This window comes from Cornus florida, unplaced genomic scaffold (genome assembly GCF_030987335.1).
Source record: "Cornus florida cultivar Cherokee Brave unplaced genomic scaffold, ASM3098733v1 CherokeeBrave_3.0.0_Hap2_Chr05, whole genome shotgun sequence".
NCBI lineage: Eukaryota > Viridiplantae > Streptophyta > Magnoliopsida > Cornales > Cornaceae > Cornus > Cornus florida.
Genome location: NW_026775575.1, coordinates 83,557,215 through 83,701,393, shown reverse-complemented (window position 1 = coordinate 83,701,393; position 144,179 = coordinate 83,557,215). Strand labels below are relative to the sequence as shown.

The 144,179-nt window shown below is 35.7% G+C and overlaps 7 protein-coding genes and 1 long non-coding RNA gene across 8 annotated transcripts; 7 read left to right on the top strand and 1 right to left on the bottom strand.

Annotated features, from left to right (window-relative positions):
- The first annotated feature begins 19,925 nt into the window (after nucleotides 1–19,925).
- On the top strand, nucleotides 19,926–23,716 carry LOC132309587 (exopolygalacturonase-like). Its single transcript, XM_059807880.1, has 5 exons — nucleotides 19,926–20,045; nucleotides 20,151–20,450; nucleotides 20,605–21,123; nucleotides 21,251–21,448; nucleotides 23,597–23,716. Exons 1-5 carry the CDS (start codon nucleotides 19,926–19,928, stop codon nucleotides 23,714–23,716), a joined length of 1,257 nt encoding a protein of 418 aa, XP_059663863.1.
- A 43,073-nt stretch (nucleotides 23,717–66,789) lies between these two features.
- On the top strand, nucleotides 66,790–68,341 carry LOC132309586 (polygalacturonase-like). Its single transcript, XM_059807879.1, has 4 exons — nucleotides 66,790–66,909; nucleotides 67,017–67,316; nucleotides 67,471–67,989; nucleotides 68,117–68,341. Exons 1-4 carry the CDS (start codon nucleotides 66,790–66,792, stop codon nucleotides 68,339–68,341), a joined length of 1,164 nt encoding a protein of 387 aa, XP_059663862.1.
- Nucleotides 68,342–69,375: 1,034 nt separating this feature from the next.
- Nucleotides 69,376–72,019, bottom strand: LOC132307238 (uncharacterized). Its single transcript, XM_059804947.1, has 2 exons — nucleotides 71,784–72,019; nucleotides 69,376–69,801 (listed from the first exon to the last, which is right to left on the bottom strand). The coding sequence occupies exon 2, from the start codon at nucleotides 69,792–69,794 to the stop codon at nucleotides 69,447–69,449; it is 348 nt and encodes a 115-aa protein (XP_059660930.1). The 5' UTR covers nucleotides 69,795–69,801; nucleotides 71,784–72,019; the 3' UTR covers nucleotides 69,376–69,446.
- A 17,531-nt stretch (nucleotides 72,020–89,550) lies between these two features.
- On the top strand, nucleotides 89,551–106,475 carry LOC132309585 (exopolygalacturonase-like). Its single transcript, XM_059807878.1, has 5 exons — nucleotides 89,551–89,824; nucleotides 104,977–105,047; nucleotides 105,151–105,450; nucleotides 105,605–106,123; nucleotides 106,251–106,475. The coding sequence occupies exons 1-5, from the start codon at nucleotides 89,551–89,553 to the stop codon at nucleotides 106,473–106,475; spliced, it is 1,389 nt and encodes a 462-aa protein (XP_059663861.1).
- A 1,531-nt stretch (nucleotides 106,476–108,006) lies between these two features.
- LOC132307237 (uncharacterized) lies at nucleotides 108,007–110,441 on the top strand. Its single transcript, XR_009482192.1, has 2 exons — nucleotides 108,007–108,350; nucleotides 109,207–110,441. It is a non-coding gene; the product is annotated as an uncharacterized LOC132307237 (long non-coding RNA).
- A 5,225-nt stretch (nucleotides 110,442–115,666) lies between these two features.
- On the top strand, nucleotides 115,667–117,214 carry LOC132309584 (polygalacturonase-like). The gene is made up of 4 exons (XM_059807877.1): nucleotides 115,667–115,786; nucleotides 115,890–116,189; nucleotides 116,344–116,862; nucleotides 116,990–117,214. Exons 1-4 carry the CDS (start codon nucleotides 115,667–115,669, stop codon nucleotides 117,212–117,214), a joined length of 1,164 nt encoding a protein of 387 aa, XP_059663860.1.
- A 3,525-nt stretch (nucleotides 117,215–120,739) lies between these two features.
- Nucleotides 120,740–122,284, top strand: LOC132309583 (polygalacturonase-like). The gene is made up of 4 exons (XM_059807876.1): nucleotides 120,740–120,859; nucleotides 120,961–121,260; nucleotides 121,415–121,933; nucleotides 122,060–122,284. The coding sequence occupies exons 1-4, from the start codon at nucleotides 120,740–120,742 to the stop codon at nucleotides 122,282–122,284; spliced, it is 1,164 nt and encodes a 387-aa protein (XP_059663859.1).
- A 3,918-nt stretch (nucleotides 122,285–126,202) lies between these two features.
- Nucleotides 126,203–127,745, top strand: LOC132309582 (polygalacturonase-like). The gene is made up of 4 exons (XM_059807875.1): nucleotides 126,203–126,322; nucleotides 126,424–126,723; nucleotides 126,876–127,394; nucleotides 127,521–127,745. The coding sequence occupies exons 1-4, from the start codon at nucleotides 126,203–126,205 to the stop codon at nucleotides 127,743–127,745; spliced, it is 1,164 nt and encodes a 387-aa protein (XP_059663858.1).
- Nucleotides 127,746–144,179: the final 16,434 nt, after the last annotated feature.

Genomic DNA, 144,179 nt, shown 5'->3' with positions numbered 1-144,179 from the left:
TCTATGTTGGTACTAACCTTGTTTCATGGTACAGCAAGAAGCAAAATTGTATATCTTTATCATCTTGTGAAGCTGAATACATTACTGTTGGAACTTGTTGCACACAATTGCTTTGGATGAAACAGATGCTTTTGGATTATGGAGTTGATCAAGGTACTATTGCTATCTTTTATGATAATACTAGTACAATTAATATTTCAAAGAATCCAGTTTTGCATTCTAGGACTAAGCACATTGACATTCGACATCACTTTCTTAGGGAACTTGTTGAACAAAATATCGTGTCTTTGGAAAAAGTGCATACTGATCAGAATTTGGCTAATATTCTTACTAAACCATTAGATGCTCCTAAGTTTTCTCATTTTAGGAAATCTATTGGTATTTGTTGTCTTGATTAGATGCATTGCAAAGACATAGTCTAGAAAGGATTTTCATGCATATCTTGAGAGTCTAGATTATGTTTTTGGAAAGTTAAGCAAACCATATTGATTGAGTATGTTTAACACATGGAGTTTAATGACACATGGATTATCTGTGGAAAACATACAATGACTATGATTTGATGAAATTGGTTTGATTTCTTATTTTGTATAGTAAATGAATCATTGATAGTACATTTACTTGAGATATCATTGTTTTGGTCAAAGATAATGTTGATATGATTGATCATTATCTTGAAATTTAAACTTGTTTATGTGTTTTAAACCAAAAGAGTGAAAAGAAAAGAAATTTTTTTTTTTTTTTTTAAAACAGCTTGGAATGAAAAAGTTTTTTAAAAGAAAGAAAAATATTTGTTATTTTGAAAAATGTGAGATGGAAAAGGCTACCTTTGGAATTTATCTGAAAGCTACCTTGACTCGAAACAAATGGGAATAAGGGAAAGAGCTAGTTGCCCATAAGCGTAAAAGCCGCCAATGTGGAAAAAAAAAAAAAAAAAAAAGGAGCACAAAGAGAGATATAAAAACAAATAAATGTCTTTTGCACATGTTGATTTTTTTATTTCTAAGGATATGTGATATCATTGATTTATTATCTAAAATCTGAACAATTGATAGATCATATATTTTTGGAACTTGGTGATAATTTCACTACACTTACTAAGTTTGTGGAACTGCAAAGAATTGATCTTGGTTATTTCTGTTGATACATATAATCTTGTAGAGTCTACATTCTCATTGGTTTTAATTTACAGGATTTATATGGTTGGTTGCTTCCGACTTTTAGGATATTTCTTCCTTGTGACCCTTGTTAATTTGTGACAAAAGGGGGAAAGAGTTTGTAGTCTTATCATTTTAGGGCGAGAGATACTTTTGCATTAAGGGGGAGAACTTTTTGCATTTAGGGGGAGAACCATTGTTCATTACATTACAATGTATTGACATTCAGGCATTATTAGCATTGTTATTTTATGCTTGTGTTTATTTTCTTGATTAAGCTTCACGGGTAGTTGTATTTGAGCTAATGTACAGATTACAGGTTGCTACATATGTTGAAGCTTTATGAGGTTTAAGAAAATTTCCGCGGTTTTGTTTCTTTTAATAATCATTGTAATTTACTTTTCTGCTTGGGTAAATTGCTGAATTGGTTTTAGGGTTTTGTTACAAAATTGTCAAAGGGGGAGATTATGAGATATATTCTATAATTGGCTAATTTTGTTGTCAAAACAAGTCCGATCGAGTTGTAATTTTTTAGTTCTAAACATTCAAGATTGAAGATCAGAAGTGGATTTGAAGAAGTTCAAGTGTTCATGGGTTGCTACACTCAAAGATGATGAGAACAATGCTTTAGGAAGGTATGTGAGTGAGTGAGAACACTTTAAAAGTTTTAGAAGGTTGAATGAAACAGAAAATACCTTTCTATCCATTGGGAACCGGTAAGAGAATCCTTGAACTAGTAGCAAACCTTAGTTCACAACAAGTTTGGTCACAATCAACCTTGAACCGGTACCACAGTTGGGAACTGGTAGCCAAATAGCGTAAAAAATGTTTCTAACCTTCTTGAACCGATACCACATTTAGGAACCGGTACAAGGAATCCTAACAGAATTAGAACTTTTAGTTAATTTCCTGTTCTGTTTGTTACCTTTTTATCCCAATTTCTTTACAAGTCCTATGCACAAATTTTTTCATATTTTCAGAGGGACTAGGACATTCTAAACTCTATATAAACCTTTTTAGTCTTCTAGGTTAATGTGATACCTCTCGAATCTAAGACATGGATTGATCAGGCCCAAACCCAAATCCGAGGGAATATCAAACAATTAATATTTAAATGAACACAAATTTTAAAATGAAATAAGAATAAAATGATAAAAAGCTGAAAGAATTCTAAGCCATAATCCTTTAAAATTAAATACTTAAAAATCCAATAATCCAAAATAACTCCATTAATTTAACAACTTGGGAATCCATCAAGTGGACCCCTAATAAGATCCCAAAATGGAAAGGAAACAAAATATAAATCTAAACATAGAAAGTAATCCTACATAGTTGGAGGAATGAGTGTTTGTATTTACTCTGCACGACCAAGCTTTAACCCTGGAACTGACGAACACCTAAAAAAAATAAGAGAGTGGGTCAGGCCCACATGCAAGTCCTATCCTACTATGATCCATATAGAAACCCGATACGTAGATACATCCTAGATAGCTCAACATTAACTAGAATAGTCCATATATGTATAAGTACACACTATAGGATACTCACTAGTCTAATGGGTCTGTTTCAGCTTGAGTAGAGATACCATGCAAATTGCACATAATGTGGTCATGTGTACCTAGACCTACTAGAGAATAACACCTATGTCCAGTTCTCCATCCTAGGTGATATACGCACCCTAACCATGGTCCTGAGACTCAAGCTCATACCATGGCACCATAACATAAGTATATAAGGTCCGTATATGCCTAATACAAAATATCATCCATCTGGTGTAGTGGCCTGTTATATGTATAACAATCCATCCGGAAACCAAAGTAGGTCATTCAATTGTTTTACTAATATGACACAAATATGAGTAGGACATAACCTTTATGGTTAATCCATACCTCAATCCAAATTAGGTAGGACTTAATATTTGAACTAATCTATCCCTAGTATGCGTCTTATACCGGTGCATACACTCTTCCAATTAGTATAATTGATTAAATAACACTAGGTATTCATCAACATGTCTCCAAAGTATGCATCAATATAAACTAATACATATATAACGATATTAGGCATTCATTACAGAACCTAAAAATCATGTCCCAGCTATTTAAATTGCTAAAATAATTTATAACATTTAAATCCTTTAAATCGTCCATAAATTGATACAGTTAAGAGCAAGTTAAATATCAATTTTAAACCAAACCAAGCATAGTTAATTGCAAGTAATTCACTACACTTATAACTGTGTTTAAATGTGATTAAACAGTATTAAATCATATTTACAAGAATCTCCAAGTTCCAGTATATAAGTTGATTAACAACCAAAGTGTAACATGTAGGATTTTTCTCTAAATTCACACTGTCCAATCCTTAATCCATTTATGAATTATTGTTTTCCTATATTTTTATAGGTCTGTGACAATCATATACATCATTTAAAGCAGTTTAAACAAAATGAAAATACCTTGTACAGTCCAAACAGCGCCCTAAAACCAACAGTACGCAATTCTGGGCAAGAGTAGGCTCTCACAAATTGATAGCCCGCTCCATTGGCATGGGAGCTGGCTCCCTAACCTTGGGAGCCAGCTCTGCGGAGCTAGGAGCTGGCTCCACACTCCTTGGAGCCGGCTCCATTGATGAGGGCCTCTGTAATATTTTAAACACTTGTTCGAATGTTCATTCAGTGCCCCAAATTATTTTAAAGACATACACATGCATCCACGATCTAAATTAAACAAGGCTTAAAACATATACTGTAGGATACAATTAAAAGCTTTCAGAATTTTCAAGTCAGTTTAATTCAACGAAGCAAATTATAGTTTAACATGTATCACAGATATGTTTTAGCATTAATTAAACCCCTGGAGTCTACCTAGGCATGCACAGAACACAAGTTTAAGGGAAAGAGTTAGAATAGAGACTTGCTTTTGATTTCAGTTTAGAAATCTTAAACCATCGTCTCTAGCAACTCCGGTGGCCTTAGTTGCTTTTACTAACCTCTGTTGCTCCTAGTTTAACCCATGAGCATGTGTCAACGATTCCTCTTTGATTCAGCCCTTGACCCTAACCAAAACCCTGACTTTTCTCTCTTTGTTCTCTCTCAAACCACCGTGCTCTTTCTCTCAACCTCCACTATTCGTAAGTAGAGTTCTAAAAACCGTTACAGATTATTAAACTGTTATATTTATAGACCACTTAGGTTAACCTAATTCTAATTATGTAGGGAATGAAAAACACACACAAGTCGGCAACACCGTGAATCATAAAACCCTAATTAATCTAATAACTTATTTAAATAATTAAACAATTACAATAATTCAATTAAATACAAATAAAAAAAAAAAATTAAATCAATTAATTCAATAATTCAAATAATAACAATTAATTGAATTAATTCAAATAATTCAAACAATTAATTAAATAATTAATTAAAATAGTAGGACTATCCTTTTAAAATTAGGGGTATTACAGTTAATTTATGGCTTTAGGGAAAATCAATTCTATATTTTGAGAAAGCCTTTAGAGAGAAAAATTCAGAAAATCAAATCTGGTTATTCTGAATTTATTTTTGAGAGCACACATATATATTCATGAGTGATTTAGTTGTGTTGTTCTCTATCTTGTCGGAATTAGAGCTATATTGAAGATTCAAATATTCTGAATGAAGAGCAGGATTTAATTATTCTACATCGAGTTCAGATCTTGAAGAACAGAAGTAAAAGCGATCATACTTTGAAAGGGTTGGAGCATTTGAGGAGTGTTGTATGATCTACCTGTTACACTTCTACAAATATGAAGCATAAGTCTAAGGTCAAGTTGGTGTTGGACGGGGAGTCGCAAAGCCAGAGGATTATCAGCAATTGGTGTTCGGTAGAATGGTATGGTTGTGAACCAGAGTCAAAGTTCGTGTACTTTATTTCAAACATAGTGGATCGGTTTACTTTGGACTGAATAGTCCACGAGGTTTTTCCCATGCAAACAGTTGACAAATTTTATCAACTGGGTTTCTACGCTAAAATCCTGGTGCAATCTCTCTAAACTTTTACTTGCTTTACTTTTTATATATTTGTGATTGTGGATGTTTAAATTGATCATATAATTTAATCAATCATAAATTGAGTAAGTTGACTTAATAATCAGATTAAAGTCATTAAAGGAGTTAGTCACAATTAAAATCAACTGACTATTTTCGCACCCCGCGTAACTCTAATTTGACAGATTATGCATTTTGATCAAATATCAAAACCAAAGAAAAGATCATGTCAATTCCTTTTTAACTAAGTTTCCTAAGCTGTAATCTCATTCCATTGGATTAGTTGAAGTAGCAGGTGATACACCTCCAAGTTTTGCAACATTCAATTAACATAGCCTTGGTAACATATTATAAAGAAGATGGGGAGATAGATGGTGATGTACTAAGTAGGATTGAAGTGAAGTGAACAAAATAGAGGCTAGGTTGTGGTGTCCTTTATAAGAAATGAATACTAAATAAATTATAACCAAAAAAAAAAAAAAAAAATTGTATAGAGTGGAGTGTTGAAAAATAAATAAAAAACATAAAAGGGGAACATTAGATAGTTGCGACTATAAATAATAAAAATAAAGAAAGTACACTTAGGTGGTAAAGTCATATCAACCCAGGCCTGATGATGTACCTTTTAAAAGTTTGCTTAAGAAGGTAACATACAAAGGGTGAGGAAAAAGAGAAAACTCAATTATTTATTTATTTTTTATTGATTCTCTTTAAAAATTTTGTATTCCCTTCAAAGTTTTCTCATTTTTTTTCTTTTTATTTTCTTCTTCTTTTTATTTTTTTCTTCGTTTGTTTTTATTATTGTAGTTAAACAAATAACGTTTTTTTTTTAAAAAAAAAAAAACCAATATAATGTAAGCATCATTTTTAAAAATAACTTAAACATTTTTTCATGAAACACTAAACAACAAGTTAGTTACCAACTACATTTTTGTTACAAAATATATCACACCACAAAAGTAAATTTTTATTTCTTTATTTCATATTAAGTCAAAAATGCAAAATAGAATTTGTTGCCAAGAAAATCCTTAATGTCCAAATTTATGCTTTCGAATGTTACCTCAGTTGTTTTTTGAATTAGGAGTGTTGCCTAAGTATATACTCTAGAGGGGGGGGGGGGGGGGGGGCGGTGAATAGAGTTTAAGCAAACTAAGGTCAATGGTTTTAATTAACTAACTAGAACAAAGCTTAACTTCCTTGATAAATATTGAAGAAAGTAATCTGAATTTCAAAAGACAATATTTATCAAACAAAACATGAAGCAATAAATGTAAGAGTTAGAGATAGAGATTGCAAACATATACTTAGTGATTTTAGTGAGGTTCGGAAACTCATACCCCTTAGCTTAAGACCCCTCTTGAGAATTCCCAATTCACTATGGCTTCTCCTTACGGGTGGAGAGCAAACCTTTTACAAAAAGCTCTTCCTTGCTTCTAAGTGCTAAGAGAAACACATTCTCTTAGTCTTTCTTGGGCCACACCAGCCCTTACAAGATTTGAACAAGATTGATGAAGTACAAGATGATCTCTCTTAGATCTAACGTACAAAATTCAGTTCACTCTAGAGTATGTATGAATAAATCGAAGCTCAATACTCTTTTATGATATAAAGTGTGTATATGATGATGAAAGGCTTTATGATTGTAAGAATATCTTCCTTAATGAATGCAATAATCTTTTATGAAGTCAATAAGTCATTATATAGACTTTCAGAAATATCTGATAAGTATTCTAGCTGTTGCACACACACTTCGAGCAAAAATGCCTGTTTAAAATTTGAATTCACGCAGGTTCGGTCGTCCGAAATAAATCGCTCTTGAGGTTCGGTCGACCGACTTGGTTAAAGGTTGGCCATTAGCCTTGGTTCGGTAGACCGATGAAAAATTCCATTTGTTTCGGTCGACCGAAACTCCTTTTTCCTTTGTTCTAAAACATTATGTGAGAATCGGCTCAGCTGATTCATTTGCCTCTTTATTTTGGGTCGTCTAAAACTCAAGTGATGATCTTTAATTTGCTAGGTTCGGTAGACCGAAATATAATAGTCCTGAGTTTCGGTAGACCGATATTACTTAGAAATATTGATCCAAGCTTTTTGATAGAATCGGTAGACCGGTTTCGATTAACCTTCCATTTCGGTCGACTGAAATGGAATTTATGTTTCAGGAACCTGTTTTGATGATGTGTTAAGCTTGGTCCTTTGTTCATTAGATATTATAAATGAGTTGTTATGCATGATTTTGGAAATGTGAGCTTCAAAGTGTTCATGCAAACTTTAACAAAGTTTCCTAAAATGCTCACCATTCTAGCTAACCCCATTTGATAAGATGTTGATGACTTATCTTTGAGTCATGATTCCTTTGTCCTTTTCCTATGCCTTTGTGTTGCTTCTTCATTTTTGCTTTTCTATTGTAATGTCTTGACTTGACGAATACTTTTAATCTGTAATTTGCTCAAGGTAGACATTAGTACACATAAAACATCATTAATGAATTACAATTATAAAAATCCTTAGATTCAAGGTCAACAATCTCCCCCTTTTTGATGATGACAATTCATTGATGTGTTTGTCAAATGAGAATAAATATAATAATAAAAATGTGAACAAATTTCCCCCTATCAATGTGCATGGTTTTAAAAGTGAGGATATACATATAAGAGATTTACGAATCCCCCCCTTTCTTTGTGCATTAATCTAAACATCGTTAGCAAGACATATTTAAGGCATATATGCATATATATAAAAAAATCAAGACAATGTATTTGAAAACATGAAATTCATAAATACCAAAAACATGTATTTCCATTTGATTTCAAGAATTTCAAAGTACAATTAAGTCAAAGATCACATCAAAACATCTTCACCATTTCACTACCCTATTCACATCTTCACCATTTCACTACCCTATTCACATCTTCACTACATTTTTGACCACAACCTTAACAATTAATAACCTACAATCTCATTCATAACCTACATCAACATCATTCTCCCCCTTTGTCATGCATCAAAAAGGTAGAGGGTTAAGAGCATCAGAAATAAGGAAATCTTGTGATTCGGAGCTCGTCAAGATCGCGCTTCATAAGATCGACTTCATTGGCTACTTCTTTAAGTCATTCACGCAACTTAAGAATGTGTTCCCTGTTCTCTTTGCCAAGGGCAATTTGCTCTTTAGAAAGAGCAATGTTTTCTAAGAACAGCTCACGAAGGGATTACTCTTCTGATGGAGGAACAGTAGTGGCTTCTTGTTGCCCTTCATCTTCTTCTTCTTCTTCTTCTAACTCTACTTCCTCTCCTCTATCTCCATCACCACCCTCTTCCGCACCTCCTGCTTGGTGCTCAGCTATGACAATATCTTGGCCTTCATTTGGTGGAACTCCAAACTTAGGGTCATACCAAATGTTGGCTTCGTATTTTTTTAAACCCATTCGAGTTAGCAAGTCTCTATTAAATCTGTAGAGATTAGTAAGGTCCTTTTTATCCTCTCCTTCTATTCGTACCTTGTATGCTCTGAATATGAGGGTAAGAGGCATGGCATAGAAGAGGTGTGTGTTCTCCTTTTTAATGCAATCTTGCATTTGGTGAAAGATGATGAAGGAGAAATCAAACTGCTTTCCGTTTAGGACACACCATATGAGAAAGGCTTCCAAAAATGACACATCCAAGCATCCGGCAGATTTTGGAAGGATGGTATGGTTGATAACATGATAGATGAGACGGGCTTGGACGGTTAACTGATTTGCAAAAATCTTGTCAGTGTTTTCAATGGGGAATTGACTCATTTGTTGGACTACTTAGAGAGGATCAAACTTTTCTCTATGATACCAATTATAAGATGTAAAGGAGGTGATATCACCGTGAGGAAGTTTGAGAATGCGTCGCAAACTGGACACGGTAAGGTGACTATGAGAGCTTACCACAAAGGAATCGTAAGCGTTGTTCCCTAGTTCTTTTTCGAGTTGGGTGTAAAACAGTATAACAAGCTTGGGATAGAAAGGGACTTTGAGTGATACAAATTCACCCAACCCAATAGCAGCAAACAGAGAGTAAGTGTGTTGGATCGATGCTTCACTTTCACTATTGTCAAAAAACTTCCCTTTTTCAAATACCTTATGGAGGAATCGAGTTTTATAGACTTCCTTGAACTCAGTTTCTCAGAAGAGACGCATATTTGGAGTGGGATAGGAGTTGGATTGGTTAGGGTTTGGTTGATTAGATCCTCCGGCATCCATAACATGAGAGTGCTTAGTGCATTTTTCTGGGTTTCTATTAGTTCTAGAAGGATTCTTTCGGGAAGCCATTAGTTCTTTTCAGTAGATGAGAGACATGGTGAGATAGTTGACAAGATAACAATGGTTGAGTGCAACAAATCTAACCTAGAATGATGCAACGGAGATAAAAAATCACGAGAAAGAAAAACTGATGTAAAAGTGATTGATTCGAGGAAGGAGAATTGAGACTTTCCTTGAATACGAGGAGGGGAGATGTAAGAGATTCGCAATTGCTTTTGGAGAGATACGGAGAGAGGGTTAATGGGTTTGTAAGGAGATACAACGTTCGTGGGTCATTTAAATTAAATTTGGCCCTGTTCGTATCTGGGCCCCCGAAGAATCGGTCGACCGAATGCCTTCATCGGTCGACTGAAATGGCTTTTAAAGGGAAATTGATTTCCTTATTTCGGTCGACCGAAATAGATGAAGCTTTAGTTTCGGTCTGCCGAAATATTTAAATCAGTCGACCGAAACATAGTTTCGGTCTGCGAAACTAGAGTTAGAAGCACATTTTTTATTTTTCTTGAAGGATACATTAGTGATCATGAATCTCTCTTTCTATAGCCATTCCGATTTCTCGACGAAGTGTGCAAAATCTATCTTCTTGAAGTGGCTTCGTGAGAATTTCAGCCAATTGATTCTCAGTGTTGATGAATATAAATTCAATATCACCTTTAGAAACATGATCCCTTAAGAAATGATATCGAATCTCTATATGCTTTGTTTTAGAATGTTGAATGTGATTTTTTGATATGTAAATGGCGCTGGTATTATCACATTTGATAGGGATTTTGTTGAAGAATAAACCAAAGTCTTCATGCTATTGTTTGACATATAGGATTTGAGCACAACAGCTACCAGCAGCAACATATTCAGCTTCAGCGGTGGATAGTGCGACTGAATTTTGTTTCTTACATGACCGAGATACAAGGGACTGACCTATAAGGTGACAAGCGCCGCTTATACTTTTTCTATCAACTTTACAACTGGCAATATCAGTATTCGTAAATCCTACAAGTTCAAATGATGTGTGCCTAGGATACCACAATCCTAAGTTGATAGTGCCATTTAAGTATTTAAAAATACGCTTGACACATTTAAGTGAGATTCTTTAGGACAAGATTGAAATCTAGCACATAGACACACACTAAACATAATGTCTGGCCTACTAGCCGTTAAATATAAAAGACTTCCAATCATCCCTCTATATTTCTTAATATCAACATCCTTGCCCTTCTCATCCTTATCAAGCTTTAAGGAAGGACTCATAGGAGTTTTAGCATGTTTGGTGTCTTCCGAGCCAAATTTCTTTAGCAAATCTTTAGTATACTTTGATTGGGAAATTAAAATTTCATCAAGAGTTTGTTTGATTTGCAACCCTAAGAAGAAGTTGAGTTCGCCCATTATGCTCATTTCAAACTCGTTTTGCATAGAGGTAGCAAACTCTTTACTTAGAGAGTCATTTTCTTATCCAAAAATAATGTCATCAACGTAAATTTAAATGATCAACAAATTGCCATCAATGATTTTGGTAAAAAGTGCATTATCAATTTTTCCTCTACTAAAACCATTTGAGAGTAGAAACCCACTAAGTCTCTCATACCAAGCTCTAGGAGCTTGTTTCAAACCATATAAAGCTTTAGTCAATTTATAAACATGGTTTGGATTATCATAGCTTTCAAAGCCCGGTGGTTGTTCTACATATACTTCTTTATCTATAAAATCATTTAAGAAGGCGCTCTTTACATCCATTTGAAATAATTTTAAATTTTTGTTAGATGCAAATGTAAGTAACATTCTTATAGCCTCAAGTCTAGCAATGGGAGCAAAAGTCTCTTCATAATCTATACCTTCTTCTTGGTTAAAGCCTTTTGCAACAAGTCTAACCTTGTTCCTAAAAATAGTTCCCGACTCATCTTTTTTGTTTCTAAAGACCCATTTTATGCCAATGACTGTTTTATTTTGAGGTTTAGGGACAAGATGCCAAACCTTGTTCCTTTTGAATTGAATGAGTTCTTCTTGCATTGCCAAGAGCCAAGATTCATCATTTCCAGCCTCATGTATATTTTTAGGTTTGAATTGTGAAACAAATGCCACAAAATTGCATACATTTCTTAATTGTGACCTTGTGCTAACACCTTTGGATGGATCACCAATAACTTGGTCAATGGGATGATTATGAACTAACTTCCATTCATTTGGAGTAGTTTTATTTTGAGAGGTATCATCACTTGAATTGAACTTTGATAGGTATCAATAGAAGACTCATTTATGTTGAGTTCATTGATACTCTTCTTAAGCTCTATAGGGGACCTATTAGTATTAAGTTCCTTGGTAACCTTTTCAAGTTCAACTTCTTCATCATTGCCCATCACACTTTTTATGGGAGTGGTTAGGGATTCATCAAACACAACATGTATGGATTCAACCACAACTAAGGCCCTTTTGCTATAAACTCTATATGCTTTACTTCTAGATGAATATCCAAGAAAAATGCCTTCATTGGATTTAGCATCAAATTTTCCTAGATTACCCTTGTCATTGAGGACAAAGCATTTACACCCAAAGACTTTGAAATAACCTATATTAGGTTTTCTTTTGTTCCATAACTCATAAGGTGTTTTGTTGAGAATCTTTTTAATAACAACTCTATTTATAAAATGGCATGAAGTGTTTACAGCTTCAACCCATAGAGATCTAGATGAATTGTGCTCATTTAGCATGTTCTAGCCATTTCTTTAAGAGATTTATTTTTCCTTTCAACAACATCGTTTTGTTGGGGAGTCCTAGGTGCCGAAAGATTGTGATTGTAGCCATTTTCGTCGCAAAATCTTTCTACGTCTTGATTATCAAACTCTCTACCCCTATCACTCCTAATGGTTTTAATTTTATAGTCCTTTTCATTTTCGACTCTTTTGCAAAATTTTGAAAGAATTGAATGAGCCTCATTTTTGCGTGCAAGAAAGAATACCTAAGTGAATCTAGAGTAGTCATCTACGATCACAAAGGCATAGAGTTTACCACCAAGACTAGCAATTTTGTTCAGTCCAAAAAGATCCATGTGAATCAATTCAAGTGGTTTTGAAGTGGTTATATCCTTTTTCCTTTTGAAGGAGGACTTAATTTGCTTACCAATTTGGCAAGCACTACATGGTTTGTCTTTTGAAAAATTTATCGTGGGGAGACCTTTGACTAGTTCATTTTTAGACAATCTTGAGATTAAATCCATGCTAGATTGACCTAACCTTCTATACCACAACCAACTATGTTCATTGGATGACATGAAACATTTAACATCTTGTTCTTGAAGTTCACCTAAGAGCAAGGTATATACATTACCGCTTCTAGGAGGACAAAATATTTGAGATTTATTTATTTTAACAATGCATTTATCCGATTTAAAAGTCACATCAAATCTATTATCACAAAGTTGACTAACACTAAATAGATTATGCTTTAAACCTTCAACAAGTAAGACATGTTCAATTGATAAAGAAGAAGAAATACCTATGATCCCAATGCCAATTACCTTGCTTTTAGAGTTGTCTCCAAATGTTACGCTTCCTCCGTTGTATGCTTCTAGAGAGGAGAATTTTATGCGGTCACCCGTTATATGTCTTGAATATCCGCTATCTAGAAACCATTTGTCTTTGGAAGATGTGGAGATTTTGAAACCATCCTACAAAAGAGATTTCAAATATTTTGACTTGGTACCCAAATCTTGTTGGGTCCATGGGAGTTAGCTAAGAGCACATATGTTTCTTTAAGAACCCACTTTTTTATGATCTTAGGCTTTCTCTTTGAACAGTCTTGAATAAGATGACCCATCCTTTTACAATAATTGCATCTAGAATTTCTGTTCTTGCTTTTGACAAAGTAGTTAACCAAAGGCTCTCTCTTTTCAATAGACACGCTTTCTTGTCAAAAGGGTCATATCCTAGACCATTTTTATTAAAAACACTTCTTTAAGCACCTATCATCAGTTCTAGATTGTTGGTACCTTGAGTAAACTTTGCTAGACGATCAATTTGGTCTTCAATGATTAACTTCAAGGATTCATTTTCAGATATAAGTTCAGGTGATCCTGTTTCTTTAAGTAACGTGCATTCCTTTTTCAAGCACTCATTTTCATTTAGAAGAGTTTGAAGTTTGTTTTCGATGATAAGTTTTTCTCTTCTTTGAGAAACACATTTTTTTGACCATTTTACCTAGTTCATCATGCAATTCCTTAAAACCATCAGGTAATCCATTATATGCATCAACCAAATCATCATAAGACATTTCACATTCAGAAAAAGAGTCAAAATTAGAATTTACCTCATCCTTGTTTGCCATGAGATAGAGGATAGCTTGTTCTTCATCGCTTTCAGAGCCATTTGAGTTGTCATCTTCTCAAGTGGCTTGCATTGCTCTTTTCTTTTTCTTTTCCTCTTTATAAACATGATAATCAGCTTTGAAATGTTCCGATTTTCCACAATGAAAATAGGTAGGGGTGTCTCGTTTGCTTTGTTCATTAGATAATTCACCCTTTTTGAACCTTCCTTTGTTGAATTTCTTCCTATGAAGAAATCTTTTGAAAGATTGAGTGGTGAGAGCTAGATCATCATTTTCACTTTCGTTGTTGGCAATTTCCTTTTCTACTCGAGATACTTTAAGAGCAATTTCTTTTTTTCGATGATGATCTCCTTTTCTATCTTTTAGGGTGATTTCCCATGTGAGAAAAGAGTCGAGAAGTTCATCTAACTTAAGTGTGTTGAGATTGTGAGTTTCCTTAATTGCCTTTGCTTTTGCATCCCATTTTTTGGGTAAGCTTCTTAGAATTTTCCTTGCAAGGTTAGATTAGACATAGTTCTGCCAAGATGTTTCAAGCTATTTATAATGTCAGTAAATCTCACAAACATTGCACTAATAGACTCATTTTCATTCATACGAAACAATTCATATTGATGCATAAGAATGTCAATTTTGGATTATTTGACCTGTGAAGTACCTTCATAAGTAACCTGAAGTTTATCCCAGATTTCTTTAGCTGTGGTACAAGTAGAGGCTCTATTATATTCACTAAGACTTATAACACAATTTAGATTGACTTTAGGTTTAGCATTCAAGGATATAAGTATATAATCCTCAGTGTCCCATTCAGCTTCAGTTTTAGGGATTCGTCTTGTGTCAACAACTTTCATTGGAATAAAAGGTCCATTAACTATAACCAGCCAAATTTGATAGTCTATGGATTGAAGAAAGTCTATCATTCTATTTTTCCAATAGTCGTAGTTTGTTCCATCGAGCCAAGGAGGTTAAATTGGCCTTCTTGATGAAGATGACCATTTAAGTTTGCCATGATCATTCTCTAATACACTTAAGCCTTTTCAATAGAGTTCTAACTCTAATACCAATTGTTGCCCATGTATAGACTCTAGAGGGGGGGGGGGGGTGAATAGAGTCTAAGCAAACTAAGGTCAATTTTTGGTTTTAATTAACTAACTAGAACAAAGCTTAACTTCCTTGATAAATATTGAAGAAAGTAATCTAAAGTTTAAAAGACAATATTTATCAAACAAAATATGAAGCAATAAATGTAAGAGTCAGAGATAGAGATTGCAAACATATACTCAGTGTGATGACCTTGTGGGCGGGTGTGCCGTCGGTTGGTGCGAGATACACTGTCAGGCTACCACACTGGTGAGCTACGGGTGCACAGTCCCACATCGCCTGGGTAGAGGAAATGTGAAGTGCTTATATATAAGTGTGTCATCTCCAATTAGTATGAGGCCTTTTGGGGTGAAGCCCAAGAGCAAAACCGTGCGGGCTCAGGCCTAGAGTGGGTTGTTACAAATGGTATCAGAGCCTGACCCAGCCGGAAGTGTGCCGACGGGGACATCGGGCCTCCAAGGGGGTTGGATTGTGATGACCTTGTGGGCGGGGGTGCCGTGGGCGGGTGCGAGAGACACTGTCAGGCTACCACACTGGCGAGCTATGGGTGTACAGTCCCACATTACCTGGGTAGAGGAAAGGTGAAGTGCTTATATGTAGGTGTGTCACTCCAATTGGTATGAGGCCTTTTGAGGTAAAGGCCAAGAGCAAAACCGTGTGGGCTCAGGCCCAAAGTGGACAATATCATACCATGTGGTGAAGTGGGTCGTTACACTCAGCGATTTTAGCGAGGTTCAGAAACTTCTACTCCTTGGCTCAAGACCCCTCTTGAGACTTCCCTATTCATTATGGCTTCTCTTTGCGGGTGGAGAGCAAACCTTTTACAAGAAGCTCTTCCTTGCTTCTAAGTGCTAAGAGAAACACCTTCTCTTAGTCTTTCTTGGGCCATACCAGCCCTTACAAGATTTGAACAAGATTGATGAAGTACAAGATGATCTCTCTTAGATCTAACGTATAAGATTCAACTCACTCTAGAGTATGTATGAATAAATTGAAGCTCAATACTCTTTTATAATATAAAGTGTGTATATGATGATGAAAGGCTTTATGATTGTAAGAATATCTTTCTTAATGAATGCAATCATCTTTTATGAAGTCAATAAGTCATTATATAGACTTTCAGAAGTATCTGATAAGTATTCTAGCTGTTGGACACATACTTCGAGGAAACATGCCCGTTTGAAATTTTAATTCATGCAGGTTCGGTCATCCGAAATAAATCACTCTTAAGGTTTGGTCGACCAAATTGCTTAAAGGTTGGCCATTAGCCTTGGTTCGGTAGACCGATGAAAAATTCCATTTGTTTCGGTCGACCGAAACTCCTTCATCCTTTGTTCTAAAACATTATGTGAGAATCGGCTTTGCTGATTCATTTGCCTCTTTATTTTGGGTCATCTGAAACTCAAGTGATGATCTTTAATTTGCTAGGTTCGGTAGACCGAAATATAATAGTCCTGAGTTTCGGTAGACCAATATTACTTAGAAATATTGATCCAAGCTTTTTGATAGAATCGGTGGACCGGTTTCGATTAACCTTCCATTTTGGTCGACTGAAATGGAATTTATGTTTCAGGAACCTGTTTTGATGATGTGTTAAGCTTGGTCCTTTGTTCATTAGATATTATAAATGAGTTGTTATGCATGATTTTGGAAATGTGAGCTTTAAAGTGTTCATGCAAACTTTAACAAAGTTTCCTAAAATGCTCACCATTCTAGCTAACCTCATTTGATAAGATGTTGATGACTTGTCTTTGAGTCATGATTCCTTTGTCCTTTTCCTATGCCTTTGTGTTGCTTCTTCATTTTTGCTTTTCTATTGTAATGTCTTGACTTGACGAATACTTTTAATCTGTAATTTGCTCAAGGTAGACATTAGTACACATAGAACATCATTAATGAATTACGATCATCAAAATCCTTAGATTCAAGGTCAACAATCTCCTCTTTTTTGATGATGGCAATTCATTGATGTGTTCGTCAAATGAGAATAGTATAATAATAAAAATGTGAACAATTCTCCGCTATCAATGTGCATGGTTTTAAAAGTGAGGATATACATATAAGAGATTTACAAATCTCCCCCTTTCTTTGTGCATTCATCTAAACTTCGTTATCAAGACATATTTAAGGCATATATGCATATATATAAAAAAATTAAGACAATGTATTTGAAAGCATGCAATTCATAAATACCAAAAACACGTATTTCCATTTGATTTCAAGAATTTCAAAGTATAGTTAAGTCAAAGATCACATCAAAACATCTTCACCATTTCACTACCCTATTCACATCGTCACTACATTTTTAACCACAACCTTAACAATTAACAATTAACAACCTACAATCTCATTCACAACCTACATCAACATCAACATCATTCTCCCCCTTTGTAATGCATAAAAAGGTAGAGGGGTTGAGAGCATCAGAAATGAGGAAGTCCCGTGATTCGGAGGTCGGCAAGATCGGGCTTTACAAGATCGACTTCATTGGCTACTTCTTTAAGTCGTTCACACAACTCAAGAATGTGTTCCCTGATCTCTTTGCCAAGGGCAATTAGCTCTTTAGAAAGAGCAATGTTTTCTAAGAGCAGCTCACGAAGGGATTGCTCTTCTGATGGAGGAACAGTAGTGGCTTCTTGTTTCCCTTCATCTTCTTCTTCTTCTAACTCTATTTCCTCTTCTCTATCTCTATCACCACCCTCTTCAGCACTTCCTGCTTGGTGCTCAGCTATGACAATGTCTTAGCCTTCATTTGGTGGAACTCCAAACTTAGGGTCATACCAAATGTTGGCTTCATATTTTTTTAGACTCATTTGAGTTAGCAAGTCTCTTCAAATCTGTAGAGATTAGTAAGCTCCTTTTTCTCCTCTTCTTCTTTTCGCACCTTGTATGCTCTGAAGACGAGGGTAAGAGGCATGGCATAGATAGGTGTGTTTTCTCCTTTTTAATGCAATCTTGCATGTGGTGAAAGATGATGAAGGAGAGATCAAACTGTTTTCCATTTAGGACACACCATAAGAGAAAGGCTTCCATAAACGACACATTCGAGCGTCCGCTGGATTTTGGAAGGATGGTATAGATGATAACATGATAGATGAGACGGGCTTGGATGGTTAACAGACTTGCAAAAATACTGTCAGTATTTTCAGTAGGGAATTGACTTATTTGTTGGATTGCCTGGAGAGGATCAAACTCTTCTCCATGATACAATTATAAGATGTAAAGTAGGTGATATCACCGTGAGGAAGTTTGGGAATGCGTCGCAAATTGGACACGGTAAGGTGAATGTGAGAGCCAACCACAAAGGAATCGTAAGCGTTGTTCCCTAGTTCTTTTTCGAGATGGGTGTAAAATAGTTTAACAAGCTTGGGATAGAAAGGGACTTTGAGTGATACAAATTCACCCAACCCAATAACAGCAAACAGAGAGTAGGTGTGTGGGATCAATGCTTCACTTTTACTATTGTCAAAAAACTCCCTTTTTCCAACTACCTTTTGGAGGAATCGGGTTTCATAGACTTCCTTGAACTCAGGTTCTCAGAAGAGACGCATATTTGGAGCGGGATAGGAGTCGGAATGCTCAGGGTTTGGTTGATTAGATCCTCCGGCATCCATATCATGATAGTGCTTAGTGCGTTTTTCTAGGTTTCTATTAGTTCTCGAAGGAAAATAGTGTGGGAATATGCTTTTCTTCTTTAAAAGACAAAAATAAAGAATTTAAGAGTTATTACCATAATTAATTAAGTGTTCTATAATCAAACATTTTATTTTCACACCCAAAGAAAACAAATATTTGGTAAACTAAAGGAAAGTGATATTATTGATGACTTTAATTCCCCGACTTAAAATCGACAAATATAAAAATATGACGTGGTTATTCCAAATTTTAACTTAAATAGTATCATTACTACTTCCGTTTGTTTCCATAAAATACTCCCTTTCCCTTTCACTTTCCATATCTTTTCAGTTTTCTATAGCCCCTTTCCATATCTTCTTTTTATTTTATTTTTCTAACTAAGTTTCATGGTACTCAAATTTAATAATTAGATTTGTACAAAATCTAGAGTAAAAACTGCAATATTTTATAATTTTTCAATGCTTTCGCAAATTTTTTTTTTTTTTTAATTTTTTTTTTCTTCTTGTCTATGTTTTTGGGAGTTGAATAGATCATTAACTTTAATCAATATAGCAATTAACAAATTCCAATCAAAGTCATAGATAAATATTAATAATCAAAAACACAATTGAAGTATCTTAATGGTCCTTACAGAGATGCAATTTGAAATATAAAACAAATATACATATATATGTTGGTTGAAACTTTAATTTCCAACAAAGATACTAAAATTAAGATAAACTTATAAAAAAAGATTACAACTTTCCAAATTGTCAATTACCATATATTTTATAATGGTATATTTGACACATGGGTAGCCACATAGACTCGGTGAAGTAGGTTTTTATTTGTCGTGCCAAATAGCAGGACTCTAAATGTTAAGAAATTAGGAAGGTCTTACACATTTAGAATAATATAGATATAGATATAATTTTTTTTTTAGGTAAGTAAATTTTATTTGTTCTTTGTTTTCCAACCATTCCATAACTTGGCTTCAAAATGTTCACATATCCCAATAAAATTTGGATCAGCCTAGACGTGAGTTGTCCTCTGTTAATCTAGAAGTACTCAAAAACTAAAACCAATGCAATCAAGAATTGGTTTTAAGTTCTGAGAACGGTATTCATATTTTCTGTTAAGAAATGTAGAAATAATTCAATAGCAAATTTTAAAATCAAATTGAATAAGTTGAGGATGTGTTACAAGGTGTACCAAAAGAATTCTTATGTTAGAAATTTGAATTAGCACATCTCACCATTATTTAAGGAAATTACAGCACATTACAACCAAATTCATACCTCGAATTAGCAAAAATTGGTTCAAGATTTTAGTGGTGATGAGCATCGATTTAACACTATAAATATCTTCCAAAGAAGATTGGAATTTCACCGAATTCATTCTATTCAACAAATTCAAAAAAAGAAGATGGGTTTGAGATTAAGTCTTAAGACAATTTATCTGCTGCTAATTCTAGCACGTGCTGCAGAAGGAGCCGTTTATGACGTAACAAAATTTGGTGCCAAGCCCAATGCAGATATTAGACAGGTGAGTGCTATACACACACACACACACACACATATATGATGTTCTAGTCCTATGAACTTAAATAATTTTGTTTACAATCACTCGTTACTCATTCTTGATTTTTAGGCTCTTTTGACTGCTTGGAGAATGGCATGTGGAACGAGAACTGCAAGCACAATTATAATTCCAGCAGCCACATTTTCGTTAAGTCAGATACTTCTTCAAGGTCCTTGTGGTGCCCCTATTGGGATTGAGCTCAAAGGCATCCTGAAGGCCCCTCCTCTCAATCAAATCAAAGCTGATGCCTGGGTTGTTTTCCAAAAAGTTGACCGCTTAAGCCTATCAGGTGGTGGAACTTTCGATGGCATGGGTGCCGAAGCTTGGAAAACTTGTGTCCCAAAGAAAAAATGCCCTCCACGTCCTTCTGTAAGTAGATTCATATAAATATTTATATATGTATACATATATAAAATATATTTGCTTCTGAAATTTCGAACTTTAATTAATTTTGTTCCATATATGTAATTTTCCTTAATGAGTTGTATGTCGTCTTTGTGACTGGATGATATATAACATGCAGGGTGTACGGTTAAACTATGTAAACAATTCTATGATCAATGACATAACTTCCAAGGACCCCAAAATGTTTCATATTACTGTTTTCGGAGGCACTAATGTGACTTTTCAAAGACTTACCATCGTTGCACCAGAAGATAGCAGGAACACTGATGGACTCCACATTGCACGTACAAGCAACATAAAAGTCCTTGATTCAAAAATAGGAACCGGGGATGACTGCATATCATTTGGCGATGGTGCCCAAAATATTCACATTGAAAAGGTGAAATGTGGACCTGGTCATGGCATCAGCATTGGAAGTCTCGGCAAGTACCCAAGTGAACAACCTGTTTCTGGAATTACAGTTAAGGACTGCACCCTCACTAGGACAATGTATGGAGCAAGAATAAAAACATGGCGTGGATCCCCTCCTAGCACCGCCTCTGATATTCGTTTTGACGGTATTACCATGGACAATGTTGCAAACCCCATCATCATCGATCAAGAATACTGCGATGCAAGATTTAAATGCCCAGCTAAGGTACTTAGACTTGGACTAAAAATCAATCAATTTTATTATTATTTTTTTATATTGTTTTCTTTTTCAACAAACAAAGAAATTTAACAATTTCATTGATTTGCTAATCATTTTCGATGTTTAATTTTAGCCTCCATCTAAAGTTAAGATCAGCAAAGTGAGCTTCAAAAACATTAAAGGCAGCTCCAAAACCCCGGCTGCTGTCAAGCTTCTTTGTAGCAAGGATGTGCCATGCGAAAATGTGGAGTTTGGTGACATTGAGCTGACCCATAATGGAGGCCCTGCCAAGTCCGAAATTACAAATGTTAAGCCAATTGCTTGTGGCAGAGTAAATCCTGCACTGGGAAGAGCTTAATCTTCTTGGTTCTAATCAACTCCAAAGGAAGGTTGAACAAAAGTTTTTTGGGGAGTCGCTAATTAATTTATTTTCTCCTGTTCATGATAAATGCATGATATTAATGTTGACAAAAGCAGTGTATTGTTTATTGATAAATAAACACTTATTGGATTTATCTAAAGGGCCTCACAATTGAAAATTATAAAATTATTCAATTCATATTGTTATGTCAGTTTCTTTTTTCAGATGTACGTTTGGATTGAGGTTATTATCCTTGAGACTTCATCATTGCGACTTTTGCTAGTTATGCTTGAAGAGAGTATGATTCATCATTCCTGCCACATAAAAATTCCTTAAAAGAAAATGATGTAAACGTATATACAAATTTATATATAAGCACATATATATATAGTTAGTCATAAACCATTTAGTTGACCAAGAAAAAGTACACTGTTATTGAATGCCTCTAAATACTGATTATGCATTTTGATCAAATATTAAAACCAAAGAAAAGATATGATCATGTCAATTCCTTTTTAACTAAGTTTCTCAAGCTGCCATCTCATTCCATGAGATTAGTTGAAGTAGCAGGTGATACACCTCCATGTTTTGCAACATCCAATTAACATGACCTTGGTAAAATATTACAAAGAAGATGGGGAGATTGATGGTGATGTACTAAGTAGGATTGAAGCCAACTCGACAAAATAGAGGCTAGGTTGTGGTGTCCTTCATAACAAAAGAATACCAAAAAAATTATAACAAAAAAAAAAAATTGTGTGGAGTGGAGTATTGAAAAATAAATAAAAAACATCACATGGTAACATTAGATATTAACAGCTATAAATAATAAAAATAGAGAAAGTGCACTTAGGTGGTAAAGTTATATCAACCAAGGCCAGATGATGCAACTTTTAAAAGTATAAGGTTGTTTGGTTAAGAAGGTAACATACAAAGGGCCGGGAAAAATAGAAGATTCAATTTTTTTTTTTTTTTTGATTCTCTTTAAAAATTCTGTATTCCCTTTATTCAATCAATCCTTTATTGTTACCCTTAAAAGTTTTCTCATTTTTTTTCTTTTTTTATTTTCTTCTTCTTTTTATTTTTCTCTTCATTTGTTTTTATTATTGCAGTTAAACAAATATAATGTATGCATCAGTTTTAAAAATAACTCAAACACTTTTTCGTGAAACACTGTACAACAAGTTAGTTACCAAATATGTTTTTGTTTCAAAATTAATCATACCACATAAATATATTTTTATATCTCTATTTCATATTAAGTCGCAAAATGCAAAATAGAATTTGTTGCCAAGAAAATCCTTAATGTCCAAATTTATGCTTTCAAATGTTACCTCAGTTGTTTTTGAATTAGGAGTATTATATACAATATGAATTCAGAATACAACACCATTATTGCACTAATATTTCTCGGCTTGTCGTCTTTGAGCACGGTTAGCTAATAAAAACAATATTTTATCATGTTTAATATGGTGAATTCCTTACTCCGTCCCACATAATCTTGAGGGGCAAACCTCTCCAGTTAGTTCCCCTTCAATTTCTTAAAGTGCGCTTTACTTAGCTTAGAATTTTACATGTCAACTATAATTTTAACTGATAGGGAAAAATATAAACATATCCTACCATCGATAAGATTGATTAGATTTCATTATCAAGGATAATGAAATCAAATCTGACGTGGTTCAACAAGTAAGAATAATCCTACTATAACTAGAGGAGGTCAAAAGGATTAAATCATATCCCGACAAATCTGGTAATAAATCTTCTATGATTTTGCACAAGCGGAAGATAAGGTCAACCATCGATATCAGCGGAACGATTTTGATTCCAATCGACAGCCATAAATAGGGCATCAAGCCATTAAAGAAGGTACGATGTAAAAACTATTATTAATCCCTGCCTTCTTTTTAGACCTCCGTGACTAATTTGATCGTCGGAGAGTTCTTGGCAGGCACCACACCGGTGCCGTCAAGGTTCATCGATCTTTTCCTCTCTTCCTTGCAGGAAAACGGTATCATATCGGACTACGCGAATTTCAGCCTCAACAGTTGGCGCCGTCTGTGGGAATCACGATTCCCTTGAATCAATTAATTACTCGTTGGGTATATATGTTTGCAGTCCGGTATGGTTACCGAAAGAACATCGTCGCAGGGATCTGGTCAAAGGGTAGAGTTGGGTGAAAACCTAGACGTCCCGAACGACCAGGCACGGCTTGCAGCGTTGGAACTACAAGTTTAAACTCTGAGTCAGGGTATGAACCAGTTGATCCAACAAAATGCAACGCTCTTGCAACACCTTGTTCCACCGGCTCAACAAAACTTTCCAGGACAAGATATCTCAGGTCCAAACGGAGGTAATGAAAATCTTGAAGAGAGGGATAATCATTCCCCCCAAAATGAGACTGAAGTGGAACAAAGCCAGGTGGGAACCCGACATAGAGAGGTGGTTCACCTATCTCTCCCACGGAGTTCCCGACCTCCTGAAAGCATAGCCTTCTGTCTTAAGGAAAAGACAAAGAAAGTTACCCATCTCGACTTGCAGATCAAGGATCTCAAGGGGAAAATGGAAGATATAATGCAGGCTATGAAAGGGAAAGGTCCTGCCACCGTAGACGACCTGGTACAAAGAACCAACTTGCCTTTCAGCCCCACCGTTATGAAATGTCCACTACCTAGCAAGTTCAGGATGCCCTTGTTCGAAAGCTTCGATGGGACCAAAGATCCCCTCGATCACCTAGAAACTTTTCAAGCTCTTATGCAGTTACACGTTGTGCCAGATGAAATCATGTGCCGAGCTTTTCCCACTACACTTAAGGGATCAGCGAGAGTTTGGTTCAACAAGTTGAAGCCAGGAACCATCAACACCTTCGAAGAATTGAGTAAGCAGTTTGTGAGCCACTTCATTACAGGTCAGAGGCATAGGAGGCCGGCTACCTACCTGTTTACTGTGGAGCAACAAAAGGAAGAGTCGATTCGGGAATACATCACCCGATTCAACGCAGAGATGTTGCAGGTAGAAGAGGCGGACGACAAGGTAGCTTTGACCGCTTTCATAGGAGGACTCCAAACCTCCAGATTCTTGTTCTCCTTATCAAAAGAACCTCCCACCAGCATGATAGAGTTGCTAGTCAGAGCCCAAAAACACATCAACGCTGAAGACACCATGAGTGCACGGAAGGAAGGAGAGGACAAGAAGAGGCCAGCCCCTCTCGCCAGGGATGAAAATAATACCAAATATAAGAAATCGTTCTTTAGCCAGAGTGACAGCACATATCATGAGAATGACTCAGATGACTATACCGACTAGAAATTGTCTCGCGGCTGGAATTAGCCTTATCAAGTCATTCATAATAAAGACTGGGGGCATCTTAGTTAATCAGTTTAAATGGAGGGTAGCTCCATCACGTGTTATTTTGTTTTTAATAATGATGGTCTTTAATAAAATTCTTTTTAGTTTATACGTGCAGTATCCCCGTACTATAAGGGATAGTAAATGAGTGTCCTATATTACAAGGACCCGGGCTGAATGAATCCCGTAATCCGTATCCCCGTACTATAAGGGATAGTAAATGAGTGTCTTGTATTCCAAGGACCCGGGCTGAATGAATCCCGTAATCCGTATCCCCGTACTAAAAGGAGATAGTAAATGAGTGTCCTGTATTATAAGGACCCAGGCTGAATGAATCCCGTAATCCGTATCCCCGTACTATAAGGGAATAGTAAATGAGTGTCCTGTATTACAAGGACCCGGGTTGAATGAATCCCGTCATCCATATTCCTAGACTATAGGGGATAAGTATCTTGTATTATCAGGACCTGGGTTAAATGAATCCCGTAATCCATATTCCTGTAATATAAGGATAATAAATGAATGTCCTGGACTTCAATGACCTGGGTTGGATGAATCCCATTATTAATATCCCCTTACAATAAGGGATAGTAAATAAAAATCCTTTATTAAAGAGGTGAGCTGGGTAAAACTCGTAAAGTTCAATTCCCTTACTAAAGGGACGAAACTCGTATAATTTATTCCCTTATAAAAGGAAAAGTACTGTTCCCTCGGGTAAAAAAAAAAAAAAACCCTGAGTTACTATTCACATAAATAGTGCTCGCGGGTACTATTCACCGGGGTTGGAAAAAAAAAAAATTATTATTACTATTCATGAACAGTACCCGAGGGGTACTGTTCATGCACAGTACCCGAGGGTCTGCTCCCTCGGGTGAAAAAAAAAAATATTATTATTACTATTCATGAACAGTACCCGCGGGGTACTGTTCATGCACAGTACCCGAGGGTCTGTTCCCTCGGGTGAAAAAAAAAAAAAAAAACTATTCAGGAACAGTTCCCGAGGGTACTGTTCCCTCGGGTGCAAAAAAAAAAGAAAAAAAAAAAAATTCCCTAAGTTACTATTTATGTGAATAGTACCCCCGGGAATAGTACCCGCGGGTACTGTCACCGGGGTTGGAAAAAAAAAAAAGTATTATTATTATTTATTACATTCCCAAAGCTAGACGTGCAAGCTTGGGAATGGGGGGCAACTGATAGGGAAAAATATAAACCTATTCTACCCTCGATAAGATTGATTAGATTTCATTATCAAGGATAATGAAATCAAATCTGACGTGGTTCAACAAGTAAGAATAATCCTACTATAACTAGAGGAGGTCAAAAGGATTAAATCATATCCCGACAAATCTGGTAATAAATCTCCTATGATTTTGCACAAGCGGAAGATAAGGTCAACCATCGATATCAGCGGAACGATTTTGATTCCAATCGACAGCCATAAATAGGGCATCAAGCCATTAAAGAAGGTACGACGTAAAAACTATTATTAATCCCTGCCTTCTTTTTAGACCTCCGTGACTAATTTGATCTTCGGAGAGCTCTTGGCAGGCACCACACCGGTGCCGTCAAGGTTCATCAATCTTCTCCTCTCTTCCTTGCAGGAAAACGGTATCATATCGGACTGCGCGAATTTCAGCCTCAACATTAACATTGGTTGATGATGTGTGGTTTTGGTCGGTCCACCTTTTGAGCAAATCAAAACTTCTTTTGTTAACTCAGGGAATCTTGTTTTAATATATTTACTAGGGTAAAGTACAGCCACACCCCCTGAGATTCGACAAAAGGACATTCAAATAAAACTTACCTGTTTTTTAGACAAAGACACCCCTCAGGGTTCAAAAATGGACAAAGACACCCCTTTATAGGAAAATTGACCAAATTACTCTTTGACCATTTAAGAGACTTTTTTAACTTTACAATTTAATAAATTGGACCAATATACCCTCATGAATAATTTATGCATAAAAAAAGTAAAAAAAAAAAAAAAAAAAAACTTTATTTTGTTTGTTTGTTTGTTTGTTTGTTTTCTTTTCTTTTTTTTTTTTTTTTGGTTATTTACTTTATAAATGTCCCAACTTTTTTTTTTTTTGTTTTATTATTTCTTTTCCCTTTGTTTTATTATTATTATTTTTCCCTTTAATGTTGGGAAATGCATAATATTTCATATATAATTTAAGATGCATAAAGTTATACAGGTACCATCTTTTTTATTTTCAAGGAAAAGAGATTGGTTTAATTTTTTTAGATGAACGAATTAAGCATCTTAATTTAAAAATAAAAAAGAAAAAACAAAGAAGTAATAACAAAATATAATTTATTTGAAATATATGTACTGGATCAAAAAATCATTATAGACGTCTACATTTTTAAGAAGTCAGGACATTTATAAAATAAATAACAAAAAAAAAAAGTGAATAATATAAATTTTTTTTTTTAATGCATAAATTGTTCTTGAGGGCAGATTGGTCCAATTTATTAAATTGTAAAGTTAAAAAAGTCTCCTAAATTATCAAAGGGTAATTTGGTTAATTTCTCATGTAAAGGGGTGCCTCTGTCCATTTTTGAATCTTTAGGGGGTGTCTTTGTACAAAAAAATAGGTAAGTTTCCTCAAAGTGTCCTTTTGTCAAACCTCAAGGGGTGTGACTGTACTTTACCCTATTTACTATTAGAAACAACAGTTCAATGGAATATGAATTCAAATTCTAACTCATGTGTGTGTCCTCTTCCGATGAATAACATATAGGTGTACTACATAGTGTGTGGCCAGTATAGTTTTGTCTCATATTATCTTTCTTTGGGTTTTCAATCTTTTTCTTTGTAATGAGGTCATTTTCCTTCCTTTCTTTTTTTCTTAAATTTTACCGATAATTTTTTTCCGTTGTCTTTCTTTTTCTTTTTCTTATTTATTTATTTATTTTTTTTCCTGCATTTGGTTTCTCATCTCTTTGTGTCATCTCGAGTGCTTGGGAATGGTTTTCGAGACTCTTTCTCTTGGATTGACAATTTCCTTATTAGGACCGCGTCAGTTCCATATTTTCGTTTTCCGACATTATTCACTTTTCGTCATTTTTCCCGTTTGTCACTTCTTTGGCGTAACCTCACTTTTTGTGCTCGGAGTTGATTTTTGACTTCACGTACTTTCATTTTATGTGGTTTCCACAAAATTCGTACCTTAACTTTTGTAGAAAAGTACTCTGATTGCTCCTCGTGTCCATAGGGGCATGGATGCATAGTTTCTTCGGAAACATTTTCTTTTTTTTTTTCTTGGGGTGTTTTTCATAAATATCTTTCGAAGATATTTTATTTCAAGAGTTTTTAAGAAAATATCTTTTGGAAGATACTTTCATTCTGGGCAGTTTTGTAGTTATCCCTTTCTATAGAGCCATTGTGCAATTAACGAAAGTTATTACAAAATACCTCGTTTTGAGCCTGGTTCCTCGTACCGGATTCATTTTCACTTTTTGTCGAGTCGCACACTTTTAGAAATGTCTTCTGATCGTTTTCCCCAGTTTTAGGGTTTCTGACCCCAGTTGTCACCGAACTTGTTCGGGTCTGCTCGGGACTCGATTTTTGATGTCGTTTATTCCGTTGTAATATTTTTTTTTTCATTTTGGTTCATTTTCGTTCATGGTGCTTTACCGTTTGAGCACGTTTGCTCAAATTTCACTTTTTTGGACCCGGCGGGAACCATTCAGGGCACTTTTAGGGTTTTTCTCTACATAGGGGCTTCTAAAATGAAAAGTCAAAAACTTCTCATCTCTTTCCCCTCTCTTGGCCGGCAGCCATGGCAGCCCAAGGGGTTGCCACCCTTCTTCCTTCTTTTCCGGCCACTTCTCTTTAGTAAAATGCCATAGTGCCTTAGTGTTTATCGTAAGCCTTGGCAAGGCGGTCCTTTCCCCCTTATTAAAATCCAGTTTTGGCCATTTTTTGAGTTCGGGTTTGAAGCCAAGTTTGGATTTTGGTGTGACCTTCTTAGAGTTTAATGTTTACCTTGTTGTCCCCGACAAAACCCTGAAGTATCGTCTGATTCGGAGCAGTTTCCTTTCTATGGCTTTTGAGATTTTCATCTTAAATTAAGGTAGGGGATGTTATAGGATTCAATTCTTGGTATATTACATGTTTTTGATGCTTATACAACTTGTATACATGCCTTTGTATTAATTCTACAATTTAATTTAATTATTTTCTCGGTATAAAATTTAATTCACATGGTTGTATATAGCTTGGAATTAAATTGTGGCATCCTATTAAATTAGGCCTTGATATGCTCATTAACATATATTAAATTGGGAGTATTTGAAAAAGTATTGCAACTTTTATTTAGTAATTTTCTTTTATGAAAGTTTAATTCACATGATTGTATCTAGCACGAAATCAACTTGTAATGTGATATTAAAATAGGCCTTGGTTTGTTCTTTAACCTATGTTAACTTGAGGACATTTGGGGTTGTTTAAAAATCTAGATAAAATTAATTAATTAGCTTAATTAATTTTATTTTAAGTGTTTTAATCACTTAATTGGATATTTGATGTGATATATGTGATAACCATGCTATGTCCTTTAGCATATATTAATTTGAGGTTATTTGGAATTAATTTGAAATCTGGAGAATTTAATTAATTTCTATTTACTTGTTCCATGGATTTAATTATATCTTAGAAGTTGTTTCTATATTTAAATCATGGACTTGGACTTGTTGTATATTCACTTGGTTATGTTTTGAGCATTGAATATATTGTTATCTTGTACAATGAATTGCACACTTTGTATTTGACATTTAATATGCCATTGTAACTTGAATGCCTAGGGCATATCTTGTGTGATTTTCCATAATTTTACTGTGCATGGTTTTTGGTTATGTACTTTTGGTATATATACATATACAATTGTTGCACTATTTGTTGATTTTGGAAACTTGGGATGTCGTTTGCCTTGACTATGGTTATAGTAAAGCTCTAATGTGGGAGGTATGAGTTCTCCTCACCCGTGCGCACTTGGTTAGTAACCGGAGGGCTAGCAACCCTAAAATCACTACGTGTCGGTTTGATCCGATTTGATGTCCAAGTATTTCTATTTTTGTTGATTTCGTATTTTAAATTTCAAGTTGATAACTTTAAGAATTTATAAATTGTTGCGATATTTCGGATGTTCCAATTTTGTTTTATATGTCCACCCATGTTGATTTCGTATAATAAATTTCAAGTTGATAGTGCTGAGAATTTATATCTTATTGTGTTTTGTTGAATGTTGCAATGTTACTTAATTTCAGAAATATTGTAGTTTATGCAAGAAATGCTTAAAGTAGCTTAGGATGATACATGAGTCTCACTTTTGACATAGACGTTAGGTGCAATGATCCACATGGATTAATTTATATTAATTTGATAAAGTTGTAAACGTTAGGTCTATGCAAGCTCATTACTTACGAGTAACTTGTTTACTCAGCCTAAAGTTATCAGGTTATTTTTTATGTGCGGATACATTGGTTTGGGGTGCACAACATCCCTACGTTGATTCGTTAAATTGAAGTACTTTTAATGTATTCTTGTTCGCATGCAAGTGTTAGCATGTTTAAGTTTTGTTTCTAAAGATGTAATGCTTATCTAGGTTCGATATGCCGTTTTTGCCTTATGGTATGTAAAGTGTAGTTAGATGCACTATTTAGAACCTATTTGATATATATGACATAAGGCCAAGGGCCACAAACTTTAAAGTTCAAGTGTATGTATTTAAATTCCAAGTTTTGCGTTTGAAATGTAATTTTTCTAACTTTGGAAGTTTGGCAAGTGATTTGGAGTAAATGATATGTAATGAGGCCATGGGCCATTGTAACACATTTTTATATGTAAAGTACATTTGTTGGCATGTTTTACACAGCTTTAAATTTTATTTTTGGACCATTTTATGTTGGGGTTTGAGGCTTAGTTGAAGTCTCATCACTTCTGGTGTATAACAGGTCTTTTAGCACCTTCTCGAGTCATTTCGGTCGACCGAAATGTCATTTCGGTCGACCGATAGCTTTTAGGATTTAATTTGAATAGTAAAAAGTCATTTTCCAGTAGCTTACGTACTATTTTGGTCACAACCGGTCAACCGATTCTCTATTTCGGCCGACCGAAGTGACTTTCCTCAAAATTCAGTTTTTGGTGATTCTAGGTCCATTTCGGCTGACCTAAATAGCTCACACACACAGTTGCCCTTCAGTTTTGTATCAGCTTTGTTCCTTTGACTTCAATTGTTCATAGCTCCTTCATTTCTAACCCAAATGGGGTGATTCTTGAGCCTAAACTCAAGAATTTTGAGTTGGCTTTTCAATGGTACTAATTCCATTCTCAGATTCAAATCACAGTAGGAGTTATTCATATTTTAGTGAGATAGTATTAGATTTTGTTTAAACCGGGAATGGGAATCTTGTGGGATTCTTGGCCAAAATTCTTAGAACCTCTTAGAATGTAGTAAAATGACTAGTTTAGGTTGTATGGACCTCATTTGACTTGTTTGGAGTCAAATTTCCCTTCTCATTCGTGAATTGGCCGTTTTACCCTTAATTAATGAATCTTTGCCCATTTTGACACTCATTTTCTCTTTCGTTCTCCTTGTGTTCCGTGACTTCTTGGAAGGTCATTTTGGAGTCTTATGGATAATTTATATCTCTAGGAACCTTTGTTTTATCTTTTGCTTCTGCATTTCGGATCCATTACTAGGTTACCTTTTGAGTCATCACTGACGCACTGGGTTGCAAAATCAGGGCCGTCACAGGTGGTATCAGAGCTCATAGGTTAGAAAACCTATGTGTAATGACCCGGTTATTTTCATTCCTTTCTTTTTTCGATAATTTCTTTTTTCGTCTTTTTTCCTATTTTGTCTTTTCCCATTTATCATTTTTCCTTGCATAACCTCACTTTTGTGCTTGGATTTGATACTGGTTTTGCATGCATCCATGATATTTAATTTTTATGATATCTACATTTTTACTTTTGTATAAAAGCATGCTAATTGTTTACTTTTCTTGTAAAGGGTATGGATGCATAACTTTTGGTAATTTTCTTAAACTTTTGGGGTTTTAGTGTAATTATGCAAAGTAATTATTTTTCGTCTTAGGGACTATTCTGTAATTTAATTTGGAAAATATTTTGAAAAAGGACTTTTTTCTAATTTTTGAAAAGTGTGACAAGTGTCACACTCTCATGGTGCCACTTGTTGGTATTGGGGTGGAGTAACGTGGAAGCTTAATTCCTTGACACATGGAGGGTGGAGATTCACTCACTTGTTGGCATGGATGGTTAACAAGTGTAGGCTTGATTTTAAATCTTGGAAGTTTGCTTAGAGTCATGACAAGTGCAGGACTCACCTTTAGTCTTGCAAATGCGTGTGTGAGAGGTAGTGCAAGAGCACCTAGTGAGTAGAGAATCCCACCACATTTAAATTAGGGTTTTCATTACATTTTATTCATTCTTCTCTTTCCTCTCAAGAACCCTAACCTAGCCACCATAGAAGAATAAGCTTAGTTTAAAGCTTTAGACTTCATTTTGGCCTCCTTTCACTCACTTTAGACCTATAAGCTTGGAATACTTTATCTTCCTCTCACTCTCCTCTACAAAACCCTAGTTTAATCTTCCATTTTAAGCTTAGTTGCCTTGAATTATACAGATTCAATTCTCTATTGAGGTAGGGGGTGTTCTAGTTTATTATCTAAGTAAATTAATTACTTTTATAGTGATATTAAGTTATATACATGTCTTGTATTGAAATGAGAAATAAATGATTAATTGTAGCTTGTTTATAACTTATTTTTGACTTGATATATGGCATGGTCATGACTTGATCCTTGTTATGTATTAATTTTGTATAATTTAAATGAGCTTTTAAATCTAGAAGATTAATTAATTTAAATTCTAATTATTTGTACTATGCTTGTATTCCAATTTGGACTTGATATATAGCATAGCCATGAGTTACTCTTTGTTATATATTAAATTGAAATCATTTGGACTACTCTTGAAATCTAGAGAAATTACCTAGTTGATCTATTTAATTTCTAACATATTGATCTAATGATTTAGTCATATAATTCATAGAACTTATTGCGTTTTATCACATATTATGACTTGTTGCTCTACTTATTGATTTTGGAAACTTAGGATATCATCAAGAACTTGACATGGCTAGGACTTGGTTCTAGTACGAGAGATAAAGAGCTCCCTACACTATAGTGTGCACTAGGGGAAGGTACCCATGGGTTAATAGCCCTAAAGTGATCTCAAGAGTACGGTTTTAGTTCGGGCGATATCCAAGTATCCACTTTAGTTTGATTTCACTCTTTTATTTTCAAACTTGATAACCTTGTGATACTGCATCTCATTGTGCTATGTTAAAAGTTCCAATGTCATTTTAATAGCATGAACTAAATTTTATTGAATTGTAAACTTTGTAATAAATTGAACTTATGCATGCTCATTTCCTACGAGTAAACTTGTTTACTCACCCCAAAGTTACCTGGTGTTTTTCGGGAAAAGAAGCTTTATTGTGGGATGCACAACACTCTTAGACTTGCTAGATTTCTTGGAGTATTTTTGGTGACATTGAATATGCATTTGTTAGCATTTCATGATCCTTTTTGGTGTATTGTATAAAAATTTGTATTTATTATTCAAGCCATGTAATGCGCATTTAAGTGCACCTTTTGTTACTTTTTAGATGTGTATGTAATGAGGCCAGGGGCCAAAGACACTCATATGCCATGTATGCTATTTTATTTTCATAGTTTGTTTATGGAATACATGGGATTTCATGCATTGAAGGGTCATATTTTGCATATGACATGCCATGAGACCGTAGGCCATTCTAACGCATCTAATTCATCATTTTACACATGCAAGCATGATTACATCTCAAGGAATACATGGATTTCAACTTTCGAACTATTTTTGGATGAATTATGAAAATTTAAGCAAAATTCATGCATTGAAGTATCATTTAAAGCTTCACTTCAATTTAACATGTAATGGTTGTTCATTTGAGGTTTAAAGATATTTTGAAACTCATTCGGATCAAATGGGAAGCATGCATAGCCTTAGAAATGGACCAAGCACCTTCCCCATTCTTTACAGTAGCTTTTTTTGCTACAGTAGGGTGCATCGGTCGGTCGATAGTAGAAATCAGCCGGCTGACACATATCGAGTTTGCATTCCAATAGCCTTTTCGGGATTTTTGGCGTTTCAAACGGCTGATCATTGGGGTTCAGCTGGCTAATGATTGGGGTTTAGTCAGCTAATGATGAGGGTTCAGCCGGCTGATCCTCCCTGGAACCTTCTTCTTTTGATTTTTCTTGGACAATATTGTTACAGCAACTTCAGAGAGCCATAACTCCTTCATTCTTAATCCAAATCAGGTCGTTATTGAGTCTAAACTTAAGAGCTTGAAGTTAGCTTTCCAATGGTACCAACCATGGATTAAAAATCTAACCGTTGTGAGAGTTATTATAGTTTCAGTGAGATAGGGTCGTGGTAACTCCAAAATAGAGGAGGCCATTTGGTTCTAAATTCATATCTTTTCCGTTCGGACTCTGAATCAGGTGATTCTTAAGTCTAAATTTATTAATTTTTCATTATATTTCTAATGGTGTGCTTGGTTGTACCCACTTCCATTTCGTAAAAGACCATTTTGCCCCTAGGCTCATTTTTGTCTATTTTTTAAATGTCGCTTCCGCAATTGTTTTCTTTGGGTTTTGTGACCTCATTGAGGGTCACATTGGTGTCTTATAGACATGTAGTATCTCTAGAGACCATTGTTTTATCTTTTGCATCCGCATTCTGATTCATTATTGGATTTACGTTTGGGTCACTACTGACGCACCGGGTTGAATAAAAACTCAGGTCGTTACACTATGGACGATGGGTTTTGGGTGCATATCATGCTTGTGTTACTATGCTCTCTATGTTTATATGCTTCATGATAACATATTTTGGTTTGATAACATGTTTAAGTGTTTATGTGTTATATGTGGTATGCCATTTGTTTAGCATGGTTGTATTCTAATGTAAAGAGCATGATAAATTATGTATGCTAGATTAGATTTGTATATGCATGATTGTTTTGCATTTTTGACAGGACTAGGGATTAGTCATGGGATGTTTGACTTGAGGTTGTGTTGCTTGGGGCGGTGGTTGGTGTGTCTGGTTTTGTTTTGGCACACTTCTTTGATTTTTTTGGCAATTGTCAGCACGGTTTTGTAATAGTTTAGGTCATTGTTGGCCTAGCATTGGCTTTGGATAGGTGGAGGGTCACCTTTTGTTTAGGCTCTCGTGAGATGAGCCATTAGGCATAGTCGTAGTACTAGACTTGTTAGTTTCGTGCCATGATGAGGTTATGAACCATTTAGGCTCCTTGTTTGTTTGGGGACCGATTCCTCTGAGATTGTAATTTTGTGGGCGAATACGTTATGGGCGGGTGCTTGGCACTGTCACGCTACTGTACTGAGCCTGCTATTATGCAGCTCGAATAGGGTCGGTGTAGGCTTTTGTTCTGATAGGGGTAGTCCTTTTGGTCGGTGATTGATGATCATTTTACGGAAGATTCTTAAGATTAATTCAGTTATCCGATTGTATGGCTAGGGTAGCCATTTCCTTTGAGTTTTCCTTGCGTGATATGCTTTTGGGATCGAGTCGATTGATCAATGTTTCGAGTTAATGAGAACATGTTAGTGTCACTTGTAGTGCCACCTTTAGGTTCGGAGATGGATTGTTAGAGTCTTACTATTGTGGTGAAGGCTCACGTTTGTTTTAAGACATGTTGTTATAACATTAGTTTTTGGAGTTAGTTTATGGCTAGGACTGGTCATTCCTTTTTCCTAGAATCTTTAGGACACGATGTCCATAGGGTTCATTGTTGCATCATTTTATTTTAAGTAGTTTCGTTTACTACCATGTTAGTAATATGATTTATGATATTGTGATGTATGAGTAGGTGGAGGTGTGTCCACATTTGCTTTCTTGTTGTGTGGTATTAACATGCCTTCTTTATATGCTTATAGTTGCCATGCTGTTGTACTTTAGTGACATGATTTTGTGCTTACGTGGAGATATGCTGCATATACCTTTAATTTTGTCTAAGTGAGTAGATTCACTTACTTGGTAGTTATATTTCTTTGTTACATGCATGACTTCCATGTTTCATTTTTTTCCCTATTGTTTCCCTTGGTCAGACGTAATGTGTATGTGGGTTTCCACAATGGTTTCGTTATTAAATTCCTTATGGAGGAGTTTTCACATTTGTTTTATCTTGAGCTATCCACTTCCCTAAGATGGGAAGAATGCTCCATTTTCGTGTTTGTCGTGTTGACACTTGTGGGAGAATAGTTTCTCCTCTTTTCTTGGTTTGAGTAAGGGACTCCATAAGGAGTGACTCTTTTCTCTTCGTTGCGTTGTGCACAGTTTTGGGGTTGGTCAGTCTGTGAGGATCACCATTGTTGTCTTGAGTCCTTGGTGAAGATTTGATGGATTTTACTCGACTTACTTCCATGTAGGGGGTGAAGTCTTTGACCTTGTTATTTTTTGTTTCAGAGACGGAGTTGTGGTGTTGTCCTTCTTAGGATTGGTGGTTTCCTTTTTTTCGTGTCTTCCCTTAGGGAGTTTTTACCGTGGTAGTTGACGAAGTTTACTGTGCTCAGAGTGAGTTAATTGGTGTGAGGTCGTTTCACTAGTGTCTATTTGATTAAGGATTTGGTTGATTCGTTGTGTGAGCTTGACGATTGTTTAGGGATGTCTTTTGGAGACTTGTTTTGGTTTTTGGAGACCTAGATGTGGTTGACTATCAGGAGAGGTTTTGGGGGATCGCTATTGGATATAGCTTATTTGAGAAATTTTCTCGTCCTAGTTATGACTAGGCGTGGTTTTGAGGAATCATAGTTCCAGTGATTGTATATTGATTAAAATGGAGGAATTTTGATTACGCTTGGCGTTGCTAAGCACGGTTTCGAAAGATTCGTTTTGTAACCTTGGTTGTCGGGATTTTGATGTGTGTACTACGTGGTGGACTTGTTTTTTAAGGATTTAGTTATCCACGATAGGGATGTAGATCCGATGTTTGATTTCGGTATGGTCTTGTAGTTGATCAATTTTAGAATGGTATCTAAGAATTTGGAGGTGCGGATTCGCTTGTCAGGCTTAGGATTCGTGACTAAGGTTGTTGATATGGGTGTTTTACAATGTAGAAGTTGTTGGCCCTACTTGCACTGGGGATTTAAGGCCTTAAGCGTAGCGGTGCCTATAATATTATTGTCAAAGTTTTGGGATTAACTACCCTAACTCTCACAAAATGCCTGATTTTCATAGTGTTTTTGGCAATGGTGATTTATGACATTGATGTCATTTGTATCAAGAGGTTTCATGGGTAGACCTAGTAGGGCTAGGTTATGAACTAGTGCCTTATACTGTCATGCTACCGTACAAAGTTGTGTGTTGTGGGCGGGTGCTAGTTGCCGTCGGTGTTACCTTACTGAGGAGTAAGTGTGGGCAAACATTAGGCACTGTCATTGCTACCACATATTTGAGTACATTGTGGGCGGGTTCTAGTCGTTATTCGTACTGCCACGCTGTCTTTGTTTGGTACCTTGATTTGATATGCGATTATCTTCGAGTTCTTTTGGTGGTTGTTTTTGGATCGGTATGATGGTTTGTCAGAAGGGATGTTTATGGTTGTGGTCTTCTATTCCTTCGTCTGACCTTGGGTTCTGTGTGTGAGTTTTGACTTGTGGCGTGGCCATATGGTCGATTTTCTTTTGACAAGGTGTCCTGTCGTGAGCACGTGGGTGTGAATGACATTGGTTTGTATGTTGTCCTTCAGTCTTAGGATTGATTTCATAGCATGTTGTGTGGGATACTCGGAGATGTACTCAGTAGTTACCCTGGTTTTACTTTTTGTTTTGTCGGGGCCGGATTTCGGGGACGAAATCCCTTTAAGGTGGGAAGGTTGTTGATGTGGTCGGAGGTCGCACTACCACCATCAAGTTTGGAGAGTGTGCATTAAGGCGAGGGCCAAGAGTTTTACATTTATAGAAGCCACTACTGACTTTCACTATAAATATAGCTAGGGCAAGTAGGGATCGTCCCAAGGGATTATGAGGATCGAATAAGGTTGTGGAATCGCTATTAGGGCTAGTAGGTCGAATGAACAAACAATTGGTTGGTTGGTTGATTAGAAAGCAACTAAATTGAATTAAGTAATAACAAAAGAATGTAACTAAGAGTAAGTAAGAGAGAGAAGAGTCTTGGGGTTTAGAGATCACCACCAAGCAATGCATCTCTATACCATTGACAAGTGACTAATGAGGGCAAATGGTGTGTTACAATATTGGTGTGTGTGTGTTTGGTTGATTCAACAAGCAAGGATGACTAGTTAAGCATGAATTATCTAAACATTATGTGAAAGGCACAATATATCTAAGCAATGAAGCATGTATTGTCTAAACAACATGTAAAAGGCACAATAGATCAAAACAAGTCATTAATCCCTTTATTAAGCTCACAATCCAAATACAACACAAGGTTAGAGACATATGCTACTTGCATTCAAAAGCTTGGATCATCAAACAACAAGCATGGATTGTCCTCCCATTTAACACTACACTACAACTACACTACATCTACACTACTAGCATGAAAATAAACTAGGGGAGAGGCACAATCCATCAAGGAATAAGTATGAACCATCAAGAAAATTACAAGAGCATTCCATTAAGCACTATGTTTTGACAATCTCTAAATCTATAGCATCAATACACATAGACATGCATCAATAACACAAAATCTAGAGACAAGCACATGAACATCTATTCCAGCATACATAGACATGTGGATAGAATAAAATGATCAATTGAAAGCATTTAACCACATAAATCATTGAACAATCAAGATCTATATATATCAAAGTGTCAAAACATTAATTATAACACTAATCCCTCAATAATACACAAGATTAAGATATAGAAAGCATGCTTGGGGCTAACTCTAGCCCCAAGAGGATGTTTAGCCACTCATGGTGATGTTGCTCCAACCCTCAAGCCCCAAGAGGATGTCTACTCCTTATTGATGAAGAACTCTAATGGTGTCTCTATACTAAGAATAGCCTCTAAAATTGTATCTACCAAATGCTAAGTCTCTCTCTCAAAAAGTGCATCATATTCCTTTTATAGGTAGGTCAAGTGACACACTAAATGAACTAGGGTCATGCAAAGAATATTCTCTAATGATTGGATAGAGGATGGATTGAATAAGCTGGCTTTTTAAATTTTTCGCACAGGAGGAAGTTCGATCGATCGAACCTTGGACTTGGATCGATCAAACTGGCTAAGATCCATCGAACTTAGGCTAGATCGATCTAACTGGTTGAGCTTTTTGGGAAAAGACAAATCTGAGATATTTTGGGAGATATTTTTGGGAAAAAGACAAAAGTGGTTAGTGGGTGGTACAGCTATGGATAAGATCAATCATTTGAATAAGGACAAAAGTGTTCGATCGATCGAAGGGTGGTGTTAGATCGATCAAACTTTGGACTTAGTGCTTTTGGGTCAAGATTTGGATCTATCTTGAAGTGCTGAGATCGATCAGTGTTCGATCGATCGAATCTTGAAGTTAGATCGATCGAACTTTGCTGCTTCCCACCTTTGGCTTCATTTGCTTCTTTCTTTCTCCACTTTGCTCTTTTCTTTGTTTAATCGCAGAATTGCTTCAATTAAGCTCTTATTTGGCTGAGTTAGCTTATTTTCGGGATACGTACCTGAAAATGGAAAAACTACGAAATCAATCTAAAATGGTAAAGTAAGATAGATAAAGGTACCAGAATGCCTAAGCTTAAGGGGTTTAAATACGCACTTTTTAGCGCTCATCAGTTGTAATGACCGGGTCATTTTCCTTCCTTTCCCTTTTTCTCAAATTTTATGGATAATTTTTTTCTGTTGTCTTTTTTTTTTTTCTGTGTTCAGTTTTTCATCTCTTGGTGTCATCTCAAGTGCTTGGGAATTGAGGATACAACAAGTGATATGGGCCGGTTATAGTCCACGAACGTGGCATCGGGGCAAACAATTGAAATACAGCCTATACAAGAGCACCACAAAATGGGCCGAGCTCGGAGGATCCACTAAAGAAGACCAAGCCCATTGGAAAGAAGGCCCAAAACTGATAGTCCAGCAGCATTTGTAATTGCTTATAAAAGGGCAATGAAGAGAGTAAAAGAGGGGGAGATTTATTTTTTTATTGAAAATATAATGAGACTTTTTAAAAGTAGAGAGAGAAAATTCTTTGAATCTTTGATTGGCGCCATCTGTGGGAAACGTTGGAGGTTGATTCTTGTTTGATCATCGTCGTGTTGATTCAGACTGATTGGTGACTGATTTCTAGAAGTTTAATCCAGATCTAAGAGATTGCGGTTTGGCTCTTGAGAAGTTCTTGATTCTTGATTGATTCTGAGAAATTGGCGTTAGGTTTACGCAGCTGTGATTCACTCTATCGCGGCTCGATCCAGCAAGCTCAGACGCCGGAAAAGCTTTGATCTATCGAAGGGAGAACATAACTCGTAAAATTCGAGCCCGGATCTAACGTGATTCGCGTCAACGAGACTCAGATCTAACTTAGAATTTGTGATTCATGCTTTTGCTTCATTTTGGAATGATGACTGGGGGTGAGAACTCCAATACAGTCGAGAATGTCCAGTAGATGAAACTTGATGAGTTGATGAGCATGATCGAAGCTCTCAGGAGAGAGAATGCAGATCTAAGGACTGAAATGCAGCGTTAAGAAGTTCCGATGATTCCGCGACCGCTCCCAGCAGGAGAAGAAGTTGTATGTACCAATGCAGCACATCATGGTGAGAAGGTAGGGAATAATCAGACAGATCTTCACCGCGAGGAGGTCCGGCTAAACGATTTGCCGCCAAATCCTCGTCGTGTTGATGATCGTGAAGGATCAACTCACGTGGATCCACGGCGTGAACAGATCAGACGAAACGAAGCCATGACTTTCGATTCATATCAAGAAATGCTCAGCCGAGGAGAAACAATGGAGTTTGATCGCCATAAAGCTATACCGCCATAGCACAAAGAGTTTATTGAGGAAAGATCATTCGATCCGACTTATCGGCCTTCCACGGCGACGCTCGACTATCGCAGCTCGAAAAGGAGATCTGTAGATCAGAGAGCAATCGCGGGGTTCTAGAGGGAAAATGAAGCCCTCCGTTCAGCAGCTCGAACGGTTGATTCGCCATTCACCGATGAAATTCTGAATGCTCCGAGTCCGAGGAAATTTTCCATCCATTTTCATTCTGTTCGACGGAACGACCGATCCGATTGATCATGTATATCACATCCAGTTGAAAATGGCTCTGAACACTGACAATGATTCCTTGATGTGCAAGTGCTTCCCTACAAGTCTAGCTAGACCAGCGCTCAATTGGTTCAAGAACCTGCCGAGGGGCTCAATGGATAGTTTTTTAAGCTTGTGTGATCGGTTCATAAGGCAATATTATGGAAATAAGCGTCCAGCAAAGGACATTTCGAGCCTATTCACAATGAAGCAGCATGAGGATGAGCGTCTCCAAGCTTTCCTAACCAGGTTTAAACTTACTAAGAGTATGGTGATTGAATGTCATCCTTCTATGGTGGTTCAAGCGTTTATATTGGCCATGACTCGTGGCACTCCATTCCACACAAGCTTGGTAGTGAATACGCTGAAGACTATGGATGAACTTAATGAAAGAGCTGATGGATTTATGCGCTTGGAAGAAAAAAAGGCAGCTAACGCTCGGAAGACATCCGTCATATCAACAGAAGAGAAAACTAAAGTAAAGATCAGACAAAAGTAGGTTCAGCCACAGCGTCAGAGCTCGTAGAAATCTAAGAAGAGGCCCAGGGAGGAAGAGCTGGTTACTCCATTAAAAGTCACCTTAGCAAGGCTGTACCAAGAAAATAAAGATAAGTTCATATCTCTTTTACCAATCAGACAACCCTTCGAACAGAGGGATCAGTCTAAGCATTGTGCATTTTATTCTGACTTTGGCCATCAGACTAATGAATGTAGGAACTTAAGGAGATAGGTAGAGATGCTGATAGCCAGAGGGGAGTTCGTAAGTTATATTCAAGGCTCGGCGATGGAACAGAACCGACTGATGGAGCATGTGAAGAGGAATCAGAAGTCGAACTCTTACAATATGCAACCAGTTCGAACAATCAATGCAATTCAAGGTCGGCCTGAGCCTACTGAGGAGTCAGATAAACTGCTTCGAACACGCCTTTGCCAGGCACGGATGAAGAGGAGGATAGGCAGTGTAAACACTCTGCACCAACAGAGCACATCAACACAGATAAAGTTTAACAGAACAGATCTAATGCGTGTTCAAATCCCTCATAAGGACCCATTGGTCGTTAGTTTGTCAGTGGCCGAATGTTTGGTATGCAGAGTTCTGATTGATCCTGGAAGTAGTATGAACGTCAGCCGAGGGACACATTTGACCGACTCGAGATCAAGCCGGATTGGCTCAAGCCCACTGGGAATCCTTTGCTAGGATTTGATGGAAAATGAGTGGAGCCCATCGGTACGATGGAGGTAGCAGTACATGCAGCAGAGAGGGTTTTGATAGAGACCTTTGTAGTCGTCGAGATTCATCCCTCTTACAACCTTCTGATGGGCAGAGGATGGATCCATAGAGTTCAAGGTGTTCCTTCCACTCTGCATCAAGTAATGAGGTGCCTGGGGCCAGATGGAGCTAAGGTGATTGACATTCATAGGGACCAGGTTACAGCTACGAAATGTTATTCAGTAACGCTGAAGTATGCTGGAAAAGGGAAAGCACCCATCCTTTCGGCAAGCCCGAGATAGCAATTACAGGAGCCTCCCCCCAAGCAGAATGAGGAGGTGGAGCGAGTGGACTTAACCGAAGAACCCCTAGTTGATGTACAGATTGATTGGTTCCGACTAGAATGAACAACCAGAGTGGGGGAACGACTTGTCGTGGAGGAGAAACTGGAGTTAGTTGATTTCTTGTCTCAGAATGCTGATGTATTTGCATGGAGCCACCTATACATGCTTGGAATCGATCCTTTCGTATCCTGTCACTCCTTGAACGTTAATCCCAATGCAAGACCTGTAAAGCAGAAGCAGCAAAGGTTTGCTCCAGAGCGCAACCGGATCGTAGCCGAGGAGGTTAACAGGCTGCTTGCTACGGGGATTTATAAGAGAAGTGTATTATCCTGACTGGTTGTCAAACGTTGTTGTTGTGCAGAAGAAGAATCGGAAATGGTGAGTGTGCATTGATTTCACCAATTTGAACAAAACCTGTCCGTAGGATAGTTTTTCGCTGCCAAAAATTGATCAAATGGTGGATGCTACTACTAGGTATAAGCGTTTAACCTTTATAGATACTTATTCAGGTTATAATCAGATCCCCATGGACTCTACTGATGAAGAGAAAACTTCTTTCGTTACCAAGCGCGGGACCTATTGCTACAAAGTTATGTCATTCGGACTGAAGAACGCCGGAGCAACTTACCAAAGGCGTATTAGCAAAATTTTCAAGGGTCAAATAGGGAAGACCGTGGAAGCCTACATTGATGACATGGTAGTAAAAAGTAAGAAGAAAGTTGACCATCTGAAACATCTACAAGACGTATTTGATATGTTGAGATAATATAGAATGAAGCTCAATCCAACCAAGTGCTCATTCGGCGTAAGTTCTGGTCAATTCCTGGGACACGTGGTTAATCATAGAGGCATAGAAGCTAGCCCTGCCCAAGCAGAAGCTCTAACTAAGAATGCAGAGCCGACGATAGTCAAAGAAGTGCAAACACTTACGGGATGGATCGCTGTATTGAGCCGGTTCATTTCCAAATTGTCAGATCGCTGCAAACCATTTTTTGACACAATACGAAACCATGGCAGACAAGTTTGGGGGGATAAACAACGCTTAGCATTAACTGGTCTGAAAGAATATATGCAGAACCTTCCGGTCCTGTCAGCTCCGGAACCAGGAGAGAAGCTATTTTTATACCTCGAGGTATCCAGCATCGCGACAAGTGGCGTTCTGATCCGCTGTACAGAGGGGAAGCAATATCTAGTGTTCTATGTTAGTAAAACGATGACTGAGGCCAAACGACGTTATTCAAAGGCCGAGCGGGTGATACACTCGCTAGTACATGCGAAAAGAAAGTTCAGGCATTATTTTGAATCCCATCCTATCATCGTTCTAACCACTTTCCCTATCAAAATAATCCTGCACAAGCCAGACCTCTCAAGAAGGATGACGAAGTGGGCCATAGAGTTAAGCTCATTTGACATAACATATGAACCCAGAACGGCAGTCAAAGGGCAAGCAGTGGCAGATTTTTTATTAGAATGTGATTTAGAAGACATGGAGGAAGACCTTTGTGGTTGCTTGTGGAAACTCTTTGTCGATGGATCCTCAAATCAGATGGGGGCAGGCATTGGGATCAAACTGTAGACAGCAGAAGGTACGTCCTTAAGTCAAGCGCTCCGGCTTGAATTTAGAGCCACCAACAATGAAGCGGAGTATGAGGCACTGCTGGCAGGAGTTAAGCTTTCCAAGGAGCTGAAGGTCAGGAATTTGACTGTCTTTAGTAACTCGCAGTTAATTGTTCAGAAGGTGAATGACGAGTATAAAACCAAAGATGAAATGATAGAAGCATATCATTCTGTTGTTATGCGGGAAGCCAAAAACTTTGAAAAAATTGAATTCATCCAAATACCGAGAGAGCATAACGAAGATGCCGATCGGCTAGCATGTAGTGCCTTAGGTTCTGGAGAAACATTGGCAAGGGTGATTCCAGTAGGAATATTAAACCAGCCATCCATTTTTGAAGAACCTTCGGGCCAAGATTCTTGGCAAGTAAATGTTATTCCATATGAGCCAAGTTGGATTGATCAGATCATAACTTACATCCGGGATGGTACTCTACCTGAGCAAAGAGATGAGGCTAGGAAAATGAAATCGACTGCTGCAAAGTACGCTATAGTGCATAACCAGTTATACAGGAGGTCTTTTTCTGGGCCGTACTTAAAGTGCGTCACCCCCACAGAGGCTCGACAGATACTGCGAGCTATTCATGAAGGTGTATGTGGAAACCTTTCAGGGGGAAGGTCTTTAGTGCACAAAGCAATGACGCAAAGGTACTTCTGGCGGAACATGTCATGAGATGCGGAAGAATTATCCAGAAGGTACGATAAGTGCCAAAGGTTCGGACCACTGATCCACCAACCACCTGAGAACTTGCACGTAATGGCCACACCACGGCCTTTCGCACAATGGGGGATGGATGTGGTTGGTCCTCTGCCAACTGTAAGAGCTCAGAACAAGTACGTGCTGCTGGCTTTAGATTACTTTACTAAGTGGGTGGAAGCAGAGCCGTACCCGAGCGTGACTCAGACTTATGTGAGACGGTTCATTTGGAGTAATATTATGTGCCATTTTGGTATTCCGAGGTCAATCATGATGCATAATGGGACCAACCTTGACAGCAAGCAAGTAAGAGAGTTGTTAGAGGAATATGGAATTAATCAAAAGCTGGCGGCAGTAAGTCACCCCAAGCTAATGGACAAGCAGAAATCATGAATAGAACAATTTTTGCTTGCATCAAGAAAAAGCTTGAAGATAAGAAAGGAAAATGGTTAGATGAACTGCTGAACGTCTTATGGGCTTATAGAATGACCCCAAGGCGACCGACCGAAGAAAGCCCATTCGCCATGGCGTATGGTACCGAGGCGGTTATACCGGTCGAACACTTGGTTCCAACTGTCCGAAGCTTGGCATGGAGCCGAGAGCATAACGACAGTATGTTGAGGTTTAACCTCGATATGTTGGTGGAAAAAAGAGATGCAGTGGCAGTAAGGCTCGCATTCTACCAACAGACACTTATGAATAGCCATAACAAAAAGGTAAAGCACAGAGACTTTGCACCAGGTGATCTGGTTCTGAAGAAGAAGGTAGGAATGGTTAAGAAAATGGTGGCACCTTGGGAAGGCCCATATAGAGTTGCAAAAGTCTTAGGAAAGGGAGCTTACACTTTAGAAACCATGGCCGGGAGACTGGTCAACAAGCCATGGAATGCTACATCTCTGAAAAGGTATTATCAATAGAAAATCGAGTTCCAATTTTATCATTGTTCATTTTCAAATTGTGTACGCATGAATGTACAAAATTTTGAAATCTATAAAGAGCTATCTTCCTATGAGAAAATTAAATGTTTAAAAATTTGAAAAGTTAGTGGCAGCTGGCACTATGAGCCGAACGCCAAAAACTTGCCAAAAAATAAATGAGTGAAAGTGGCAAGTGACATTCTAGCCGAGCGCCAACCACTCAGCAAAGTAAGTGGCAGCTGGCACTATGAGCCAAACGCCAAAAACTTGCCAAAAAATAAAAGAGTGAAAGTGGCAAGTGGTATTCTAGCCGAGCGCCAACCACTTATCAAAGTAAGTGGCACCTGGCACTATGAGCCGAACGCCAAAAACTTGCCAAAAAATAAAAGAGTGAAAGTGGCAAGTGGCATTCTAACCAAGCACCAACCACTCAGTAAAGTAAGTAGTACCCGGCACTATGAGCCGAACGCCAAAAACTTGCCAAAAAATAAAAGAGTGAAAGTGGTAAGTGGCATTCTAGCCGAGCGCCAACCACTCAGCAAAGTAAGTGGCAGCTGGCGCTATGAGCCGAACACCAAAAACTTGCACAATTTTTTTTTGTTGTGTGGAAAAGTGACACACTAGCCGAAAGCTAGCCACTGACATACAGAGAAGAACCAGATCAGATAGCATTAAATCATTAAGTCAAGGGATTTATGGTAAGAGTTCAATCAAAAGTCGGCCATCTCATTAATAATGAAGTTTTAGAGTTACAAAAAAAAATGATGAGGTATACAGATGGCAAAAATACAAAAGAAAGGAGGTTAGTACATCAGAAAGGTTCTAGCTAGAAGCATTTGCCCCGTCAGTTTCTTGATGGTGCTGAACGGCCTCCTCATCATTGTTGGCGTTACCATCCTCACGGGGAGGAGAATCGAGCTGAATGACTGAATCATTCTGCTGAGTTCTATCCTCAATAGCATTTGAAGAATCATTTTGCCGAGGGTCATCCTTAGCAACAGTGACGGATGGAGTCACGGTGGATAAAGGAAGAACGTCCAAAGGCAGAGCGGTAGAAGGAGTAGGAGTGATCCTGGAAGAGGCGATCTCCTGGCATTCATCAAATATGCCCTCAGCAGGGGTAGAGTCTAGTTCAGCATAAACACCCGGAGGATCAATCTCCAGCTCTCTGTCAACCTCATCAGGGGTTGAGTCGGTCTGACCCTCATCTGGAACACGATCGGCATAACCCTCTCGGAACCCCTGAGCATATCTGATGGTGTCGAGTAAAGCATTGCGCTCATCTAGAGCCCTTTTCTCAAAGGCCATCTGAGCGGATTGCTCATCACTCAAAAGGCATAAAAGTTCTTCCTTTTCAGCCTTAAGGGATTCTCGCTCGGTATGCCATACACTTTTCTCAAGTTGCAGAACGTTCCTCTCATCCTGAAGAGAGTCCATCTCCTTCTTTAGAGAGTCCATCTCCTTTACAACTTTGTTGAGCTGAACCATCAACCTGGTATTCTGAGCACCTAAAGCATCGTTCTCCTTGTTAGCTGCACCAAGGTTGTTAAAGAGCATGCCAACCTTGGCATTCACCAGCTTAACCTGCTTCTGCATGGCCATCATCCCGTATAGGATCTGTAGAGATATATATGACAACTGATTAAGCCGAGCAGATGGTTAGAAGAAATCAAATGTAAAGACTGTGTAAAGATTCATTGACTGAGAGACAGAAGTTACCTCCATGGCAGATAAGGGGAACCGGCTGAACACTTCCTTCTAAGACAGACCCATGGCTACCTCAATATCCTTAGGAGTCCACATGCTCCTGTAGTATGCCATAGCGGTCTGACCATCCTTGAACATGGTCTCATTCGGCTTTACAAACGATCCGTCTGTTCGAATGAAGCGAGAGTTCCATGGTGCAGTTCCAGAGGCAGAGGCATACCCAGAGGGGGTAGAAGGCCTAGTCAGAGGAGGCCTGGTCAGTGGTTGCAAGGACACACTCTGCCCAGAAGGCCTAACCCTCTGTGACAAAGGAATGTCATCAGGGCTAAGAGCACTCTCAGGCTGATGCCTTTTCCCTTTCGTCTTTTCCTGTGCGGTAGTAGTAACAGTGCTGGGAAGGTTGTTGATAGAAGGGATCATGTTCAGATTGACTGTCGTAGTGCTGGAAATTGGGTCGGCAGCCGTCACGTTCGGATCGGTGGAAAGAGTGGTATTAGAAATAGTGGCAGAGGAAGATACTGAAACTGGAGAAAAAGTTGTTGCACGGGCAACAATGATCCTGGGGGCAGTTTTCCTCCTGTCGAAAGAAGGGATCTGGAGCTGACTCATTATCTTGCTAAAGGCTGAGAGAGCAAGAAGGTTGTCTGAGGTAAGGAGATCCGAGCAAAAGGGAATGTTGGTCAGAACGTACTGCTTCAAATAGTTATCCATATCCCTGTAAACACCATAGCTCAAATCATCACAAGGAATGCCTAAGGAACGGCATAAGAAAGTACAAAAGCGAGGAACACAAATCTCGCAAGGACAGTCACTCTTATGGGTTTTGTATTTTTATATGAAAAGATAGAGCACTCTCCAAAAGCACTCGGGATAGGGAAATCCTCTGCAGTTGGAGAAAACCAGGCTCCCCTAATCCCAATTATATTTTTCCTCCAACCCTTCTCAGACTTGATTTTATCTTTGCAGATGGACCTCTTCTTAATTGGGTAGAAGTGGTAAAACGGTTCATCAGTTCTGATTTTGCTAACCTTGTAACAGAGGAGAAGATCTACGAGGTCCAGATCTAGACCTCTGCCACGGTTCAGAAGCAACATAACAGATAAAACCCTAAGGAAATTTGGGTTCACTTGCAAAGGGGGAAAGTTTTAGTTTATTAAAAACATAGTTAAAGAAGGGATGCAAAGGGAACCTAAAAAGGTTAAGATGAATGTGGGAAAATAGAACCTCACCGGAAAGAAGGCCAGCACCAGTTCTAATATTCACCTCTTTAGGACAATTTCTAATTTCTATATCATCAGGAAGATGAAGTCTCATGCAAAGAACATCTAGATCTATAGTCATGGTGAGAATGAATGAGGATTTTAAGGGAGAAAAAGAGGTCTTCCGAAAGAAAAAGGCAAACAAAACTAACCTCGGAGGGAGAAAACGTCAAAGAGTACTGCATGGTCGCTGGAAAAAAGAGCTTTTGCAAGAGATCGCTGGAGAAGATTTGAACAACAGTAAAGTAAGATAAAGACGGTAAAGAGAATTGATGGAACATCTATGAGGCTTATAAAGGCAAGGTGGGCCCGAAGGCCGAGGATTCAGGAAAGCGAGGAGTTTTTTGAATCTTGAAGTACCGACCCACAAATCTAACTGTTCATTCTTCCATGTGATCTTCTCGAGCCGTCAAGTCCTGATTAGCAGCCTCTAATAATTACCCCCTAATTATTAGGGAGTAATTATGGGGGTAGTTGAGGATACAATAAGTGATATGGGCCGGTTATAGTCCACGGACGTGGCATTGGGGCAAACAATTGAAATACAGCCCATACAAGAGCACCACAAAATGGGCTGAGCTCGGAGGATCCACCGAAGAAGACCAAGCCCATTGGAAAGAAGGCCCAAAACTGATAGACCATCAACATTTGTAATTGCCTATAAAAGGGCAATGAAGAGAGTAAAAGAGGCGGAGATTTATTTTTTTTATTGAAAATGTAATGAGACTCTGTCAAAGTAGAGAGAGAAAATTCTTTGCATCTTCAGGAATGGTTTCCGAGACTCTTCCCTCCGGTCTTTTTCCTTCCTTTACTTTTTCTTCAAATTTTACAAATAATTTTTTTCCGTTGTCTTTCCTTTTCTGTGTTCGGTTTCCATCTCTTGGTGTCGTCTCGAGTGCTTGGGAATGATTTTCGAGACCCTTTCCCTTGGATTTACAATTTCTTTATTAGGACCGCGTCATTTTCATATTTTCGTTTTCCAACACTATTCATTTTTTGTCCTTTTCCCCGTTTGTCACTTATTTGGCGTGACCTCACTTTTTGTGCTTGGAGTTGATTTTCGACTTCACGTACTTTCATTCTATGTGGTTTCCACAAAATTCGTACCTTTACTTTTGTAGAAAAGTACTCTGGTTGCTCCCCCTGTCCATAGGGGCATGGATGCATAGTTTTTTCGGAAACATTTTCTTTTCTTGGGGTGTTTTTCTTAAATATCTTTTGAATATATTTTATTTCAGGGGTTTTTAAGAAAATATTTTTTGGAAGATATTTTTATTCTGGGCCAGTTTTGTAGTTATCCCTTTTTGTTTGGGCCATCATGCAAAATACCATGCCTTGAGCTTAGATCCTCGAATAGGATTCATTTTCAGTTTTCGTTGAGTCACACACTCTTAGGATTGTCTTCTGGTCGTTTCTCCCAGTTTTAGGAATTTTGACCCTAGTTGCCGCCGAACTTGTTCGGGGCATATCTTTCCGCTCGGGACTCGGTTTTTTACGCCGTTTCTTCTGTTGTTAAATTTTTTTTTCATTTCGGTTCTTATTTGTTCATGGTGTTTTACTGTTTGAGCACATTTGTGCAAATTCTACTTTTTTGGACCCGGCGGGAACCGTTCAGGGCACTTTTAGGGTTTTTCTATAAATAGGGGCTTCTAAAATAAAAAGTCAAAAACTTCTGATCTTTTTCCCCTCTCTTGGCCGGCAACCCAAGGGGCTGCCACACTTCTTCCTTCTTTTTCGGCCACTTCCCTTTAGTAAAGTGCCATAGTGCTTTAGTGTTTATCATAGGCCTTGGCAAGGCAGTCTTTTCCCCCGTATTAGAATCCAGTTTCGGCCATTTTTTGAATTCGGCTTTGAAGCCAAGTTTGGATTTTGGGGTGACCTCCTTAGGGTTTAATGTTCACCTTATTGTCCCCGACAAAACTCCGAAGTATCGTCGGATTTGGAGCAGTTTCCTTTTGGTGGATTTTGAAATTTTCATTTCAAATTGAGGTAGGGGATGTTATAGGATCCAATTCTTGGTATATTGCATGTTTTTTTTATGCTTATACAACTTGTATACATGCCATTTGTGATATCCCTCGATTCTAGAGCTACGGGTGATCAAGTCCGAGCACAGATTTGAGGGTACGAGACAATTAATATTTAAACAAGCAAGAGTACAAAAGAAAAAAAATAAAATAATTAGCTGAAAATAATTCTAAATACGAAAATCCTCCAAATAAAACATTATAGATTTATTTAATTTAGTTTTCCAATCCTTTCAACTCGGGAATCCATTCAGTGGACCCCTAATCCCAAATGAACAATAATTACAAAACCAAAATCCAAAACTAAAATAAGAAAGGAAATCCTATGTAGTCGGAAGAGTGAGTGTCTATATCTGCATCATCACGATCAAGCTCTAAGCCGGGTACTGACGAACACCTGAAAAATAAGAGTGGGTCAGGCCCACATGCAAGTTCCATCCTACCACATTTCATACATAAACCCGATACGCAGATACATCCTAGATAGCTCGGTTTTATCTAAAATAGTCCGTACAGATATATATACACACTATAGGAAGCCCACTAACCTATAATCATCACACCTGAGTAGAAGGTAACACGTAAAACGCACATAACGTAGTCATGTACACCTAAACCTACCAGGGAACGTCATTAGGTCCAGTTATCCATCCAATGCAATATACGCACCCTAACCATGATCAGGAGACTCAAGCTCATATCATGGTACCATAATGATATATATATATCTTTCCTAATACGAAAATAAAGAATAAAACAACCATCCGTTATATCGTTCAACTGTTTTAGTTGACAGGACATGCATCCATGTAGGATTTAACTGTTTTAGTTAATCCATTCCATATGTATGAAGAGGTAGGACTTAACTTTTTGTAATACCCCTAATTTTAAAAGGCTATTCCTAGAATTTAGTTTATTATTTATTTGCATTTTATTTAATTATTTGCGTAATTGTTTTATTTAATTATTTGCTTAATGGTTTTATTTGTTTAATTAGTCATGTTATGTAATTATTTGCTTAATTATTTTTATTTAATTGTATTTAGTTAATTGTTTAATTGATTTTATTTAATGGAAAAATCTAATGGAATTTAGTTTTTCTGATTTACATGTGACTATTTTTGCTGTTACACATACATATAGTTTCATTAGGTTTAAAATTCACATGGCTGGCCGACGTAGGTATATATTATAAGTTGGTTTATGGGCCGAGATGGGCTCTGGCTCCAAGGTTACAAGGATTAGGTTTTAGGGTTAAGCTTATAAATATATCACATGCGGTAAGCCTAGGGTTTTTGATTCATAGCAGTTAGCTCGTAGACGTGAACCGAGTTCTGTAAAATAAAACACAAAAACTATAAGGTACAGAGGGAGAACAGAGAGAGATAGGAGAGGAAGGCTAGGTGGGAGCAAGGAGGAAGGAACGTGGGCTTGTGGAACAGCAGTGGAGAGTTGAACAGGTAATACAGAAACTAGGAATTAGAGTTTCAAGTCTGAAACTCAAAGGCAAGTTCTTTTCTTTCTTCTTCCCTTTGCCTGTGTTTTGTGCACCTAGATAGCCTCTAGGATTTAATTATGCATTAACTGAGTTTCTTATGTATAATAGATGTTATATCGATGTTCTGTATGTGTGAAAATTTGTTCAATTACAGTTCGTGTGTATTTGTTAGCAGTATGTTTCTTAAAGCATGAAAAATTTATAGAAATTGTAGCCTCTGTATTTGTTTTCAACTGCTATAAACACATCTTGGGGATTATACTGGACACAGATAGGACTCTTAGGATCAGTTTAAAACTAACTAGACAGGTTGTGAATGGCCGGAAACACTGCAGAAAGTCGCAGGAGTAACAGAGTTTGAAGGAGGCTCGAGAAGGAGGAGAAAGCCGGCTCTGGAATGCAAAGAGCCGACTCCCCCATTAAAGAGCCGGCTCTAGGAGAGGTAGAGTCGGCTCTACCCTCCTAAGAGGCAGCTCTAGGATTCCAAAGAGCCCGCTCTTTTAGAATTAGAGTAGGCTCTCTCTTAAACTACTTCCTGAAGGTGTTTTTGATGAACTGTTTGGAGTTGTTTAAGTGTCTGAACTATGTTGAAAATTTTGGGACCTTCCAATGTGATTAAAAAGCTAATTTTGAGTGTTAATAGGATCCTTGATTGATCAAAGCTTGCCTCTGAATTAATGAAACAAACTGTATAAAAGTTATGCTTATTGTATTCAGTTAATGGATGGAAGGAAACTTAGTTGCTTAGGCTAAATTTTGGGAACCCAGTGGAATATCATGTGTTTATATACTGATTCTAAATGCATATGAGGGTCATTTGCTTAATAAATGTGTTATATGCATGCTCTGGATATTAATGGCTGAAAGATTTAATCTTTTTCTGCGATTACTTGAATTATTGCTCGGATTTAAATTGCTAGAATATTAACTGTTCTTCTGCAATTGCTTGGATGAGGGTTTGGACTGTAAATCACTTAGTAATTATTTATGTGTTATAATCTACATGATTATGGAGGATTGTGTGCACCGGTATGGGACGGTGGCATACTAGGGATGGTTTAGCTTAAAAATGCTAACCTAACCTACCGGATGGAAAGTATGGATTGTAAAATATTAAATCCATTAATGTGTTTGAGTTGAATCAACTGACTTGGTTGAGTGACTCCCTGGATTAATTGGTTGTGGTTAAGTCACATCAGCTGAATAAGTTGAGTGCTTATCTGGATGGTATTTTGTATGTCTCCTCATTGAATAATTGAATGACATACCATGGTTTCGGACGGACTTTAGATATATGATTATGGTACCACGATATGAGCTTGAGTCTCAGAGTCGTTGGTTAAGGTGCGTATATGCAGTGGATGCGTAGCTGAATATAGTAGGTAGTTGTACCCTGTTAGGTCTAGGTATTCATGCCCACGTTTGGGTGCGTTTTCGCATGTTGTCTTCTATTCAGGTTGAGACCCCTACTATAGTCCAGTGAATGTCCTTAGTGTGGATATATATGTATATTTATGGATTATCTAGTTATGTTGAGGGTATATAGGGTGTATCTGCGTATCGGGTACTGTATGGATTACAGTTAGATTAGGACTTGCATGTGGGCCTGACCCACTCTCTTGTTTTTCAGGTGCTCGTCAGTTCCAGGGTTAGAGTTTGGTCGTGCAGAGCAGATACGGACTTCCATTCCACCAACTACGTAGGACTCTCTCCATAGCTTATTTTCTGGATGTTTATTTCAGCTTGGATTATTATTAGGGGTCCACTAGAGGTGGATTCCCAAGTTGTAATCATGAAAGTTTTGACAGTTGGATTTTACTAAGTTTGAAATGACTCGGATTTTTCGGATAAATTTTTTTTTTCGTGGTCTTTTACCTTCTGAGTTTGGTTTCTCGTCGCTTAGTGTCGTCTCGAGTGCTCTAGAGTGATTTCCGAGACTCCTTTTTGTGGATTGACAATTTCCTTTAAGGACCGAGTCATTTTCACATTTTTCATTTTTTGACATTATACACTTTTGTCCTTTTCCCTATTTCGTCTTTTCCTCGTTTATCACCTTGTTGGCATAACCACACTTCTTGTGTTCAGAGTTGGGTTTTGACTTAACGTATCTTCATCTTGAGTAGTTTCTATGAAATACGTATCTTTACATTTGCAAGAAAGTACTCTGGTTGCTCCCGGTGTCCATAGGGGCATGGATGCAAAGTTCTTTGGAAACTTTTTCTTTTCTTGGGGTGTTTTTCGTAAATATCTTTTGAAGATATTTTATTTTAGGGGTATCTAAGAAAATATCTTTTGGAAGATATTTTCATTCGGGGCAGTTTCGCAGTTTTCACTTTTTAGAGGGGCCATTGTGCAATTAATGAAAGTTATTGGTAAATGCCTTATTTTGAGCTTGGATCCTCGTACAGGATTCATTTTCACTTTTTGTTGAGTCATGTACTTGTAGAATTTCCTCCAGATCGATGTTTTCCAGTTTCAGGGTTTCTGGCTCCAGTTAGCGCCAAACTTGTTTGGGGCATAACTTTCTGCTCGGGACTCAGTTTTTAACCCCATTTCTTCCGTTGTTCTTATTTTATCATTTTAAATCTTTTTCATTCACAGAGTTTTGCCATTTCAGTACGTCTGCTCAAATTTCACTTTTCCGGACCCGGTGGGCCCTTTCGGGGCACTTTTAAGGTTTTTCTATAAATAGGGTGTGAGACAAGAAAATATTAGATTTTTCTCTCTCTCTCCTCTCTCTTGGCCGGATCTCATGGCTGCCATGCTTCTCTCTTCTTTTCTGGTCACTTCCCTTGGTTGAAAAGGTGTAGTGCCTTAGTGTTTAGTGTTCCCATCGCCGTGCTCTACCTTTCCCCCTTATTAGATTTTAGTTTTGGCCATATCTTGAGTTTGGGTTTGAGGTCAAGATGTGTTTTTGATGGGGTTTTCTTCGGATTCTTGTTCATGGTGTTGTCCCCGACGACACCTAAAAGTTTCGTCAGATTTGAAGCACTTCCATTTTGGTGGGGATTTGAGATTTCATCTCAAATGGAGGTAGGGAATGTTTTAGGATTATTTGTGTGTTGTATTGTGTGTTTACCTTCATTATTCAACATATATGTATGCCTTGTATCAAATCTAGAAAGTTAGTAATTTTTATTTCTTTGTATAAGATTTAAAGTTCATGATGATATATAACTTTGATTTGAATTGTGGCATGCTAGAAAGTTTAGTTTTAATATGTTTGTTAACATATATTAGATTGGGATTAATTAAATAAGAATTGTACTTTTTAATTAATATTTATCTTTTGTGAAGTTCATGGCCATACCTTGCATGAAATTGAGTTGTATTATGTTTCTAAATTAAGTTTTGACATGTTTGTTAACATACTTTAATTTAAGAGCATTTGGTTGAGTATGAAAATCTAGAGGGTTTAATTATTTTTTTATTTAATTAAACTATATCTTATTGTTCCATGGATTTAATCATGTTTTAAAAGTTGCTTCTATGTTGAGATCATGGATTTGGACTTTTTGAACATTCACTTGATTATGTTTTAAGCATTGAAGAGCATTGTTGTTAAATTTATATTCATGAGAACTTGTTTCCAATATTGAATATATGATTGACTTGTGTAATGAATTGTACACTTTGTGTTGACATTATGTATGCCATTTTAGATTTGAATTCTAGGACATGGTCGTGTAGATTCAACCTTACTTGTGCATGTAAATTGATTCCTAGATATTATTTGAAATGTATAAGTTTGGTTTAACTTATTGATTTTGCGTAAGTTTTGAACTTATTGTCTTTAGAGGCTTGTAAGGATTATGTTCATGTGATGGTTAAGGTTTGGCCCTAGTACGGATTCATGAGTTTCCTAAGTCATATGAAGTACGCAGTAGGTAGTACCTTGTGGGTCATAATTACCAGGAATAACTTATACACGTGCGCACTAGGTAGTGCCTTACGGGCTAGTAACCCGAAATAACTCGATTGCTCTACAGCCAAGGATCCTAGTCTTTCCACTACTTGATTTCGCATTTAACTTCAAGTTGTTAATCATGGATTACTTGTAGCTTGAGAATTGATTCTTACTTTGGATAATTGAATCCTATTTAGTATACTTGAAACTGTATACTTGTCTTGTGTATTTAGATCTCATGTACCATGCTTGAACTTGTATCTTTGGTTATGTATCTAAACCCTAGATAGTATACTTACGCATTGTATGTTTGATTTGTGCAATCGGACTTCATTATGTATACTTGTGTCGTATATGCTTGTCTTATGCATAATTCATTTAACTTATTATACTTGTGCCTGTGTACTTGATTTATGAGTTTCCCATGTTAATTGTATCTTTGTATATGTATGCTTAGACAATGCATAACTTGTTTAACATGATTTAGTGTACTTGAGCATCTATACTTGTATGTCGTTGTTCATTTCAACTGCATGAGTACCTTAGGATGCTCCCTGAGTCTCACTTGACATAGACGTTAGGTGGCATGAGCCCCTTTAACATGTTTCACCTTAAGGTGATAGAATTGTAAAATGCTAGGTCGATGCATGCTCATTTCCTACGAGTAGCTTTATGTTGCTCACCCCTACGTTACTGGGGCATATTTCAGGTACAGGTTACAAGATATGGAGATTGGCATTTATCTTTGATGGTTTGGAGATTTGAAGTTTCTTTCAAAGCATTCTTGTTCACATGCAAGTGTTAGCATGTTTAAGTCTTACTTTTGATGTTGTAACACTTAGTTAGGTTCAACATGCTCTTTTTGCCTTTTCATGTGGAAAGTGTACTTAGATACACTACTTGGAATCTATTTGATATGTATGACAAGAGGCTAAGGGCCATAGACTTTAAATTTAAAATGTATGTACTTAAATTCCAAGTTTTGTCTTTGAAATGTAAACTTTTCCAACCTTGAGGTTTGGCATGTGAATTTGAGTAAATGACATGTAATGAGGCCATGGGTCATTGTAACGCACTTCATTATGCAAAGTACACTTGCGTGCATGTTCACATCATCACATACTCGCATATAATGCAAATTGAACATGCTATAGGGTTTTCCAAGTGGACTTTCAGCCTTGGGTGCATAATAGGAGGTTTGTGCACATTCTTGAGTCATTTCGGTCAACCGAAAATGGCATTTAGGTCGACCGAAGCCTTTTGGGTTTTGTTTGAACCTTGAAACTTCACTTTCCAGTAGCCAAAGTCAGCATTTAGGGTCATTTCGATCGACCGATGGCTCATTTCGGTCGACCGATGGTTCCTTTTGGTGTATCAAACCAACCAAGCCTTAATGACTTGTTTTTAGCATAAATTTTGTTCATTTCGATCGACCGAAATATCTAGATCCCGAGAGTAGCTTCAGTCCAGTTTCAGCACTGATCTTCTAACTTCAAAGAGTCATAACTCCTTCATTTTAAATCCAAATTGGGTGATTCTTAAGCCTAAATTCATGGATTTTGAGTCAGCTTTCCAATGGTACCAATGAAATTCTCAGATTCCAATCACAGTGGGAGTTATTTGAAGTTTTAGTGAGGGAGTGTCGGTTTTCACTTAAACCGGGAAAGGGCGTTTTGTGGGATTCTTGTCCAATGTTCTTAGATACTCTTGGAAAGTCATGAAATGATTAATTTAGGTTTTTTTCACCTTGTTTAACTTGTTTAGAGTCAAGTTTCTCATTTTAATTGTGAAGTGACCATTTTGCACCTTGGTTCACGGATTTTCCCATTTTGACCCCTTTGTTTCCGCTTTCATTCTCTTTGAGCTTCGTGACTTCATGGAAGGTCACATTGGTATCTTAGAGATGGTTTATATCTCTAAAGACTTCAGTTTCATTTTTTGCTTCCGCATTCGGATCCGTTATCGGATCAACTTTCAGTTCATCACTGACGCACCGGGTTGAAAAACTTGGGCCGTCACAAAGTTTTATCAGTTGAGGATTTTATATTAGTATTCATTTCAGCTTTTGTTATTTATTCTTGTTTCCTCTTGTATTCTGTGTTCGTTATAAAATATTAATTATTTGATATTCCCTCGAGTTTGGGCCTGGGCCTGATCAACCCGCGTCTCGGATCAGAGGGGTATCACACTTTTTGATCTAATCCATCTCTAATATGCCACTGTCCCATACCGGTGCATATAATGCATATGATCCGTAAATGATGCACACTCAAATGAACATCAAGTATATCCAGAAACAAGCATAATAGAAGTTAAATATACGCAAGATTCTATTATGCATCTAGTATATGATTATAATCATAAATCCTCCTTTTAAATTGTTCAAGTAATGACAAACAATATAAATTATCCACATCCATATAATTGATCGAACATAATTTATAACAGTTCATCAATTAACATCCATTGCACAATATAATGATAATCAGACTTATACACCGAGCACATTATATGAAATTCCAAAAATACCTCTAGACTAGTCCAGTTCGTTTGCTAAAATAAAACTAATAATTAAAAACCTGCACAATCTTTGACGGCGTGTCAATTAATACTTCAATTACATGACGTCCCTTTAATTATAACGACACTCAGAAATCTACACGGAGTATATTTTATGAAACCCCAAAAGTATTCCCAGACTAGTCCATTTAGTTCGCTAAAACAAAACTAGCAACTAAAATTCCTACAACTCCTAACAACATGCAATTTAGTATCTAAAGTTCACGATGTCCATAACCATATCCTAAACCAACCTTTCTGGCCCTCATTAAATTATATATATAATATATATAACATCCCAAAAGTAGCTTCCATAACAGTCCATTTAAGTTGCTAAAGCAAACTATCAACTTAAACATTTCTCCTTACTTGACAGCATGCCCATTAAATGTTTGTATTCCATGATGTCTCCTACAATTAGCTCACCATCCTATACTAACTATTTTAAGGGTCTAATAGGTTAATTTTAACATTTACAACCTTCCATAACTTTCCAGAAACACCTTTTAAGCCCCTTGATTCAGAAAATCATCTGAAATCAACCCATAGGGGTTTTTTTTCAAGGGAGCCGGGTCCCCTATCATGGGAGCCGGCTCTTGGCCTTCCAGAGCCGGCTCTTGGCCTTCTAGAGCTGGCTCTCCCTCATGGAGAACCAACACTCTCTTTATGGGAGCCGGCTCCCTCACTTAGGGAGCCGGCTTTCTCTCCCTGAGAGCCTGTTCCTCTGTCTCTGGTCTTCTTCTTCACTTCTGGCGAAGTCTACGACCCTGTTACTATTTTTTCCTTAATTCCTAGGGTTCAATTAAGTCCCAATAGTCCTAAAAACTTCTCAAATTCCAACAAGCATTGCTTGACAAAAATTTTAAAGTCGAATCAAAAATAATTTGCAAGAAACCATTACAGTTACAGTTTAAACAAAGGCATAAAAACTTCTTACAGTTTTATTTTATCATGCAATACTCATCCATTTTAGAGTTTAATTAACTTCCTGGAGACCATATAGAATGCACAGAACACAAGTTTATAGGAAGGAGATAGAATGAAACTTGCTTTTAGGTTTCAGTTTGAAACCTTTCAACATCGTCTCTAAGTTCCGACGACTGCCGACTGCTGGCAAACCTCCTACCGCTCAGTTTCAATCCCCCAAGCCATCCATTCTTTCCTCTTTGGTCTAACCTTTAGTTAACGACTAAAATCCTAACTGATGGTTCTCACAGTTTCCTCTCAAACCCATTTCGTGTGCCTCTGTTTTTTCCCTCTCAAGCCTATTACGTGAATAGAGTTTTAACCCTAGCAGACTACTTTATTCTATATATATCCCTTTATTTAACCTACTTTTAACTTCAACTAATTTAAGTTGGCTACTTAATCGTCACAAAAGAAACCCTAACCTAAACCAAATATACGACCATATAAAATAGATACCAAATAAGTCATATAAAACGCACGTCATCAAAAACACCAATTAATTACATAAGTAAATTAAATCACAATTACACAACTAAAAATACAACCAATAAACAATTAATTTAAAGAAATACACCAATACAATTAAACAATTAATTTACATAAACACAATTAATCAGTTAAGGAAAAAAAAAAAAAACACACAAGTCGCATAATTAAATAAAACTGCAATAAAAATCAAAATTACATTCCCATTTTATCCTTTTGAAAACTAGGGGTATTACACCTTTGTATTAATTCTAGAATTTAATTTAATAATTTTCTTGCTATAAAATTTAATTCACATGGTTGTATATAACTTGGAATTAAATAGTGGCATACTGTTAAATTAGGCCTTGATATGTTCATTAACATATATTAAATTGGGAGTATTTGAATAAGTATTGCATCTTTTATTTAATAATTTTCTTTTATGAAAGTTTAATTCACATGGTTGTAACTAGCATGAAATCAACTTGTATTGTGATATTAAAACAGACATTGGTATGTTCTTTAACCTATGTTAACTTGAGGACATTTGGAACTATTTAAAAATCTACAGAAAATTAATTAATTAGCTTAATTAATTTTGTTTTAAGTTTTTTAATCACTTAATTGGATATTTGATGTGATATATGTGATAACCATGTTATGTCCTTTAACATATTTTAATTTGAGGCTATTTGGAATTGATTTGAAATCTAGAGAATTTAATTAATTTCTATCTACTTGTTCCATGGATTTAATTATATCTTAGAAGTTGTTTTTATATTTAAATCATAGATTTTGACTTGTTGTATATTCACTTGGTTATGTTTTGAGCATTGAATATATTGTTGTCTTATGTAATGAATTGCACACTTTATATTTGATATTTAATATGGCATTGTAGCTTAAATGCCTAGGGCATATCTTGTGTGATTTTTCATAACTTTAATGTGCATGGTATTTGGTTAAGTGTTTTTTGTACATATGCATATACAATTGTTGCACCATTTGTTGATTTTGGAAACTTGGGATGTCGTTTATCTTGATTATGGTTAGAGTAAGGCTCTAATGCGGGAGGTATGAGTTCTCCCCACCCGTGCGCACTTGGTTAGTGACCAAAGGGCTAGCAACCCTAAAATCACTACGTGTCGGTCTGATCCGATTTGATGTCCAAGTATTTCCATTTTTGTTGATTTCGCATTTTAAATTTCAAGTTGATAACTTCGAGAATTTATACCTTATAGAGAAATTTCAGACGTTCCAATTTTGTTTTATATGTCCACCCTTGTTGATTTTGTATAATAAATTTCAAGTTGATAGTCTTGAGAATTTATATCTTATTGCGCTTTGTTGAATGTTGCAATATTACATTATTGCATAAATTTTGTAGTTTATGCTAGAAATGCTTAAAGTAGCTTAGGATAATCCCTGAGTCTCACTTTTGACATAGACGTTAGGTGGAATGATTCACATGGATTAATTTATATTAATTTGATAAATTTGTAAAACGTTAGGTCTATGTATGCTCATTCCCCACGAGTAACTTGTTTACTCACCCCAAAGTTATCAGGTTATTTTTCAAGTGTGGATACTTTGGTTTGGGGTGCATAACATCCCTCGGTCGATTCGTTAAATTAAAGTACTTTTAATGTATTCTTGTTCACATGCAAGTGTTAGCATGTTTAAGTTTTGTTTATGAAGATGTAATGCTTAACTAGGTTGAATATGTCATTTTTGCCTTATGGTATGTAAATTGTACTTAGATGCACTATTTCGAACCTATTTGATTCATATGACATGAGGCCAAAGGCCACAAACTTTAAAGTTCAAATATATGTATTTAAATTTTAAGTTTTGTCTTTGAAATGTAATTTTTCTAACTTTGGAGGTTTGGCAAGTGATTTGAAGTATATGATATGTAATAAGGCCATGGACCATTGTAACACATTTTTATATGTAAAGTACGTTTGTTGGCATATTTTACACACCTTTAAAATTTGTTTTTGGACCACTTCATGTTGGGGTTTGAGGCTTGGGTGAAGCGTCATCAGTTCTGGTGTATAGCAGGTCTTTCAGCACCTTTTCGAGTCATTTCGGCCGACCGAAATGTCATTTCGGTTGACCGATAGCTTTTTGGATTTAATTTGAACAGTAAAAAGTCATTTTTCAGTAGTTTATGAACTGTTTTGGTCACAACCGGTTGACCGATTCTTCATTTTGGTCGACCAAAGTGACCTTTCCTCAGAATTCAATTTTTTGGTGATTCTGGGTTCATTTCAGCCTACCGAAATAGCCATTTCGGCCAACCTAAATAGCTCACACATACAGCTGCCCTTCAGTTTTGTATCAATTTTGTTCCTCTGATTTCAATTGGTTATAGCTCCTTCATTTCTGATCCAAATTGGGTGATTCTTGAGTTGGTTTTTCAATGGTATAAATTCCATTCTCAAATTCAAATCACAGTGGGAGTTATTCATAATTTAGTGAGATACTATCAGATTTTGTTTAAACTGGGAATGGGAATCTTATGGGATTCTTGGCCAAAATTCTTAATTAGAACCTCTGGGAATGTTGTAAAATGATTAGTTTAGGTTGTATGGACCTCATTTGACTTGCTTGGAGTTAAATTTCTCTTTTCATTCGTGAATTGACCATTTTGACCTTGATTAACGAATCTTTGCCCGTTTTGACACTCATTTTCTCTTCGTTCTCCTTGTGTTCCATGAATTCATAAAAAGTCACTTTGGAGACTTAGGGATGATTTATATCTCTAAAGATCTTTTGTTTTATCTTTCGCTTCTGCATTTCAGATCCGTTACCGGGTCAACTTTTGGGTCATCACTGACGCAGCGCGTTGCAAAACCAGGGCCGTCACACTCTTGGTATTTTTGAAAAGAAAAAAAAATTATAACATTTGTTAGGTGAGAAAAGAAAGAAAATAAAAGGAGATAATTAGTATTAACTACTTATTGTGGTTGGCTGATAAATAAAGGGAAAAAAAAATGATAATAATTAGGTTTTGAAAAAAAAAAAGTAAATTATTACTTCAACAATATCCATTAGAAATAAAATAAATTGCTAAAAGGCTTAAACTGTTGGGATTTATATGCCCTGACATAACAAATTCCTGTTTGGATTAAAGTGACATATGTTCCTGACGTATCTGAAATATTTATACTTTATATAATTGGTGAATTCAATGTATTATGTTTCAATTTATTATGGAATTGATAGTGTCCACTTAATTAGAAAAGATATTTATATATGTATGTGATGGCGATCAATACATGAATATAAATAGTAATCATAAATGGTTCATAGTCGGTAATTATGGATAGACTCATAATTAATTAAGACTTGAACTGGATCCGCGTTAGGTTGAGATATATTACGAGAGCCGTCATATGCAATTGCTCCCTGTCACTATCATGGCATTTGACTCTTAAGCATGAGAGAAATATAGACTCTTTTATTAATTAGTAATTACTTTGATTTGTTCAGCGGAATATTCGGAATCCTTAGACCGACACTTTGTGTAATTATGTAATCAATAGTTAGAGGGTTATATTTTCAATATTTGCATCATTACTACTTGTATTTATTTTGTATTGATTATGATTGATCACAAAGTAAATTCGAAGGCCTTCGTGTCTTTTTAGACAAAATAATTTATTATATATTTATTTATTTAAATTATTATTTTTGTCAAACAAATATTTTGTTGTGATCGAGCCAGAAACAATCAAATGTACTAAAATAAATATATTAATTAAGTAGTCGGATTGATGGCTTTATTTATCCGATAACTAATTATGCATAGAGTGGTCAAAGTACAACATTGACTTAGAGGTTATTTATTATTTAATTGAAGTTCAATTAATTTCTTTTAGTGGAGTAGAAATTAATTAATGAATTAATTTAATTGGGTCCACGGACCGGGCCAATTATTAATTTATTGTAGCCAAGAAAATAATAAGCCCAATGGGATTCTCACTCATAGCCCAACTAGATATTGGAATCCTATTAGATTTGAGATATGTGAATTAGAGATGGAGAATGATTTATGGTTTCCTTTTCTGATTTTTATGTTGCCTATATATACATGGGTTCATGTATATTTTAGGAGAGACCTTTGGAAAAGAAAAGGAATATATTTTTTCTCTCTCTATATTTTAGGGTTTGCTTTCTCATCTAATGGAGGCTCCCACAAGCCTAATTTTCCAAGGTCATTCATGGAGGCTTATGGTTAATTCCAAAAGGCAAGACCATTACCAAGAAGATGGAGATCCAAGGAGAAGACATCTAGTAAAGGGATCTACAATAAGTGAGAACATTCACTTTAGAGGAGAGATTTAAGATTTACTTAAACCTTTGATGTAAGTGTTCAATCTATTAGTTGAATGATACATCATATTATTATTTTCGCATAAAACTTGTGATGAATCAAGATCTATGAGTCAAAATCCCCCGAAAAGTTTTTAAAACTTGCACGTTTCCCAACATAAACGGGTTAGAGAAACAACAAAATAAAATTATGACTTTTCCACATTTCTTGATCATGCTATTGTGTCTAGTACACTCTCTTAGTAAAATGAAATAACATACTTGAGGCCAACTCTACTGTGTTTGTAATGTGGCACAATAGACAGACATGAGAAGAAATAAAAAAAAAAATGGTTTTCTAGATGTGGCTCCTAATTGTGCAAAAATTAGCTGTTTTTGAGCGTGTCACACTCACTAGTATGCTAGTCTTAACCAATTTATTCACTAATTTTCATATAATTCGTTAAAACTAATTAGGAACTTTTTACCAATTTAATGGCTCAAAAGGGATACTAATGGCAATGAGAACAAGAAATAGAGGAATTGAGAGACAAAAAAATCAGATTTATTTGACAAACAAGACACATAGGAATATAAACACAAAAAGATTATTTGAAATTTCAAAGGCTAGATGTGGTATTTGAGAAAAATAATCATTTACCTATAAAGTCAAGGTTAGAATGTCACATCTTTTAATATTGGAATGAACTTTAGGAAAATAGAGTGGGAATAAGCTTTTCTTCTTTAAAAGACAAAAATAAAGAAATGAAGAGTTATTACCATAATTAATTAAGTTTTCTATAATTAAACATTTTATTTTCACACCCAAAGAAAACAAATATTTGGTAAACTAAAGGAAAATGATATTATTGACGACTTTAATTCCCCGACTTAAAATCGACAAATATAAAAATATGACGTGGTTATTCCAAATTTCAACTTAAATAGTATCATTACTACTTCCGTTTGTTTCCATAAAATACTCCCTTTCCCTTTTCCTTTCCCTTTCCCTTTTCGTATCTTTTCAGTTTTCTATAGCCCCTTTCCATTTCTTCTTTTTATTTTATTTTTCTAAGTAAGTTTCAAGGTACTCAAATTTAATAATTAGATTTGTACAAAATCTAGAGTAAAAACTGCAATATTTTGTAATTTTTCAATGCTTTCGCAATTTTTTTTTAAAATTTTTTTTTTTCTTCTTGTCTTTGTTTTTGGGAGTTCGATAGATCATTAACTTTAATCAATATAGCAATTAACAAATTCCAATCAAAGTAATAGATAAATATTAATAATCAAAAACACAATTAAAGTATCTCAATGGTCCTTACAGAGATTCAATTTGAAATATAAAATAAATATACATATACATAGTGGTTGAAACTTTAATTTCCAACAAAGATACTAGATTAAGATAAACTTATAAAAAAATAAGATTACAACTTTCCAAATAGTCAATTACCATGTATTTTATAATGGTATATTTGACACATGGGTAGCCACATAGACTCGGTGAAGTAGTAGATTTTTATTTGTCGTGCCAAATAGCATGACTCTAAATGTTAAGAAATTAGGAAGGTCTTACACATTTAGAATAGTATAGATATAGATATAATTTTTTTTTTAGGTAAGTAAATTTTATTTGTTCTTTGTTCTTTGTTTTCCAACCATTCCATCAATTGGCATCAAAATGTTCACAAATCCCAATAAAATTTGGATCAGCCTAGACGTGAGTTGTCCTCGGTTAATCTAGCAGTACTCAAAAACTAAAACCAATGCAATCAAGAATTGGTTTAAGGTTCTGAGAACGGTATTCATATTTTATATTAAGAAATGTAGAAATAATTCAATAGCAAGTTCTAAAATCAAATTGAATAAGTTGAGGATGTGTTACAAGGTGTACCAAAAGAATTCTGATGTTAGAAATTTGAATTAGCACATCTCACCATTATTTAAGGAAATTACAGCACATCACAACTAAATTCATACCTCGAATTAGCAAAAATTGGTTTAAGATTTTAGTGGTGATGAGCATCGATTTAACACTATAAATATCTTCCAAAGAAGATTAGAATTTCACCAAATTCATTCTATTCAACAAATTCAAAAAAAGAAGATGGGTTTGAGATTAAGTCTTAAGACAATTTCTCTGCTGCTAATTCTAGCACGTGTTGCACAAGGAGCCGTTTATGATGTAACAAAATTTGGTGCCAAGCCCAATGCAGATATTAGACAGGTGAGTGCTATACACACACACACACACACACACATATATGATGTTCTAGTCCTATGAACTTAAATAATTTTGTTTACAATCACTCGTTACTCATTCTTGATTTTTAGGCTCTTTTGACTGCTTGGAGAATGGCATGTGGAACGAGAACTGCAAGCACAATTATAATTCCAGCAGCCACATTTTCGTTAAGTCAGCTACTTCTTCAAGGTCCTTGTGGTGCCCCTATTGGGATTGAGCTCAAAGGCATCCTGAAGGCCCCTCCTCTCAATCAAATCAAAGCTGATGCCTGGGTTGTTTTCCAGAAAGTTGACCGCTTAAGCCTATCAGGTGGTGGAACTTTCGATGGCATGGGTGCCGAAGCTTGGAAAACTTGTGTCCCAAAGAAAAAATGCCCTCCACGTCCTTCTGTAAGTAGATTCATATAAATATTTATATATGTATACATATATATAATACATTTGCTTCCGAAATTTCAAACTTTAAATAATTTTGTTCCATATATGTAATTTTCCTTAATGAGTTGTATGTTGTCTTTGTGACTGGATGATATATAACATGCAGGGTGTACGGTTCAACTATGTAAACAATTCTATGATCAATGACATAACTTCCAAGGACCCCAAAATGTTTCATATTACTGTTTTCGGAGGCACTAATGTGACTTTTCAAAGACTTACCATCGTTGCACCAGAAGATAGCAGGAACACTGATGGACTCCACATTGCACGTACAAGCAACATAAAAGTCCTTGATTCAAAAATAGGAACCGGGGATGACTGCATATCATTTGGCGATGGTGCCCAAAATATTCACATTGAAAAGGTGAAATGTGGACCTGGTCATGGCATCAGCATTGGAAGTCTCGGCAAGTACCCAAGTGAACAACCTGTTTCTGGAATTACAGTTAAGGACTGCACCCTCTCTAGGACAATGTATGGAGCAAGAATAAAAACATGGCGTGGATCCCCTCCTAGCACCGCCTCTGATATTCGTTTTGACGGCATTACCATGGACAATGTTGCAAACCCCATCATCATCGATCAAGAATACTGCGATGCAAGATTTAAATGCCCAGCTAAGGTACTTAGACTTGGACTAAAAATCAATCAATTTTATTATTATTTTTTTATATTGTTTTCTTTTTCAACAAACAAAGAAATTTAACAATTTCATTGATTTGCTAATCATTTTCGATGTTTAATTTCAGCCTCCATCTAAAGTTAAGATCAGCAAAGTGAGCTTCAAAAACATTAAAGGCAGCTCCAAAACCCCGGCTGCTGTCAAGCTTCTTTGTAGCAAGGATGTGCCATGCGAAAATGTGGAGTTTGGTGACATTGAGCTGACCCATAATGGAGGCCCTGCCAAGTCCGAAATTACAAATGTTAAGCCAATTGCTTGTGGCAGAGTAAATCCTGCACTGGGAAGAGCTTAATCTTCTTGGTTCTAATCAACTCCAAAGGAAGGTTGAACAAAAGTTTTTTAGTGAGTCGCTAATTAATTTATTTTCTCCTATTCATGCTAAATGCATGATATTAATGTTGACAAAAGCAGTGTATTGTTTATTGATAAATAAACACTTCTTGGATTTATCTAAACGGCCTCATAATTGAAAATTATAAAATTATTCAATTCATATTGTTATGTCAGTTTCTTTTTTCAGATGTACGTTTGGATTGAGGTTATTATCCTTGAGACCTCATCATTGCGACTTTTGCTAGTTTTGCTTGAAGAGAGTACGATTCATCATTCCTGCCACATAAAATTTCCTTAAAAGAAAATGATGTAAACGTATACACAAATTTATATATAAGCACATATATATATAGTCATAAACCATTTAGTTGACTAAGAAAAAGTACTCTGTTATTGAATGCCTCTAAATACTGGTTATGCATTTTGATCAAATATTAAAACCAAAGAAAAGATATGATCATGTCAATTCCTTTTTAACTAAGTTTCCTAAGCTGCAATCTCATTCCATGAGATTAGTTGAAGTAGCAGGTGATACACCTCCAAGTTTTGCAACATCCAATTAACATGACCTTGGTAAAATATTACAAAGAAGATGGGGAGATTGATGGTGATGTACTAAGTAGGATTGAAGCCAACTGGACAAAATAGAGGCTAGGTTGTGGTGTCCTTTATAACAAACGAATACCAAAAACATTATAACCAAAAAAAAAATTGTATGGAGTGGAGTGTTGAAAAATAAATAAAAAACATTACATGGGAACATTAGATATTAGCGGCTATAAATAATAAAAATAGAGAAAGTACACTTAGGTGGTAAAGTTATATCAACCAAGGCCAGATGATGCACCTTTTAAAAGTATAAGAGTTGTTTGCTTAAGAAGGTAACATACAAAGGGCCAGGAAAAATAGAAGATCCAAATTTTTTTTATTGATTCTCTTTAAAAATTTTGTATTCCCTTTATTCAATCAATCCTTTATTTTTACCCTTAAAAGTTTTCTCATTTTTTTTATTTTTATTTTCTTCATCTTTTTATTTTTTTCTTCATTTGTTTTTATTATTGTAGTTAAATGAGAGACTTTGTTTGTACTCCCTGTGCGAGTACATCCACCTGTTGAACTGGTGCCACCACTCTAGCTTCCTCTGGTTGCACTGGAACCTCTAAACCCTGTTCCTCCTGTGGTGCTGGAATATCCTCTCCAGCTTCCTCCTGTTGTCCATAATCTTCTACTTCTGCTCCCTCCTGCTGAGCTGGAGCATTCACCCCTGCTCCTCCATTCTGAATCATATGCTCTAAGTTCCTCACAGAGTCATTTAAAGCTGCAACCATATCAGCTAACTCTGCCGTAGTGAGTCTATGGTGACCTTCGCCTCTACCTCTACCTCTACCTCTGCCTCTGCCTCTGCCTGACATCTTCCCTCTAATTAAGGATAACAGCAGTATTAGTCACTATATCTAGATATTATCAGTGATCATCATTGTTACTTAAAATAGACTACCACTAGATTTCCATTTCCATGTTTTCACTCTAGCCAGGCATTCTTAAACCTAGGCTCTGATACCAAACTGTCACGTCCCAATTTCAATAAAGGGTTCCCTCACCCAAAACATTACATGGCATGACTAAAACTTAAATCTCATCATGAACCAAAATAAAAACCAATAACTAAATTATTTACTAGAAATAAGTAACCTTACATAAAAGGAGAAGATATGGTGTTTCATACGAACAACGAGGAATAAAATCCTTTAGTTACATTATTCCACTCTAAAATGTCTTGCATACAATAGAAATAAACTAAACATTTATTAAGTAAGCTTGTTATAGCAACATCAATTCTGCTCCATAGGCGCCTTACCTGAAATGTTAAATAAAGGGTGAGCTCAGAGCTCAATAAGTAATAAATTCTTACTACACCTTACAAACAGTTGTACAATATATCATAGCAAAATATTTTCTAAACCTTCTCCTCTTATAACTTTATTATATAAAGTAATTAGCTTCCCAGCTTAAATAATTAAGGAACCATTAACCTTCCAATAATTAATCAATTACTTTCACAAGTACTTGCTTGAATTACGGTATTTTGGTTAAGGAACAAATCCAACCCATAGGTAAGGAACAAATCCAACCCATAAGTAAGGAACAAATCCAACCTGCCAGTATGGGGTAAGGAACAAATCCAACCAACCAAAAATAGGTAAGGAACGAATCCCACCTTTCAGTATGTAGTAAGGAACGTATCCAGTCAACCAAACATAGATAAGGAACAAATCCTGCCATCGCTTCCAATTATGAAATGAGTAGTACTTATAAAAATCTTTAAGTACTTAGATTATATCTTCGTATACCCATCACAATCCAACATAATTAATCAAATAATTAATTAACAACAATTCTTATCTCTCTCACAAAGATCTAGCGTAAAACTTTTTGGAACTATTTAATCAAATAGACCCAAAAACCCATCTATTAACTTAATTCCAATTTCTATACGATTAACCACACCCCAAAATAAATTGCAGGTAGTTATTAGAAGATTCTCTGATATCAATAGCTCTATTTATCTTATTTCCCACAAATAAAACAACATACAGAACTATTATGTATTAATTTAAAATCAGTAGCCCAGTCCACCAGTCAGGATTACTAATTTAATCTCCATAACTTTTGCTAACATTTAATATCATATACTTTCCTCTATGATGTCTGCACATCCAATTTCCAGTTAAATTACCATTAAAATCTCCAAGTTCAACAACCTCAAATCTATATCCTCAATTCAAGCCTAATAGGTAAATTCTAAAGATTTGACCTCAATGATGAAATATTAAGGTTCAGAAATTAAATGCTCACCTTCATACAAAAATCCAGTAGTCTAATTCCTTGGCAACCTATTTCAAATCACATCATGTCACCACCCAAAAATCACCATTTGAACTACTGAATTACAGTAACAAAGTTAATATGCTCTCACAGACACACACATATCTATTTATATATATATGGAATCAGAGAATTACAAATCCTACCTAAATTACTATCAGACCATACTTAGCTATCATTAACCCAAGTCTTTCTGATTTCTTTGTGTATATGTACATTCATACAAGGATATATATATACATATATATATAATCATGAAATCAAATATTCCATATAAATCAATTAAAATAGAAACAACATCCCTCGGAATAACCAGAGATTTAATTCGCCTAAAACTCTGTCATTAATTCCTAATGGAGATTCCAAAGATTCATCAAGGTAAGAGAGTAATTTTTCCGCACTCAAGGATTCACCCACTAAAATCCACACAATATCATGCATCATTGTTAACTCACCATTAAAATAAAACCAAAATACCGTACAAATGGAAATAAAATATAGAAAGGTTTACTTGCCTTCTAACTCTTCTGAGACGTAACTATTTCCAGAAGATTTCCTTCACATTGAAACTTCCTTCTCCTTCTCTACTTGTAACTCTTCATATATTGAAGATTTTCCTTCTTATTTTGGAAACAACTCCTATATAGAAGACATTACTCTTAGACCTCCCTTGACGGTTTATAATGGTCTATATCATGGTCAGTTGGAGATATTTCTGCCATCGTGAGAGAGAATCTCGATATATGATTCACATTCTTTTTAAAACAAATAAATAAATATGCATTTATCCTTCTATAAATCCTTATTTATCCATATCTATATATATATCGTGCGTGTGTATATAAATATATATATACACGTTTACTAATATTTACTGACAAGCTAATTATAAATATATGTATATATTTAAAATTAAATAAAAAAAAATAGTGGATGTTACAGCTTGGAAGTTGAAAATGAATTGAAGTTGCTTAAGGACTCTTCGTGAAATCTTTCTAACTCAAGCTCTAGCTAAATTGTCGGCCCTCGTGGAGGCTTATGTTTCATTTCTTAGATAAATCGTGAGCCCGCATGGAGGCTATTTACTTTTCTTTGCATATTGTTCAAGAATGGGAGTATAAGATCATTGTATGTGGAGATTTGTTGCGGGGGCGAAGTGCTTGGTTAGATGATGTCATTGTTGTGTTTCTTGAATTTTGTGTGGTCTTAACCAACCCATTATCATAATCAATGGAAAATCTAGATGCTCATCTTGGTTATTTAGACCCAAACTTCATGGAGCATCCTCCTTTCAACCAATTTCCTCCCGGAGTTCAAGATCCAATTCTCCCAATGATCCTTCGTGATCATTATAATCTTCATGAATATCATGCACCAACTTGCATCATGCTTCCTAATTTTGAGGCCAATCTATATGAGATTAAGCCCGAGACCATTCAAATGTGTTCACTTTTTTATGGCTTAGATGATGAGGAGCCATATAAACATCTTGATGAATTTCTTGAAATATGCTCCACTGTGAGGTATATGAATGTCCCAGAGGAAGTTCTTAAGTTACTTCTCTTCCCTTTTACTCTTAAAAATAAGACTAAGCATTGGTTCAACAACTTAGGGGCGAATTCAATAACTTCTTGGTTACAAATGCAAAATGAATTTTTTTCAAAAATTTACCCCATGAGTTTGACCAATGTTATGCGAACTTCTATTTGTGAATTTTCTCAAAGGGAAGGAGAACTTTTACATGAGGCTTGGGAAAGATTGAATGACTTGCTAAAAAAGTGTCCACATCATGGTATTCCAAAATGGCAAGTTGTCCAATATTTCTATGAAAGCCTATCCGACACTCACAAGGACATAATTGATACCTCATGTGGAGGATCATATTTTGGGAAGCATGAAGATGATGTTTGGCACCTTTTTGAGAAAATGAGTGAAAATTCATTGCATAAATGTCACACTTCTCGGTTGAGTCATTATTCTAATAACAAAAAGAAAAATTTGAAAGTATGTCAAATTGGAAGTCCAATGGAGATTGTTGCCAAGGTCAAAACTCTAACTCAAAAACTTGATCAATTGTTATTAAGTTAAAAACCGACAAAACAATCATCTCCTCTTCTTAATCATCATCTTCATCATTCTTGTGAGCCATGCATGACTTGTTCAAGTGTATTGCATCCTACTTCCAATTATCCCCATAGACATGTGCTTGATGAACATTATGAACAAGTCAATGCCACATTTGCTCACCCTCTTTCGAATGCTTATGTTCCGGTGTTGAGTGAGCATTCAAATCCTTTTCAAGCTAAAAATTTTCAAAACCGATTCCTCCTCACCAAAGAAATAGAGGCTCAAAAGGATTCGTCTCATCTTCTTCTTTTCATCAAAGAATGGACCATTTCTCTCATCCTTAAGCTTATAATCCTCAAAGTAACTTTAATCACCCTCATGCACTCTTTAGCAACCCCACATTTGAAGATAAAGTCTTAGTAGCTTTGGGTAGTTTGGAAATAAACACCAATTTGTTGCATTCTCATTCTCAATTGATATCAAAGCTTGAGTCTCAAATCGGGATGATAGCTAATGCATTGAATGCGAGTGAAATTGGTAAATTGCCTAGTCAACCCGAAAGGAACCCAAAAGCTCAACATTTGTGGAAGCAAACTCCACATCGGAGTGTCTTTCCCAAGAGCATGTGCAAGAAATTACTACTTTAAGAAGTGGTAGACAAGTTGACAATAGGGTTGAACAACCAAGTAAAGACAGTGAACCGGTGCAACCAAAAGTTGACACCCGTCCCATTTCCAATCCTATCCCTACTACCTTGGATGAGCATGGCCCTAGAGGGAATTCTCAACCTTCTTCATCATCCCCTCAAGTTGCAAAGTCTTATGAGCTAAAAGCTCCATTTCCTAATGCTTTGAAAGAAACTTCGATCACCTTTTGGGAGGCAAGAGGGAAAAATCCATGACATGATGGAAGTATTCAAACAAGTTAACATAAATCTCCCTCTCTTGGATGCAATTAGGCAAATTCTGCCTTATGCAAAAATTTTGAAAGAGCGTTGCACACAAAAGAGGAAGAGCAAGGGACAAGGCCCTAAAAAAGTGTTCCTGACGGAGCAAGTGAGCTCCATCATCCAACATAACACTCCACCTAAGTTCAAAGATCTTGGTGCTCTGACCATCTCATGTGTAATTGGAACCCATGAAGTTCGTAGAGCTCTTCTTGACTTAAGGGCAAGTGTCAATTTGATTCTTTACTCCGTATATGTCCAACTAGGTTTGAATGAATTGAAGCCAACCTTGGTGGTGCTTCAATTGGCCGAGATCCGTTAAAACACCTAGGGGCATGATTGAGGACATACTCATAAAGGTTGATAAGTTTTATTTCCCGGTTGATTTCGTAGTTCTTGATACCGAACCAGTTGCAAATCCCACCAATCACATCCCCATTAACTTAGGAAGGCCATTTCTTCCTACCTCAAATGCTACCATTAATTGTAGATCCGGTGTCATGGACCTTTCTTTTGGTAATATGATGGTTAAACTTAATGTTTTCAATGCAAGTCGACATCCCATAGATGAAGACGAGTGTTGTCTCATAGATGTCTTGGATGAGGTTGTTGAGGAATCTATTCCTACCATGGTCATGAAACAACCAACCGAGGATAATTTTTCATCTCTTCTTTCTGAGGACCCTCTTGCATCTTGTCTTCTTGAAATTTATGGTAATTGTGGGTTTGATAGTGAAGGGTCAATGAATGAAGTTAATAATCTAATGGAATCCGTTGCAAGTTTGGATTTTTCACCTTGGAAAGATCCAAAAGAACCTCTCCCTCCACTCTCTAGCACTCCATCGGTTCCATTTCTAGTCTCTCCACCCACTCTTGAGCTTAAAACTCTCCCTCCCGATCTTAAATATGCCTTCCTAGGCCCCAAAGAGACTTTTCTGGTCATCATCTCTTCAAATCTTGAAAAAGATCAAGAGAATTCTCTTTTGAATGTGCTTAAAGAAAATAAGGAAGCCATAGGATGGAGTGTGGCGGATCTTAAAGGAATTGATCATTTCATTTGTATGCATCACATTCTTATGGAAGAATATGCAAAACCTTTTAGAGATACCTGAAGAAGATTAAATCCAAACATGAAAGAAGTGGTTAAGAAAGAAGTAGTTAAGCTCTTAGATGCCGGTATCATTTATCCAATCTCTGATAGCAAATGGGTGAGTCCAACTCAAGTAGTTCCCAAGAAATCGGGGATTACGGTGGTTGAAAACGTAAAAGGTGAGGCAATTTCTAAGCGTACTGCCAATTCATGGCGAGTATGCATTGATTACCGAAAATTGAATGCCGCTACTAGAAAAGATCACTTCCCTTTGCCATTTATTGATCAAATCTTAGAGAGATTGGCTGGGCAACAATACTATTGCTTTCTTGATGGCTATTCGGGTTACAATCAAGTAGCCCTTGACCCCTTAGACCAAGAGAAAACCATCTTTACTTGTCCTTTCGACACATTTGCTTATAGACGGATGCCATTTGGTTTGTGCAATGCCCCTGCCACATTTCAAAGGTGTATGATGTCAATTTTTTCAGATATGGTGGAAGAGTATCTAAAGGTCTTTATGGATGATTTTTCTGTCTTTGGGTCTTCATTTGATGCATGCCTCAAAAATTTGAATTTAGTGCTTAAAAGATGTCGTGAAACAAACTTTGTTCTTAGTTGGGAAAAGAGCCATTTCATAGTTCAAGAAAGTATTATTTCGGGTCACGTCATCTCAAAAGGGGAATTGAAATGGATAAAGCGAAAGTTGAGCTCATTTCTGAATTGCCTCTACCTTCTACGGTGAGAGAAGTTCACTCATTTCTAGGTCATGCCGGCTTTTATCGCTGTTTCATCAAAGACTTTAGCAAAATTGCTAGACTCTTGTGCAATCTTCTCGCCAAGGAAACTCCTTTTGTCTTTAATCAAGCATGCCTTGATACTTTCCATAAATTGCATGACATGTTATCATCTGCTCCTATTATGCAACCTCCCAATTGGTCATTACCGTTTGAAATCATATGTGATGCTTCTGATTATGCCATGGGAGTAGTTTTGGGGCAAAGGGTAGGAAAGCTTCCATACGCTGTATATTATGCAAGCAGGACCCTCTTGGGAACTCAATTGAATTGCTTTACTATAGAGAAGGAATTACTTGCCGTAGTATATGCTCTTGACAAATTTCGGTTCTACCTCTTAGGGTCAAAGGTCATTATCTATTCTGATCATGTTGTTTTGAAGCACCTCTTGACTAAGAAGGAAACAAAGCCTCGTTTAATAAGATGGATTTTGCTCCTTCAGGAATTTGACTTTGAAATCAAATATAAGAAAGGTACTGAAAATGGTTGTCGATCATCTCTCAAGGTTGGTAGTTGAATCTTCCCTTAGCCCACCAATTCGTGATTCATTTCCTGATGAACAACTTTTTCAAGTTTCTAATGGACAAATGCCTTGGTTTGCCAACATTGTAAACTATTTGGCAATTGGCAAGCTTCCAACTACTTGGTCAAAGAACGAAAAGAACCGTTTCTTTGACAACATCTGGCATTACTATTGGGAAGACCTTGTCTTATACCGATATTGTCCAGATCAAATTGTGAAAAGATGCATTCCGGAGAGGGAAAGTTCAAGCGTTCTTGTGTTTTGTCATACTCTTGTATGTAATGGGCATTTTAGTGCAAAAAAGACCGTCTTGAAGGTTCTTCAAAGTGGACTCTTTAAGCCCACAATCCATAGAGATGCTTATAATTTTTGCAAATCGTGTGAAGGATGTCAAAAGTTGGGCTCAATGTTAAGAAGAGACATGATGCCTTTGACAAATATTTTTGTTGTAGAGATTTTTGATATTTGGGGCATTGATTTCGTAGGTCCTTTTCCTATGTCTTATGGATATCAATACATTTTGTTTCTAAATGGGTGGAGGCTTGTGCTACCAAAACCAATAACCACTCCGTGGTTATTCAATTCATTAAATCTAATATTTTCATTCGTTCTGGTATACCAAGAGCAATGATTAGTGATGGGGGAAAGCATTTTTGCAACCAATTCTTAAAGAAACTTTTTCTTAAGTACTCTGTTACACATAAAGTCGGCACTCCTTATCATCCTCAAACAAGTGGACAAGTAAAAGTGTCAAACTTGGAAATTAAGCATATCCTTGAGAAAACGGTTAACACAACCCAAAAGGATTGGTCGCGGAAATTGAATGATGCTTTGTGGAGATACCGAACGGCATACAAAACTCCCATTGGCATGTCTCCTTATAGACTTGTTTATGGAAAGCCCTGCCATCTTCCGGTTGAGCTAAAACACAAAGCTTTGTGGGCAATTAAAAAGCTCAATTTTGACCTTGACAAAGCTGGAGAGAATCGCTTACTCCAATTGAATAAATTGGAAGAGTTGAGGCACAATGCTTATAACAATGCCAAACTCTATAAAGAAAGGACCAAAGTTTTTCATGACAAACACATTAGAAAGAAATCTTTTGAGCTGGGTCAAAAAGCTTGGCTTTTCAACTCTAGGTTAAAACTCTTTCCTGGGAAGTTGCGAACTAAATAGGAAGGTCCATATGAGATCATCTCTGTTGCGCCGCATGGGGCGGTTGAGATTCAAAGTTTAAAGAATGGCAACACCTTTAAGGTGAATGGGCAAAAGTTGAAACCCTATATTGAAGAACAAGTTTTTCAAAGACATATAGAAGCTGCCCTTTTGGTAAATCCAGTCTATGAAGAGATATAGCGATGCATTCATTGGTCTCAAAAGAAAGCTCAATTTTTTGCATATTCTTGCATGTTCGATCGGTCTCAAATGAGGTTCGATCGATCGAACACCCATCCCTACATCTAATCATTGCTCTGTTCCATCGATCTGAAATTTCCTACATAAATCAGCTCTCTGTGTATCGATTGAACTTCATACTAGATTAATCTGACTCATTCAAGATCAATCGAACTTTCTTTTCGATCGATCTCAGTTCCATACTTAGAAAAGTTTTGAATCTCTACATATTTCACCTCTCTGTGCATCGTTCAAACTTATATGCAGGATTTCACCATTTCGATAGATCGAAAATAAAATCGATCTAAGTTCGATCGATCTGAAGCTTTCTAATATATATATATATATATATATATATATATATATATATATATAAATCTTTCAAAGCAGCATTCCGTCTAGCTAGAGACGTTAAATTTAGCAATCATTGTTCATATTTTCTTGCATAGTATTTAATCTTGCTTTATAAATAAATAAATATATATATATATATATATATTTCACCATTATGCCCTTATGTGAAGTCATGCTACTTTCATATCTTCTATCGGGCTTGATCTCACATCTCTTTTTCATTTTGTGTTATATTAACTTAGAATGCATGATTTAATTATTCTTATCCCATTTGCTATTTGATGTGAGTTTGCTGGTGTGGTTATTCAAGTAGGTTATTGATTCCAAGTTTGGGGGAGACGTCTTTCAAATTGGATCATTGCCGGGCTTCATGTCTTTGCCACCACGGTATACTCTTTCCATCTTTTCCATTGTTCTCATTACACATTGAGGACAATGTACGGTTTAAGTTTAGGGGTAAGGTGTCTTGTTGCATTCTATTTAAAGTTGAACTTTAATTGCATGATTAAGATTTTAGATCGATGTTTGCGATGATTTTGATCTTTTGAGAACTATATTGCTTAAAATTTAAAAATTGCTTAAGTTGAGAGTCCAATACTCGTATGCCTTGTGGATGCCATTTAGGAATAAATTTTTCGAAAGATTGATATCTTGCTTTCATTTGTGGTCCACATCATCCTGATTTTGTGATTGTTTTGAGATTCACTCTAGGATTCTATACTAGCACAGGCGCACACTAGCATTCATTTGTGGGGTACATGCTTTGTTGATTATTGAATTGGTTATATCCCAATTGAGTTAGTAGTGCATTGAAAGCTTTCATATTGATAAAAGTGGATAACAACCTTTTCATTGAGTAGCCGGGATCATAGCCTCATCAAGCACTGAATTTCTCGCACCGAAAGGAGGAGGACCCAAACTCTAGGTTAAAAAAATAAAAAAATAAAAATTGTTGTTGCAAAAGCAAATAAAAAAGTGAGGACTTCTCCCAAAAGGTGAGAAGTGGGAAATGATTAGATAGAGATTGTTTTGATTTATAACCTAGTTAATTTGAGCTTATAAGTCTTTAGGGGTGTTTCAATACCTAGTACCCTAAAGCCGTCTGGTTTGGGAGTCATTGACCTAACGCTCGACCTCATGGATCGCTAGAAAACTTAATAGATCAACACATTGCACTATGCTTCCATCTTTGATCCTTAGGATTAGTAAAATAAATAATAATAATAATAAAATAAAATAAAATCGAGTGAAAAGAATAAGTGCACCTAGAACAATAAAGCTTTAATAAAAGGTCCACTCTTTGTCTTGATGATCGGGACTAGATTTGTATGCTAGTTTGAGGATAAGGATGTGATCATTTCTTTAGTTGGCATAGATATCAACATATTTGATGCCGGTCCACTCAAAAAGGATTTTAAAGTTATTTTGATTTGCATGATCGTTTTCTTGATGTGTGGAGGACCATACTTGTTTGCTTGATGCTAAAATTTTGAAAAATTGCTTGGAAAGTGTTGAAAAATGGCATAATTGAAATAGTTTTCTCCCAATGCTTGTTTACAATATTGGTGCCTCTTTTGTGAGAATGTGCTTAATGTTTGTGGGTATCATTTTTGAAATCCTCACAAGACTTCACTCATCCACTAGGGGCAACCTAAGCGTTTAAAAGGCTTGTTGCATATGCTAGATGCAATCGTGTTCCCTACAAAAGTGGCGTTATCCATATATTGCTTTCCAGTTCATACTTGTATAGTTGTTCATTTCATTCCCTTACTTTGTAGTTCATTACTAGGGACTAGCAATATTTAAGTTTGGGGGTGTGGTGAGCGCTGAAAAGTGCGCATTTAAAGCCCCTAAGCTTATGTATTTTAGAACCTTTATCTATCTTACTTTCCCGTTTTAGACTAATTTCATATTATTGTCCTTTTTAGGTGCTTATCCCCAAAATAAGCTAATTCAGCCAAATAAGAGCTTAAAAGAAGCTAACTCAAGCTGGATGGAAGAAAGGAGTAAAGTGGAAGCAGAATAAAGCAAAATGTGGAAATCAGCATGTTCGATCGATCTCAAGAATACTTCGATCGATCGAAAGTTCATCAATCTAAACTCTCCAAGATGGATCCAAGTTCTATTGTCCTTATCTAAAGATCCCACAAAGTTTGATCAATCCAACAATTCTCAGATCGATCGAAAAGATTCCATCTTATCCTGTTGTACCACCCTACCTACCACTTTTGTCTCTATCCCCAAAATATCTCAGATCTGTCCTTATCCAAAAAGGTGCCGCCATGGGAGGATCGATCCAGCCAAAGTTTGATAGTTCTCAGCCAAGTTCAATCGATCTCAGCACAGGTTCGATCGATCGAACCCTCTCACATGCAAATTAAATTAATTTCTAGCTCATTAAAAGTTGTCTCATTGTGCAATCATTGGTAGAGCCCTTGTGTACGAGCCTAGATCATTGGGTGTGACATTTGAGCTACCTATATAAGGAATATGAGCCAGTTTTTTATATAGTCTTGGATATGCTTTTTAGAGTAGAGAGATACAATTCTTAGAGGGGAAGAAAAGAGAAAAAGAGGCTAGAGACACATTCTAGAGAGGTTTTCCATCTTCCTCAAGAAGAAGAGCACTTCTACCATGGAGATAGCCCTTGAGGGTTGGAGGACACCATTCATGAGTGGCTAGACATCTTCTTGGGGCTAGAGTTAGCCCTAAGCATGCTTTCTTTACCTTGATTTATGTATTTTTGAGGAGATTTGTGTTGTAATACATGTTTTGACATATTTATTTACATAGTTCTTGTTTATTCAATGATTTGTGTGGTTTAATTCTTCCAATTGATCATTCAATTCTATCCATATGTCTATGTATGCTAGAATAGATATTCAAGTGTTTGTCTCTATCTCTTGTGTTGTTGATGCATGTCTATGTGTGTTGATGCTATAGATCTAGATACTGTCAAGACATAATGCTTAATAGAATGCTCTTGTGGTTTATTTGATGGTTCATACTCATTTCTTGATGGATTGTGCCTCTCCCTTAGTTTAATTAGTTTAATTTCTATGTCATTAGCTTAGATGTAGTGTAGTTACCTTAGTTGTTAAATGGGTAGACAATCCATGCTTGTTGTTTGATGTTCCATACTTATTAATGCAAGTAGTATGTTTATCTAATTATGTGATGTATTTGGATTGTGAGCTTAAAGAATGATTAATGACTTAGTTTGATATATTGTACTATTCATTGTATTGTTTAGACAATATATACTTAATTGGTCATCCATGCTTGTTAAAACAACCGCACACACTCACTATTGTTGCAACATATGTTTTCCCCCTCATTAATTATGAATTAAGTGTATAGAAAGGTGATGCTTAGTGATGATCTCTAAGTCCCAAGACCTCTCTCTCTTGTTTTCTATATCCTTTAATTACTTGTTTTACATTGAGTTTGCTTAATCTTAATTGTAGTTTAATCAACTAAATAATCTACCTTTATCACTCGACCTACTAACCCTAAGCATTGTTTCCATTATTAGTAACCCTCTAATCCCTTGGGACAATCCCTACTCACTCTTGCTACGTTAGTTGTAGTGGTAGTAGTGGTTTTTATAAATTTAAACTTGACCCAAAAGGCTTTTCTTGAACCTACATTCACTACATTAGTTTGGTGTATAAGAATGGCCGAGGCTTTATCAACGTACTTTCATTCTATGTGGTTTCCACTAAATTCGTACCTTAACTTTTGTAGAAAAGTACTCTGTTGCTCCCCGTGTCCAAAGGGGCATGGATGTATAGTTTATTCGGAAACATTTTCTTTTTCTTTTCTTAGGGTGTTTTTCATAAATATCATTTGAAGATATTTTATTTCAGGAGTTTTTCAGAAAACATCTTTTGGAAGATACTTTCATTTTGGGCAGTTTTGCAGTTATCCATTTCTATAGGGGTCATCGCGTAATTAACGAAAGTTATTGCAAAATACCTCGTTTTGAGCTTGGTTCCTCGTACAGGATTCATTTTCACTTTTTGTCAAGTCGCACACTCTTAGAATTGTCTTCTAGTCATTTTCCCCAGTTTTAGGGTTTCTGACCTTAGTTGCCGCCGAACTTGTTCGGGGTATATCTTTCTGCTTGGGACTCAGTTTTTGATGCCGTTTATTTTGTTGTTCATTTTTTTTTTTCATTTTGGTTCTTTACTGTTAATAGTGTTTTACCGTTTGAGCGCGTTTGCGCGAATTCCATTTTTCCAGACCCGGCGGGAACCATTCGGGGCACTTTTAGGGTTTTTCTCTAAATAGGTGCTTCTAAAATGAAAAGTCAAAAACTTCTTATCTTTTTCCCCTCTCTTGGCCGGTAGCCATGGCAGCCCAAGGGGCTGCCACCCTTCTTCCTTCTTTTCCGGCCTCTTCTCTTTAGTAAAATTTCGTAGTGCCTTAGTGTTTATCATAGGCCTTGGCAAGGCGATCCTTTCTCCCTTATTAGAATCCGGTTTTGGCCATTTTTTGAGTTCAGGTTTGAAGCCAAGTTTGGATTTTGGTGTGACCTCTTTAGGGTTTAATGTTCACCTTGTTGTCCCTGACAAAACCCCGAAGTATCGTCTGATTCGGAACAGTTTTCTTTTGGTGGCTTTTGAGATTTTCATCTCAAATTAAGGTAGGGGATGTTATAGGATTCAATTCTCGGTATATTGTATGTTTTTTATGCTTATACAACTTGTATACATGCCTTTGTATTAATTCTACAATTTAATTTAATTTAATTAATTTCTTGGTATAAAATTTAATTCGCGTGGTTGTATATAGCTTGGAACTAAAATGTGGCACGCTATTAAATTAGGCCTTGATATGCTTATTAACATATATTAAATTGGGAGTATTTGAATAAGTATTGCAACTTTTATTTAATAATTTTCTTTTATGAAAATTTAATTCACATGATTGTAACTAGCACAAAATTAATTTGTAATGTGATATTAAAATAGGCTTTTGTATGTTCTTTAAACTATGTTAACTTGAGGACATTTGGAGTTGTTTAAAAATCTAAATATAATTAATTAATTAATTAGCTTAATTAATTTTATTTTAAGTGTTTTAATCACTTAATTGGATATTTGATGTGATATATGTGATAACCAAGCTATGTCCTTTAACATATATTAATTTGACGCTATTTGGAATAAATTTGAAATCTAGAGAATTTAATTATGTTATTTAATTAATTTCTATCTACTAGTTCCATGGATTTAATTATATCTTAGAAGTTGTTTCTATATTTAAATCATGGACTTGGACTTGTTGTATATTCACTTGGTTATGTTTTTAGTATTAAATATATTGTTATCTTATGTAATGAATTGCACACTTTGTATTTGACATTTAATATGCCATTGTAACTTGAATGGCTAGGGCATATCTTGTGTGATTTTTCATAACTTTGATGTGCATGGTATTTGGTTATGTGCTTTTGGTATGCATGCATATACAATTGTTGCACTATTTGTTGATTTTGGAAACTTGGGATGTCGTTTGTCTTGACTATGGTTAGAGTAAGGCTCTAATGTAGGAGGTATGAGTTCTCCCCACCTGTGCGCACTTGGTTAGTAACCGGAGGGTTAGCAACCCTAAAATCACTACATATCGGTCTGATCCGATTTGATGTCGAAGTATTTCTATTTTTGTTGATTTCACATTTTAAATTTCAAGTTGACAACTTTAAGACTTTATACCCTGTTGCGATATTTCGGATGTTCCAATTTTGTTTTATATGTCTACCCTTGTTGATTTCGTATAATAAATTTCAAGTTGATAGTCTTTAGAATTTATATCTTATTGTGTTTTTTTGAATGTTGCAATATTACATAATTTCATAAATATTGTAGTTTATGTTAGAAATGCTTAAAGTAGCTTAGGATGATCCCTGAGTCTCACTTTTGACATAGACGTTAGGTGGAATGATCCACATTGATTAATTTATAATAATTTGATAAATTTGTAGAACGTTAGGTCTATGCATGCTCATTCCTTACGAGTAACTTGTTTACTCACCCCAAAATTATCGGGTTATTTTTCAGATGCGGATACCTTGGTTTGGGGTGCACAACATCCCTAGGTTGATTCGTTAAATTGATGTATTTTTAATGTATTCTTGTTCACATGCAAGTGTTAACATGTTTTTGTTTTATTTATAAAGATGTAATGCTTAGCTAGGTTCAATATGCTGTTTTTGCCTTATGGTATGTAAACTGTACTTAAATGCACTATTTAAAACCTATTTGATATATATGACACGAGGCCAAGGGCCACAAATTTTAAAGTTCAAGTGTATCTATTTAAATTTCAAGTTTTGCCTTTGAAATGTAATTTTTCTAACTTTGGAGGTTTGGCAAGTGATTTAGAGTAAATGACATGTAATGAGGTCATGGGCCATTGTAACATATTTTTATATATAATGTACGTTTGTTGGCATGTTTTACACAGCTTTAAATTTAATTTTTGGACCATTTCATGTTGGGGTTTGAGGCTTAGGTGAAGTCCTATCAATTCTGGTGTATAGCAGGTCTTTCAGCACCTTCTCAAGTCATTTCGGTCGACCGATAGCTTTTAGGATTTAATTTAAATAGTAAAAAGTCATTTTCCAGTAGCCTACGTACTATTTTGGTCACAACCGATCAACCAATTCTTCAATTCAGCCGAACAAAATGACTTTTCCTCAAAATTCAATTTTTGGTAATTTTGGGTCCATTTCGGCCGACATAAATAGCTCACACACAAAACTGCCCATCAGTTTTGTATCAGCTTTGTTCGTTTGACTTCAATTGGTCATAGCTCCTTCATTTCTAATCCAAATTGGGGTGATTCTTGAGCTTAAACTCAAGAATTTTTTGTTGGCTTTCCAATGGTACCAATTCCATTCCAGATTCAAATCACAGTGGGAGTTATTCATATTTTAGTAAGATAGTGTCAGATTTTGTTTAAATCGGGAATGGGAATCTTGTGGGATTCTTGGCCAAAATTCTTAGAACCTCTTACAATGTTGTAAAATAATTAGTTTAGGTTGTATAGACCTCATTTGACTTGCTTGGAGTCAAATTTCCATTCTCATTCATGAATTGACCATTTTGCCCTTGATTAATGAATCTTTGCCCGTTTTGACACTTATTTTCTCTTTCGTTCTCCTTGTGTTCCGTGACTTCATAGAAGATCACTTTGGAGTCTTAGGGATGATTTATATTACTAGACACCTTTGTTTTATCTTTCACTTCTACATTTCGGATCCGTTACTGGGTCAACTTTTAGGTTATCATTGACGCACCGGGTTACAAAATCAGGGCCGTCACAGGTGGTATCAGAGCTCCTAGGTTTAAAAACCTATGACGACGGGTTTTAGGTGCATATCATGCTTGTGTTACCATGCTCTATGTGTTTATATGCTTCATGATAACATGTTTTGGTTTGATAACATGTTTGAGTGTTTATGTGCTATATGTGGTATGCCGTTTGTTTAACATGATTGTATTCTAATGTAAAGAGCATGACATATGATGTATGCTAGATTAGATTGGTATATGCATGATTTTTTTGCATTTTTGACAGGACTTGGGATTAGTCATGGGATGTTTGACTTGAGGTTGAGTTACTTGGTGAGTTAGCACTTGGGGCGGTGGTTGGTGTGTCTGGTTCTATTTAGGCACACTTCTTTGATTTTTTTAGCAATTGTCAGCACGGTTTTACAGTAGTTTAGGTCGTTGTTGGCCTAGCATTGGCTTTAGATAGGTGGAGGGTCACTTTTTGTTTAGGCTCTCGTGAGATGAGCCATTAGGTATAACCGTAGTACTTGACTTGTTGGTTTCGCGCCATGATGAGGTTATGGACACTGTAATACCCCTAATTTTAAAAGGACAGTCCTGGAATTTTATTTAATTATTTTAAATGGTTTTTAATTATTTAATTGGTTGTTTGCTTGTTTTAATTGACTAGAGTGGATTTTGTTTTCTTTAGTTGACTTAATTGTTTTAATTATTTGATTTAATTGTTTTAGTTGGGTGTTTAAATTTCATTTATTTGCTTATTTGATTTATTTTATTTTAATTCAATTAATTGTGTATTTTTCTTTAATTGATTGTTTAAATTTATTTTCTTACATTAACTATTAAAGTGTATTTCTCTTTTACAAGCACGTCTAAATTTAAAAACGCTAACCGACTTAGGTAGTGGATGGATTCTAGAGTTTTATGTTTGAACCTAGCCAACTTAGGGTAGGTGTAGGATTTAAATTAGGGTTTCAATTAAAACCTATAAATATATAAGTATAGGTCTGCCAAGGGTTTTGTTAACCCTATTCACGTAACAAAGTCCTACAAAGAGTTGTGAGGGCAGAGAGAGAACCAGAGAGGGAACTTGAATGATTCACAAAACAGAATCAAGGAGGGAAGTTTGGTGTGTGTAACTGGACTGTAATAGGAGCAGCAAGGGCTGTTAAACACAACGAATGTGGCCGGAGAAGATAGAGGCAACAGTTAGAGATTTTGTATCCAAAGTCTCAAAGGCAAGTTTCTGTTCCTGCTCTTTCCCTTTAATTCGTGTTATGTGCATGCCTAGCTAGACTCCAGGGGTTTAAATACATGCTAAAACTGATTTAATCATGCATGCTTAACTAGATTAAAACAGAGGGTATATGTTTTTAGTTTCAGTTTCTTACTTTGAATGGTTGTGGAAGTTTTGATGCATAATTGTTGTTTAAGATAAATCTTTGCATGTTAAAATACTTAAAATAGTTTAGTATGGACGTATGGGATGTAGGTTGAAGCTTAGAGGCCTTAACAATGGAGTTTTGGGGCTTATAGGGGCTGAACGGACGAAAAAGACGGCTTCAGCATCACCTTAGCCGACTCGGTTGGGAACTGAGTCGACTAAGTTGGCAACTTAGCCGACTCAGTGGGAAACTGAGCCGACTAAGTTAGGAACTTAGCCAACTCAGTTGGGAACTGAGCCGACTAAGTTAGCAACTTAGCCTGCTCAGTTGGCAATTGAGCCGACTAAGTTGGGCCGCAACTTGGATTTTAGTTTTAATTGCCCATAATTGTGTTGGAACCTATTTTGATTAATCTAAATGGGTTAAATGGACTTTGGAGGGTTCTAGGAAGCATAATACACTTCTTATATTAAAGGAATTAGGCAATATGGATTTATAAATAATTTTTATAAATTATTTAAGGGATAGTTTGTTGTTTAATTGTTTAACAGTTGTGTTAAATTGTTCTAAATGATATATATTATTGTTTTAGACCTTTAAGATTATAGGTAAACAATGATTCACAAATGGATTAAGTTATGGACAGTGTATAGTTAGGGGAGATCCTACATGTTGAGCTTTGCAAATGCTAATCAGTTTACACTTTAGAACTTGGAGGATTACTTTTATATGAATTAATTTTAATTAATCATATTTGGATAGGATTATAACTAACATGGATTACCTGAATTTAACCATGCTTGTGTTGGATCAAATTAATATTCACTTTGCAATTCAACTGTATCAGTTTATGGATATTTTGGAGGATGTGAACGCTTATACTTGTTTAGCTGTTTACATTATTGAAATTGGATTTTTAGGCTCTCTAATGACTGCCTAGTATTGATATACTTGTGTTAATTTATATTGATGCATGCTTTGAAGGATAGTTGTTGGATGTATATAATAGTGTCGTTTATTTAACTATGCTATCTGGAGGATTATATGTACCGGTATGGGACGGTGACATACTAGGTATGGACTAGTTCAAACACTGTGTTCTACCTAACTTGGATTGAGTTATGGACCAACCATAAAGGTTAACTTGGATTGGTTTCAGGATGAATTTGTTATACATATATCAAACCACAATACAGATGGTTAATATTTTGTATTAGGAGTACAAAATTTATATATTTATTATATGGTGCCACAGCATGAGCATGAGTCTCAGGACCATGGTTCGGGTGCGTATATCACCTAGGATGGATAACTGGATATAGGTGTTGTTCCCTGGTAGGTCTAAGTACTCATGCCCACCTTAGGGTGCGTATTCGCATGTTGCCTTCTATTCAAGCTGAGACAGATCTATTGGACTAGCGAGCGTCCTATAGTGTGTACTGTATATATATATATGGACTACTCTAGATATTGTTGAGTCTATCTAGGATGTATTTGCGTATCGGATTCCTGTTTGGATTGTAGTAGAATAGGACTTGCATGTGGGCCTGACCCACTCTTTTATTTTTTAGGTGTTCGTCAGTTCCAGGGTTAGAGCTTGGATGAGTAGAACAGATACAGACACTCATTCCTGCGACTACGTAGGAATACTCTCTATGTTTAGCTTTAGATTTTACTTCAATTGTTTTAGTTTCAGTTTGGGATTTTAATAAGGGGTCCACTGGATGGATTCCCGAGTTGTATGGATTGGAGGTTTTGGGAAGTTGGATTTTATTATTATGATTTAAGGATTTTATTATTTAATATTCGTTCAGTGTTATTATTTATTTCATTATTTTGTATTCCGTGTTCGTTTTAACATATTAATTGTTTAGTATTCCCTCAGGTTCGGGCTTGGGCTTGATCAACCCGTGTCTCGGATCCGAGGGGTATCACAGTTAGTATCAGAGTATTCCAGGTTCATGTGTTTCTAGGATGTTTCATATTAAGACTTCCGCGTAGCGTTCTCTCTTGTTTAGAGCTTAAGATTAGGATTCGTTGAATTCCTTTACGGTCCATTTACAATCTTACTGATGTCTGTCTGTCTATGTTAACAGTATGGTTAACGCTAGAAGAGGACAGAACATGAACAGTCGACAGAGGAGATTGGCACGTAGGCAGCAAGAACGTCTGCGGCATCGGCAAATGGGGGAAGAGTAGCAAGTGCCTAGGTTGTAGGAGGAAGATAGTCAGTTGCAGATAGAGCATGAGGAAGTTCAGCATACTCAGAAGTCTCGGCATCAGGCCTACAATCAGGGCAGGAAACCGTGTTTTCTCCTCAGTTAGTTTACACCATTGTTCAAGCTGTAGCAGAGGGCATAACAACTGCACTTCAGAATCAGCTACACGTTCAGCAGACACTAGAAGCATTACCAGTGGTGCAGAATGTGTTTAAAGGACATTGTTATACCTGCGGAGATTATGGGCATACAACCAGACAATGTATCGGGTTCGCCCACAGACAACCGAATGGGGTACCACAGGCAGGACGGGATCACTTACGGCCTAACCAGCAAAGGATGCCGTTTGGTATTTTTAGAGGTACTTGCTATTCTTATGGAGAGTACGGTCACACTTCCAAGCAGTGTCCTAGACAAGGAGATACCGGGCCGTCCAAGTAGGAGGGTACCGAATCACAAGGAGGATGGTTCTTTTAAGAGTAATTTTAATTACTAGTAGTGGAGGAGGTATTAGTATGATGTAGTACGGATTTAATCATGTACATTAGGATTATGTTAAATAAATAAATACCTTACGATTATTTGTTTGACAGTTTTGGTTTGGAAAAGTTCTTAATAAAATGAACTCACGGTTTTGGTTATTTTATTTTGTTTTGTGATGGCTTGTGTGTGAGTTATACACATATGGTTTTATTAAGCTGTATTAGAATGTGTAAGTTGGGATAATAAATGTCTATCACAGTGGAGTGATTGGTTTTGCTCAGGCAAACAGATAATTGCTTGTGGTACATTATGTTTAGACAGGACGATTACCAAGGAGTTTATAAAAGAGCTTGTGTAAGTCAAAATGGTAGTTTTGGTTTAGAAGGAAGAATTCCCAGGATAGAACGATAATCTAAAAGTGGGAAGATTGTGGAGCATTTTATTTTTACCTTATGTGTTTAACTCTACGGAGTATTCAGAAACATGGGATTTTCATGGATTGGGTGGTGACACACATATGCAATAGGCCTCGGGATATTTTTACACTGTTAGGCAATACAGCCATTTTACTTGGGAGTGATTTGCCTATGACACTAGATATTGGTAGACTCAGATTTCTAACCAATCTAGTAGTCCTAGACATGCACATATTTGATGTGATACTTGGGATGGGTTGGTTATCCCTTCCATGCTCAAGTTATTTGTTTTGGATAGGTCTATTGTGTTCACTATACCTGGTCATGATGTTTACGTCGTCGCTATGCCACATTTTAACGGGGACACTAGCACTTATTTGTTTTGTATAGAGGAAGAGAGGATTACTGTATAATTGGATAGCGCACCAACTATACAGGACTTTCCGGATGTCTTTCAGGAGATTCCAGGATTGCCACCTAATCGCGAGATCGATTTTTTTATTGACTTAGCTCCGGGCACGACGCCTATTGCTAGGGCACCATACAGGATGGCACCACTAGAGATAAGAGAGCTGAGGGATCAGATTCAGCAATTGCTCAGTCAGGGTTTCATTCGTAGGAGTACATCACCTTGGGGAGCACCGGTTTTATTTATGAAGAAGAAGGATGGTTCGCTCCGACTGTGTATAGATTACAGAGAGTTTAACAAGGTTACAATTCGTAACAAGTATCCTTTGCCCAGGATTGATGACTTGTTTGATCAGTTGAGGGGAGCCACGTACTTCTCCAAGATTAATTTGCGTTCTAGGTATCATCAGCTGAGAGTTAGGGAGCAGGATGTTCCGAAGATCGCGTTTCTTACGAGATATGGATCTTATGAGTTCCGTGTCATGCCGTTTGGGACGACTAATGCACCAGCAGTGTTCACAGATTTAATGAATAGAGTCTTCTGGGCTTATTTGGATCAGTTTGTCATTGTCTTTATTGATGATATCTTGATTTATTCTCGGTCGGAGGACGATCATGCTAGACATCTTCGGATAGTCTTACAGATGCTTCGTGAACATCAGTTGTATGCCAAGTTTGAGAAGTGTGAATTTTGGCAGCGGGAAGTGAAGTTTCTGGGTCACGTGGTGTCAGAAAGGGGGATAGCAGTGGATCCAGCCAAAGTTTCAGCAGTGGTCGAGTGGGGACAGCCTACTTCACCTACCGAGATACGGAGTTTCCTCGGTTTGGCAGGATATTATCAGAGGTTTATCCAGGGGTTCTCTAAGATAGCTGGACCACTCACGTACCTAACTAAAAATGGTGTACAGTTTGTGTGAAATGAGCACTGTCAGCGAGCTTTTGATGAGCTCAAAAGGAAGTTGACTTCTGCACCAGTTCTATTTACTCCACAGAGCGGGATCGAGTATCTTATTTATACGGATGCTTCATTGCAGGGTCTTGGATGTGTTTTAATACAGGAGGAGCGACCGATTTCGTATGGATCTCGAAAGCTTAAGCCTCACGAGTTTAATTATCCAACGCATGATTTGGAGTTAGCAGGTGTGGTTTTTGCTTTACGTATTTGGAGGCATTATCTGTTGGGTGAGTCCTTCAGATTATTCAGCGACCATAAGAGTCTGCAGTATTTGTTCACTCAGCAAGAGCTGAATATGAGACAGCGCAGGTGGTTGGAGTTTGTGAAAGACTATCACTTCTCTATCCAGTATCATTCAGGGAAAGCGAATGTGGTGGCAGATACACTCAGTCGCTGACCTGTTGGTAGTCTTTCTGCTCTATTCACTACTGAGTGGAAGGCTTTGAAGACGGTGGATGAGTTGTCGGATGCTTTATTGGCTTGCATGGTAGTTACACCTTCTATCATTCACAAGGTTTTGAAGGCACAACTCATGGATCAACAGTGCATTGACAGAATTACAGAAATAGCTTCCGGGGAGGTTCCATTTTAATATGTTGGGGCTGATCGAGGTTTAAGGTACAAGGGACGGTTAGTGGTACCTTCTACTGACGAGTTGAAGAAGGATGTAATGACGGAGACTCACCATTCTGAGTTTTCTGTTCATCCAGGACGAGACAAGATGTATCAAGGTATGAAACGGCAGTTTTGGTAGGCAGGTATGAAGAGGGATATTGCTTTATTTATCTCTCAGTGTAGTACTTGTCAGATGGTTAAGATTGATCATCAACGGCTGCCAGGAGCTCTACAGCCACTGCAGATACCAGAGTGGAAATGGGAGAGCATTTCTATGGATTTTGTGGAGGGATTGCCCAATTCTTTCAAGAGTTATAAATTCCATTTGGGTCATCGTGGACAGATTGACAAAATCAGCTCATTTTTTGCCTATTCGCACTGACTTCACTTCGGAGCAGTTAACGAGACTATACATTACAGAGATTGTGAAGTTGCATGGCATTCCATCATCTATTATATCAGACAGGGATTTGAGCTTCGGGTCAGGGTTTTGGAAGAGTTTTCAGTAGGCTTTGGGTACAGAGTTGCATCTTAGCACTGCGTATCATTCTCAGACTGATGAACAGACTGAGAAGGTTAATCAGATCATGGAGGATATGCTTCGGTCGTGTGTTCTTGATTTCAAGGGCCACTGGGAGGATTATTTACTGCATGTGGAGTTTGCCTATAACACTAGCTTTCAGAAGACTATTGGGATGGCATCGTTTGAGGCGTGATACGGCCGACCGTGTCGATCGCCTGTTTATTGGATGGTAGTTGGAGTAGGTAGAAGAGTTATGCTGATCGTCACACTCGTGCTTTGGAGTTTTAGGTTGGGGATCAGGTTCTACTCAAAGTGTCACCTATGAAAGGAGTAATGCGCTTTGGGAAGAAAGGAAAGTTATCACCACGGTTTGTCGGTCCTTTCATGATTACGGATCGAGTTGGGGCTGTAGCTTATAGGTTGGCATTGCCGGATAATTTGGATCGCGTACACAATGTGTTCCATGTTTCCATGTTGCGGAAATTTTTGCGAGATGAGGATCGGTATCAGCATATTGATGTTGGGGAGATAGAGTTGCAGCCGAATGCAACATATTTGGATCAAATCCTTCGTAATAGAATTATTCCTTTTGGTTCGAGTTCAGTGGAGTGATCACCATGAGACTGAGTCCACTTGGGAACGAGAGGATGTCATTCGCTCGCAGTTTCCTGGATTATGGGAAGAAGGTAAGAGCGAATTCCGAGGACAGAATTCCTTTTGTTAGGGGGGAAGAATGTAATATCCCTAATTTTAAAAGGACGGTCTTGGAATTTTATTTAATTATTTTAAATGGTTTTTAATTATTTAATTGGTTGTTTGCTTGTTTTAATTGACTTGAGTGGATTTTGTTTTCTTTAATTGACTTAATTGTTTTAAGTATTTCATTTAATTGTTTTAGTTGGGTGTTTAAATTTCATTTATTTGCTTTTTTGATTTACTTTATTTTAATTCAATTAATTGTGTATTTTTCTTTAATTGATTGTTTAAATTTATTTTCATGCACTAACTATTAAAGGGTATTTCTCTTTTAAAAGCACGTATAAATTTAAAAACGCTAACTGACTTGGGTAGTGGATGGATTCTAGGGTTTTATGTTTGAACGTAGCCGACTTAGGGTAGGTGTAGGATTTAAATTAGGGTTTCAATTATATCTATAAATATATAAGTATAGGTCTGCGAAGGGTTTTGTTAACCCTATTCATGTAACAAAGTCTTACAAAGAGTTGTGAGGGCAGAGAGAGAACCGGAGAAGGAACTTAGGTGATTCACAAAACAGAATCAAAGAGGGAAGTTTGGTGTGTACAACTGGACTATAATAGGAGCAGCAAGGGTTGTTAAACACAATGAACGTGGCCGGAGAAGATAGAGGCAACAGTTAGAGATTTTGTATCCAAAGTCTCAAAGGCAAGTTTTTGTTCTTGCTATTTCCCTTTAATTCGTGTTCTGTGCATGCCTAGCTAGACTCTAGGGGTTTAAATACATGCTAAAACTGATTTAATCATGCATGCTTAACTGGATTAAAACAGAGGGTATATGTTTTTAGTTTCAGTTTCTTATTTTGAATGGTTGTGGAAGTTTTGATGCATAATTGTTGTTTAAGATAAATCTTTGCATGTTAAAATACTTAAAATAATTTAGTATGGACGTATGGGACGTTGGTTGAAGCTTAGGGGCCTTAACAATGGAGTTCTGGGGCTTACAGGGGCTAAACGGACGAAGAAAATGGCTTCAGCATCAACTTAGCCAACTCAGTTGGGAACTGAGCCGACTAAGTTGGCAACTTAGCTGACTCAGTTGGGAACTGAGCCGACTAAGTTAGGAACTTAGTCGACTCAGTTGGCAATTGAGTCGACTAAGTTGGGCCGCGACTTGGATTTTAGTTTTAATTGCCCAGAATTGTGTTGGAACCTATTTTAATTAATCTAAATGGGTTAAATGGACTTTGGGGGTTCTAGGAAGCATAATACACTTCTTATATTAAAGGAATTGGGCAATATGGATTTATAAATAATTTTTATAAATTATTTAAGGGATAGTTTGTTGTTTAATTGTTTAACAGTTGTGTTAAATTGTTCTAAATGATATATATTATTGTTTTAGACCTTTAAGATTATAGGTAAACAATGATTCACAAATGGATTAAGTTATGGATAGTGTACAGTTAGGGGAGGATCCTACATGTTGAGCTTTGCAAATGCTAATCAGTTTACACTTTAGAACTTGGAGGATTATTTTTATATGAATTAATTTTAATTAATCATATTTGGATAGGATTATAAGTAACATGGATTACCTGAATTTAACCATGCTTTTGTTGGATCAAATTAATATTCACTTTGCTATTCAACTGCATCAGTTTATGGATATTTTAGAGGATGTGAACGCTTATACTTGTTTAGCTGTTTACATTATTAGAATTGGATTTTTAGGCTCTCTAATGACTGCCTAGTATTGATATACATGTGTTACTTTATATTGATGCATGTTTTGAAGGATGGTTGTTGGATGTATATAATAGTGTCGTTTATTTAACTATGCTATCTGGAGGATTGTATGTACCAGTATGGGACGATGACATACTAGGTATGGACTAGTTCAAACACTGTGTTCTCCCTAACTTGGATTGAGTTATGGACTAACCATAAAGGTTAAGTACATCTCATATTTGAGTCATATCAATTGAGAATTAAATGACCTACTTTGGTTTCAGGATGGATTTGTTATACATATATCAAACCACAATACAGATGGTTGATATTTTGTATTAGGAGTACGGAATTTATATATTTATTATATGGTGCCATGGCATGGGCATGAGTCTCAGGACCATGGTTAGGGTGCGTATATCGCCTAGGATGGATAACTGGATATAGGTGTTGTTCCTTGGTAGGTTTAGGTACTCATGCCCACCTTAGGGTGCGTATTCGCATGTTGCCTTCTATTCAGGCTGAGACAGACCTATTGGACTAGCGAGCTTCCTATAGTGTGTACTGTATATACATATATGGACTACTCTAGATACATATATTGGACTAGCGAGCGTCCTATAGTTTGTCTTGAGCTATCCACTTCCCCAAAGTGGGAAGAGTACTCTATTTTCGTGTTTGTCGTGTTGACACTTGTGGGAGAATAGGGTTTCTCCTCTTTTTTTGCTTCGAGTAAGGGACTCCACAAGGAGTGAGTCTCTTGTCTTGGTAGCGTTGTGCACAGTTTTGGGGTTGGTCGGTCCTTGAAGATCACCATTGTTGTCTTGAGTCATTGGTGAGGATTTGATGAATTTTAGTCAACTTACTTCCCTGTAAGGGGTGAAGTCTTTGACCTTGTTGTCTTTTGTTTCAGAGACGGAGTCGTGGTGTTATCCTTCTTAGGACTGGTGGTTCCCTTTCTTTTATATCTTCCCTTGGGGAGTTTTTGCCGGGTAGTTGACGGAGTTTACTGTGCTTAGAGTAAGTTAATTGGTGTGAGGTCGTTTCACTAGTGTCTATTTGATTGAGGATTTGGTTGATTCGTTGTGTGAGCTTGACGCTTGTTTAGGGATGTCTTCTAGAGACTTATTTTGGTTTTTGGAAACCTGGATATGGTTAACTATCAGGAGAGGTTTTAGGGAATCGCTGTTGGATATGGCTTGTTTAAGGAGTTTTCTCATCCTAGTTATGACTAGGCGTGGTTTTGAGGAATCATAGTTCTAATGATTGTTTATTGATTGAAATTGAAGAATTTTAATTTAGCTTGGTGTTGCCAAGCACGGTTTCGAGAGATTTGTTTTGTGGCCTTGGTTGTCGGGATTTTGATGTGTGTACCACGTGGTGGACTTGCTTTTCAAGGATTTAGTTATCCATGATAGGGATGTAGATTCGATGTTTGATTACGGTATGGTCTTGTAGTTGATCTATTTCAGGATGGTATCTAGGATTTTGGAGGTGCTGATTCACTTGTTAGGCTTAGGATTCGTGACTAAGGTTGTTGATATGGGTGTTTTGCAGTGTAGAAGTTGTTGGCCCTACTTGCACTGAGGATTTAAGGCTTTAAGTGTAGCAGTGCCTATGATATTATTGTCAGAGTTTTGGGATTAACTACCCTAACTCTTACAAAATGCCTGGTTTTCGTAGTGCTTTTAGTAATGATGATTTACGACATTGATGTCATTTGTATCAAGAGGTTTCATGGGTAAACCTAGTGGGGGCTGGTTATGAACTAGTACCTTATACTGTTATGCTACCATATAAAGTTGTGTGTTGTGGGCAGGTGCTAGTTGTCGTCGGTTCTACCTTACGGATGAGTAAGTGTGGGCGGACACTAGGCACTGTCATTGCTACCATACATTTGAGTACGTAGTAGGCGGGTTCTAGTCGCTATTCGTACTGCCACGTAGTCTTTGTTCTGTACCTTAATTTGATATGGGATTATCTTGTAGATCTTTTGGTGGTTATTTTTGGATCGGTATGATGGTTTTTCAGGAGGGATGTTTATGGTTGTTCTGTTCCTTTGTCTGACCTTGGGTTCTGTGTGTGAGTTTTGACTTGTGGCGTAGCTGTATGGTTAATTTTTTTTTAAGAGGTTGTCCTGTCGTGAGCACGTGGGTACGAATGGCATTGGTTTGTATGTTGTCTTTCAGTTTTGGGATTGCTTTCATAGCATGTTGTGTGGGATACTCAGAGATGTACTCCGTAGTTACCTTGGTTTCACTTTTTGTTTTATCGGGGCCGGATTTCGGGGACGAAATCCCTTTAAGGTGGGAAGGTTGTAATGACCCGGTCATTGTCCTTCCTTTCCTTTTTCTTCAAATTTTACAGATAATTTTTTTCCGTTGTCTTTTCTTTTCTGTGTTCAGATAAGTGCTTGGGAATGGTTTTCGAGAATCTTTCCCTCCGGTCTTTTTCCTTCCTTTCCTTTTTCCTCAAATTTTACGGATAATTTTTTTCCGTTATCTTTTCTTTTTTATGTTCGGTTTCTGTCTCTTGGTATCATCTTGAGTGCTTGGGAATGATTTATGAGAGTCTTTCCCTTGGATTGATAATTTTCTTATTAGGACCGCGTCATTTCCATATTTTCATTTTCCAACACTATTCACTTTTCGTCCTTTTCCCCATTTGTCACTTCTTTGGTGTAACCTCACTTATTGTGCTTGAAATTGATTTTCGACTTCACGTACTTTCATTCTATGTGGTTTCCACAAAATTCGTACCTTTACTTTTGTAGAAAAGTACTCCAGCTGCTCCCCGTGTCTATAGGGGCATGGATGCATAGTTTCTTCGGAAACGTTTTCTTTTCTTGGAGTGTTTTTCATAAATATATTTTAAGTATATTTTATTTCAGGGGTTTTAAAAAAATATATCTTTTCTGGGACAGTTTTGCAGTTATCCCTTTTTGTAGAGCCATTGTGTAATTAACAAAAGTTATTGCAAGATACCTCGCTTTGAGCCTAGATCCTTGTACATGATTCATTTTTAGTTTTCGTCGAGTCGCACACTCTTAGAACTGTCTTCTAGTCGTTTTCCCCAGTTTTAGGGTTTTGACCCCAGTTGCCGCCAAACTTGTTCGGGGCATATTTTTCTGTTCGGGACTCAGTTTTCAGCGCCATTCTTTCGTTGTTCATTTTTTTTTCATTTCAGTTCTTTTTTGTTCACTGTGTTTTACCATTTGAGTGTGTTTGCACAAATTCCACTTTTTTGGACCCGGCGGGAACCGTTTAGGGCAATTTTAGGGTTTTTCTATAAATAAGGGCTTCTAAAATGAAAAGTCAAAAACGTCTCATCTTTTTCCCCTCTCTTGGCCAACAGCCCAAGGGGCTGCCACCCTTCTTCCTTCTTTTCCGGGCACTTCCCTTTAGTAAAATACCGTAGTGCCTTAGTGTTTATCGTAAGTCATGGAAAGACAGTCATTTCCCCTTTATTAGAATCCGGTTTCGGCCATTTTTTGAGTTTGGGTTTGAAGGCAAGTTTGGATTTTGGTGTGACCTACTTAGGGTTTAATATTCACCTTGTTGTCCCCGACAAAACCCCGAAGTATCGTGGGATTCGGAGCGGTTTCCTTTTGGTGGTTTTTGAGATTTTCATCTCAAATTGAGGTAGGGGATGTTATAGGATTCAATTTTTGGTATATTGCATGTTTTTTATGCTTATACAACTTGTATACATGCCTTTGTATTAATTCTACAATTTAATTTAATTATTTTCTTGGTATAAAATTTAATTCACATGGTTATATATAACTTGGAATTAAATTATGGCATGCTATTAAATTAGGCCTTAATATATTCATTAACATATATTAAATTGAGAGTATATGAATAAGTATTGCAACTTTTATTTAATAATTTTCTTTTATGAAAGTTTAATTCACATGGTTGTAACTAGCATGAAGTCAACTTGTATTGTGATATTAAAATAGACATTGGTATGTTCTTTAACCTATGTTAACTTGAGGACATTTGGAGTTGTTTAAAAATCTAAAGAAAATTAACTAATTAGCTTAATTAATTTTATTATAAGCTTTTTAATCACTTAATTAGATATTTGATGTGATATATGTGATAACCATGCTACGTCCTTTAACAGATATTAATTTGAGACTATTTGGAATTGATTTGAAATCTAGAGAATTTAATTATTTTATTTAATTAATTTCTATCTACTTGTTCCATGGATTTAATTATATCTTAGAAGTTGTTTCTATATTTAAATCATGAATTTGAACTTGTTGTATATTCACTTGGTTATGTTTTGAGCATTGAATGTATTGTTGTCTTGTGTAATGAATTACACACTTTATATTTGACATTTAATATGCCATTGTAGCTTGAATGCATAGGGCATATCTTGTGTGATTTTTCATAACTTTGACGTGCATGGTATTTGGTTAAGTGCTTTTTGTATATATGCATATACAATTGTTGCACTATTTGTTGATTTTGGAAACTTGGGATGTCGTTTATCTTGACTATGGTTAGAGTAAGGCTTTAATGTGGGAGGTATGAGTTCTCCCCACCCGTGCGCACTTGGTTAGTAACCGGAGGACTAACAACCCTAAAATCATTACGTGTCGGTCTGATCCAATTTGATGTTCAAGTATTTCCATTTTTGTTGATTTCGCATTTTAAATTTTAAGTTGATAACTTTGAGAATTTATACCTTGTTGCAAAATTTCGGATGTTCCAATTTTGTTTTATATGTCCACCCTTATTGATTTCGTATAATAAATTTCAAGTTGATAGTCTTGAGAATTTATATCTTATTGCGTTTTGTTGAATGTTGCAATATTACATAATTGCATAAATTTTGTAGTTCATGCTAGAAATGCTTAAAGTAGCTTAGGATAATCCCTGAGTCTCACTTTTGACATAGACGTTAGGTGGAATGATCCACATGGATTAATTTATATTAATTTGATAAATTTGTAAAACGTTAGGTTTATGCATGTTCATTCCCAACGAGTAACTTGTTTACTCACCCCAAAGTTATCAGGTTATTTTTCAGGTGTGAATACCTTGGTTTGGGGTGCACAACATCCCTAGGTTGATTCGTTAAATTAAAGTACTTTTAATGTATTCTTGTTCACATGCAAGTGTTAGCATGTTTAAGTTTTGTTTATAAAGATGTAATGCTTAGCTAGGTTCAATATGCCATTTTTTCCTTATGGTATGTAAATTGTACTTAGATGCACTATTTGGAACCTATTTGATATATATGACATGAGGCCAAAGGTCACAAACTTTAAAGTTCAAGTATATGTATTTAAATTTCAAATTTTGCCTTTGAAATGTAATTTTTCTAACTTTGGAGGTTTGGCAAGTGATTTGGAATAAATGATATGTAATAAGGCCATGGGCCATTGTAACACATTTTTATATGTAAAGTACGTTTGTTGGACCATTTTATGTTGGGGTTTGAGGCTTGGGTGAAGCGTCATCAGTTCTGATGTATAGCAGGTCTTTCAGCACCTTTTCGATTGACCGATAGCTTTTTGGATTTAATTTGAACAGTAAAAAGTCATTTTTCAGTAGCTTACAAACTGTTTTGGTCACAACCGATTGACCGATTCTTCATTTCGGTCGACCAAAGTGACTTTTCCTCAGAATTCAATTTTTTGGTGATTCTGGATTCATTTCAGCCAACCGAAATGGCCATTTTGGCCGACCTAAATAGCTCACATATACAGCTGCCCTTCAGTTTTGTATCAATTTTGTTCCACTGATTTCAATTGGTTATAGCTCCTTCATTTCTGATCCAAATTGGGTGATTCTTGAGCCTAAACTCAAGGATTTTGAGTTGGTTTTCCAATGGTATAAATTCCATTCTCAGATTCAAATCATAGTGGGAGTTATTCATATTTTAGTGAGATACTATCAAATTTTGTTTAAACCGGGAATAGGAATCTTATGGGATTCTTGGCCAAAATTCTTAATTAGAACCTCTGGGAATGTTGTAAAATGATTAGTTTAGGTTGTATGGACCTCATTTGACTTGCTTGGAGTCAAATTTCACTTTTCATTCTTGAATTGACCATTTTGACCTTGATTAACGAATCTTTGCCCGTTTTGACACTCATTTTCTCTTCGTTCTCCTTGTGTTCCGTGAATTCATGGAAAGTCATTTTGGAGACTTAGGGATGATTTATATCTCTAAAGATCTTTTGTTTTATCTTTCGCTTCCGCATTTTGGATCCGTTACTGGGTTAACTTTTGGGTCATCACTGACGCAGCGGGTTGCAAAACTAGGGCTGTCACACTCTTGGTATTTTTGAAAAGAAATAAAAAAATATTACATTTGTTAGGTGAGAAAAGAAAGAAAATAGAAGGAGATAATTAGTATTAACTATTTATCGTGGTTGGCTGATAAATAAAGGGAAAAAAAATGATAATAATCAGGTTTTGAAAAAAAAGTAAATTATTACTTCAACAATATCCATTAGAAATAAATAAAATTGCTGAAAGGCTTAAACTGTTGGGATTTATATGCCTTGACATAACAAATTCTTGTTTAGATTAAAGTGACATATGTTCCTGACGTATCTGAAATATTTATGCTTTATACAATTGGTGAATTCAATGTATTATATTTCGATTCATTATGGAATTGATAGTGTCCACTTAATTAGAAGAGCTATTTATATATGTATGTGATGGCGATCAATATATAAATATAAATAGTAATCATAAATTGTTCATAGTCGGTAATTATGGATGGACTCATAATTAATTAAAACTTGAACTAAATCCACGTTAAGTTGAGATATAGTGTGAGAGCCGTCATATCCAATTGCTCCCTATCACTATCATGGCATTTGACTCTTAAGCATGAGAGAAATATAGACTCTTTTATTAATTAGTAATTACTTTGATTTGTTTAGCGAAATCTTCGGAATCCTTAGACCGATAATTTGGGTAATTATGTAATTAATAGTTAGAGGGTTATATTTTCAATATTTGTATTATTGTTACTTGTATTTATTTTGTATTGATTATAGTTATGGTTGATCACAAAGTAAATTCGAAGGCCTTCGTGTGTTTTTAGACAAAATGATTTATTATATATTTATTTATTTTAATTATTATTTTTGTCAAACAAATGTTTTGTTGTGATCGAGTCAGAAATAATCAAAGGTACTAAAATAAATATATTAATTAAGTAATCGGATTGATGGCTTTATTTATCCGATAACTAATTATGCATAGAGGGGTCAAAGTACAACATTGACTTAGAGGTTATTTATTATTTAATTGGAGTTCAATTAATTTCTTTTAGTGGAATAGAAATTAATTAATGAATTAATTTAATTGGGTCTATGGATCGGGCCAATTATTAATTCATTGTAACCAAGAAAATAATAAGCCGAATAGGATTCTCACTCATAGTCCAACTAGATATTGGAATCCTATTAAATTTGAGATATGTGAATTAGAGATGGAGAACAATTTATGGTTTACTTTTCTGATTTTTAAGTTGCCTATATATACATGGGTTCATGTATATTTTAGGGGAGACTTTTGGAAAAGAAAAGAAATATATTTTTTCTCTCTCTAAATTTTAAGGTTTGCTTTCTCATCTAATGGAGGCTCCTACAAGTCTAATTTTTCAAGGTCATTCATGGAAGTTTATGGGTAATTCCTAAAGGCAAGACCATTACCAAGAAGATGGAGATCTAAGGAGAAGGCATCTAGCAAAGGGATCTACAATAAGTAAAAACATTCACGGAGAGATCTAAGGTTTACTTAAACATTTGATGTAAGTGTTCAATCTATTAATTGAATGATACATCATATTATTATTTTTGCATAAAACTTGTGATGAATCAAGATCTATGAGTCAAAATCTCCCGAAAAGTTTTTAAAACTTACACGTTTCCTAACATAAACGGGTTAGAGAGACAGCAAAATAAAATTATGACTTTTCCACATTTCTTGATTATGCTATTGTGTCTAGTACACTCTCTCAGTAAAATGAAATAACATACTTGAAGCCAGCTTTACTGTGTTCGTAATGTGGCACAATAGACAGACATGAGCAGAAATTAAAGAAAAATGATTTTCTAGATGTGGCTCTTAATTGTGCAAAAATTAGCTGTTTTTAAGCGTGTCACATTTTCTTCACTAATTTTCATTTAATTGGTTAAAACTAATTAGGAACTTTTCACAATTTAATGGCTCAAAAGGGATACCAATGGCAATGAGAACAAAAAATAGAGGAATTGAGAGGCAAAAAAATCATATTTGTTTGACAAACAAGACAAATAGGAATATAAACACAAAAAGATTATTTCAAATTTCAAAGCCTAGATGTGGTATTTGAGAAAAATAATCATTTACCTATAAAGTTAAGGTTAGAATGTCACATCTTTTAATATTGGAGTGAACTTTAGGAAAATAGAGTGGGAATATGCTTTTCTTCTTTAAAAGACAAAAATAAAGAAATTAAGAGTTATTACCATAATTAATTAAGTTTCCTATAATTAAACATTTTATTTTCACACCCAAAGAAAACAAATATTTGGTAAACTAAAGGAAAATGATATTATTGACGACTTTAATACCCCGACATTAAATCGACAAATATAAAAATATGACGTGGTTATTCCAAATTTCAACTTAAATAGTATCATTACTACTTCCATTTGTTTCCATAAAATACTCCATTTCCCTTTCCCTTTCCATATCTTTTCAGTTTTCTATAGCCCCTGTCCATATCTTCTTTTTATTTTATTTTTCTAAGTAAGTTTCAAGGTACTCAAATTTAATAATTAGATTTGTACAAAATCTAGAGTAAAAACTGTAATATTTTATACTTTTTCAATACTTTCGCAATTTTTTTTTTTTTAAATTTTTTTTCTTCTTGCCTTTGTTTTTGGGAATTAGATAGATCATTAACTTTAATCAATATAGCAATTAACAAATTCCAATCAAAGTAATAGATAAATATTAATCATCAAAAACACAATTGAAGTATCTTAATGGTCCTTACAGAGATGCAATTTGAAAAGATACTAGATTAAGATAAACTTATAAAAAAATAAATAACAACTTTCCAAATAGTCAATTACCATGTATTTTATAATGGTATATTTGACATATGGGTAGCCACATAGACTCGGTGAAGTAGCAGGTTTTTATTTGTCGTGCCAAATAGTAGGACTCTAAATGTTAAGAAATTAGGAAGGTCCTACACATTTAGAATAGTATAGATATAGATATAATTTTTTTTTTAGGTAAGTAAATTTTATTTGTTCTTTGTTTTCCCACCATTCCATCACTTGGCATCAAAATGTTCACAAATCCCAATAAAATTTGGATCAGCCTAGACTTGAGTTGTCCTCAGTTAATCTAGCAGTACTCAAAAACTAAAACCAATGCAATCAAGAATTGGTTTAAAGTTCTGAGAACGGTATTCATATTTTATATTAAGAAATGTAGAAATAATTCAATAGCAAGTTTTAAAATCAAATTGAATAAGTTGAGGATGTGTTACAAGGTGTACCAAAAGAATTCTTATGTTAGAAATTTGAATTAGCACATCTCACCATTATTTAAGGAAATTACAGCACATTACAACTAAATTCATACCTCGAATTAGCAAAAATTGGTTCAACATTTTAGTGGTGATGAGCATCGATTTAACACTATAAATATCTTCCAAAGAAGATTGGAATTTCACCAAATTCATTCTATTCAACAAATTCAAAAAAAGAAGATGGGTTTGAGATTAAGTCTTAAGACAATTTCTCTGCTGCTAATTCTAGCACGTGTTGCAGAAGGAGCCGTTTATGATGTAACAAAATTTGGTGCCAAGCCCAATGCAGATATTAGACAGGTGAGTGCTATACACACACACACACACACATATATGATGTTCAAGTCCTATGAACTTAAATAATTTTGTTTACAATCACTCGTTACTCATTCTTGATTTTTAGGCTCTTTTGACTGCTTGGAGAATGGCATGTGGAACGAGAACTGCAAGCACAATTATAATTCCAGCAGCCACATTTTCGTTAAGTCAGATACTTCTTCAAGGTCCTTGTGGTGCCCCTATTGGGATTGAGCTCAAAGGCATCCTGAAGGCCCCTCCTCTCAATCAAATCAAAGCTGATGCCTGGGTTGTTTTCCAGAAAGTTGACCGCTTAAGCCTATCAGGTGGTGGAACTTTCGATGGCATGGGTGCCGAAGCTTGGAAAACTTGTGTCCCAAAGAAAAAATGCCCTCCACGTCCTTCTGTAAGTAGATTCATATAAATATTTATACGTGTATACATATATATAATATATTTGCTTCTGAAATTTCAAACTTCAATTAATTTTGTTCCATATATGTAATTTTCCTTAATAAGTTATATGTCGTCTTTGTGACTGGATGATATATAACATGCAGGGTGTACGGTTCAACTATGTAAACAATTCTATGATCAATGACATAACTTCCAAGGACCCCAAAATGTTTCATATTACTGTTTTCGGAGGCACTAATGTGACTTTTCAAAGACTTACCATCGTTGCACCAGAAGATAGCAGGAACACTGATGGACTCCACATTGCACGTACAAGCAACATAAAAGTCCTTGATTCAAAAATAGGAACCGGGGATGACTGCATATCATTTGGCGATGGTGCCCAAAATATTCACATTGAAAAGGTGAAATGTGGACCTGGTCATGGCATCAGCATTGGAAGTCTCGGCAAGTACCCAAGTGAACAACCTGTTTCTGGAATTACAGTTAAGGACTGCACCCTCACTAGGACAATGTATGGAGCAAGAATAAAAACATGGCGTGGATCCCCTCCTAGCACCGCCTCTGATATTCGTTTTGACGGTATTACCATGGACAATGTTGCAAACCCCATCATCATCGATCAAGAATACTGCGATGCAAGATTTAAATGCCCAGCTAAGGTACTTAGACTTGGACTAAAAATCAATCAATTTTATTATTATTTTTTTATATTGTTTTCTTTTTCAACAAACAAAGAAATTTAACAATTTCATTGATTTGCTAATCATTTTCGATGTTTAATTTCAGCCTCCATCTAAAGTTAAGATCAGCAAAGTGAGCTTCAAAAACATTAAAGGCAGCTCCAAAACCCCGGCTGCTGTCAAGCTTCTTTGTAGCAAGGATGTGCCATGCGAAAATGTGGAGTTTGGTGACATTGAGCTGACCCATAATGGAGGCCCTGCCAAGTCCGAAATTACAAATGTTAAGCCAATTGCTTGTGGCAGAGTAAATCCTGCACTGGGAAGAGCTTAATCTTCTTGGTTCTAATCAACTCCAAAGGAAGGTTGAACAAAAGTTGTTTCGTGAGTCGCTATTTTATTTTCTCCTATTCATGCTAAATGCATGATATTAATGTTGACAAAAGCAGTGTATTGTTTATTGATAAATAAACACTTATTGGATTTATCAAAAGGGCCTCACAATTGAAAATTATAAAATTATTCAATTCATATTGTTATGTCAGTTTCTTTTTTCAGATGTACGTTTGGATTGAGGTTATTATCCTTGAGATTTCATCATTGCGACTTTTGCTAGTTATGCTTCAGGAGAATATGATTCATCATTCCTGCCACATAAAAATTCCTTAAAAGAAAATGATGCAAACGTATATACAAATTTATATATAAGCACATATATATATAGTTAGTCATAAACCATTTTGTTGACTAAGAAAATGTACTCTGTTATTGAATGTCTCTAAATACTGATTATGCATTTTGATCAAATATTAAACCCAAAGAAAAGATATGATCATGTCAATTCCTTTTTAACTAAGTTTCCCAAGCTGCCATCTCATTCATTGAGATTAGTTGAAGTAGCTGGTGATACACCTCCAAGTTTTGCAACATCCAATTAACATGACCTTGGTAAAATATTACAAAGAAGATGGGGAGATTGATGGTGATGTACTAAGTAGGATTGAAGCCAACTGGACAAAATAGAGGCTAGGTTGTGGTGTCCTTTATAACAAACGAATACCAAAAAAATTATAACCAAAAAAAAAATTGTATGGAGTGGAGTATTGAAAAATAAATAAAAAACATCACATGGTAACATTAGATATTAGCGGCTATAAATAATAAAAATAGAGAAAGTACACTTAGATGGTAAAGTCATATCAACCAAGGCCAGATGATGCACCTTTTAAAAGTATAAGAGTTGTTTGCTTAAGAAGGTAACATACAAAGGCCAGGAAAAATAGAAGATTCAATTTTTTTTTTTTTTTTTTTTTCTCTTTTTTATTTTAAAATTCTGTATTCCCTTTATTCAATCAATCCTTTATTTTTACCCTTAAAAGTTTTCTCATTTTTTTTTCTTTTTATTTTCTTCTTCTTTTTATTTTTCTCTTCATTTGTTTTTATTATTGTAGTTAAACAAATGTAATGAATTTTTTTTTTAATCTGAAAAAAAAACCAATATAATGTAAGCATCATTTTTTAAAATAAATACTAAAAATAGAGAAAGTACATTTAGGTGGTAAAGTCATATCAACCCAGGCCAGATGATGCAACTTTTAAAAGTACAGGGCCTGTTTGGTATCTGTTTTGCTTCATGTGTTTTTGTTGCAGGCCTGCTACAATAGTAATTTTTTAGCCCAAAATATGTTTGGTTCGGTCTACTTTGTTGCCAATAGTGTCAAAACAGATTCAATTTTTAGGCCAAAAATTAAAACACCATTTTGGTGTTTTACTGTGTTTTGGGTACTATTGACCCAAATAATCACTTTAGCAGAAGAAGTAAAAACACCACTCAAACTAGACTTGCGACACGTACATAAACCAAACTTAAAACATTTCAGTCATTTTCTAGGGTTTCTAGAGAGCTCGAGCGGTGGCGATTTTGGGGCGACTGTGCTGTGTGCTTGTTTGGCTAAAATCCACCAAACCGACCACCGATCTTTGCTCTTTTGTTGTCTTGGTCGAAGAACAAGGCAAGAATCGGAGAATCTAAAGCGATTATGGCTCGAAAATAGGTCATCGTATAAGCGATTGTGGCGATTTTGTGGCGACTCTACACTATGTGCTTGTTTGGCTGAAAACGATGACCGATCCTTGCTTTCAGTGGTGTTTTTGCTCAATCTGACCATCGATCTTTTCCATTTGTTGTCTTCGTCGAAGATCAAGGCAGGTTTGAGCAAATTTTACCTTTTTATTTCCTAAACATTTAAGTTCATTGATTTGAAACCCTATTTTTTTTTTTCTTCTGAAAAACGACCACAAATGCAAGTTTTCTGAGCTTTGATTTGGTTCATTTTTCTTCAAAATCATGCTTATTTATTTGTTTATGAATCAATCAAGTTGCTTCCAAATGTCTCTTGTCTTGGCCTGTTGGACCTCTTGTCTTGGCCTGTTGGAGATTGGGTCTGTCTCATATTTATGTTGGTTTTCAAGTTGTCTATGATCGATTTAAGTTTGATTGCAAGAAAGGGTTGAAGTTGTGATGATTTAGGTTATATTTTCGTCGCATATTTAATTTTTATTTTTGAAAAATTCCTAAAAATAACGAAATTCGATTGGAGAATTGGAATCCCCAGAAAGAACATATACGCATTGTTTTAATTATAGATATAATTTTATATGCACGGCAATTTTTCAATTTTGGGAAATTGAGTAGTCTCTCAACTCTCAAGCCCTCTCTCTGCAACTGCTAACTTGTATGTATGGGTGTTTTAATTTTTTTTAAGCAATCAATTAATCAAGTTCTGTAATTCTTGTTTTGCAAACTAAATCCTATTTGGTGAATTTTTTTACCGTCTTTTTTATTATTTCTTGCATAATGTGGTTGCCCTCGAATTCAAACATTATTTTGCCATAAAACCTCATCCATTGATCGAATTCGTTAGTGTTAAAATTGTTGTTGAGGTGCATTTTTCCCGTTCTCTTTGCTGGTTTATAGCTTCAGAGGCTTTCAAAAAGTAGACAAATTCTTGCACTTTTTGTATACTTGTAATTATGAAACTTCATTTTATGGTTCAATGTTGCAGTGACCCTCATATATTTCTAGTTTCTGGCAAAATTAAACCTGTTTATGAGAAGGCATTGGTGTTGTATACTGACACCTCAAACTTTATCACTTGATGCAACTTGTAAGTGGTTTTCCTCTCTAGGATTCATAACTCTAGATTACATATTTCCTATGCGTGTATATTTTAGTTTAAAGTGATTGGTTGAATTTGAATACCGCATAACCATATATACTTTTTACTGTTATTCTGAAACAATTAAGTAGAATTAAAGAAGAAAGATACCATAGCATGTGAATTGAGCAAGGCTATGTAGTTAAATAGAAGACTGTGTTGATCAATCAATGAATTTGAGGTTTCAATTTTTAGTTGAGTATTGAGGAGTACTATTTCCAGTTTCACTTCACTTCTAATGTACTTACCAATTCTGTGCTATGTAAAATGCAAATGGCTTTAGATGATCCTCTTGATGTATTTTTAACAAATTTAACCCAAAATATTTGCTTTGTTTTTTGTTCTATTTTTCTCTTGATATTGGCATGTTCATTCAATACCACTTTGGAATCACTCTCTCACAATCTATGTCTATGTATCAAGATATCAAACTTGGTCAAAATCTCGATGTTTGTCAATACTGACATATGTCCTCCCCAGTTTTAGCTGTCTAGTAGAATTGTGCGACCAAACAAATTGGATGCTCTTATATGCCAGACGGGAGCCTGTATTAAATAAATTATGACCTAGTTTTTATTTGTGTTTTGGCATGCCAAATTTCTTACTTGTTGATGTTGTTTCTGCAAATTTAGTTCAAGGAATATGAGTTCCTTTTAATACTTAAATGATGCTATAGCCCATAGATGGTTAATGATCTGTTTTCCTATCCCTGGTGTGTCTGTGTAACAGGGAGTTCATGATATATTCCAAGGTTCACCGGATCGGTCGTCCAGATGAACCAAGAATAAACAAGATTGTGTTCATTGGGAAAAAGTTAGACGGACAGGAATTAGAGAAAGGTTTCTAGTCTTGTTTACTGTAATAGTAGTATCTAATTAAACATTTGGGATTGTGATTTTTTTTTCTGGTCTAACATATTGTACTCTGTCATAAGTGGATATGTACTGGGACTTGGGGATAAATTGTTTTTTTTTTCGAAAATCACTTGGGGATAAATTGTTGTTGTCAATAAGAACCTCAAGTTTCCTGGATTTTTTGAAGAATGATGAATATAATATATGCAGTAAGCCATTAACTTTTTATGTGTTTGGTTATTTGTTTTGGTATACTAATCTGTTTGCATAGTGGATTTATTTAGTCAGTTTCTATATAATGCCAGATTGCGAGGACAGGATTTTTTTTGCCATTGTATATATATATACAAGGCAAATGAAATAAATAGCTTAGATAGGCCGAGCCTATACTTTTTTTGCCATTGTATATATATATACACATGTTTGTGTGTTTAAATTTCAATATATTTATTAAAAATATATAGACTATTTATATAGAAATAAATTTATAAATATATTTAAAATTTATAAAAATAAATTAAAAGCAGTGATAACCAAACATGTTTTTTATTTCTGTTTTATTTTTTTTTTACAGCAGTTGGAGTTACCAAATATGTTTTGTTTTCAAAATTCTTAAAACGCATGGCTTACCAAACATGTTTTACATGTTTCTGTTTCCAACATTTTCATAACAAAACATCGTTCCCAAACGTGTTTCCGATTTTTGCCAAAACACTCTAATAGTAAAAACATTGTTTCTGTTTTAGCCAAAAGCAAAACGCATGCGACGGCCCTAAGAGTTGTTTGCTTAAGAAGGTAACATGCAAAGGGTTAGGAAAAAGAGAAGATTCATTTTTTTTTTTTTATTGATTCTCTTTAAAAAGTTTGTATTCCCTTTATTCAACCAATCCTTTATTTTTACCCTTCAAAGTTTTCTCATTTTTTTTCTTTTTATTTTCTTCTTCTTTTTATTTTTTTCTTCATTTGTTTTTATTATTGTAGTTAATCAAATGTAATGAATTTTTTTAAAAATTTTAAAAAAACCAATATAATGTAAGCATCATTTTTTAAAATAACTCAAACATTTTTTCATCAAACACTGTACAACAAGTTAGTCACCAAATATGTTTTTATTTCAAAATAAATCACACCACAAAAATATATTTTTATATATCTATTTCATATTAAGTTGAAAATGCAAAATAGAATTTGTTGCCAAGAAAATCCTTAATGTCCAAATTTATGCTTTCGAATGTTACCTCAGTTGTTTTTTGAATTAGGAGTATTATATACAATATGAATTTAGAATACGACACCATTATTGCACTAATATTTCTCGACTTGTCGTCTTTGTGCCCCGTTAGCTATTTATCATGTTTAATAGGGTGAATTCCTTACTCCGTCCCTACAAAATCTTGAGGGGCAAACCTCTCCAGCTAGTTCACCTTCAATTTCTTATCGTGCGCTTTACTTGGCTTAGAATTTTACACGTCATCTATAATTTTAACTTTGGTTGATGGTGCATGGTTTTGGTGGGTCCATTTGAGCAAATCAAAACTTCTTTCGTTAACTCGGAAAATTCTGTTTTAATATATTTACTATTAAAAACAACAGTTCAATGAAATATGAATTCAAATTCCAACTCATGTGTGTCATCTTCGGATGAATAGCAGAGAGGTGTACTACAAAGTGTGTGGCCAGTATAGTTTTTTCTCATAATATTTTTCTTTGGATTTTCAATGATAGGAAAGAAAATAGAAGGAGATAATTAGTATTAATTACTTATCGTGGTTGGTTGATAAAATAATAATAACCATGTTAGGATAAAAGAGTAAATTATTACTTGAACAGTATCCATTAGAAATAATATATATTGCTAAAAGACTTAAACGGATTGGAGAAGCAGCAAAATAAAATTATCACTTTTCCACACTTCTTGATTATGCTATTGTGTCAAGTACACTCTTTCAGTAATATGAAATAACATACTTGAGGCCAGCTCTACTGTGTTTGTAATGTGGCACAACAGACAGACATGAGCATAAATTAAAGAAAAATGGTTTTCTGGAAGTGGCTCCTAATTGTGCAAAAATTAGCCGTTTTTATAAGTATTTCACACTCACAGGTATGCTTTACCAATTTCTTCACTAATTTTCATATAATTGGTTAAAACTAATTAGGAATTTTTTACCATTTTTAAGGGCTCAAAAGGGATACTAATGACAATGAGAACAAGAAATAGAGGAATTAAGAGGCAGAAGAATCAGATTTGTTTGCCAAACACGACACAGAATAATAAAGACACAAAAAGATTATTTCAAATTTCAAAGTGTAGATGTGGTATTTGAGAAAAATAATCATTTACCTATAAAGTCAAGGTTAGAATGTCGCTTCTTTTAATATTGGAGTCCAATTTAGGAAAATAGAGTGGCAATATGCTTTTCTTTTTTAAAATACAAAAATAAAGAAAATAAGTTATTACCACAATTAATTAAATGTTCTATAATTAAACATTCTATTTTCACACCCAAATAAAACAAATATTTGTTAAATTAAAGGAAAATGATATTATTGACTGGTTATTCCAAATTTCAACTTAAATAGGCATCATTACTACTCTCGTTTGTTTCCATAAAATATAACCTTTTTTTTTTTTTTTCCTAGTTGGTACTCACACGCACTTGTCTCTTTTGAGATTTGAACCTCTGACCTCCTGTTGGTAATACTTCCTTTCCCTTTCCTTATCTTTTTAGTTTTCTATAGCCATATCATCATCTTCTTTTTATTTATTTTTCACAACAAGTTTCAAGGTACTCAAATTTAATAATTAGATTTGTACAAAATTTAGAGTAAAAACTGAAATATTTTATAATTTTTCCATGCTTTCACAATTTTTTTTTTTTAAATTTCTCTTCTTGTCTTTGTTTTTGGGAGTTAGATAGATCATTAATCTTGATCAATATAGCAATTAACAAATTCCTATCAAAGTAATAGATAAATATTAATGATCAAAAACAAAATCTGAAGTATCTTAATGGTCCTTACAGAGATACAATTCGAAATATAAAACAACTATACGTATACATGGTGATTGAAACTTTAATCTCCAACAAAGATACTAGATTAGGATACACTTATAAAAAAAATTACAACTTTCTAAATAGTCAATTACCTTATATTTTATAATGGGTCCCATTATATTTGACACACAGGTAGCCACATAGACTCGGTGAAGTAGTAGGTTTTTATTTGTCGAGCCAAATAGCAGGACTCTAAATGTTAAGAAATTAGGAAGGGGTTTACACATTTAGGGCCTGTTTGGATTGGCTCTTCAAACGCTGCTTTTGACTTTTTAGACTTGAAAGCTATTTTGAGTGGTGTTTGCCTAATTTTTTAGAAGAACTTTTGGACCTTAGAAGAGCGTTTAACGCTCTTCTTTAAAACACACTGGAAGTTGTTTATGAGTTTAATGAAACTTTCAATATTCCAAGCGTACCCTTCTCTTTAGGCAGTGAGAAAATAAAATTACAATATATGCCATTATAAAAAGGCGTCTTCTTCCAAAACCCTAACACAACTCAAAGGACAATTTTTACAACTCAAGCACAGGGCGATATGAAAGTTTATCATCATATTCGGTAAATATGTTGATTCCTTTTGTCAAGGTCAGCTCCCCAAGCCGATCTTCATCCGTTTTCTCATCCTTCTGTATGAAAGCATGAAGAAGGGGAATATTTTGATTTACGGGAGAAAGGGCCTCTTTTGGAATCAGGAAAGCGAAGAACCATTGGTTATTGATATTAGCATATAGAAGAAAAACTTCATTGTTTGAGTTTTGCACTATGAAATGTCTTTTCGGAAGGAGATGGAAGTGAAATGGCTTAGAAACCATTGTTGTATTGGTCGGAGGGTCAATATATACGTGTTTAAATAAGTGGTTTGGTCCTTTTGGTTGTTTGATGTTCTTGGTGGCTGTTTGGTATCCTCTTTTGTGACATTTGTGTTCTAAAATATATAATGAAAAAGTGATGTCCTGTAATTTTAATTTGATAAAAGTCTAATATTCTATCATAGTTTGGCTCTCTAATTTGAACTAAACATTCCATCTTTGACCTCTAACAATGCAAGAATCTGTTTGTGTTTATTTTATTATTATTATTTTTTTTTTCACTTGAACAGGCTTTCCCCCTCCATTTGACTTCATTTTTCCCCCTCCATTTGACTTCATTCTTTAATTTTTCTACTTATTCAATATATTGCTGATTAGGTATCAAAATCTAATTTTTTTCATGGATAAAAAAATTTCTCAAATCCCAATTTTTTGTTAGGTTGCTTTTACCTACAGAAATGCTTACTAGGTGAGCATATGTTCTAACTTCAAATATTAGGTTAGGTTGCTTTTGGTATGGATAATAATTTTTTATTATCAGTGAATTTATTATTTTGTAGATAAATACTACTTGATTGACTGAGAAAATACTGGAGAGTTATTCGGAACTTATGTCTAGATAAATATTTTATTTTGTCATATTAATGATGAAATTATGTCTAGGTAAATATTTTATTTTGTCATATTAGTGATGAGATGGAATTGGTATTTTTTTTTTTAGCACAATATACTGTTGGTATGTGAAATTAAATTTGATTATATTGAAAGTTTTTTTTGTCTATGCTTAGAAAAGAGTTGGGTATGAAAAAACAGTTAAATACTTTAGGTTACCAAAGAGTCCAAAATAACAATAAGGGCAAAATAGTTATTTCAATAATATAAGAGCTTCAACAAATACTTTGCCAAACATTTAGAAAAACTCTTCTGGTATTAAAAGCTCTCCTAAAATAGCTTCCAAACACTAACACATAAGCCAAATGAAAGTAATAGCTTCTATTTCTCTTTCTCTTTTGCCTAAAAGCAGAAGCAAAAGTTATGCCAAACGAGCCCTAAGAATAATTAAGATTTAGATATAATTTTTTTTTTTAGGTAATTAAATTTTATTTGTTCTTTGTTTTCCAACCATTACATCACTCGGCTTCAAAATGATCACAAATCCAAATAAAAATCGGAACAACCTAAACGTGAGTTGTCGCCGGTTAATCCAACAGAACTCAAAAACTAAAACCAATGCAATCAAGAATTGGTTTTAAGTTCCGAGAACCGTATTCATATTTTCTATTAAGAAATGTAGAAATAACTCAATAGCAAGTTTAAAAATAAAATAAAATAAATCAAATTGAATAAGTTGAGGATGTGTTACAAGGTGTACAAAAAGAATTCTTATGTTAGAAATTTGAATCAGCACATCTCACCATTATTAAAGGAAATTACAGCACATTACAACCAAATTCATACCTCGAATTAGTTAAAATTGGTTCAAGATTTTAGTGGTGAGGAGTTTCGAATTTACACTATAAATATCTTCCAAAGAAGATTGGAATTTCACCAAATTCATTCTATTCAACAATTTAAAAAAAAGAAGATGGGTTTGAGATTAAGTCTTAAGACAATTTCTCTGCTGCTAATTCTAGCGCGTGTTGCAGAAGGAGCCGTTTATGATGTAACAAAATTTGGTGCCAAGCCCAATGCAGATATTAGACAGGTGAGTGCTATACACACACACACACACACATATATGATGTTCAAGTCCTATGAACTTAAATAATTTTGTTTACAATCACTCGTTACTCATTCTTGATTTTTAGGCTCTTTTGACTGCTTGGAGAATGGCATGTGGAACGAGAACTGCAAGCACAATTATAATTCCAGCAGCCACATTTTCGTTAAGTCAGATACTTCTTCAAGGTCCTTGTGGTGCCCCTATTGGGATTGAGCTCAAAGGCATCCTGAAGGCCCCTCCTCTCAATCAAATCAAAGCTGATGCCTGGGTTGTTTTCCAGAAAGTTGACCGCTTAAGCCTATCAGGTGGTGGAACTTTCGATGGCATGGGTGCCGAAGCTTGGAAAACTTGTGTCCCAAAGAAAAAATGCCCTCCACGTCCTTCTGTAAGTAGATTCATATAAATATTTATATATGTATACATATATATAATACATTTGCTTCCGAAATTTCAAACTTTAAATAATTTTGTTCCATATATGTAATTTTCCTTAATGAGTTGTATGTTGTCTTTGTGACTGGATGATATATAACATGCAGGGTGTACGGTTCAACTATGTAAACAATTCTATGATCAATGACATAACTTCCAAGGACCCCAAAATGTTTCATATTACTGTTTTCGGAGGCACTAATGTGACTTTTCAAAGACTTACCATCGTTGCACCAGAAGATAGCAGGAACACTGATGGACTCCACATTGCACGTACAAGCAACATAAAAGTCCTTGATTCAAAAATAGGAACCGGGGATGACTGCATATCATTTGGCGATGGTGCCCAAAATATTCACATTGAAAAGGTGAAATGTGGACCTGGTCATGGCATCAGCATTGGAAGTCTCGGCAAGTACCCAAGTGAACAACCTGTTTCTGGAATTACAGTTAAGGACTGCACCCTCACTAGGACAATGTATGGAGCAAGAATAAAAACATGGCGTGGATCCCCTCCTAGCACCGCCTCTGATATTCGTTTTGACGGCATTACCATGGACAATGTTGCAAACCCCATCATCATCGATCAAGAATACTGCGATGCAAGATTTAAATGCCCAGCTAAGGTACTTAGACTTGGACTAAAAATCAATCAATTTTATTATTATTTTTTTATATTGTTTTCTTTTTCAACAAACAAAGAAATTTAACAATTTCATTGATTTGCTAATCATTTTCGATGTTTAATTTCAGCCTCCATCTAAAGTTAAGATCAGCAAAGTGAGCTTCAAAAACATTAAAGGCAGCTCCAAAACCCCGGCTGCTGTCAAGCTTCTTTGTAGCAAGGATGTGCCATGCGAAAATGTGGAGTTTGGTGACATTGAGCTGACCCATAATGGAGGCCCTGCCAAGTCCGAAATTACAAATGTTAAGCCAATTGCTTGTGGCAGAGTAAATCCTGCACTGGGAAGAGCTTAATCTTCTTGGTTCTAATCAACTCCAAAGGAAGGTTGAACAAAAGTTGTTTCGTGAGTCGCTATTTTATTTTCTCCTATTCATGCTAAATGCATGATATTAATGTCGACAAAAGCAGTGTATTGTTTATTGATAAATAAACACTGATTTGATTTACCTGATGGGCCTCACAATTGAAAATTATAACATTATTCAATTTTTATTGTGGTGTCCTTTATAACAAACGAATATCAAATAAATTATAACCAAAAAAAAAATTGTATGGAGTGGAGTGTTTAAAAATAAATAAAAAATATCAAAGGGAAACATTAGATATTAGCGACTATAAATAATAAAAATAGAGAAAGTACACTTAGGTGGTAAAGTCATATATCAACGCCAGATGATTCACCTTCTAAAAGTATAAGAATTAGTTTGCTTAAGAAGGTAACATACAAAGGGTTAGCAAAAAGTGAAGATTCATTTTTTTTTTTTTTTTTATTGATTATCTTTAAAAAATTTATATTCCCTTTATTCAATCAATCCTATATTTTTACCCTTCAAAGTTTTCTCATTTTTCTTCTTTTTATTTTCTTCTTCTTTTTATTTTTTTTCTTCATTTGTTTTTATTATTCTAGTTAAACAAATGTAATGAATTTTTTTTAATTTTAAAAAAACTAATATAATGTAAGCATCATTTTTTTAAATAACTCAATCATTTTTTCATAAAACACTATACAACAAGTTAGTCACCAAATATGTTTTTGTTTCAAAATAGATCACAATCATCACACCACAAAAATATATTTTTATATATCTATTTCATATTAAGTCAAAAATGCAAAATAGAATTTTTTGCCAAGAAAATCATTAATGTCCAAATTTATGCTTTTGAATGTTACCTAGCTATTTTTTGAATTATGGGTATTATATACAACAATATGAATTTAGAATACGATACCATTATTGCACTAATATTTCTCGGCTTGTCGTCTTTGTGCACCATTAGCTAATAAAAAAATATTTTAACGTGCGCTTTACTTGGCTTAGAATTTTACACGTCAACTGTAATATTAACATTTTTTTTTTTTTTTTTTTTTTTCAGTGGTAAACTATAATATTAACATTGGTTGATGGTGTGTGGTTTTGGTGGGTCCACCATTTGAGCAAATCAAAAGTTCTTTCATTAACTCGGAAAATTTTGTTTTAATATATTTACTACTAGAAACAACAGTTCAATGAAATACGAATTCAAATTCCAACTCATGTGTGTGTCCTCTTCTGTTTTAATATATTTACTACTAGAAACAACAGTTCAATGAAATATGAATTCAAATTCCAACTCATGTGTGTGTCCTCTTCGGATGAATAGCAGAGAGGTGTACTACATAGTGTGTGGCCAGTATAGTTTTGTCTCAAAATATTTTTCTTTGGGTTTTCAATATTTCTCTCGGTATTTTTTAAAAGAAAAAAATAATAATGATATTAGTTAGGCGAGAAAGGAAAAAAAATAGAAGGAGATAATTAGTGTTAACTACATATCGTAGTTGGTTGATAAATAAATAAAAAAAATGATAATAACCATGCTAGGAAAAAAGAGTAAATTATTACCTGAACAGTATCCTTTAGAAATAATATATACTGCTAAAAGACTTAAACGAGGCAAAATAAAATTATGACTTTTCCACACTTCTTGATTATGCTATTGTGTCTAGTACACTCTTTCAGTAATATGAACAACAGACAAGACATGAGCATAAATTAAAGAAAAATGGTTTTCTGGATGTGGCTCCTAATTGTGCAAAAATTAGCCCTTTTTAAGTATGTCACGCTCACTGGTATGCTAGTCTTTACCAATTTCTTCACTAACTTTCATATAATTGGTTAAAACTAATTAGGAACTTTTTACCAATTTGAGGGCTCAAAAGGGATAATAATGGCAATGAGAACAAGAAATAGAGGAATAGAGAGGCAGAAGAATCAGATTTGTTTGACAAACAAGACACAAAGCAATATAGACACAAAAAGATTATTTCAAATTTCAAAGTGTAGATGTGGTATTTGAGAAAAATAATCATTTACATATAGAGTCAAGGTTAGAATGTCACTTCTTTTAATATTGGAGTGCAATTTAGGAAAATAGAGTGGGAATATGCTTTTCTTTTTTTAAATACAAAAATAAAGAAAATAAGTTATTACCATAATTAATTAAATGTTCTATAATTAAACATTTTATTTTCACACCCAAAGAAAACAAATATTCGGTAAATTAAAGGAAAATAATATTATTGACGACATTAATACCCCGACTTAAAATAGATAAATATAAAAATATGACGTGGTTATTCCAAATTTCAACTTAAATGGGCACCATCATAACTCTCGTTTGTTTCCATAAAATACTCCCTTCCCTTTCCTTATATTTTCAGTTTTCTATAGCCCCTTTCCGTATCTTTTTAGTTTTCTACTGGCATATCATCATCTTCTTTTTATTTTATTTTTCACAGTAAGTTTCAAGGTACTCAAATTTAATAATTAGATTTGTACAAAATCTAGAGTAAAAACTGAAATATTTTATAATTCTTCCATGCTTTCACAATTTTTTTTTTTTTAAATTTCTGTTCTTGTCATTGTTTTTGGGAGTTAGATAGATCATTAACTTTGATCAATATAGCAATTAATAAATTCCTATCAAAGTAATAGATAAATGTTAATAATCAAAAACAAAATCTGAAGTATCTCAATGGTCCTTATAGAGATGCAATTTGAAATATAAAACAAATATAAATATACATGGTGGTTGAAACTTTAATCTCCAACAACGATACTAGATTAAGATACATTTATAAAAAAAATTACAACTTTCTCAATAGTCAATTACCTTATATTTTATAATGGATACAATTATATTTGACACATGGGCAGCCTCATAGACTCGGTGAAGTAGAAGGTTTATATTTGTTGGGCCAAATAGCAGGACTCTAAATGTTAAGAAATTTTGAAGGGGCTTACACATTTAGAATAGTATAGATATAGATATAATTTTTTTTTTAGATAATTAAATTTTATTTGTTCTTTGTTTCCAACCATTACATCACTTGGCTTCAAAATGTTCACAAATCCCAATTAAATTTAGAACAGCCTAGATGTGAGTTGTCGCCGGTTAATCCAGCAGTACTCAAATACTAAAACCAATGCAATCAAGAATTGGTTTTAAGTTCCGAGAACCGTATTCATATTTTCTATTAAGAAATGTAGAAATAACTCCATTGCAAGTTTAAAAATAAAATAAAATAAATCAAATTGAATAAGTTGGGGATGTGTTACAAGGTGTACAAAAAGAATTCTTATGTTAGAAATTTGAATCAGCACATCTCACCATTATTGAAGGAAATTACAGCACATTACAACCAAATTCATACCTCGAATTAGCAAAAATTGGTTCAAGATTTTAGTGGTGATGAGCTTCGAGTTTACACTATAAATATCTTCCAAAGAAGATTGGAATTTCACCAAATTCATTCTATTCAACAAATTCAAAAAAAGAAGATGGGTTTGAGATTAAGTCTTAAGACAATTTCCCTGCTGCTAATTCTAGCACGTGTTGCAGAAGGAGCCGTTTATGATGTAACAAAATTTGGTGCCAAGCCCAATGCAGATATTAGACAGGTGAGTGCTATACATACACACACACACACATATGATGTTCAAGTCCTATGAACTTAAATAATTTTGTTTACAATCACTCATTACTCATTCTTAATTTTTAGGCTCTTTTGACTGCTTGGAGAATGGCATGTGGAGCGAGAACTGCAAGCACAATTATAATTCCAGCAGCCACATTTTCGTTAAGTCAGATACTTCTTCAAGGTCCTTGTGGTGCCCCTATTGGGATTGAGCTCAAAGGCATCCTGAAGGCCCCTCCTCTCAATCAAATCAAAGCTGATGCCTGGGTTGTTTTCCAGAAAGTTGACCGCTTAAGCCTATCAGGTGGTGGAACTTTCGATGGCATGGGTGCCGAAGCTTGGAAAACTTGTGTCCCAAAGAAAAAATGCCCTCCACGTCCTTCTGTAAGTAGATTCATATAAATATTTATACGTGTATACATATATATAATATATTTGCTTCTGAAATTTCAAACTTCAATTAATTTTGTTCCATATATGTAATTTTCCTTAATAAGTTATATGTCGTCTTTGTGACTGGATGATATATAACATGCAGGGTGTACGGTTCAACTATGTAAACAATTCTATGATCAATGACATAACTTCCAAGGACCCCAAAATGTTTCATATTACTGTTTTCGGAGGCACTAATGTGACTTTTCAAAGACTTACCATCGTTGCACCAGAAGATAGCAGGAACACTGATGGACTCCACATTGCACGTACAAGCAACATAAAAGTCCTTGATTCAAAAATAGGAACCGGGGATGACTGCATATCATTTGGCGATGGTGCCCAAAATATTCACATTGAAAAGGTGAAATGTGGACCTGGTCATGGCATCAGCATTGGAAGTCTCGGCAAGTACCCAAGTGAACAACCTGTTTCTGGAATTACAGTTAAGGACTGCACCCTCACTAGGACAATGTATGGAGCAAGAATAAAAACATGGCGTGGATCCCCTCCTAGCACCGCCTCTGATATTCGTTTTGACGGTATTACCATGGACAATGTTGCAAACCCCATCATCATCGATCAAGAATACTGCGATGCAAGATTTAAATGCCCAGCTAAGGTACTTAGACTTGGACTAAAAATCAATCAATTTTATTATTATTTTTTTATATTGTTTTCTTTTTCAACAAACAAAGAAATTTAACAATTTCATTGATTTGCTAATCATTTTCGATGTTAATTTCAGCCTCCATCTAAAGTTAAGATCAGCAAAGTGAGCTTCAAAAACATTAAAGGCAGCTCCAAAACCCCGGCTGCTGTCAAGCTTCTTTGTAGCAAGGACGTGCCATGCGAAAATGTGGAGTTTGGTGACATTGAGCTGACCCATAATGGAGGCCCTGCCAAGTCCGAAATTACAAATGTTAAGCCAATTGCTTGTGGCAGAGTAAATCCTGCACTGGGAAGAGCTTAATCTTCTTGGTTCTAATCAACTCCAAAGGAAGGTTGAACAAAAGTTGTTTAGTGAGTCGATATTTTATTTTCTCCTATTCATGCTAAATGCATGATATTAATGTTGACAAAAGCAGTGTATTGTTTATTGGTAAATAAACACTTACTTGATTTATCTGATGGGCCTCACAATTGAAAATTATAAAAGTATAAGAGTTGTTTGCTTAAAAAGATAACATACAAAGGGTCAACAAAAAGAGAAGATTCATTTTTTTTTTTTTTTTTTATTGATTATCTTTAAAAAATTTATATTCCCTTTATTCAATCAATCCTTTATTTTTACCCTTCATAGTTTTCTCATTTTTCTTCTTTTTATTTTCTTTCTTTTTTATTTTTTTCTTCATTTGTTTTTATTATTGTAGTTAAACAAATGTAATGAATTTTTTTTTAATTTTAAAAAAACTAATATAATGTAAGCATCATTTTTTAAAATAACTCAAACATTTTTTCATAAAACACTGTACAAAAAGTTAGTCACCAAATATGTTTTTTTTCAAAATAGATCACACCACAAAAATATATTTTTATATATCTATTTCATATTAAGTCGAAAATGCAAAACAGAATTTGTTGCCAAGAAAATCCTTAATGTCCAAATTTATGCTTTTGAATGTTACCCCATTTATTTTTTGAATTAGAGCATCTCCAATTCTAAAACTTATTTTCGCATGCTAAATTTATATTTTGACAGGTGTTACAGTGGCAAAATGGTACATTTTAGCAATTCTGTTCCAATGGTACATTTCACGCAAAATACTATTTTTTAACACCGTCACTATTCTTTTTCAACTACCATTCCCACTATTCATATTTGTATCAGTAATATTAATATTAAGCACATTCCAAGTCAAATTGTAGATATTAGAAAAAAAAATTAAAATTAAACCTAATTAAAAAAAAGTACAAATCTAAAATATCTTGTCAAAAAAGGACCAAAAAAAAAAATTTATAATTTTTTTATCACTATTTGTGAATTAATTTTTTTATATAATTTTTTTTTTTTGGAAATTTATATATGTTATATTATATATATAACATATTATATATTATATATACATTGAGAGATGCGAGTGGGTGATGACTGGTGAGAAATAGTACCGTTTTGAAAAATGAGATGCTATATATGAGAAGAAATTTGAGAATCTCAAATTTTGAGAGCTCAAATAAGAGTTCATTAGAAATGCTCTTTTTTATTCAACTCTCATATTTTGAGTTTGAAAAGCCCAATAAGAGGACAGTGGAGTTGCTCTTAGGAGTATTATATACGATATGAATTTAGAATACGACACCATTATTGCACTAATATTTCTCGGCTGGTCGTCTTTGTGCACCGTTAGCTAATAAAAAAATATTTTATCATGTTTAATATGGTGAATTCCTTATTCCGTACCTACAAAATCTTGAGGGGGCAAACCTCTCCAGCTAGTTCCCCTTCAATTTCTTAACGTGCGCTTTACTTGGCTTAGAATTTTACACGTCAACTACAATATTAACATTGGTTGATGGTGCGCGGTTTTGGTGGGTCCGCCATTTGAGCAAATCAAAACTTCTTTCATTAACTCGGAAAATTCTGTTTTAATATATTTACTACTGGAAACAACAGTTCAATGAAATATGAATTCAAATTCCAACTCATGTGTGTGTCCTCTTCGGATGAATAGCAGAGAGGTGTACTACGTAGTGTGTGGCCAGTATAGTTTTGTCTCATAATATTTTTCTTTGGGTTTTCAATATTTCTCTCGGTATTTTTGAAAAGAAAAAAAAATGATAATATAAGTTAGGCGCAAAAGGAAAGAAAATAGAAAGAGATAATTAGTGTTAACTACTTATTGTGGTTGGTTGATAAATAAAGGGAAAAAATGATAATAACCATGCTAGGAAAAAAGAGTAAATTATTATTTGAACAGTATCCATTAGAAATAATATATATTGCTAAAAGACTTAAACGAGTTCGAGAAGCAGCAAAATAAAATTATGACTTTTTCACACTTCTTGATTATGCTATTGTGTCTAGTACACTCTTTCAGTAAAATGAAATAACATACTTGAGGCCAGCTCTACTGTGTTCGTAATGTGGCACAACAGACAGACATGAGCATAAATTAAAGAAAAATGGTTTTCTGGATGTGGCTCCTAATTGTGCAAAAATTAGCCCTTTTTAAGTATGTCACACTCACTGGTATGCTAGTCTTTACCAATTTCTTCACTAACTTTCATATAATTGGTTAAAACTAATTAGGAACTTTTTACCAATTTGAGGGCTCAAAAGGGATAATAATGGCAATGAGAACAAGAAATAGAGGAATAGAGAGGCTGAAGAATCAGATTTGTTTGACAAACAAGACACAAAGCAATATAGACACAAAAAGATTGTTTCAAATTTCGAAGTGTAGATGTGGTATTTGAGAAAAATAATCATTTACATATAAGGTTAGAATGTCACTTCTTTTAATATTGGAGTGCAATTTAGGAAAATAGAGTGGAAATATGCTTTTCTTTTTTTAAATACAAAAATAAAGAAAATAAGTTGTTACCATAATTAATTAAATGTTCTATAATTAAACATTTTATTTTCACACCCAAAGAAAATAAATATTCGGTAAATTAAAGGAAAATGATATTATTGACGACATTAATATCCCGTCTTAAAATCGATAAATATAAAAATATGACGTGGTTATTCCAAATTTCAACTTAAATAGGCATCATTATTATTCTCGTTTGTTTCCATAAAATACTCCCTTCCCTTTCCTTATATTTTCAGTTTTCTATAGCCCCTTTCCGGTATTTTTTTAGTTTTCTATAGCCATATCATCATCTTCTTTTTATTTTATTTTTCACACTAAGTTTCAAGGTACTCAAATTTAATAATTAGATTTGTACAAAATTTAGAGTCAAAACTGAAATATTTTATAATTTTTCCATGCTTTCACAATTTTTTTTTAAAATTTCTCTTCTTGTCATTGTTTTTGAGAGTTATATAGATCATTAACTTTGATCAATATAGCAATTAACATATTCCTATCAAAGTAATAAATAAATATTAATGATCAAAAACAAAATCTGAAGTATCTCAATGGTCCTTACAGAGATGCAATTTGAAATATAAAACAAATATACATATACATGGTGGTTAAAACTTTAATCTCCAACAAAGATACTAGATTAAGATACACAAAAAAATTACAACTTTCTAAATAGTCAATTACCTTATATTTTATAATGAGTTCCATTATATTTGACACATGGGTAGCCACATAGATTCGGTGAAGTAGAAGGTTTTTATTTGTCGACCAAATAGCAGAACTCTAAATGTTAAGAAATTTTGAAGGGGCTTACACATTTAGAATAGTATAGATATAGATATAATTTTTTTATTTTTAGGTAATTAAATTTTATTTGTTCTTTGTTTTCCAACCACTACATCACTCGGCTTCAAAATGTTCACAAATCTCAATAAAAATCGGACACAGCCTAGACGTGAGTTGTCGCCAATTAATCCAGTACTCAAATACTAAAGCCAATGCAATCAAGAGTTGGTTTTAAGTTCCGAGAACCGTATTCATATTTTCTATTAAGAAATGTAGAAATAACTCGATAGAAAGTTTAAAAATAAAATAAAATAAATCAAATTGAATAAGTTGAGGATATGTTCCAAGGTGTATAAAAAGAATTCTTATGTTAGAAATTTGAATCAGCACATCTCACCATTATTAAAGGAAATTACAGCACATTACAACCAAATTCATACCTCGAATTAGCAAAAATTGGTTCAAGATTTTAGTGGTGATGAGTTTCGAGTTTACACTATAAATATCTTCCAAAGAAGATTGGAATTTCACCAAATTCATTCTATTCAACAAATTCAAAAAAAAAGAAGATGGGTCTGAGATTAAGTCTTAAGACAATTTCTCTGCTGCTAATTCTAGCACGTGTTGCAGAAGGAGCCGTTTATGACGTCACAAAATTTGGTGCCAAGCCCAATGCAGATATTAGACAGGTGAGTGCTATACATACACACACACACACATATGATGTTCAAGTCCTATGAACTTAAATAATTTTGTTTACAATCACTCATTACTCATTCTTGATTTTTAGGCTCTTTTGACTGCTTGGAGAATGGCATGTGGAGCGAGAACTGCAAGCACAATTATAATTCCAGCAGCCACATTTTCGTTAAGTCAGATACTTCTTCAAGGTCCTTGTGGTGCCCCTATTGGGATTGAGCTCAAAGGCATCCTGAAGGCCCCTCCTCTCAATCAAATCAAAGCTGATGCCTGGGTTGTTTTCCAGAAAGTTGACCGCTTAAGTCTATCGGGTGGTGGAACTTTCGATGGCATGGGTGCCGAAGCTTGGAAAACTTGTGTCCCAAAGAAAAAATGCCCTCCACGTCCTTCTGTAAGTAGATTCATATAAATATTTATATCTGTACACATATATATAATATTTGCTTCCGAAATTTCAAACTTTATTTAATTTTGTTCCATATATGTAATTTTCCTTAATGAGTTGTATGTTGTCTTTGTGACTGGATGATATATAACATGCAGGGGGTACGGTTCAACTATGTAAACAATTCTATGATCAATGACATAACTTCCAAGGACCCCAAAATGTTTCATATTACTGTTTTCGGAGGCACTAATGTGACTTTTCAAAGACTTACCATCGTTGCACCAGAAGATAGCAGGAACACTGATGGACTCCACATTGCACGTACAAGCAACATAAAAGTCCTTGATTCAAAAATAGGAACCGGGGATGACTGCATATCATTTGGCGATGGTGCCCAAAATATTCACATTGAAAAGGTGAAATGTGGACCTGGTCATGGCATCAGCATTGGAAGTCTCGGCAAGTACCCAAGTGAACAACCTGTTTCTGGAATTACAGTTAAGGACTGCACCCTCACTAGGACAATGTATGGAGCAAGAATAAAAACATGGCGTGGATCCCCTCCTAGCACCGCCTCTGATATTCGTTTTGACGGTATTACCATGGACAATGTTGCAAACCCCATCATCATCGATCAAGAATACTGCGATGCAAGATTTAAATGCCCAGCTAAGGTACTTAGACTTGGACTAAAAATCAATCAATTTTATTATTATTTTTTTATATTGTTTTCTTTTTCAACAAACAAAGAAATTTAACAATTTCATTGATTTGCTAATCATTTTCGATGTTAATTTCAGCCTCCATCTAAAGTTAAGATCAGCAAAGTGAGCTTCAAAAACATTAAAGGCAGCTCCAAAACCCCGGCTGCTGTCAAGCTTCTTTGTAGCAAGGACGTGCCATGCGAAAATGTGGAGTTTGGTGACATTGAGCTGACCCATAATGGAGGCCCTGCCAAGTCCGAAATTACAAATGTTAAGCCAATTGCTTGTGGCAGAGTAAATCCTGCACTGGGAAGAGCTTAATCTTCTTGGTTCTAATAAACTACAAAGGAAGGTTGAACAAAAATTGTTTCGTGAGTCGCTATTTTATTTTCTCCTATTCATGCTAAATGCCTGATATTAATGTTGACAAACGCAGTGTATTGTTTATTGATAAATAAACACTTATTTGATTTATCTGATGGGCCTCACAATTAAAAATTATAAAATTATTCAATTCATATTGTTATGTCAGTTTCTTTTTTCAGATGTACGTTTGGATTGAGGTTATTATCCTTGAGACTTCAATCATTGCGACTTTTGCTAGTTTTGTTTGAAGAGAGTATGATTCATCAGTCCTGCCACATAAAAATTCCTTAGAAGAAAATGATGCAAACATATATACAAATTTATATATAAGCACATATACACAGTCATAAACGATTTAGTTGATTAAGAAAAAGTACTCTGTTATTGAATGCCTCTAAATACTGATTATGCATTTTGATCAAATATCAAAACCAAAGGAAAGATGATCATGTCAATTCCTTTTTAACTAAGTTTCCTAAGCTGTGATCTCATTCCATGAGATTAGTTGAAGTAGCAGGTGATACAACTCCAAGTTTTGCAACATCCAATTCACATGACCTTGGTAAAATTTTAGTTAGAAGATTGGGGAGATAGATGTGATGCACTAAGTAGGATTGAAGCCAAGTGGACAAAATAGAGGCTAGGTTGTGGTGTCCTTTATAACAAACGAATATCAAATAAATTATAACCCAAAAAAAAAAAATTTGTATGGAGTGGAGTGTTGAAAAATAAATAAAAAACATCAAAGGGAAACATTAGATATTAGCGACTATAAATAATAAAAATAGAGAAAGTACACTTAGTTGGTAAAGTCATATCAACCTAGGCAGATGATGCACCTTTTTAAAGTATAAGAGTTGTTTACTTAAGAAGGTAACATACAAAGGGTCAGTATAAAGAGAAGATTCATTTTTTTTTTTTTTTTTTTATTTTTTATTGATTCTCTTTAAAAATTTTGTATTCCCTTTATTCAGTCAATCCTTTATTTTTTCCCTTCAAAGTTTTCTCATTTTTTTCTTTTTATTTTCTTCTTCTTTTTATTTTTTTCTTCATTTGTTTTTTTTATTGTAGTTAAACAAATGTAATGATTTTTTTTTTATTTTAAAAAAACTAATATAATGTATGCATCATTTTTTAAAATAACTCACATATTTTCATGAAACACTGTACAACAAGTTAGTCACCAAATATGTTTTTGTTTCACAATAAATCACATCACAAAAATATATTTTTATATATCTATTTCATATTAAGTCGAAAATGCAAAATAGAATTTGTTGCCAAGAAAATCCTCAATGTCCAAATTTATGCTCGAATGTTACCTCAGTTGTTTTTTGAATTAAGAGTGTTGTATACAATATGAATTTAGAATACGACACCATTATTGCACTAATATTTCTCGGCTTGTCGTCTTTGTGCACCGTTAGCTAATAAAAAAATATTTTATCATATTTAATATGCTGACCTTACTCCGTCCCTACATAATCTTGAGGGGCAAACCTCTCCAGCTAGTTCCCCTTCAATTTCTTAAAGTGCGTTTTACTTGGCTATGAATTCAAATTCCAACTCATTTGTGTGTCCTCCTTGAATGACTAGCGGAGCTGTGATGGCCTAAGTTTTACAAAACTCGGTGTATCGGCGAGTGATCCGAAAAGGGATCCGAAACGCGGAAGCAATGAAAAGAAAATGGTCACTAGGAATTGATACCAACCCTAAGACCCAAAGTGGACTTCAACAAAGCCACGAAACTCGAGAGAAACTAAACGGAAACAAAGGTCAAAACGGGCAAAATCCATTCATCAAAGGTAAAAATGGTCGTTTCACAAATAAAGAGAAAACTTTGACACCAATCAAGTCAAATGAGGTCCATACAACCTAATCTAATCATTAAACAATATTCCATGAGGTTCTGAGAACTTTGGCTAAGAATCCCGCAAAACACCCGCTCTCAATTTAAGTGAAATCCGACCCTATTTCACTAAAACAAGAATAACTCCCACTACGATTTGAATTTGAGAATGGAATTGGTACTATTGGAAAGTGGACTCAAAATCCTTGAATTTAGGCTCAAGAATGACCCCATTTGCTTTATAAATTAAGGAGATATGGCAGTTCGAAATCTGTGCAACAAAGCTGATACAGAGTCTAAGGCATTTCGGTGGACCAAAATGAATCCAATCACTTCAGCAAACCAAAATGAGAAGAAGACTCAGCTGAAATGAAGCCAAGTGCTTCAGTCGTCCGGAATGGAAAATCGATCGTCCGGTTGTGACCTAAACAAGATTTAAGCTACTGGAAAATGCAATTTTTAACTCTCAAATGAATTTTTTTGGAAAAAGTTTGTGAAGTAACCTCCCCTAAAATCATATTTTTTGATCAACCATGATTCAAACCAAAGTTGGATAATAATAAATGCCCCCAGCAAAAACTATGTCATAGAAGTTAAAACAAGCTGAAAATTTGCATACATTCCATTACATAAAAGTAAATGTCCCTTGGCCTCATTATGTAATGACTCGGTATTTTCCTTCCTTTCTTTTTCCGGCATTTTTCTTTCTTTCTTTCTTTTTCATTTTCATCTTTTTCCCAGTTTTCGTTTTCGTTCGTGTGACCTCATTTTTTGTGCTCGGATTTGATTCTGACTTTGAATGCATCTATGATATTTGATTTCTACGAAATACTTATCTTTACTTTTGTAAAAAAGAATGTTAGATGTTTACTTTTCTTGTAAAGGGTATGGGTGCATAGTTTCTTCGGAAACTTTCTTATTTTTGGGGGTAATTATGTAATTATTTTTTATAATTATTTTTCATCTTAGGGACCATTTTGTAATTTAATTTTCAAGATATTTTGGGGAGGGACCTTTTTGTAATTTTTGAAAAAGTGTGACAAATGTCACACTCTCATTGGTCCACTTGTAGGCATCTCATTGGTTATCCTTGGGAGCCTTGGATGATGACATGTGGAAGGTGAGGATTCACCCACTTGTTGACCTAGGATAGGTGTACTTGTTGGCTTGGATGGTTAACTAGTGTATGCTTAAGATTAAACCTTGGATGGATGCTTAAGATTATGACAAGTGTAGACTCCAAATATAATCTTGCATTATGTGTGTGTGTGTGAGAAGTAGTGTGTGTGTGTGTGTGTGTGTGTGTGTGTGTGTGTGTTGGGCCAACAACTCTTTAGTTAGTGGAGAAATACACATTTCTCCATTAACTTGCTTCTTCTTCACAAAATCCTCTCTAGCCACCATTGTTAAGCCTTAACTATAAGCTTGAGACCTTGAAATTAACCTTCTTCCATACACATTTGGGCTAGGTCCTTAGAAGACAAAAGCTTCCTATCACTCCCCTCTACAAAACCCTAGTTTGGTTTTCCATTCTAAGCTTGGTTGCTTTGGATTATAGAGATTCAATTCTGTATTAAGGTAGGAGTGGTTGTATATTTATCCTCTTTGGGTTTTATATATATTGGAGCTTTATATATATTGATTACATGCCTTTTTAATTCTTGTATTTGCATATAAATAAAGATTTTATATGTTTGACTTAGAAATTGTGAATTAAAGCATGTATATATATAATTACATTGAATATGTAAGTTATTGCTTAATGACTTGCCTAATACTAGAGATTTCATTGAGGGTTTGTTATGAATATCTTAGGGGTTGTACTTATATTGTTAAGTAATAGAGATTTCATTGAAGGTTTAGTATGAAAATCTTGTAAATTGCACTTGTATTTACTATGTAGGTAAATTACTATATTGTGTGGATTAGTGATTGTGGCCTACATTGATAGTGAATTGATTTTGTGTAATGTGCAGTATCATTAAATTGCGTGTAACGAATCGCACATTGAAGATTCGACATTTGACATTCACTGAAAGTGAAACGAATCGCACATTAAAGATTCAACATTTGATGTTCACTGAAAGTGTAACGAATCGCACATTGAAGATTCGACATGGTGTATGCCACTTTAGACATGTAACCTTAGGGCATGGTTTGTGTGGTTTCACCCTACTTGTGCTTGGTAGGTAGTTTCATGCATTGTATATTATATAGATGTCATGAACTTGTTGATTTTTTGAAACTTCTAAGGATATAAATTATGTAATGGCTAGGGTTCATGTGACGGCCCTGGTTTTTCAAACCAAAGCGTCCTATGATGAACCGAAGTTTAACCCGATAACGGATCTGAATGCGAAAGCAAAAGCAAAAAACAAAGTCTCTAGAGACACAATACATCTCTAAGACACCAAAGTGACCATCCATGAGACCACAGAACTCAACGAGAACTAATGCAGAAAAAAAGATCGAAAAAAAATTAAAAAATAAAAATAAAAAAATAAAAGAAAGAGACCAAATAAGCCCTCAAGGGAAAAATGGTCTTTTTACATGGAAACAATGTCTCTAGAAATGTACACCATTCCTAAGACATAATCATGACTTCTTATGAAGCCACGGAAACAAAAGGGAAACAAGCGGAAGTGACGTTTTAAAAACGGACAAGTTTAGGGCTAAACTTGTCCAGTTTTCTTTTTAAATTGCTTCCGCTTGCTTTCTTTTTCCGTGACTTCATAGGAAATCACGTTTGTGTCTTAGGGATGATGTACATTTCTAAAGACGTTCTTCCATGTAAAACGACTATTTTGCCCTTGGGGGCTTATTTGGGTCTTTTTCTGATCTTTTTCATCCGCATTGTTCTCGTTGAGTTCCGTTGTTTCGCAGAAGGTCCCTTTGGCATCCTGCAGCTCTAGAGACTTAATTTTCATTTTCACTTCCGCATTCAGATCCGTTATCGGGTCAAATTTCGGTCCATAACAAGACGCACTAGCTTAAAAAATCAGGGCCGTCACAGTTCGGCTCTAGTATGGGGAATAAGAATTCTCCTAAGTCATAGTGCGCACTAGGTAGTACCTTCTGGGTCGTAATTGCCCGGAACAACTTGTATGGTCTTGTGGCCACATATCCTAGTCTTTCCATTATTTGATTTCGCATTCAATTCCAAGTTGTAAATCATGGATTTCTTGCAGCTTATGATTTAGTGCTTAAGTTTCAATATGGTTAGTGTACTTGTATATGTATACTTGGATGCCATACGTTTATCATTTCAAATACTTGCATAGCTTGAGATGATTCCTTAGAGTACCTTGAAAACATAGACGTTAGGTGGTATGCACCTTTGTAATGATCTATGTTTAGCTTGCATTATATTTAAAACTATAATGTATACGCATGCACCACATCCTATGAGTAACTTGTTTACTCACTCTCGTTGTTTAGGATATTTTGCAGCTAAAGAAACTTTATTTTTGGATGCATCACATCCTTAAGTTGCTTTGATGCCTTAAAGCATTTTGATGTATTTTAGAAAACATGCAAGTGTCAGCATGTAGTTTCATTTTGATTTAAAATGCTCTTTTTGCTTTGAAGCATGTAATGTGTACCTAAATACACTTTTGTTGCTTATTTTGTATATAAGACATGTGGCCAAGGGTCAATTTACATTTGGAATTACATTTATGCACTATGTATGGAAAATTACTTTTAAAGGCAAAGTTGTTAAACTCAAGGTTTTTATATGCCATTTTTGCATCGGGATGTATTTTTGAGGTTACAAATTTACTTTTGAAGTCCATTTATTAAGTTTGAGGTGTGGCAAAGGGCCAAACAACTTTCCGAACTCATGTATGCTCAAAGTCGCCATATTTTACGTTTTTAGGCAAATTCTTGAATATTAAAGGTTTGACATGTTGTTTTTAGCATAGAGTGTTTTTCGAGGTCGTGAACCATTGTCGCATGTCGAAATAGGTATATTACACACGTGTGTTGTAATGACCCGGTCATTTTCCTTCCTTTCCCTTTTCGGTGATTTCTTTTTTCGTCATTATTCCTGTTTCATTTTATTCCCGTTTATCATTTTCCTTACATAACCTCACTTTTTGTGCTCGGATTTGATTCTACCTTTGTATGCATCCATGATATTTGATTTCCATGATATTTGTATTTTTACTTTCGTAGAAAAACATGCTAGTTGCTTTCTTTTTCGTAAAGGGTATGGATGCATACTTTCTTGGAAAACGTTCTTGACTTTTAGGGTTTTAGTGTAATTATGTAAAATAATTATTTTTCATCTTGGGGACCATTTTGAAAATTAATTTGGAAGATATTTTGGAAAAGGACTTTTTTGTAATTTTTGGAAAGTGTGACAAGTGTCACACTCTTATGGAGCCACTTGTTGGCATTGGGGTGGAGATTCACCCACTTATCGCCCTAGGATAGGTGCACTTGTTGGCTTAGATGGTTGACAAGTATAGGCTCAGAATTAAGCCTAGGAAGGAGCCATGGATTGGTAATAAGTGTAGGCACCAAATTAAGTCTTGCATTGTGTGTGTGTGTGAGGTAGTGTAAGAACATCTAGTGAGTGGAGGAATATTAGATCCTCCATCCACCACATTTTATTTTATCTCATCTTCATTCCCTTTGCTCTCAATCCGAACGCTTGATCATGTAAGTCCGAACGCTTGACCATGTAGGTCAAAACGCTGGACCATGTAAGTCCGAACGCTTAACTATGTAAGTCCGAACGTTTGACCATGTAAGTCAGAACGCCGGACCATGTAAGTCCGAATGCTTGACCAAGTAAGTCCGAACGTCTGACTATATAGGACAGAACGACCGACCTTGTAAGAGTGTCGAACGAGCACTTAGTGTTGAAGAGCGCCGAACGAGCACTCTGTGTTGGAGAGTGCCAAACGAGCGCTGCTCGTCTATGCCTCATAGCCTTTCCCTTCTTTTCTTTTTGTTTTAAACATCTTTTGCTTCCGCATTTCAGATCCGTTAATGGGTCATCTTTTAGTCATCGCTGACGCACCGATAAAACTTAGGCTGTCACAAGTGGTATCAGAGGTCCTAGGTTTTAATTCCTTAGGATGACGGGTTTTGGGTACATATCATGTTTTTATTAATCTACTTTAATATATTCACATGCCTTTGATAACATGTTTTGGCGTTGTAGCATGTTTACATGTTTCTTGATAACACTCTTGGTATTATGACATGTCTCTATACTTATTTGCTTATGGGCTTAAGAAGCATCCTTATTTGACATGTATGCTTAATTGTTTAAATGCTTAACTGTTTAAAGGACTTTCTCTGATTGCTTTAGTATGACCGTATGTTGCATACCTTGTCTTGCTTTGTGTTTTGTGCATTCATAGTACGAGTTGCACTCGGTCATAATAACTTATGTTATTATTGACCTCTTTCCTTACGTATGTTTAGCATCATGGTTGTCACGCATTAAGAGTCTTCACGCCAGGGCACTAAGGAGCATGTGGCTGACACCGAGTTCACGAGGGGTCCGGGAAGGCCTAGGATTCCAGTTCGTAGCGTGGATACTAATCCACCACGGGCACTAACTTATAAGGAGTGAGTGGCTCAAGGAATCAATCAAGGGATTGCTGAGTCCCTACAGGAATTGATGCGTAGGCAGATGGCAGGGATACAGATTTCGGCACTAGCACCGGCACCTATAGTCAATGAGGCAATGGAGTACTTCATGAGACTATAGAGGGTTAAAATTGATCTATTTGCAGGGAGTTCAAATCTGCTAGTCTCAGAAGCTTAGTTAGACCTTATGGTTCGCAAGTTGGACAGTATGGCGGTACCCACGGACAGGTTAAGGATTTCTTTGACTGCCTCTATGTTCATGGGAGATGTAGATATCTGGTGGAGGTCTATGACCAATATCCACAATGCTGAGTTGATGACTTGGAATGAGTTCAGAGAATTGTTCTTTGAGCGTTTCTTTCCTAGGGCTATGAGGTGGGAGATGAGGATATAGTTCACAGGTCTTTATCAGGGCACTATGAGTGTCATTGAGTATAAGACACGATTTGCATCTCTCTCTCGTTATGCCGAGGATATGGTGGCGACAGATGAGGCCAGGGCAATGAAGTTTTATGATGGGTTACGTCTTAACATCAGGCCACGGTTCTCAATTCTTGATTTGAGGACTTACAGAGAGGTGGTCCAGAGGGCTATGCTAGTTGAGGCAGAGGAATGGGATCAGTCACGGATCAAGGGTTCACATAAGCAGCCTCGCGAAGACAATCCATCATCTTCCGGGAGTCAGTGGAAGAAGGCCAAGGCAAGGAACAATACACATTCGCAGGGGGCACCGCAGCAGATTCGTTCTGCACATACAATTCCTGTATCTTCATGATCAGCCCAGGGTATGGTTTGTGACCATTGTCAGCAGCCGAGGCACATCAAGCCTTGCTGCTCGCAGCTTCGACCACAGGCCAATCAGACATCAGTTTCTATTAAAACAGGGTAGGGAACTTGCTTCTATTGCAAGCAACCAGGTCATCTCAAGAAGGATTGTCCAAGGTTGTTGAATAAGTCATGTAGTGGCACAGATTCACAGATGGTACCGGCATAGTCTGCAGTGGTTCAGTCTGGTTTCAGAGTTCCTCAAGCACCATAGCCAATGGCACCAATTGGCACTTATCCAGCCAGGGACTCTACACCTACTGCTTCTACACATCAGTCAGGCTATCATGGTAGTTCACAGCAAGGTCAGGGGCTCAGGGACGAGTCTACGCTCTTCCACAGGCGGATGCTTCCACAGGGACTTCTTCAGTTCGAGGTATCTTTTCAGTTTTTAGCTCTTGGGCACGAGTTCTTATTAACACAAGTGCAACTCATTCTTTTATTTCTGCATCATTTGCACATTCATTGGGTCTGGAGGTCACACTTCGGGACAGTTTTCTCTGTATTGAAATGCCAGTTAGGGTCCAGTGTCTTTGGATCGTGTTTGTCAGGGTTGTGCTATTGAGATAGCTGGGCAAACCTTAGAGTTCGATTTCGTTGTTTTCAACATAACAGGCTTTGATGTCATTCTCAGGATGGATTGGTTGTCATTATTTCAGGCTACAATTAATTACTTCCGCGGGAGGGTGTCCGGTGATGGTTTTCAGCATTGGTGACTGGAATCGCCACAGATCCTTTTTGGCTAGCTTGCTAGTTGACGAGGATAGCAGTACAGGTCGTGTTCTTCCAACAGTTGTTGAGGATTTTGTTAATGCCTTTCCAGGGGAACTGACAGAGTTACCTCCTTTAAGGGAAGTTATTTTTGACATTGATGTCATTCTCGGTACAACACCCATCTTTATGCACCGTACCGTATGGCACCGACAGAGCTTCATAAACTGAAAGTTCAGTTGGATGATTTCAAAGCTAAAGGCTTTATTCGTCCTAGTGTTTCACTATAGGGAGCAACGGTTCTTTTTGTGAAGAAGAAGGATGGGTCTTTGAGACTTTGCATCGATTATCGCAAGTTGAATCACGCTACGATTAAGAACATGTGTCATTTGCCTAGGATTGATGACTTGTTTGATCAATTGAAGGGAGCAACATGTTTTTCAAAGATTGATTTGAGATCGAGTTACTATCAGTTGAGGGTTAAGGATAAGGATATATCCAAGATCGCTTTTCGTACACGATATGGCCATTATGAGTTTCTGGTAATGCCATTTGGTTTGACCAATGATCCAGTAGCTTTTATAAACTTGATGAACCGTGTATTCAATGACTATCTTAACATATGGTGGTGTTCGTTGATGACATTCTCGTGTACTCGGCTTCGAGGGAAGAGCATGAGTATCATTTGAGGACAGTGTTACAGATCCTTAGGGATAACCGATTGTAAGCCAAGTTCGAGAAATGTAAATTTTAGCTACCGGAGGTGAAGTTCCTTGGACATGTCATGTCAAGGGGCGGTATTGCAATGGATCCGTCAAAGATTGAGTCTGTGATAGATTGGGAGCATCCGAAGATAGTGTTTGAGGTTCGGAACTTTCTTGGCCTAGTTGGCTACTACAGGAGATTTGTTCGGGATTTTTCTCATCTAGTGGCACCTATGACTCAACTTACTCGCAAGGGAGTCAAGTTCATATGGAATGAGGACTTGTAATTTTGCTTTTCAAGAGTTGAAGATCAGATTGACATCAGCTCCAATTTTGATCATACCTAAACATGGTTTGGGTTACGTGGTCTATTGTGATGCTTCGCGAGAAGGTTTAAGGTGTGTTTTGATGTAGACTGAACTGGTGATAGCTTATGGGTCTCGATAATTAAAGACTCACGAGTTGAACTATCTGACACATAATTTGGAGTTGGCAGTAGTTATCTTTGCCTTGAAAGGGTGGAGACATTATTTGTACGGGAAGAAGTTCAAGGTTTTCTACGATCACAAGAGTCTCAAATATCTCTTCTCTCAGAAGGATTTGAATTTGAGACAGCGCAGATGGGTCAAGTTCATGGAGGACTACGGCTTTGAGTTGTAGTATCATCTGGGAAAGGCCAATATGGTGGCTGATACATTGAGTAGGAAGTCACGGAGTACTCTTGCTAGTATTTCCGTCCACAGATGGAAGATGCTAGAAGAGCTTTAAGATCTTGGATTACAATCTTATGAGGATGTTTCACCGGCTATCTTGTTTAGCCTTGTGGCTCAACCGGCTCTTATTAGCAGAGTTATTGAGGCACAACAGGAGGATGGGGAGATGAAGTCCATCCACGATAGGATTTCAGGCGGCGAAAATGTAGAAGGTTAAACCTTGCATTCAGACAGTGATCTCAGGTACAGAGGAAAGATGTTTGTTCTTTTATCTTGTCGTGACGTTGTTCTTCAGGATTTTCACCATTCTCGACTCGCAGTTCATCCTGGTGGTACGAAGATGTATCATAATTTACAGAGACAGTTTTGGTGGAAAGGCATGAAACGGGATGTTTCTCAGTTCATGGCTAAATGCCTTACTTGTCATCAAGTGAAAGCAGAGCATCAGAGACCGGCAGGTTTGTTGCAACCACTACCAATGGCAGAGTGGAAGAAGGAGCACATAACTATGGATTTTGTGACGGGACTTCCGAGATCCAAGGCAGGGAATGATATTGTTTGGGTCATTGTTGACAGATTGACTAAGACGGCTCACTTTTTGCCTATAGCAGTGACAGATGACGCAGAGAGACTTAGTGGATTGTATGTGGGGCAGATTGTCAGGCTTCACGGAGTTCCAGTATCCATTATTTCGGATAGGGATCCTAGATTCATATCTCACTTTTGACAAAGTTTTCAAGAGGCTCTTGACACGGGGCTTCATTTCAGTACGGCATTCCATCCTCAGACAGATGGTCAGTCGAAGCGTACCATTCAAATATTGAAGGATATGTTACGGGCTTGCATCTTAGATTTTGGGGGTAGTTAGGAAGACTACTTACCCTTGGTTGAGTTTGCCTACAACAACAGTTACTAGAACAGTATTGGCATAGTACCTTTTGAGACGTTGTATGGCAGACCTTGCAGATCTCCAGTTTATTGGACTGAGGTGGATGATGTAGTCGCCTTAGGTCCTGATATTGTTTTTGAGACTATAGAGAAGATTAAGTTGATTCAGCAGTGATTGGCTACAGCTCAGAGTAGGCAGAAGAGTTATGCTGATAAGAGGAGAAGATCCTTGTTTTTTGAGGTAGGGGACCACGTCTTTCTCAAGATTTCTCCACGAAAGGGACTTCTAAGATTTCTGCAGATGGGCAAGTTGTCTCCAAGGTTCATTGGACCATTTCAGATTTTGAAATGCGTCGGTGAAGTTGCTTATCATTTGGCTTTGCCGCCAGACCTGGATTGGGTTCACGACGTCTTTCATATCTTTATGTTAAGAAAGTACAAGCCAGATCAATCGCATGTTTTACGGTGGACAGATGTTGTTGATGAGGACGTGACCTACGAGGAGGGTCTAGTCCAGATTCTTAATTCACGGGAACAAGTCTTGGACACCAAAACCATTCCATTAGTTAAGGTCTTGTGGAAATATCACGGCGTTGAGGAGGCTACCTGGGAACTCGAACAAGAGGTTCGCTCTCGGTATCCTAATTTGTTCTCTCTTTTAGGTATGAATTCATTTTGGGGATAAAATCCTATTAAGGAGGGTAGGTTGTAATGACCCGGTCATTTTCCTTCCTTTCTCATTTCGGTGATTTCTTTTTTCTTTCTTTTTCCTGTTTCGTCTTCTTCCCATTTATCATTTTCCTTACATAACCTCACTGGTGTTCCCCAGGGTGAAGTACTCCTACGAATAAAACCCTGGCTAAGGAATTGCTGAATTTGATCACTCAGCTCTCGTATCTCCACTTGTGCCATCCTCTATGGTGCCCTAACAATAGTCGTAGTGCCTAGAGCTAAGTCTATCACAAAGTCGATCTCGCGACTAGGAAGCAACCCTGGAATCTCCTGAAATACATCTGGGAAATCCTGTACAATTGGTATGTTATCCAATGATACATTAGTCCCCTCCTCCGTTTCCTCCTCCATATGAAACAAATAGGTGCTAGTGACCCCGCTAGAACGCGGCATAGCGACGACGTACACGTCCTGACCAGGTATGGTGAAAACAACTTGTGATACCCCTCGGATCCGAGACACGGGTTGATCAGGCCCAGGCCCAAACCCGAGGGAATATCAAACAATTAATATTTTATAACGAACACGGAATACAAAATGAATTAAGAAATGAAAGTTTAAAGCTGAAAAGAGAACTAAAAGATAATCCTTAAATAATTAAATACTTAAATCTGATAAACCAAATATCCATAATTTAAACAACTCGGGAATCCATCTCTAGTGGACCCCTAATAAAAATCTCACACTGAATGAAAGTAAAATGAAAGATAAAATCCAAATCCAAGATCTGGAAAGAAACCCTACATCGTCGGTAGAATGGAAGATCGTCTCTGCTCAGCACGAACAAGCTCAAGCCTGGAACTGACGTACACCTGAAAAATAGGAGTGGGTCAGGCCCACGAACAAGTTCTAACCTACTACAATCCAAGCAGAGACTCGATACGCATGTGCATACTAAATAGTTCAACAATAACTAATAATCCGTACATAAATATATCCACACTACTGGACTCTCGCTAGGCCATGAAGGGGGTCTCAACCTGGATAGAAGGCATCACACAATACGCACCTGAGTGGGCATGAGTACCTAAACCTAAACAGGGTATACCTCAACCTTCACAGTCAGCTACACATCCAACTACATATACGCACCCTAACCGTCGACACTGAGACTCAAGCTCATGACACGGTAACATAAAAAATATATCTAAACTCCGTTTCTATCCATCCACAGGAAATCCAGTAAGTCACTCGGCGTATTCAACCGTACCGACTTATATATATAAGGAGGATTGTATTTTATAACCCGTGCCCTTACTCCAAAATAGGTAGGACTTAGCAATTTGAGCTAATCCAAACCTAGTATGTCACCGTCCCATACCGGTACATACAATCCAATCCGTCCAATAGTTGATAAAGCATCGATAATAATAACAACAATATCAACAATTCCATACTAAACATAATAGAATGCATTAGCAACCATTCTTAAAAATACCAATAATTGATTCACATTGAAAATATAAATATCAATGTCAACTACTCCTTACTATGCATATTGAAATAGATAATCAACATGCTTATTTACATTCACAGTTGATAAAATAATGACCATATAAATGTCAATACCAACAGTTCCAAACTAAACATGTTAGAACAGATTAACAACCATGCTTAAGTAAGCCAATTCAGAATCCATAATTTGATCATACAGGGCTTTATTTGTAATTATGACCTATTCCCAGTTTCCATAGAATTAACAGAGCCTAAATAGATATTTTCCCACTCAAATCTATAGCATGCAAAATAAATATAAGTAATCTATTATACTTATAGTTTCCTGTCCAACAACTTGACGCACTAACCGTTAAATTTAATCATCAACTAATTTTCAGTGAAATATTAATTTTTAGCATAATTTCTATTTCCATGAACATATAATTCGAGTGGACAAGCTCTCATAGAAAATTTCTAATATAATTAAGAAATTAGAAACTCCAAATCCACACAGTCTACAAGACATTCGTAATTAACTCCATGTAATCCTAATGATTAATGTTTTGTGTCCAATTCTATGTTAATCTGGTCTTTGCATATTTATGTTTACCTTAGACCACTCCTAAACCATCCATTATAGTATTCATTCTCCACTAAAACATATTAAAACAATCACTAGGAAGCCTAATCACTGAAAAGTGGAAAAACAACCAACAGAACCAAAAACCCACGAACAAACAACCTGGAGCCGGCTCCAGAATATTGGAGCCGCCTCCAATGGCCCTGGAGCCGGCTCCTAGACCATTGGAGCAGCCTCCAGTCCAAGGAGAGCCGGCTCCAATCCAATAGGAGCCGGCTCTCTCCCTCCTCTTCTTCGTGTTCTCGTCTCCGGTCGCCGTTTACGCCTCCGATACTTCACAGTATAGGTTTTCAGAGAGTTTAACTTAATCCCAGAAGATTCCAACCCTTAATTCAGTCCTTATTATGCTACTAATATGGATTAAACCAAGAATTAAACAAGAAAGTTCAAAGTTTAAACAGTTTACAATTTTAAAACAAATTCAGTTTCAGTGAAACTCTGAACATGAAACAGCTAACGTTTTTATTTTTTTTTAAACATGTAATTCATCCTGGAACTATTGAGTATGCAAAGAACACGAGTATAAGGGAGAGAATAAGGTTAGAACTTGCCTTTTGAGATTTTTGTTAAAAATCTCTACGTTGTCTTCTACGATCTCCGGCGATTCCTCCTACAGCTTCCTCTGTTCTGCGTTTCTAATTCCACAGACGTGTTTTGGTTTTATTATTTATTTTCCTAAGCAGACTTATCTTATATATTTATAGGCAACCAAAACCCTAAGTCCGATTATATCTAAAGTCTGAAACGCGGCCCATAAACACAACCTAGTTTATAAACCCTGTCGGCGCATTAAATTAAACCTAAACAGAACTAAAACCCTAACACACTTTTATACCTAGTCATAAATTAAAACATGTAATTATTAATTCAATTAAAGAAACAATAAAATTCCAAGTTAACGTAAAACAGAAAATAACATACAATTTACAGAAAATAAATAATCACAATTATCACAATTAATGTAAATAATTCAAATAATTACTTAAACCAAAAAAACAAATAAACTAACTAATTAATTCAAATAACACAAATAAGTCAAGTAAATCAAATCATTAAAAAGTCAATTAAAACATAATTCAAAACAATGAACCAAAAACAATTAAACAAATTACCGAGACTATCCTTTTGAAAATTAGGGGTATTACACAACTGACCTATCATGACAATCAACTTGAGCATGGTAATGCGCTAACCAATCCATCCCAACTATCACATTATAAGTGTGCATGTCCAGGACCAAAAGATTGGCTAGAAATCTGAGTCTACCAATATCTAGTGTCATAGGCCCATCACTCTCATGAAGAATGGATGTATCGCCTAACGGTGTAGAAATACCCTGTGGTCTACTGCATACCCGAGTCATCATTCCAGACAAAGCAACAAATGATCTAGCTACAAACGAGTGTGTAGCAGCTGTATCAAATAACACACGTCCAAGTAAACCATGAATAGGAAACTTACCCTTAACAGCCTAAGGTGCCTGCATATCCTGTAGCATGGGGTTGTACATCCTACCATAATGTAGTTGCTGCAGTGCTTGTCCCTGAGGCTGCGGCGGTGCTGGTAAAGCCGAATATGTCTGTCCCTGAATCTGTGAAACCTGTGGAGCTGGTAAACACACTAGCGCCCTCTGCCCCTACTGCACATGTTGTCCCTGTTCCTGTCCCTGTCTCTATCCCTGCCTTGCTGTAGGACACTGCCTGGAAGTGTGACCATACTCTCCACAAGTATAGCAACTACCCTGGAAAGTACTAAATGGCTTCCTATGTCGGTTAGCCTGTGGCTGAACCTGTCCTGCCTGTGGTCCCCCATTCTGCTGTCGCTGAATAGGTGCCACCTCTCTGGGAGCATCTAAACCACCCCTGTACCTCTTCCAAGGCTATTTTCCCTGGAATTTGCCCTTGTCATTCTGTCGGTGTCCATTCCCATTCCCTTTCTCAGCTGACTAATTAGCAGAGTCTCTGTCATCCCGCTTCTCACCCTTGGCCTGTCTGAAATCCACAGTCAATTGATACTGCTGTAAAGCGGCGTCTACCACCTGAGCATAGGTAGTATAGGCTAGACTAACTGTAATAGCTCTCTTGATAGACCACATCAGTCCCTTAACGAAGCTATTGCGCTTCTTCTCCTCTTTATCCACCTCCTCTGGTGCAAAGAGATATAAGCGTGTGAACTGCTGCTCATACTCCGCTACTGTCATGTTCGCTGCTGCAGATTAAGAAACTCAGTCTTCATGGCTGCCCTGACTGTATAAGGAAAGTACTTTTCATCAAAGCGTGCATT

What these genes read in the sequence shown, in the direction of transcription:
- LOC132309586 (XM_059807879.1), top strand. Translation starts at nt 66,790, where the DNA reads ATGGGTTTGAGATTAAGTCTTAAGACAATTTCTCTGCTGCTAATTCTA. An exon ending in CCAATGCAGATATTAGACAG is followed by an intron (nt 66,910 to 67,016) that starts GTGAGTGCTATA and finishes CTTGATTTTTAG; the next exon opens with GCTCTTTTGACTGCTTGGAG. An exon ending in AATGCCCTCCACGTCCTTCT is followed by an intron (nt 67,317 to 67,470) that starts GTAAGTAGATTC and finishes TATAACATGCAG; the next exon opens with GGTGTACGGTTCAACTATGT.
- LOC132309582 (XM_059807875.1), top strand. Translation starts at nt 126,203, where the DNA reads ATGGGTCTGAGATTAAGTCTTAAGACAATTTCTCTGCTGCTAATTCTA. An exon ending in CCAATGCAGATATTAGACAG is followed by an intron (nt 126,323 to 126,423) that starts GTGAGTGCTATA and finishes CTTGATTTTTAG; the next exon opens with GCTCTTTTGACTGCTTGGAG. An exon ending in GATTTAAATGCCCAGCTAAG is followed by an intron (nt 127,395 to 127,520) that starts GTACTTAGACTT and finishes TGTTAATTTCAG; the next exon opens with CCTCCATCTAAAGTTAAGAT.
- LOC132309583 (XM_059807876.1), top strand. Translation starts at nt 120,740, where the DNA reads ATGGGTTTGAGATTAAGTCTTAAGACAATTTCCCTGCTGCTAATTCTA. An exon ending in AATGCCCTCCACGTCCTTCT is followed by an intron (nt 121,261 to 121,414) that starts GTAAGTAGATTC and finishes TATAACATGCAG; the next exon opens with GGTGTACGGTTCAACTATGT. An exon ending in GATTTAAATGCCCAGCTAAG is followed by an intron (nt 121,934 to 122,059) that starts GTACTTAGACTT and finishes TGTTAATTTCAG; the next exon opens with CCTCCATCTAAAGTTAAGAT.
- LOC132309587 (XM_059807880.1), top strand. Translation starts at nt 19,926, where the DNA reads ATGGGTTTGAGATTAAGTCTTAAGACAATTTATCTGCTGCTAATTCTA. An exon ending in AATGCCCTCCACGTCCTTCT is followed by an intron (nt 20,451 to 20,604) that starts GTAAGTAGATTC and finishes TATAACATGCAG; the next exon opens with GGTGTACGGTTAAACTATGT. An exon ending in AGCCAATTGCTTGTGGCAGA is followed by an intron (nt 21,449 to 23,596) that starts GTAAATCCTGCA and finishes ATATGTTTGCAG; the next exon opens with TCCGGTATGGTTACCGAAAG.
- LOC132309585 (XM_059807878.1), top strand. Translation starts at nt 89,551, where the DNA reads ATGTGTTTAAAGGACATTGTTATACCTGCGGAGATTATGGGCATACAA. An exon ending in GGAGGATGGTTCTTTTAAGA is followed by an intron (nt 89,825 to 104,976) that starts GTAATTTTAATT and finishes TGCTAATTCTAG; the next exon opens with CACGTGTTGCAGAAGGAGCC. An exon ending in AATGCCCTCCACGTCCTTCT is followed by an intron (nt 105,451 to 105,604) that starts GTAAGTAGATTC and finishes TATAACATGCAG; the next exon opens with GGTGTACGGTTCAACTATGT.
- LOC132309584 (XM_059807877.1), top strand. Translation starts at nt 115,667, where the DNA reads ATGGGTTTGAGATTAAGTCTTAAGACAATTTCTCTGCTGCTAATTCTA. An exon ending in AATGCCCTCCACGTCCTTCT is followed by an intron (nt 116,190 to 116,343) that starts GTAAGTAGATTC and finishes TATAACATGCAG; the next exon opens with GGTGTACGGTTCAACTATGT. An exon ending in GATTTAAATGCCCAGCTAAG is followed by an intron (nt 116,863 to 116,989) that starts GTACTTAGACTT and finishes GTTTAATTTCAG; the next exon opens with CCTCCATCTAAAGTTAAGAT.
- LOC132307238 (XM_059804947.1), bottom strand. Translation starts at nt 69,794, where the DNA reads ATGTCAGGCAGAGGCAGAGGCAGAGGTAGAGGTAGAGGTAGAGGCGAA.